This window comes from Schistocerca cancellata, chromosome 2, assembly GCF_023864275.1.
Source record: "Schistocerca cancellata isolate TAMUIC-IGC-003103 chromosome 2, iqSchCanc2.1, whole genome shotgun sequence".
NCBI lineage: Eukaryota > Metazoa > Arthropoda > Insecta > Orthoptera > Acrididae > Schistocerca > Schistocerca cancellata.
The window spans coordinates 836676551-836803258 of NC_064627.1; the positions used below are offsets into that span (position 1 = coordinate 836676551).

Consider the following 126708-nt stretch of genomic DNA (forward strand, 5'->3'; position numbering starts at 1 on the left):
AGCCTGTCTTGGTCCAAGATTTCACATGCTCTGTGCACTAGTGTGGTTTGGACACCTTGTTGTGAAGGAACATGACAGCTATAGGCATCCTATACAAATCTGTTTGTGTGTTGCAAGAGGTCTCGTAGATGTGTCACCCATTCAGCCAGATTATGAATGCCTCAACTACATATTGAAAAAAGCACGAGGACTTGTGCAGTTAAGACTCCAGGGCTGCTTCTGGAAATGCCTCCATAAACATATTGGCCACCAGTGCTGACAGTGGGCAGATTATAACCACTCCACCTGTTTACTCATAGTAATTTCCATAGAATAGTAAGTAGGTTGACATAAGGATGAACTCAAACAGTTTCATTAGTGCTGGCCTAAACTTGTCTACTGTAAGGCCTAGGTAGTCACAAAGTCAAGAATGGTCTAAGATTCTCAAAATCAGGAGTATATCGCGTCTCCTGCCAGTTTGGGAAAATGTATGTAGGCCACAATGTCCAGACAGGAGTGATGCAAGGACCATAAATACCACACAGGCAACAAATATCCGACAAAGTCCATTGTGGCAGAGCAGTGCATTTCCCACAGACATGTCATGAATTATGACACCAAATTGCTACAATGGTCCAACACTTACTGGGATTGTTTACTAAAAGAGGCTGTAGAGCTCCAGCTGGATGATGACATAATAAATAAAGACAGTGGTTTTCAGTCAAACAGGGCCTTGACCCAGCCTTGAGTGTGGGCAGAGCACAGCAGCAGAGTGCATGGTTATCTGCTCCCATCACTGTAATTGAAGAGGACAAAGACTTGTCGCCACAGTGGCACACAGTCACCTCTGTTGCTGGTGACAGTAGGACTGAGGACAAAGGATCATGCCCCAGTGATACACTTCTGCCACTTTTGTGCCAATTCACAGCCAGCTAGAGCCTGCTGGAGGTGAATGTTTAAAGACAGCATCCTGTGGAAGACAGTCAGTCATCAAGAACTCCTGAAGATGGGGAAAAGTCGGCTTGCCAGATGATGACACCTGGCTAAATACCCGAGAAATATTAAAAATATTTGTTTTATTAATGTGTAAGTTCACCAGCGTCATATACAGAATGCAAGCTTTCTGGATTTGTTCCAACATTTTATCTACCTCCATGAGAAATTTTAACATGTAATGAAGCTCAGTCTGTCACTTCTACCAATGAGCAGCTCAATGAAGCACGTTCCATCCTGTCAGCTCTTGTATATGTTGCCTGTTGATTTCGAATTTTGTCTGTATGTTCCAAGATGTTTACTATTCTCTATGTACTGTCTGTACTCTCCAGCAACCAGCTGATATGCTGAGTAGGTCGACAAACAAAGACAAAAACATAATTAGTCAGTAATTCTTTAAGACACAGTACTGACCAAAAATATTACCCAGATGTTCAGACAAATTGCACACCTTTCCTCTCTCGTCCCATCAGGATGCTTCAAATATTCTGCTGTGAGTAGGCCTTCTGAAGGAAATAGTATTACAAGAAACAAGAGCATTTGTTACCTTTACTTAACTACACAGAAAAGAATAATATTTTTCAGAGGAAGAAATAAACAGTTTGTAAATAAGCATTTACATCATGTGGCAACATTCTCATGTGTGCAATATTAATTGGAAGGTGTACATGTGTTATCACATATTTTTACATTACTTAATGAGAGGATGTGTTTTGTTTGCAATATTGAAGAAAGCTGTTGCAGAATCTAAAGCTTTATTTTTAAATCACTGTTTTTTGCAACAACATGTATGAAAGTGCACCACTGTGCTAGAGTCAAAACTAAGTTTTTCTCTGTTTTCTTACAACTGTGGCATTGAAATGACAGATTTCACCTGGGAAAGGTTAAATTTCCTTAAAACTATGTATCCCTATTCAGAAACAGTAATTACAGGGCAAATAACTGGATGCCCTTGAGTGTATGTCATTCACTGAATTGAGTGGATTCTTTGAAGACAACGAGATTGTTGCTCATGAAGGGATTCAAACATAATCATAGGCCCATAACACCACTATAAAGTCAGGAACAGAAGAGTAATGGAAGGCAAAAACGGAACTTCAAGTATACTAGAGGAATGATCACTGGAGGAGCACATTGATAAATTATTTTTAGTTGTCTCTTGCATCTGGATAACCCAGAAGCTTTCCCTTTCCAAACATGGTCCTGTGTGGTAGTCAAAATGGCAAGTTCTATCATCATATTGTTAAAAAATCAACAGAGAGTTGAGACATTCCACTAATCTTCCTGACTACAAATTGTTGATGTGGTTTCTTGCAAATTGCATCTAGGAAATAAGTTATTTTAACAGCAGTAGTGAAAATATTTTGGTGGCCCAGTGACTTGTACTGCTCTCCTGTAATGCAAGGCCTCTTATGTCTGCACTGTTGATCCTTGGTCCCTCGTCTGGCGCATCAGAGTGTAGAATGTATATGAGGCATTTATCAGCTGCAACAGAACACACGCAGCTGTGAGAGATGTTTATGAGGAATACAGCAATATTTAAGTTCATTTGTTGTGGTTTTCAGTCTGATGACTGAATTAGTATAGGTGTCTACACTAGTCTGTTCTGTGCAAATCTGTTCATCTGTGCATAACTACTACAACCTACATTGACTTAAGCCTGTTTACAGTAGTCAACCCTTGGTCTCCCTCAGCAATATTTACCCCATCCTTTCTTCCATTAGCAAATTAACTATTCTTTGATGTGTCAGTGTATGTCTTCTAAACCCTTATCTTCATTTAGTCAAGCTGTATCATTCCATTTAAAAAGTTCATTGAATGGTGTCATAAAACAAAGAAACACAAACGTACTAACAAAATAACTTTATTCGGCAACAAAGTAATGTCTACTTACTGTAACATGGTTGAAGGTAATCTGGATGTGAGCAGTTTTATACCAACACTGAATTAGGGGAAGCATTTATTTACGTATGATAGTTACATCGATAACTGTGGCTGTGCATCGCCTCCACACACATCGCATGGTGGCTTGTGGTGGAGTATACATGTGGATTAGATGTAGATGATATAATGCATTGGTTACATGTAGCAAAAACTTATATTGAAGTTTGAAATTGCTGCTTGCTGGTTTCCACAACTGCTCACTCCCATTTAAATCATATGATGAACGTAAGCAGCAGCAGAAATGTTCCAGGTTGTCAGGCCAATCGAGACGACTGCTTTAGCTGCCTAATCATCAGGGCTGAGGGCTGGTTGTACCACTGTGACCATGAGACAAAGGAGCAAAGCAAGCAATGGAAACATGTTAATTCACCAGGGCTTAAAAATGTGAAGACCTAACCATTATGAGACAAGGTGACGCTTAAGGTTTTTTTTTTTTGCGGGGGGGGGGGACACTGCCAAGTTGGGCTACTAACAGATGATGCATTTAAGGGCCAAACAATCACAGAAGCATACTACTGAAATCTCAGGAAGAGGGAAGCTGTCCAAAGGACTGTTTTTGCTCCGTGACAACAGTGCAACTTATTCTGCAAAGGGCAGTCACACATATGCTGCTTCTGTGGGGCTTTCAAATTTTGCTCCCCCCTCCCCCATAATGATATTTTGGTGACAAGACACCCAGTGACTTCTTGGATGAAGAAACCATTGAATGGCATGCGTTTTCAGAATGAAGATATGATGGTTTTCAAGAGGAAGCATTTCCTGGACAGCCAAACTGCAGACTTCTACACTCAAGGTCTCTGTCATGTCATCTGTCATTCAGAAAATGTGTTGCATTGAAGAATGAATATGTGGACAGAACTAACATCATCACCAACTCTCATGATGGCAACTTGATTTTTTTTTTCACACATACACTATCAAGACATAGTCAACAACTTGGCCTTTTGTTGTATGGACAAAGATAATAGGTGAAGCAGACATAAATTTCCTGGGGTTATCTCCATGGCAACATCTCGACAACCAGGAAGACAGATTTCATAAAAGAATAAATTTTCCTAAGGAATTGGGGGAATGATACATTCTTAATAGAGAAATCAACAATCCATTCCTTGAAAACATGTTTTACAAGGCATGGCACATGCGATTAATCACCAACAGTCAGATAGTGGAAATTCGCAATTCACCAAACAGAAGATGCTTCATGTACCTGGATTGATTAGACAGAATTTGTAGTGATTGTGCATCAAGGTGTAGAACTGCTTAACTCTTATAGTGATTACACTTAGGCATAATATCTTTGACATTGTTTATTCCTTGTTTTATTTAATTATTCTTTATTGATTTGTCACATTGATGCACTCTCAGATTGCATTGAATGAATTTTGCCATAAAGTTAATTTATCATGAATCAGAACATTTTTGGTGACCTTGATGTGATTGTATGTGACAGCCAACATAAACTAATGTAGTATTCATACTGTGTCATTTCAAACATCAAGTGCAAATGGACTGTGCATCATCCACAAACTGCATTGTTGACATACTTTGAATATCAAGAGCCGATCAACAATGCCGTGTACCGAGGTTTCACGTCAGACCCAGCACCATCCCTCGACGAGCCCCTCAGCGCTTCGGTTAATTGAGTCACTGTCAGACCACCACCTTTTAGGCAGCAGAATCCCATTCTTTGGTTTGCGTAACTATAAGAGTCACAGCTGATGAAACTAAAAGCTGTTTTACAATATACGTGTGACTCTCACAAGAAAGTCATTGTCTGCTGCAGCACTCCATGTGATAGAACGTCCAACCACAAAAAAGCGTTTAAACGGGAAGTGTCTGTCATGTTGTCTGCTTAACACATTTGCTGTGTTTATTAACAATGTCCAGCACGTGAATTGTTGCTTTAGTTCACTTATGAGTCTTTCGGGTATTTTATGTCTCTTTCTAAGGGCACTACATTTATTTGTACTTTAGATGGTCACTATTGTTCTGGGTAACCACATGTGCCAGAACAAAGATGCAGAATGCAAGAGCAGAGAAGGCGGTGAGGAAATGTCGGCCAGCGGTGCGTGGAATTGGACCATGCTGTGCCAAGAGTGACACCTGGAAGAAGTGAATATAAATGCCACCGCTCCTAGCCTTGGCTGCTCAGATCAGACCAGTCTGCAACGGACATTTGTGTTACACTATCAGATTGTTGTGATCCATACAAAGTGCGTACTTGAACTTTGTGTATAGCAAGAACTTTTCTGTTTTCATGTCGCCTCTCACTAGCGACATTTGCTGTAATTAAAGTTAAGTATTGTCAATTTGCTTTCTAGAAATAAAACTACTAATGTTATTTATTTGAACTGTTGTATAGCATTCTGAGAATACATCATCCTTTAGGTGCCCTGTAAGCAACAAGTGGGCAAGACCCCACAACTGGCAACGAGGATGGGATAAACAAACTACATGCCTGCCGGCCACAAACTTCTGTTTTTTGTTGCTGGCGCATTGATTCTCTCTTGTCTGTACTTTGCAGGGGCGCATATTGCTTTTAACTGTTTCTTGTCATTATTACTAATAAGTGTTTTCAGGTGGGCATTGCCGAAAATTTCTTTGATTTTGTCATTTGCCTTGTATATTTCTGTTGCACATGTTTCTTCCAACATGCCCACCAATCTTGTCCCACCCCCTGCTCAGACGCCTCAGCTGCAAGTGTTAGATGCCACACAGCTAATGCAGATGTTTTGGTCTCAGATGAACCAGATTTCTACCCTGCTCAACACAGTGCAGCAGCTACTCGCCAGCGCTGTGCATCCTACGGAATAAGCACTGCCTACTACAGCTGCTATAACACCTTTTCGACAGTTTTTTTAACAGGAAGAGGAACGGCTTGAGTGGCTCTCACAGTTTGAGATGCAAGTCGGTGCCCACAATATACCAGGAACTGTGAAACTTTCTTATCTATTATCAATGGTAGGAAGAGCAGTGTTCCGCCTCATTCAAAAACTTTTTCCTAATGCCCCTCTGAGCGAACTGTCTTATGACCAAGTAGTAACATCACTAACAAACTATTGTGATCAGCAAGTGAATGTGGCAGCAGCTTGGTATCAATTCTTCAATTGCAAAATGGTCCAAACAGACTTATCACAAGTGGGTAACAGATTTGCAAGGTATGAGAATGACATGCACATTTAAATGTGCTTGCAGTGCATTATATTCAGACATTATGTTGCATGATGCGATTGTGTACAATGTTCCTCATGTCAAAATCGGAGAACAAATTCTGAAACAGTCTGATCCATCATTTCAGCAGGTAGTGCAAATATTGGATTAGTAAGATTCCGGTGCCTTGTCGGCTCATATGTTTGAGCAGCCAGCTATTTGCGGGTTGAGTCCCTTAGTTGTGATCACCCCATTCCGCACCAGCAGCTTGCGCTAGCCAAGCCGAGTAAACAACCCTCCATGCCGCAAAAGCAGTTTGCTAAACAGGCAGCTACACAGGTGAACAGAATTAAGTCTTGCCCTAAGTGCTATACACAGCACAAATGCCAAGACAGACCCTCCTGACAAGCTCAGTGTTATGCTTGTGGTAGGGAAGGACATGTGCAATCCATATGTTTGCTACAGAACAAACAAAAGAATTCAGTCCACTCACAAAAATATAGTCACAAGGCCCATGTCATGCATGCAGTATATTCCAAGTCTGCAACTAGCAAGCGTGCAGATCCATCAGATACATGTCAGTCAAACAAACTTTTTCTTCTTTTACTTATTTGTGGGAAACGTGTGAAATTTCAGTTGGACACAGGTGCTTCTGTCACATTGCTCCGTCGTCGCACATATGGCCTGTTAGGCTCCCCATGCCTGTCTAAAACTAGCACACAACTCACAGCTTATAATGGACAAGACATTCCCGTTCTCAGAACGTGTACTTTGTCTACTATGTATTGCTTGCAAATGCAAACAGTGACTTTTACAGTGCTACAATCACGCAAGTCTTGATTCTTTTGATTTATTTGGCTTTAACATTCAGGATAATGTGTTGTCAGTGTCTGCATTCAATGTGAAAGACAGTGTAGCTAGGTTGCTGAAAGAATTCCTGAAACTCTTTACCTCCGAATAAAACTCGTGCACTGGTGGGGAGCGCCAAAGATGATCTCGGTTTGAGGAAGGCCGGTGTGTACCAGATTCCGTGTCAATGTGGCAAGTCGTATATTGGCCAGACGATGCGTACCATCGAGGATCGATGCCATGAACATCAGAGGCACACTCGACTGATGTATCCAAGCAAGTCGGCGGTCGCTGAACATTGTTTGTCGGAAAATCACGCTATGGAGTATGAACACACGAGGATTCTGGTACAGATGTCGAGATACTGGGACAGCGTTGTTAGAGAGGCCATCGAAATTCGCACCAATGACAACCTCAAATAACCCCGAACTGTGGCTATAATCTTAGCAAGGCTTGGGAACCAGCGATTGGGTTAATCAAGAGTAAATTGAGCAAACGTGTAGTTGTGATGACCACGGCGGACAGAGCCATCATTCCGACGTCATCTCAGACGCCGTCGCAATCTGTTCCACCGCACGACCGTGGCGCGGACAGCGGAGGGCAGGTGGAGGGTATTGAAATCGACTGCCGCCATGACCGAACCCAGTTCCCTCTGAGCAGCCATAGCGTACGGATCTCCGTGCCAGCACATTCACAGGAGCTCAGTCCGTCAGTTCACCTGATGATGGCGACATGTATGATGGCCGAAATATTGTGCCCGTTGGACACTGTAGGCCAGCAGTACACCCGTGGATGTTTTGATTATCAAATACGCTGGGAGAAACTCAAGAACCACATCTTTTCTGAAGGTTTAGGCAAAGCTCACATTTTTGTTGTACATATTACACTGAAAGACAATGCTCAGCTGAAAGTTTGCCAGGCCAGAACTGTTCCCATTGCATTATGGGACAAAGTTGTGGCTGAACTTAAAGAATTGCAAAATAATGGAGTTATTGTGCTCATATCAGCTAGTCAGGGGGCAAGTCCACTGGGTTTGTTCTCCAAACCTTCAGGTCGCATTTGTGTCTTTGTTGAGTTTAAATCTACAGTCAACCCACAAACTGTGATTGATACTTATCTATTGCCATGGTCAGAGGATCTCATGGACAGATTAGGCGGTGGACGCTATTTTTCAAAAATTGATTTGTGTGACGCATATCTTCAAATACCGCTCCAAGAAGAATCTCAAACAGTGTGTGTAGTAAATACTCATTTGGGCCTGCTAAATATTTGCTTTTGCCTTTTGGCAGTGCTTCCGCACCCGCCATTTCCCAAAGGTATTTGGAACAGCCCCTGCACAAGTGCTAAAACTGTTCAATCTATTTGGACGACATTGCAGTAGCAGGTTGTACACCTGAAGATCATATTGCAAATTTATGAGCTTTGTTTCATGTGTTGTCTGATGCAGGACTAAAGTGTAGACTGGACAAATGTGAGTTTTTTAAACCTGAGTTGCAGTATCTTGGTCATGTCATAAACAGTCAAGGTGTACATCCCCTTCAGTCGCAATTGTTAGCCATACGAGATTTGCCAGTTCCTCACAATATCACAGAATTGTAGTCAGTTTCAGGGAAAATTAACAATTATATTTGGTTCATGCCGAATGCTGCACAAATTGCAGCTCCATTGCATTGCTTGTGTTGCAAGAATGTCCCTTTTGTTTGGACAGATGAGTGCCAAGTAGTTTTTCAAAAACTTAAAGATGCATTGCTCAGTGATTGTTGCTTAATTCACATTGATCCTGACAAACCAGTGGCATTGCAAGTTACGGAAGCGGTGCAGCACTTTTGCACATTATTGGTGACAAAGACAGACCTATTGCTTTAGCATCAAAAGTGTTGTCCAAAGCTCACTGTAACTATTCACAAATTGAAAAAGAGGCTTTGGCTATTGTGTATGGTGTCACCAATTTCACCACTATTTGTATGTCAGAAAACTACTTAGTAGCGGATCACAAGCCTTAGCAGTCATTGTTTTATCTGACGAAACTGGTTTCTTTATGAACTGCTAAAAAATTGCAAAGATGGGTTTAGTTGTTGTCTCAATACCAGTATGAGATTTTGTATCGTCCGACAGCTCAACATGATAATGCAGACGCACTTTCACCTCTTCCGATTGGCCCTGATATGTACTTTGATGCTTCTTCTGCATCTTATTGTCACATTGCTGCTCAGGATTCTGAATTGCTTCAGTTTTTTCCACTGAACTATAAGAAAATTGCACACGCCATGGATGCCAATTCAGAATTTGAACATTCTGCTAAAAATTCGCACATCTTCGCCTCATTGCACAGCATAAGGAACTCTGTAGTGCACCAGTACTTTGCACATTGGCATAGCCTTGCTATACAGCAAGATGTCATTCTTGTTCAGAATGACAGTGGACAGTCACGTGTGTTGATCCCCCAAGCTTTGCAAAAAGAAGGGTTCCAGTTACTTCACCAGGGGCACTGGGGGATTGTTCGTACGAAACAGTTAGTGCATCGACATTGTACTTGTCATCATATGGATGCCCAAATTGAATAAATGATGCCACAGTGTTACACATGTGCGGAAAATCCGTCCGCTCTGCTAAAAGAAATTCTCTGCTCGGCCTAAGTCGCAATCGACATGGCAATGTGTGCACGTAGGCTTTGCGGGACCTTTTTGAAACACTCATTGGTTGATTGTGGTTGACTCATATAGCGAGTTTCCTTTTGCTGTGCCCCTGAACTCGACAACGTTAATTGAAACATTCTGTGAGCGGAGTGGCATACTGCATCAAACTAGGGCATCGTGCCATTCACAGTCCAACAGTGAAGCAGAACCTTTTGTCTGAACATTCAAGCAGCAGATGGACAAACTTAACTCCCCACACACCAGGGATCAAGCATTGCAACTTTTTCTCGTCTCATATCGCTTGCACCCGTGAGATGGACCATCGCTGGGGGAATTGCTGCACTGCTGCCACCATCGCACACTGCTCCACCCTCTTCAGCATCTGGCACCACAGGAAGGCTGCAAGTATTGCTTCGCATCATATGATATTATGTCTTACAGAATTTTTAGCGGCAGCAGACAGTGGGTACGAGACGAGATCGTCCGTCAGCTTGGCACTTGCACGTATCTTCTATCAGGTCCAGATGGCTTTAAGCGCCGCCATCAAAATCAACTTTGCCTGTGTCATGTACACAATGATCTTTCAGTCTCTTCCCCCAGATTCATGGGTCCAGAGGGCAGTGCGACTGCAGCAGTCGCCAGAGGGTGTCATCACGACACCGCTGGACCCCATGGATACGGGCCCTTCGTCTCCTCCACCTCCTCTCGTCCTACCAATGGAGCTGGACCCACCCATATCACAGCAGTTGCCGCCTTCTTCGTCTGGATGTGTTGACACCCCTGCAGTCACAGCTTCTGGCCCATCGAGGCACCTGCACTCCTCCATTCCCGCGGTGTTCGCACTCCATTACATGACGCTGGTCCGTTGTTTGGGGGGGAGGAATGTTCTGGCATAACCACAATCACTGGAACGAATATGCGGAACAGAAGAGCATAGAAGGCAGTGAGGAAACATTGGCCAGTGGTGTGTGGAGTAGGACCACGCTGCGCCAAGAGCGACACCTGGAAAAAGTGAATATAAACGCCACTCCTGTTAGCCTCGGCCGCTCAGATCTGGCCAGTCTGCAATGGACATTTGTGCTACGCTATCTGCTGCAGCCTTCATTATAAAGTAAAAATCAGAAGAAAGATGCAGCAAAAATAGAAGCTGCTGCGTTTGACTGTGGCTTCAAAGAAGGGACGAGGAAAAGGACTGTTATTCCTTATTGATAAAGGAGTTGAGGCTGGAGGATCCACTACAGTTTAAAATTTTGTTTCAACAAGCTGTCATCATCCACTTCGCCTGAGAGAAGCAATTTCGCCAAGCAGAAAGCAAGACTTTAATTTTGTGTTTATAGTTTTTCATATGACTGTTTGTTCAACTATATTAGGTGACAGATGTCATATTTTATTACTTTCCAGGTGAACAGTTACATTGCGATTTCTGGTGACTGGCGAATCTTACAAGAGCTTGTCGTTTGCACATCCTATTTCAGTTTTGAGTCTGTCTAAACTGATAATAGGTGGATGGTGTGAAATCTGCAACTCTTTGAGGGATAAATATTTGAAGGTACTTGTTTCCTGTATTTCTGAATAAAAAAAGTGAGAACTTTTACTTCACTTCTTCTTTCTTATGAGCTCCAACAGCTAAAGAGGAATGACTTAGAATAGCAGCAACTTTTGATAAATTGTGTAACTGAGATAAAGCTTCAAATAATACTTACCGAAAGTTGCAGATATTTCACGTGTTAACTTTTGTGATGTGAACAACCTGCTGTATTATATTTCACTGAGCAGGAGCGAGGTACACAATTCACATAGAACTTCACGCAGTTTGTCAGCTGTGCTCCCCATTTGGTCATCTGCCCATGGGTGAAGCACTTACATATGCATGAGAATAGGATCCATCCTATTCTGCTGTCTGGTGATCATAAGCATGAATCTTGTGCAAGTGGCCTCATCTACACAGTAGGTGCCGGCAGAAAGGTTGCATCATGGGTAATCTTGAAAGCTCATATGTCTCATGTGGAACAGGCTTAAGTACAGTTATTTTGTCACTGCACTTAATGAAGACATGACTGTTGAGGTGCAGGCCTTACCACCGATACATGACTATGAAGATTGCCCTGGTCATGCCATCTATCACAGTCTGAGGCAAAATGCCTTGAGAAGTTGCTATGCCTTGAGAAGTTGCTGCGAACAGAGGAGTTAGGAGACCACTACGAACACCAGCAAGCAGTGCTGTTAATGAAGACATTCTAAGGAACATCCGGCTGTCATGTCTCCTGCTGGACGCACAGAAGATCCTCACAGTATGCGCCAGAGAGCTTGATGCATCAGCACAGGCTATATGGTGGAGATGTACCTGACTGCAGTGGTAGCAACTGTTGGCTTTCCAGCAAATTCTCTTATAGCACCACTATAGATGCAGATCGCGGAGCTCACTGCATAACAGAATGAAGGTCTTCATTACTGGATGACTTGGCTGCTGGTAAACCATCGAGGTATAAGGTCATGCTCCACAAAATTCTTCTGTTCCTAACGTTTAATCCGGAACTGCTCTGGATGTATTCAGAGGCAGAGGAGCAAAGATGTCCAGTGCTGTTCTGGACAAAATGTTAGCAACAGAAGAGTTTTGTGGACCACGAACTGGCTCACTGCATAATTCACGGCACTGTGAACATGATATTCCTGTCATCAACCTCAATGATACTGCTCACCACAGAATGTTTGGACCTCAGGCAAAGAAATGTATTCTGCCATGCAAGGTAGGAAACGTGACAGGAAGTCAGTAATGATGGAGACTGGCTTTCTGTACAGCAGCTGTTCACTGTTGATCACCGATCTCTATACCAAACTCCAGTTCTTGGTGGATACGAGTGCAGATGTGTCTGTTTATCCATCCACACATCTGCCTCTTTGTAGCTTTGCCACCCGCTGATCTACAATAAAGACATTGGTTATCTGACACGTGCACTAAACCTAGGCCAACGTCATAATTTTGAGTAGCAATTTATCAAAGCAAATGTGACACATCCCATGTGAGAAGCCAGCTTCCTGGTGTTTTATGACCTGCTACCCGGCCTCAGACATTGTCAACTACTTGATACTACCATCAATCTGGCCAGTCAAGTAAGTGTATGTTGTATGGACTGTACAGCTGTCCGGATGACCCTGGTAACTCCCATTCATAGAACTTCTTAAGCAGTTCCCGGAGATCAGAAGGCAGCTACTGACACTAGCATCAGTACGCCATTCAACAGTGCTTTACATTCTTACCTCACCCCTTGACACTCAAGAAGCTGAAAGTAGCTAATCTTGTACAGGACATCTGCCAACCACCAAGCAGCGGCTGGGCCTCACTGCTACACGTAGTGCCCAGAATGAACAATGGATGGCATCCTTGGGGTGATTATTGACAGCTAAAGGCAAAGACTATTACAGACTGCCACTCAGTACTGCACATCGAGGACTTTACTTTTAACATCTGTGGTAAGCACAACTTCTCCACCTTAGACTTGCTGAGTGCATATTATCAGGTACTGGTAGCACCACAAGATATTGCTAAAACTGCTGTCCCCAATCCATTTGGCCTCTTTGAGTTTACAAGGATGTCATTCGGGTTGTGTAATGCCATTCAAACTATCCAGTGTTTCATGGATGAAGTGATGAGAGACCTGGACATCTGTTATGTGTACATTGGTGATGTGTAAGCTATGTCCAGTTCTGAAGCTGAACATCTGCGTGAGAGATTCTCATGCCTTCATTTGCTTTACAACCCTTCTGAATGTGTCTTTACAGCTTCAGAAATCTACATCTTGGGCTACACAATTAAAGCCCATGGAATTTGGCTGCCATGAGATGAGATAGACATAATAGGTAATTATCCACAACTGGTGGTTGTTCATGAATTGCGGACATTTCTAGGCATTACCAACTTCTAATGTCACTGTGTGTGGAACCATGCATTGTTAGCTGCACCTCTGAATTATCTTCAACACTGTTCACACAGACCAAGTGACAGACTGCTGTGCAATAATGAAGCAGAGACAGCTTTCAATAATGTAAAGATTGCCATCACCAAGGCTGTTCTGTTGGTATACCATGTTCTGCGATTACCGCTTGTGTTAATGGTTATGTGCCAGCAACAGTAATAAGTGCCATGCTACAACAGCAGATAGATGATCTGTGACAACCTTTGGCACTCTGTAGTAAAAAACTACCTGCTTTACAGCAGAACTGGTCTGTGGCAGTGAACCGTATATGGAGTATGCTTCTATCAAGCAATTCAGATACATGCTTGAAGGTAGACACTTCACTCTCATCATGGACCACAAACCACTGATGTGCATTAAGTCAACACCTGGAGAAGGCTTTGCCATGCCAGCTTTGTCATTTGGACTTCATAGGACAGTTGACGAACAACATTATCCATTGGAGGGAGTACTTTAACGTACCAGCATTTGCTCTGGGATACCAGCATATGCTCTCTCACGTTGAAGTGATCTCAAGTGCAATTGATTATGAGGCCTTTGCACAACAATCCAATGACAAACTGCAAGATGTATTGGCATGGCCATCTTAGTGTTCTGTTCTGTTGCAGTCAAGTGCCACCAAAAAATATGCTTTTGTACTGTGACGTTTCCACACTGAAGCCATGACCTTCATGACTCGCAGTTTTTGACAGCAAGCAATTGCATTGCTGCGCAACCTGTTTCATCCTGGTGGCTGTGCTACAGCGTAGCTGATGAAAGGAAGTTGTGTGGCCTAACTCAGACAAAGAATAAGACATTTTTCCACCAATACATAGCATGTCAGTGTAAAAAAAAAAAAATCGCTTGCCATGTAAGTGCACTCCTTGGTACATTCATTCCCCTAATCAATGATTTGAATGCATCAACATAGACATTATTGGATCATTGCCACCATCAGAAGGATGTACTTAATGTCATACCACCATAAACTGATTCACTGGCTGGCCGGATGCATTCCTTACATCTGAGAACACCGCCAACACTGTCGCAACTACATTCTTCCGAGGATGGATTGCCCATTTCAGCATACCATTGAACATTTCCACCAACCAGGATGGGGAGCTCGAATCATATCTGTTCGAGACACTTGCCACCATGTCAAGCACAAAGCGCATGCAGACAGCTGTTTATCATCGGGTAGCGAATGGTTTGGAGGGTCAAAGCATCTCTTTGGTGTCCCAAGTCACACCACTGGACTGAGAGACTACCGACCATGCTACTGGACATTCACACAACCATTGATGATTATATGAAAACAATCACAGCTGACCTAGTCTTTAGCCAACCAGCAAGATTACCTGGTGAGTTCCTCTGCAATGTACTGGAAACGATCCTTGATGCATAAGGCTTTGTCATCAAGCTATGCTCACAGATACGGCAACTTTTGCGTATTGCAATAAGAGAAGAAAAGACTCATAACCGATTCATCTTTGTCAATTTGTCGAAGTGCAAACAAGTATTCAATTGACGTTACGTGCTACACAAACCTCTGCAATCACCATATGATCTACCTGCTGCAGCAGAGAAGATAAAAGGTTTAGAGGTGACATCATGGGAACACCAAAAACAGTTTGCATTGATAGTCTAAAATCCGTCTTCAGTGCTGCTCCCACAGAGGCACAAAAGACACCTACCACACCACCTACAGACACCATAGAACCATCTGCCACCCATAACCGACAACCTGCGAAAGAAATAGTGTCCTACCCCTGATGGCTCCACAACGGCAACAGCAGTCGTCATGCAATCTGGACATCACAGCAAGTTTAATTGCAAATATTGTTGGCACTAAGGAGGGGGAGTGATGTAGTGGTTGTTTAGTCGTTGAGCATCAAGATGGGGAAGCGTGCAAGTCGTGTAGTGATTAAGCTTAGATGTAATATCTTTGACATTGTTTATCCCTCATTTTATATAATTATTCTGTTATTGATGTATTCTGAGATTGCATTGTTTGACATGCTATGCAATAAATGCTGCCTTAAATTAATTTCTCATGGGCTGTAACAAAGTGATCAAACATGCTGTAAATGAACAAAAATATTTATGAAGAACACTTTATTTGTAATGAATGTTCCTTAATAAGAAAAACTTCTTACATTGAGTCAGTAAAATTGAAAGTTTATAGCTTAATCTCTTGAAAATTATAACATAATTTATGATATTGTATTTAATGCCTTACTAAAATAAAGGTGTGAGGATCATAATGAATACTATGTTATTCGTTCTGTGCCATCAATCCATCATAATTTGATACTTTTCTTTTCATATTAACATTCTGTATTTGTGTCCTATGTGTAGCTCAAGGTTTTTGAATTCCAATGGTCTCAACAACATTCAACTGGATTAGGTGAATGCTGGGGACTACCACATCGTCTAGGCTGTGACTTTCTTCAGATGCCCACTTAGAACAATATCTTCCAATGGGAGAAAATTAGAGGTGCAACAAAATTAAATCAAAACAAATCCTTGAATATTATACAAAAAGTTAAAGTTACAAATTGTGCAATTTTATCAAAAACCATATACTTAAAGACAAATTCTGCATATTCCTAAAGAAATATTCAAAAACTTTGTGAGTATAATTTGAAAATACATATGGCAAGGAAGTATTTCAGATTATTCCATTGGAATAATGTGGAAATTAGAACACAGGTGATACTTTTAAACTGATATATGGCGGGAAAATGTGGCATTGTTCCTTAAGAGGTGCCTGAAATTAGTGAGAACTGCCCAGATACTATAACTTCTAAACTGATGAACAAATTAAATCCAGAAAGCACACAACATCCATGGTTGCCACTAGGTCTGGAAATCAGGGGTTTCAAACATGTCAACGAAATATCAGGAAAATTTGAAAAAACACGAAAAAAATCTCGTTTTTGTCTCAGCAGATATAAATGGTTTGTTTACTGAGATGTCTCAGGCGTCGTCACTGGGTGGGCACAGCTGAGTATGTGTGCCACTTCCCTACTCCCTCATTCTTACTGCTTCTGTCTTCCTACCACTCCCCTCAGCTTGCAGTCAGTGCTGCTGTCAGAGATTGTTGACACAGAAGTCATAGATGATGGTCATCTGTGAGTTGTGTCTGAGTGACTGTGTGTATGCTCTTGTTTTCTGACAAAGGCTCTCCATCTTCAGGCCACGAGTGGCCTACCGGGACCATCCAACCGCTGTGTCATCCTCGGTCATAAGATGGTATTCTTGACTGAAGTCACTACTATTCGGTCGAGTAGATCCTCAATTGGCATCACGAGGCTGAGTGCACCCCGAAAAATGGCAAAAGCGTGTGGCGGCCTGGATGGTCATCCATCCAAGTGCCGACAGCGCTTAACTTTGGTGATCTCACAGGAACTGCTGTATCCACTGTGGCAAGGCCGTTGCCCTCTGACAAAGGCTGTGGCAGAAAATTTAGTTGTGAGAGTGTGATTGTTTTCTACATGCATCTCTGTGGCTCAGCGATCATCTTTATGGTGAATTGTTACCTATCCTCATTTGTATTGATTCTCAGAGTATATGCGCAATTTATCTGTTGCACAGATTGATCAACATGGTCTCATTTCATCAACATGGTGTCTGTGACATGTGAATAGCTGGCCACGAGTGGACTTCCATGATGGGCCAAAACCGCAGGCCATTTCTCTGGGTATCTCTTAACGGATCGGGCCTGTACTGAAGGCCTTCATTTCCCACTAATGTGCAAGCCCTGCCCATCGGATCTAGTTTCACCAATCTGGCTGCAGTCCGGGTCTATTTGTGTGTGGCATAATGCGGCAGATTTTTGTGGTTTATCCAAGGACCCAGGACTGCGGTGCTCCTTGGCAGCCCAGAGGCCACAGGCGATGGATTTCAGGAATTGCAACTGTCTCACTGCAAGTACATTGTACAGTGCAGCATTTTACAGACATTTTATTTATCCTAGTACATTTTGGCACTTAGAAAATGATTTATATATTAGAAAGTATGGACGATAAGAAGAAGATAATTGTGGCAGTGGCGCATGGTCTGAGATGCCTTCTCACGGTCCTTGTAACTCCCGCCGTTCCTTGTGACTTCTGCCGTTGGAGGTTCGAGTCCTCCCTCGGGCATGGCTGTGTGTGTTGTCCATAGCGTAAGTTAGTTTAAGTTAGATTAAGTAGTGTGTAAGCTTAGGGACCAATGACCTCAGCAGTTTGGTCCCACAAATTTCCAAAAATTGTGGCAGTCCCTGGCAGTTTGCATACTATGTGCCCATATATGTGTCGAAAGAAAAATCACATAATACCTGTAAAATAAAAGATATAACACAGTGACTAAAAACTGACAATAACAAACATAGAAGAACTAACATTTTATTGGTGGTCACATACAGTGCTGATGTGCACAATTCTTCCCTGCCTTGAACAGTTATTTCAAGAGTCCTGCTTTTTCTGAGGTTGTTTCTGAAATCAGTGAAGATATTTTAAATCTGTCTTCCGACTCCAAGGAAATGCATATATTTGTCACTAATGTGTTTCGTTTTATTGAAATAAAATAACAGTTATCTTAATGAAATGCATAACATTTGCCTTGCTTTATCCATCTAAAAATAGTTCATCACAAAAGATTTTGATGTTAGTACTTAAGATATTTGGTCACATGGGGAGAAATCTACCATGGGGGCCCTGCCTTTGCAGCATCTTTTCCCTTTCATGCTGCGTGCCTAGTCTCTTGCTATTCTTTTCCCCATCCCTTGGGGAACATGTCTGGGGTGTTTTTGGGAATGTTCTGCATTGTCTGTAGCTGACATAAGAACAGTCTCACCACTTTTTCATTCCTTTTTCCTTTCTTCATTCACCTTCTCCTACCCTTCCTCTGCTTTGGCGTTTGAGGCTTCTCTTTTTTCTTCTTCCTCCCTGTGCATGCCTGAAAGTGGGCCCACGCATCTGACATGCAACAGGTGACTGAGTAACGTGTAATTCCCAGCCCTGTGTCAACAGGTAAGGATCACATATACTCCCTGGTATAGACCAGGCCCAGGGAAGGGAGATTGCCTGAGCTGTTACCTTCCCAAACTGCTGACTGGTCTGTCTATCAGGTGTTTGGGTGGTGTGACCTGAGGTGTGAACAATCACCTAAGGCGGGTGCACTCCATTGTGAAGGGGACCCCCAATTGGAAGGAGTGTGCCGTCGGAGATTCTGACAGTCATGAGAGATTTTCTCACAATGAGCAAATCATCTTTACAATCAACATCTACAAAATGTAGACGGAAAGAGGCTAAATATTCAAGGACGCTCCCAGCTGCCCCACAGTTCCTCGTGGTTTCACGAACTGAAGATGGTCAGTCCTTTGTAATGGTACATCCATTTATTATTCAGAAAGGTATTGTTGCAATTGACGGCCCTGTGAAATCCTGCTCTCGTTTACGGAATGGCACTTTGCTTTTGGAGACTACTTCTGATTCTCAAGCACAACAATTGCTTGCCTCTTCAATTCTCCACAGCTGTCCTGTTCGTGTCGAGACCCACAGAACTCTGAATTCCTCCTGTGGTGTTATTTACACTAGGCTGCTCAATGGTCTGACTGAGGCAGAAATCCAAACATACCTCTCTGATCAGGGTATTATTGCCATCCACCGGGTGATGAAGAAGGTACATGCCTCCTTAGTGCCCAGACTCTCTCTTTTTCTCATGTGTGATAGAGATGCTTCCATCCAAGATCAAAGCAGCCTATGAGGTTCTCACAGTCCGACCATACATTCTGAACCCAATGCATTGCCATCAATGTCATCATTTCAACCACACTCAAATGTCGTATAAAAACCGGGCCAAATGGGACACTGTGGTAGGGATGCACACGAGGGCGATTATCCACTTCCTTCCTCATGCTGTATCATCTGCAATGGCGACCATGCCACCTCCTCTCGAGATTGTCCCATGTATGTCAATGAGCAGGCTGTCCAGGAGATCTGCATAAAGGAAAAAAGTTCCTTACCCTGTTGCTTGCAAGTTATTAGCTAGTCACAAACTTTGCATTCTACTGTCTGGCATGTATAGTACTGTTCTTGTTACATCTCGCTCCATGAAGGACATGGCCATGCAGACATGCAACTTCAAATTCAGCTCTGAGGTTGTGAAATCGCCCAGTGTTATAGTAGCATCATAGTCCCCTCTTTCAGCTGTAGAACAAGCCATCAAACTCTTGCTTCACGAGGCGAAGTCAATAGCTACACAACTGACAGGCCAGGAAGAACAGAAGGAGTACTCCAGTACAGAATTCCTACATTCCTCCAGCCAACCAATACCTGAGTCTTCCTGTGCTAATTGGAAAGGCTCGAAGAAGTTCCAAAAAGGCAAATGGTCTTCCCCTTTGCCAACTCAAAGATTCTCTTTCACTGTGTCGCCACATGATACCTTCATCTGGCCGTCCTTCCTGTCGCCTGTGCTCACCACCAACCATTTTTCTGCATTGGACTCCGTAGGCCGACAGCAGAAGAAAGCTGACACTTCAGTGGACCTCATGGAGCAGGATCCTCCTGCCTCTGTGCCCTGTAGCAGCGAGTCTTCACAGAGTGGCACTCGGCAGCTGCCGACAAGACACCCCTTAAGTTTTTCCTCATCATGACTCTCCTCCAATGAAAGTTTTGCGGCCTTTGATCCAATGAAGAGGATTTATGGCTGCTTGAATCAAAGCGTCCACTTGTACTCTGCCTTTAGGAAACAAAATAGTGTCTTCATGACCGCTTTGAGCTTTCTCATTTCTTCCTGGTCCGTTCTGACCTTCCACCTGAGGTCGAAATTCCATCTGATGGGGGAGCAGTGCTGCTCATACAGCATGATTACCCGTTTTCAAGTTCGCCTTTTCCTTTATTACTTGACCTTTTCCCTTTGTACCATTTACATTCCTCTGTCATCCAATGTCACCAGGGCTGACAGGGCTGACTTCCTCCAGCTTATTGGACAGCTACCTCACCCATTTCTGCTGCTCACTGACTTTAATGCTCACCATTCCTGGAATCTGTCTGAGAGGTGCCCTCTTGGCTGACTTTCTTAATCAACTTAACATTTTCTGCCTTAACACATGAGAACCCACATTCCTTTCAGACTCTTCACACACCTATTCTCATTTGGACCTATCCTTGTGTGCTGCACATCTTGCCCATCATCTCTAGTGGTCCGTTCTTCCTGACACCTAGTCAAGCGACCATTTCCCATGTGTTATCCATTTGCTGACTCCTACCCCACTATCGCGCACACCAAAATGGCAGCTTACTAAGGCTGACTGGAGGCTTTACTCCTTCCTGGCGACCTTTGACAAACACGAGTGTTACAATGACATCTTTACTATGAGGGAGCTAGATCGTGCTCTCACTTCATCCTGATCCTCTGCCCCAGGGCCAGACACTGATCACGTTCAGATGTTGCAGTACCTTTTTCTTGTGGGCCAGCACTTTCTGCTTAATATGTACAACCACATCTGGGAAGAGGGCACGTTTCCCAGATGCTGGTATGAAGCCACTGTCATACCCATACCTAAGCCCGGTAAGAACAAACAGCTTCCTTCTAGCCACCGCGCCACCTCTCACCAGCTGTGTTTGCAAGGTGATGGAACATACGACTTATGCCCAGCTGGTATGGTATGGTATGCCATACTATGCCTCCTTCTTCAATGACTCCTTTGTGGGTGCGAACCCTTCACCACATTGGTTTCACGCGGTGGCCCATGTTCACCCTTGGCGTTCAACTGCTTCCTAAGGACACTACACCAGCCTCATCCTTTTGCCTTCAGTTTCACGACCTTAGCACAGAACTTTGCGATAGTACCTTTGTGGACACTGACAGCTCTCAGACTGACTGTGGTGTCGGGTGTGCCTTCGTCAATGGCGACGACGTTTTTTGGTATTGGCTTTCGGCACACTGCTCGGTATTTACAGCAGAGCTCTTTGCCCTGTATCAGGCCACGGAGTACATCCGGCAACACAGGCTTTTCAATTGTGTCATCTGCTCACTCTCTCTCAGCGCCCTTCAAAGCCTCTGTGCATTGTACACTGTCCATCCCTTAGTGCAATGGGTCCAGGAAAGCTTTCACTTGCTCACCCTTGCTGGAGCGACTGTGAAGTTTATGTGGGTTCCTGGTGGGTTGTTTTAGCACCATAAAACAAAACAAAACGAGGGAGAGATAAGGAAGTCCTTACATTTTTTGTCAACTTATGTCTTTACTTATCATTGAGATCTCAAAATTTGTCAGGGAAAAATGATAAAACTTATCTGGGAATCAGGGAAATATCAGGGAACATCACTTGGTGAAACTTGTGGCAACCCTGACATCTCACTAATGTCGACAGGGTAGATCCTAAGTTAAAATACATAAGGTGCTTCTATCTAGAACTGAGTTAAATGGAAAGTATTCTAAATGGAAAAAGCCTAAGGACGTGCACAAATATAATTGTAAACAAAAGAAAGTAAGAATGGAGTGGCACTAAGGCAGCTAAATAGAACTGGAAAATGTGAATAAAACAGTTTTAACTACAGACATTCAAGTGAAGTGATATCAAAGAGTGGAAAATTTTATTAGTACCAAATGAAAAATTACATGTAATTACGTGATACAAAGATACAGATGAGCCAAAAGATTACAAATGCTGCCCACTGTGAGACTGAATGTGAGCTGAGGGTGTTGCAGACTCATGATGCTGTAAGGAAAGTACACTGCCAGAAAAAAAATTAATAAACCAGGAAAGATGATGACACCTGAGGGACCGAGGGATAGAAGATGTCATGATAGTGGTTTCAACATCATCTGCTGACAGATAGTGTACTGGCATAGCAACCATAGCGCCATCTGTGTCTACCCTTTAATAGGAAATGCTCATGGCCACAAGGCTCAGTGTGGTGCAAATGTGTGAAGAAAGACATACTACTGAGAAGCACATGTGCTTCCTACAGCCAACAGAGCTAATTTGAAAGAGGTCAAATTGTGCCCTTCTTAGTGGCAGGATGGTCCTTTTGGAGAATTGCCACACAAGATGTAATTGCTGTGTCAGTCATGCAATGATGTCGATATCAATGGCCACATGATCATTCTGACACCCGTAGAAGAAGTTCTGGACATTAACGCAGCACAGATGCCCACAAGGATCGTCTTATTGTAAAGGCAGCAATGGGAGATCGTACAGCTACCACAGCACAGATAAGAGGGCTTGTGAGCGCAGATGTGTGAACACAAACTGTTGCAAACTGGTTATTAGTATTGGGACCATGGGTGCATACATCTCTAGCCCATCTTCCACTCATGCGATGGTGTTGACATGCATGGTTCACCTGGCACCATCAAAGGATCACTTTGAAGATGGAGCGGTGCACTGTGGTCTTTAGTAATGAAAGCAGATTCTGCCTGCACCCAAATAATGGTTGCTTGCACTTACGATGTAGATATCGTGAGCACTGTCTCGGTGCAAGAAGGTACAACTCTCTTGTTTCTGGAGGGGATGCTAACCAATGCTTGGTATGTGCAGAATGTTGCTAGATCTGTTCTTTTGCCATTCTTGCAACAGGAAGGTGATGTGTTATTGCAACAAGATAATGCTCCCCCACACGCTGCCTCTAAACTCAATAAGTTCTGCAAGACGTGAAGCAATTTCCCTGGCCAGCACAATCTCTGGATGAATCTCCATTCGATCCCATGTGGGATATGATAGAACGAGAAGTGACTCGTGCGACTTATCAACTGACAGCTCTATGTAAACAGGTTGAGCAGATATGGCATGACATATCTCAGGACAGTATTCACAGTCCATATGATCAACAGGATGCCAGAGTCACTGCCAACATTGCTGCACATGGAGGCTACATCACATAATAATGTGGGTGTTTTAGCAAATGTCAATAACTGGTACCTCAGAATCGCTTGTGCTTTTGATCTGTATATGTAATCATTTCATGTACTCCATAAGCACTTTTGCAACAATAAATCTTAAGTGGTTTGGAAACCTCTAGAAGGGTGTACTGTTTTTCTTTTTTCCAGCACTGGAGCAGAGACAAGTGGGGAAAGACCGTTCTAGTGACAATACGAGCTGCAAATGGGAAATCTATTGATGTAAGCAACTTTGACAGGGGGAAGAATGTTACAGCCCACTATCAGGAATCAAGATTCTCAGAAACAGCACAATTGGTCAGCTGTTGGTGTGCTAATGTCATGAACATCTTTGGAAAGTGATTGAAGGATAGTGAAACCATGAGTGGGTGACAAGGTGTTGGATGTCCAACTCTCATCACAGAATGTGGAGGCTGTCCACTCTGTAAAGGAGGATAGGCAGTGATCTGTGGTAGATCTGACAACAAAATACAGTACTGGTACAGGCACAAGCATTTTGGGGCACAGTGATCAGTCTATATTGTTGAACAAGGGTCTCTGCAGCAGACAACCCCTACATGTACCTATGTTGACACAATGAGATAGTTAATTATGATTGCAGTGGGCACTGAGTCATTGACATTGGACTGTGGTTGAATGGAAATGTGTTGCTAGTCGGATGAATCACGTTTTTTGGTGCACCAGGTCAATGGTCATGTCCAGATATCTTGTCAACCAGGGAAATGACTACTCGAAACATGCACTGTGGAACAGAGCTGTGCCAGTGGGTGCAGTATTACGTTTTGGGGGACATCAATCTGGACTTCATGGATCCTGTGGTAGTAATGGAAGGAACCTGTGAACCACATAAACATTATTGTGGAGCAGTTGTTCCATGCCTTCATGCTTGATGTCTTCACTGATGGAGAATTTTAATGGCCTGTGACATAAGGCAATAATTATGTTGCAATAGTTTGAGAAGTATGATAGTGAACTCAAGATGTGTTAGGCACCAAATTTGCCTGGTGTTAACCACTGCATACCAAAGGTGTACCGACATGCTAATATGCAGGTGATCTTTGTGTGTTAGCACTTCAGTGTGTATAAACAATGCAACATTATCAACATATCAGACCACCATTTTATTTGTGAAGGATACCTGTTTATATCAGAGGAAGTTAAAAAAGAGGACAATACTTGTAAAAAGAAGTGATTACAATGAAATTGCCATTCTAAACTTAATCTGCCTGAAAGATTTTAGTCTTTTGCATCAAAAACTAAATCTATTTTATGGATGTTGAGGATTTTTTAATTACATAATAAACATAAAAGAAAAAAATGCTAAAAATCTTCTTCCAAAAATATCACATTAGGTAAATGTGTAAATAAGTAACTGTCCGAAAGAAATGTAGACACATGCAAAAGTAACGGATTATTGTTGAGAGTGATCCTCAATCATAGAATTTTTATCTGTTACTTATTTCTTTCATCTCTGTCAATGTTGGTTAATACTAAAATGCTGAGTTTCATCATGGTTCAGAGTCCATGTGAATCTGTGGCTTCTCTACACCTGGTTGGCTGTGCCAGTTCCAAAGTCAAGGTACAGGAAGGATAAGACCTCCAATAGAACTGTGCCCAATAGTGCTCCATGGTGTTCAAATCAACCTTCACTTTGATGACAGCAATGCAATTTTGTGAATCTAATCTCCTTGTGCATCCAAATGTTAGTACGTGCTAGATGCCACATTGATATGCATAGCTGGCTTGCACTTACTGTGACAAATGTGTCACGGTTGACAGGGTAGAACTTCCCCGCGGTGAGTCGTAGTGGCTTCTGTGCGTTGCACATTAGGATATGGAGCACCACGCTGATACGCCTGCTCGCACCCACCCACGCACTGCCATAGCCAGACACCGACAGCAACTCCTCCTGCAGGCACAGGTGCAAACAGTAAAAGGGGCAGTTGGAGGCACCAGAAGTACACAAATGAATGTTTACTATAAGATTCTCCAGCCAAATTAGCAACTACATAATCTTGTGGCACATTGTCATGAAACTATCTTAAGACATCTGTGCTCTGAACTTTTTCTTGTACAATGTGGACTGTAGGGTCAGTCACAAACCACAATTACTACCTGTGGGCATGAAATAGAGCTCAAGCGGTCTACTCGCTGATGTATGTAATTACACTGTGTCCGGGATGTACTACAGCAAAACTCTTGCCACACCCATCTTTTTTCCCTTTCCTATGTGTCAGTGCTACAGCTCCTCTTACAATTATTGACAGAACTGGTGGATAGAAGACTAAAACTTTTAGTGAACAGATTCCTATTAGCCTCATGTTGAGCAGCTATATTTTGTAATGTTGGATTATTTAAGCCTACATAGGAAATAATTTTTGTAGTCAGCAAATAAGCACCACTATGGAAACTAATTAAATGATCATAATTTTATTAAATAATTTATCAGTGACAAATACAGTACTTAACTGCAGCATTTGCGTTTATTTATAGAATTAGACATCTCTATTATAAACCAAAGATTCACAAAAGTCAGAGATTTTATGCTTTGTATGTACATTGACTTTCATGCTTTAACCAATCCAGCTTGAACTGCTTCTTTTTCCAATATTTTTGCTGATACATATTTTATTTTCTTTACACACTGCTGACTGTTCAAACAGCAACATCATGAAGGCTGATTGCAACGAACATTAAACTGGCATGAGATGTACATACGTGCTTGGATATGCAAATGATTAGCATTTCAGCAGAACCACACATAACTCTGTATACTTTCTGTATACTAAGAAAGCTTACAGAGCTCAATTCTCGTTCAGAAATCGCATTTCAATATTGGTTGTTGATCAGGAGATTGTGCTATACCTCATGTAAGGAGGAGAGACGTTTGCTAGTAAGTGTCAAAATCCAACAGCGACAGGACCATGATCTATGAGAATGCGGTTTATCGTTCTGTGATACTGCTGTTCATACTCGTTCTGGATAACAAGACAGTGGGGTAAGCAGAACCATACTCAACACCATGCAGGATCTCAGTGGACTCGAGCGACTAACGCCTGAGAGGACTGGGATATCATTTGCTCAGCTGTGCAAGATTGTCAGGAAATGGATAAGTATCCACACGGAGAAGGCGACATGAACTAGAGCCCCAAGGCTGTCAGCCCAGAAACCATTTTGTACCTTCCCTTGACGTGGCAGACAGAGGTGCACAGACAGTGGTGAGCCTAATGATAACACGGGATACAGGAATATCATCATGTTTTCAATGGCATGGCATCGACTTTTCTGATGAAGTTGCACAAAGTTATTCTCAAAATCTGTTACAAGAAGACTTCATGTTTTCTCAGATCTGACCTGAGCAGCATCCATGGCTTCAATCTACTGGATGATTCAAAATTCCTATCACACCCTTTTCAAGATCATAAAGGGTACTTAGTAGATAAAGTTTTGACAAGGAATACATGTCTGAAAAGTAACGTTGGGGTATAAAATAAATTTGTTCGATCAGATCACTTTCAATCTTCCACTTCATGGTACGCACATAAGCTGAGAAAAGGGTGCTGCTGTCAGTCTTTGTTGTAATTATAACGTCACATAACACCTTCATCAAAATGCAATGGCTGCGAGAAATTGGTATGTTTGAAATTGGAGGGTTGGTAGTGGTGTTTCAGGGGCATGCTGAACTCTCAACTTTGAAGAGGATGTCCATCATCACATAGAAGAGAATCCAAGCACAATTAGTCGAATCATTGCCCATGCCATGCGCTCCTACAGCACACAGGTCAGAGCTCATTGTCTCTGCTGCGTGCATACCATGAAGAAGGAGATCTGAAAGTGATCCGATCCTCAAACTGGTTCTACATAGCAGAAGTACATATCTGAACATAGGTGCCTTATAAGAACTTCATATACTACGTCCCCTCTACAACCAGAAAATTTTACGGAAAACTGTGCATATTAGTTTCCACTAGTAGATTAGTTTTTCTCGCTTGATCAGTGTACTGTGGATTTTGTGTCAGGAAAGACGTGAGAAATTATTTGAAAAATCTTACAGAAGTTTTATTTTCTGCTTCTCTGCCTCTCAACGCCTTTTACATTTTTTAATGAAATTGCATTAATATCTGTCACTGCAAGATAGTGCATGGTACCAATGTGTTCCAGAAAGCTGCACTCGAAAATTCGATTTTTCAGGGGTCATATATCGGTTTCTGTTGATTACACGAGATAAGGGGTTACTTGTTTTGGATATCCCTTGGCCTAGTGACCATTTGTATACCTGTCGGAAGAATGGGCGTATGCGTAGATACCCTACAGTACGGGGTCAAAATTTAAACGTTACACACTTTCTCCAGCCCAAGCAAAGCAAATATATTGGGTCTTTTGCATTAGATGTGGTCAAGGGGGGACTTTGGGCGGCTTACATGAGCACCATTTGTTCATGGGCAGACATGAGATACGACTTATTTTTGTGTTACAGAGGAGTCGCCATATTGTATGGCGCTAAACATCGCATTTGGTGGGTCTTCTTTCCCATAAGGTACACAGTACGAATATAAGTTGTTTCAAAGCCTCATAAAACTGATCTCTAAAATACGTCGTTTTAGCTACGATTTACTACAAAATGATTTTTGGTATATAGACGGAAGCGGCGAGTGAAAATTCATACAACAAAGTGACGGGGAACTACATATTGGTAGGTAAAGGCTCCCAGTAGTTGATGTTTTTAGTGTTATAACGTGTGTGCTATGAAAGTACACCATTTCAGTGCTACAGTACAATGATGATCTATCAGATGCCCTTGTTTTTTTTTGTGCAATTTACATATTAAATAGTATCAAATAATGACATTTGTAGATATAGTCTTTATACAGTGTATGCCATATAGGGAACCTCTTTTGGCATGTGGAATCTGTAGCACAGCTGAAAGTGTCGCCGAGTTCTCGACATACGATGGTTTTGGGTGTTTCTTATTCATTTAACATAAGTCTTATGTTAAAAAAAGCCGATGATTATTATAAATATTGTTTCCAGAATGAGATTTTCACTCTGCAGCGAAGTGTGTGATGATATGAAACTTCCTGGAAGATTAAAACTGTGTGCCCGACCGAGACTCGAACTCGCGACCTTTGCCTTTCGCGGGCAAGTGCTCTACTATCTGAGATGAGAAGTACAGCTGTGAGGAGCGGGCGTGAGTCTTGCTTCGGTAGCTCAGATGGTAGAGCACTTGCCCGCGAAAGGCAAAGGTCCCGAGTCTCAGTCGGGCACTCAGTTTTAATCTGCCATGAAGTTTTATAAATATTGTATTTGATCAGTGGAGTAGCTTGCTTTAGATGGGCCCTGTATCATACTTTCCTCACGTTTTTTTTCGGCAAATTTATTTTTTAAGTCATCAATAGGTGAAGACGATTTTAGTTTTTCGAGATTTTCTGCCGTATAGACAGCACTGACAAGTCTGAAAGCCATTCTTTGCTCATATGAGTCCTAAGACAGTTTTTTTATGTTTTAATTTCGAAAAACTTTCAGCAGTTGCAGTTGTTATAGGAAGAATCAAAAATAGGAAACATGCTGTTATTACCTCAGGAAACCTGGACACAATGTTATTCAATTTAATCAATAATAATTCTGTGAGTTCCTTAATGGAATAGATTTTCTAAATTTCAGTTTTTAAGCACATTTTCAAAGAAATTAATTGTTCGTACAGATCAAAAGACATGTCTTTACTGTGTGTAGCAGTCAGTTTTTCCACTTTCTTTTTTATTAATTCACTTGAAAATGATAAGAGTTTCTCTGGTTGTAACACTTCAAATGTATTGCTAAGGTCACAGAGTCTTTGAAATCTTTATTTAGTTTGAGAAATTAATGTATATAAACAGCAACAGTACACATTGACTTTGTAGTACGATTCCAGGTCTGAAATTCTCTCATCTTGTGATAACTCCTCAAGATATCGGTTCGTCATCTTCCACCTTTTATTTTTGAAAACAGTTGTTACCCCCACTCTTTTACTAGGTCTCTGGACTCGTCTAGCAAACCATGTAATGAATTCTGATTTCTTATTTCGCTCAGTATATTCAAAATATTACTTAGTGAAATACTGGCTTTCTGTATGTCATTATTTTCATGTTGTAGATCCTTAGAAACAGGATCAATAATTTCAAATAATGAATTAGAAAAGGTGACAAGCACTAGAAAATCGTAGTTCTCTAAAATATTAATTATACTTTGACGTTTGTCACGCTGCTTTTTTTTTTAGTGAAAATTAAATTTATCTGGTGCAAAGTTTTCATTATTAATGAATAATTTTTCTTTATAACCGATAAAGTAAAAGGGCATACATTCTTAGCATACTTTTATATTTTAAATATTTATCGCTACTCACCAATGACCAGCGTTTTATACTATTGCCAAAAAAGGTATATATTTTTTCCAAATTATCGAAAAAATATGACACTTCAGGAACACGTTTGGCTGTATCGTTTAAAATTAAATTTAATGAGTGCCGCGCAATGAATATAATCGGCATTTGGCGCATGTTCGTTTATAAGGGTTTGTAATCCTCCACACACACCTGCCATAACATATGCTCAATCGTAACCATGGAGGTTATTCTACCTCCATGATCGTAACCCTGCGCCCTACATTTGGACACATCAATTCTATATTCTGTTATAGTATTAAAAATTTCAGTATTAAAAATTTCAGTTTTAAGCCATTCTACATTACAATCAGCTACTGATGTAAATCCCAACAAGGACTCAGATATTTTTATTTCTTTAGGCACTCAATCACATTTTCTGCTATTGAGACATATCGAAAACTACAGATAGTTGGTCGGTTTTTGACAGGTCTTGAATTGTATCCAAAATAATCACCAGAAGTGGAGCTTTCTTAATTTCTAAAACAGTATTTTCTCTAATTGTGGCAGCAAGTACCTTAACAATCTCATTTTGAATCATGGGACTTAAGTAATTTGTTTCACCTTTTGGCTTTAAATAAGTTCTTTTAAAATAGGATCATAATTCGACAGTGAACGTAAAATTGACATGAAATTTCAAGGTCAATTGCATATAGCCAAAGTAATCATGACATTAATAACATAATGCAATACATCTCGCCAGAAAGTAATTTTACTATTGATTACACTTTGCAGTAAAATATCGATGGCATTACCTTGTAACCAAGTATTAAAAGATAGAGCCGCAAAATATGCTGTTGTGAGTTTTCGTGGCCAGATACAGATTGTGCAAAATTGCCTCTAACTGAAACACTGTTAATCCATGTGGAGGAGTATTTTTTGCTTTGACCATCTCCAAACAACCAATAGAAGTGACAATACAGGTTGTTTAAGACATTAGAATAACATTTTTATACTAGCGTTATTGAAATATGAGTAATGATAGGATGAAAAACATCACTCTGCTTCTGGATCGTTTGGAAACGGTCATTGTGGTTTAAATGGGTCCAATTTAAAAATTATTTTTCGTTCGCATTCAGTAAGGCTGTCGCCAAAATTTCTTCTATCTGGCGAAGATATTTTACGAAATTCCTCAGGTGTTCCAGATGAATATAAAAATAAAATGAAGTAAAATTAATATTGAGAAAATTATTCAAAACTGTAGGGTTGAAAATGTTAATGAAACAAATCTTTAATTTTTTAAATTAGTCTTTACACCAGGCCCGGCGAATCCACATTGTTTCACGGGCCTCCTTGATGACGAGCAACGTCAATGCAAACCATATTTTATAGGTTGTTCGCTGCTGTGTGGCGGATTGGGGGGGGGGGGGGTGTAGAAGGCGGATGAACTACGTTGAGATGGAACGAGTGAAATAAATAGTAATTTGCGCCATCTTATTCAGAGCAAGCAACACACACACACACACACACACACACACACACACACACACACACACACCATTTTCCTGTTGTGTCGCACGACTGCTATGGTGGAGACTCGACGAATACAGGTGGAAGCACTTTCTATGTCATTAAAGTAAGCCGGTTCTGACACAGATATTTCATGAGTAAGAGAAGACTGGCATTTCAAATACGGTACTCATTAAACTTACACGATCCTGTTACGTGCGCTTGAGGCGTTGAAAAAGTAAGAGATAATGTGACAGGAAAACTTCTCTCTCCCATCTAGTAATATTGGAAATTCATCTTAGCGGTCAACAAAGCGATAAGAACAACAATAAAACATACACGGCGTAGCTAATACTGCAGCACAAACCAAATGATCGCTGCATAGACTTGCTAATGTCTGCCGGCCGGAGTGGCCGAGCGGTTCTAGGCGCTACATTCTGGAACTGTGCGACCGCTACGGTCGCAGGTTCGAATCCTGCCTCGGGCATGGATGTGTGTGATGTCCTTAGGTTACTTAGGTTTAAGTAGTTCTAAGTTCTAGGGGACTGATGACCTCAGAAGTTAAGTCCCATAGTGCTCAGAGCCATTTGAACCATTTTTTTGCTAATGTCTCACAGCAGTACGAAAAGTTCTAAGTGTCACGGGCGAGATTCCTTCAGAACATAGCGGGATAGTCAAAATGTGAGTAAGATAGTGGCTGGAACGAGTATTAGCAATGTGTTTGCAAAAAACAATCCACACGAACATCAATTTGCAATAGCTGCAAAACTGCAGTGTGCGTTGACTGACCTCTTTGTATTTGTGCTCTTCCCATTCTTAATCCTCTGTGAGTTTGACGTATATCTAGTGATGTTACTGTTCGTTCACGTTACACTTTTACTTCTGTGCGTATATCGTGGTGTTCCTGTCCTTCTTCGATATACTGTAAGATGTGCCTTTCTTTTCTTTGGCACCCTCTGCCACACACCGTCAGGTGGCTTGCGGAGTATGGATGTAGATGTAGATGTATTTTTTTTCATACTCTCAATTAGTGGCAAATGGAAGTTGTAATAAATACTACTGAAGCATATTGACCTATGATGTTTTCCAGGGCGCATTAAGATTGGAAACAAATATTTATAGCAGCTCTAAGGCGAAATTAATGGTCGTGGGGAATATTTAACCAGAAAAGTCAACATATCGAACATACCAACCTGGAATTTATATCGCTGATTCAGGCGTTTTCGTCTAATCTGTAATCCATACATTCATCGATCTTACTCGAAAAATTGTATTATTGTCCTTACTTATAACGAATTTTTCATCGCCCTAGTTCTCCCAAGGAACTATTTTTTTGCTGTTGGAGATATCAGCTCTTATTTTGTTTTCATTACGCGTGACAAAGCGCATCTGTAAAACATACTTTTATAATCTTCGGTTAAATGTACCGTATACGCTGGTAATCGTGGCTCTCGACCTACAATACGTTAGAAACGAGTCAACAATGGGTAGTTAGCTATGTAGTTACATTTCTTGCATTTATTTTGGAAAAAATTACTGTAACATTGGAAGTTTGTATTAAAATGAAATTTAATTGTTCTTGGGACTGAAAAAAAAGTTAACCGACAAAATTTTCTATTAGAACTAATGTATTCCTGACTGGACCAAACTTTTTCGCATTAACCGTGAGTTCTTCTGGAGCGATTTTGCGCTAACGTGTTTAAACAGTAATGCCGTACTATACTGATTAAAATTTTATTTTATTAAATGTGTACCTAATAAAATATACGTTCATTGGTTCTATTTTTCATCGCCCTTTCCACTCTAGACTTGTTGGGTGGAGAGATGGAAACTGAATCTCAATGTAGACAAGTATAATGTGCTGCGAATTCATAGAAAGAAAGATCCTTTATCATTTAGCTACAATATAGCAGGTCAGCAATTGGAAGCAGTTAATTCCATAAATTATCTGGGAGTACGCATTAGGAGTGATTTAAAATGGAATGGTCATATAAAGTTGATCGTCAGTAAAGCAGATGCCAGACAGATTCATTGGAAGAATCCTAAGGAAGAATAGTACACTTCGTCGCCCACTGCTTGAATACTGCTCACCGGTGTGGGGTCCGTACCAGATAGGGTTGATAGAAGAGATAGAGAAGATCCAACGGAGAGCAGCGCGCTTCGTTACAGGATCATTTAGTAATCGCGAAAGCGTTACGGAGATGATAGATAAACTCCAGTGGAAGACTCTGCAAGAGAGACGCTCAGTAGCTCGGTACGGGCTTTTGTTGAAGTTTCGAGAACATACCTTTACCGAGGTGTCTTGCAGTATATTGCTCCCTCCTACGTATGTGTCGCGAAGAGACCATGAGGATAAAATCAGAAAGATTAGAGCGCATACAGAGGCGTACCGACAATCTTTCTTTCCACAAACATTACGAGACTGGAATAGAAGGGTTCCGATAGAGGTACTCAAGGTACCCTCCGCCACACACCGACAGGTGGCTTTCGGAGTATGGATGTAGATGTAGATCTGTTCATGATATAAGCTCACTGTTATAAATAAATTTAATGTATCAGCATCTTGTTAACTGTCTATGATAAGTTTATTGAATTAATACACACTGCACGAAACAGGTAAAATTGAACATCTATGAACATACATCTAATGTGCGAAAACTTGTGTATATAAAATTATGGTATGTGTTTTCTTATAAAGGTGTGTACTGCGTGTGTATAAATCTAGCGAACGCGCTGCTCGCATGAATTTACGTAGTGTAATTTGTTCGACTAGATGATAGACCTAGATGCAACTTTTCATATGCCGCTGCTCTCGAGCGATATGCATCTTATGCGCACCCTTATTCTAACCCTATGGCTTTTTACCATAATTCAAATAAAATTATGTATGTTGTACATTTCCGCGACGACGTGTGATGATACTTATGAGTCCTACGTTACACAGCGTAGAATGCTGTATAACGTGACCTAAATTACACTGAAGAGCTAAAGAAACTGGTACACGTAGGACCCCGTGAGCACGTAGAAGTGCCGCAGCACGACGTGGCATGGACTCGAATAATGTCTGAAGCAGTGCTGGAGAGAACTGACACCATGAATCCTGCAGGGCTCTTCATAAATCCGTAAGAGTACGAGGTGGTGAAGATCTCTTCAGAACAGCACGTTGCAAGGCATTCCAGATATCCTCAATAATGTTCACGTCTGGGGAGTTTGGTGGCTAGCGGAAGTCTTTAAGCTGAGAAGAGTGTTCCTGGAGCCACTCTGTAGCAATTCTGGACGTGTGGGGTGTCTCATGGTCCTGCTGGAATTGCCCAAGTTAGTCGTAATGCACAATGGACGTGAATGGATGCAGGCGATGAGACAGGTTGTTTACGTACTTGTCACCTGTCAGAATCGTATCTAGACGTATCAGGGGTCCCATATCACTGCAACTGCACACGCACCATACCATTACAGAGTCTGCACCAGCTTGAACAGTCCCCTGATGACATCAGGGTCCTTGGATTCAAGAGGTTGTCTCCACACTTGTACCGTCCATCCACTCTATACAATTTCAAACGAGACTCGTACAACCAGGCAACATGTTTCCAGTCGTCAACAGTCCTATGTCGGTGTGGACGGGCCTAGGCGAGGCGTAACGCTTTGTGTCGTGCAGTCATCAAGGGTACACAAGTGGGCTTTCAACTCCGAAAGCCCGTATCGATGATGTTTCGTTGAACGTTTCACACATTAACACTTGTTGATGGCCCAGCATTGAAATCTGCAGCAATTTGCTGAAAGCTTGCACTTTCGTCACGTTGAACGATTCTCGTCAGTCGTCGTTGGTGTCGCTCTTGCAGGATCTTTTTCCGGCCGCGGCGATGTCGGAGATTTGATGGTTCAAATGGCTCTGAGCACTATGGGACTTAACTACTGTGGTCATCAGTCCCCTAGAACTTAGAACTACTTAAACCTAACTAACCTAAGGACATCACACACATCCATGCCCGAGGCAGGATTCGAACCTGCGACCGTAGCAGCCCCGCGGTTCCGGACTGAGCGCCTTAACCGCGAGACCACCGCGGCCGGCGGAGATTTGATGTTTTACGGGATTTGTGATTCACAGTACACTCGTGAAATGGTCGTACGGCAAAATCCCCACTTCATCTCTGTCTCGGACATGCTGTGTCCCATCGCTCGTGCACCGACTGTAACACCACGTTCAACCTCACCTAAACCTTCATAACCTGCCATTGTAGCAGCAGTAACCGATGTAACAAGTGCGCCAGACACATTGTCTTATATAGGCGTTGCCGACCGCAGCGCCGTATTCTGCTTGTTTACATATCACTTTATTTGAACATGCGTGCCTATATCAGTTTCTTTGGCTCTTCAGTATATAAACAAGAAGTATTTTTTTCCGTAGAGACAGATAAGTTTTTAGTACTTGCCATTACAAAATAAATCACTCACAGAATCTGCTTGCTGAAAAAATGAAGAAATTTTGGGCAATTTCCGTATAACTTCCTACTTCTGTTTATTTCAACTTTTAATATCTCCACCGGGGTAATCTTTCTTTCACTCATTTCTTTCACAATTAAACTTACTAACAAACAAATAATCACTAGATTGAACGTCATGAACTGCGTGCACAGACTGAAATAAACGCATGTAGCTCGGGGACCCCGTATCATTGATACGGCTGATACGGCGGTTGCTACGCCCCTGTATTTCATGGTATTTTTTTGTTGCAGAGGCCAACGACTGTAACGTTTCTCCAGCGGCCAAAAATCTTAATATGACTGCCAGTCTATGTGTGACAGTAAACACAAGTTACACACTTGAAGTTTTTGCTATTACGGAACTTTTTGTAAAATATATGTGCCTATCTCTGGGTTTGTGGACTGGTTCATGTTTGTATCTTGCCGGAAAATATATTTTTCAATGATGGTGAGCAGCTTCGAAAAAATCTCCACTTCCGTTTGAATGAAATTACGAAACGAATCTGTCTCGAAATTTATGATGAGGTACGTTATTTCAGAGTGTCGGTACTCAACGCAACATCGAGAATATGGATATTACACAAGTATAAACTGGCATTAGATTAACTTTCATTATTCAATTTAAAATCGAAAATGGGATGAAAATTCAATTGAATTAATGAATACTTCTATGCTTTGCATGAAATCATAGCAATTTGTGAATCCCCAGCTAGATTCATGTACACTCCTGGAAATGGAAAAAAGAACACATTGACACCGGTGTGTCAGACCCACCATACTTGCTCCGGACACTGCGAGAGGGCTGTACAAGCAATGATCACACGCACGGCACAGCGGACACACCAGGAACCGCGGTGTTGGCCGTCGAATAGCGCTAGCTGCGCAGCATTTGTGCACCGCCGCCGTCAGTGTCAGCCAGTTTGCCGTGGCATACGGAGCTCCACCGCAGTCTTTAACACTGGTAGCATGCCGCGACAGCGTGGACGTGAACCGTATGTGCAGTTGACGGACTTTGAGCGAGGGCGTATAGTGGGCATGCGGGAGGCCGGGTGGACGTACCGCCGAATTGCTCAACACGTGGGGCGTGAGGTCTCCACAGTACATCGATGTTGTCGCCAGTGGTCGGCGGAAGGTGCACGTGCCCGTCGACCTGGGACCGGACCGCAGCGACGCACGGATGCACGCCAAGACCGTAGGATCCTACGCAGTGCCGTAGGGGACCGCACCGCCACTTCCCAGCAAATTAGGGACACTGTTGCTCCTGGGGTATCGGCGAGGACCATTCGCAACCGTCTCCATGAAGCTGGGCTACGGTCCCGCACACCGTTAGGCCGTCTTCCGCACACGCCCCAACATCGTGCAGCCCGCCTCCAGTGGTGTCGCGACAGGCGTGAATGGAGGGACGAATGGAGACGTGTCGTCTTCAGCGATGAGAGTCGCTTCTGCCTTGGTGCCAATGATGGTCGTATGCGTGTTTGGCGCCGTGCAGGTGAGCGCCACAATCAGGACTGCATACGACCGAGGGCCAACACCCGGCATCATGGTGTGGGGAGCGATCTCCTACACTGGCCGTACACCACTGGTGATCGTCGAGGGGACACTGAATAGTGCACGGTACATCCTAACCGTCATCGAACCCATCGTTCTACCATTCCTAGACCGGCAAGGGAACTTGCTGTTCCAACAGGACAATGCACGTCCGCATGTATCCCGTGCCACCCAACGTGCTCTAGAAGGTGTAAGTCAACTACCCTGGCCAGCAAGATCTCCGGATCTGTCCCCCATTGAGCATGTTTGGGACTGGATGAAGCGTCGTCTCACGCGGTCTGCACGTCCAGCACGAACGCTGGTCCAACTGAGGCGCCAGGTGGAAATGGCATGGCAAGCCGTTCCACAGGACTACATCCAGCATCTCTACGATCGTCTCCATGAGAGAATAGCAGCCTGCATTGCTGCGAAAGGTGGATATACACTGTACTAGTGTCGACATTGTGCATGCTCTGTTGCCTGTGTCTATGTGCCTGTGGTTCTGTCAGTGTGATCATGTGATGTATCTGACCCCAGGAATGTGTCAATAAAGTTTCCCCTTCCTGGGACAATGAATTCACGGTGTTCTTATTTCAATTTCCAGGAGTGTATTTCTCATAAGTTTTTTTTTATATGAATTTAAAAACTACAGTTCTGGGATACGCATGTGTTCTTCGCTATACAGGTTTTCTCATTCGATTTTGAAGAAACTATTCGAAAAAAAGAACTAAATCTTATAGTCTGATATCACAACTTAATAGTGAACTGATTTTATTTTCGTTATTGCCCATAGTTATTGTGATATTTCTCAAATAAGTAAACCAGTGTGCATACTTTGAAAAGTTTGCAGTGAAGAATGTAGTCGCTGGTCAGTTTACGTTTGGTGGGGTTTAGGACATTTGTTGCAGCATATGAAATGTAGTTAACATAGGAATTGCTTTTAATGGTGGGAGGACAGCGACACCTCTTTCCAGTCCCAAGTAAATAAGTTAAATATATTGATGTTTCACCGCAACGATGTATGACGCGCAACACGCGCTCTGTGCGGATTTGACTCGTGTTTCTCTTTGTATGTGATCTATGAAGTCAGTTACAATCACACTCTAAGTTAATATTGCATTAAGAGTTATTTAATTTTAAAATTAGAGGTACACATTCGCAGATTCAAGTGCGCCCATACCTTGGTTTGTCGAGGCTAAGCTGGAGATATGGAGTAATTTTAATATTTTTGAACATGGAGACTTTACTTAGCCACAGAAAAGTTCCAGTTCCGACCCTGTTAAGAACCTGCGTAATACCCACTATTAAATCACTTTCTTGAAGGAAAAACAACAACACTACATTCTTTTCCTTTCCATGAGAGCTGGGGGTCTGTGGGGTGCTCCCCTCTTGCCATGGGTACGAGTGCTCTTGGCATAGTTAGAGCAGACTTACTGCCAGTGGCCTGACTAGGAAGTGTAAATTTAAATGTAGTTGTGGCAACTTTTACAATGAGTTAATGATCCGTCCCGGCGGATTAGTGTCGAGGTCCGGTTGTTTGCAACGGCACAAAGCCGACAATTTTGCCCACTCCCAGAAAAAACAGGCTTGATCACATGCAGTGAACGCAGTGTTTTCAAAACCTAGAAAAGATTCTGACAAAAGTAAAATTAAGATTGTGCCTCTTTCTCGCCCTAGTGCTGCGCAAAGACGTTCTAACAAACTATTTGCTTCATTACGAATCGCTGGCCGTCGTGTGACCTTTCAGTTAGACACAAGTGTCTCAGTAACTTTGCTTAATCGTGCCACGTACGAACAGCTAGGTTCACCACGCCTATCTAAATCTAGCAAGCACCTCGCCTGCTTAAACGGACAGGAAATTCCAGTGATTGGACAGTGTAGTTTGCCTGCCACTTACAAATCTCACACTAGGGCAGTGAATTTTATTGTGGTGAAATCAAGAGAAAGTGAGAACATATTCTGTTTAGATGCCCATGATTTGTTTGAACTTAGCATCCAAGACAATGTATTTTCAGTGACTGCTTTTACTCCAAAAGACAGTGCAGACAGCTTGCGTAAAGAATTTCCTGAACTCTTTTCAGAAGAAACGGGAAAAGCTAATAACTTTGTAGAGCATGTTACATTGAAAGACAATGCCCAGGCCGGCCGTGGTGGCCGAGCGGTTCTAGGCGCTGCAGTCTGGAACCGCGCGACCGCTACGGTCGTTGGTTCGAATCCTGCTTCGGGCATGGATGTGTGTGATGTCATCAGGTTAGTTAGGTTTCAGTAGTTCTAAGTTCTAGGGGACTGATGACCTCAGAAGTTAAGTCCCATAGTGCTCAGAGCCATTTGAACCAACAATGCCCAGCCTTAGTTTTTCCGGGCCCGCCGCGTTCCAATTGCTTTAAGAGACAAAGTAGCCAGTGAATTGAAAGAATTGCAAGATAATGGTGTAATTGCTCCCATTCAAGGTAGTCAATGGGCAAGTCCTCTCGTTTTGTTGCCTACGGCTTCTGGTCGCATTAGCATTTGTGTTGACTTCAAGTCTGCAGTCTACCCACAGATAATACAGTGTGTATGTGTAATCTTTTTAGATGGCAGACCTCTCCCTAGTCCTGAATCGGTAGAAGTCGGTAAACGTCGGGAGGCTTCGGTAGGCATGCAGTTTCGACTGCTGCCAACATTTCGTAGCTGACTGTGTTGTACAAGGTAGCCATTGTCGTCTGCTTCGTTATCGTTTTGCGCTTTACTGTTCTGCGTGTTTTTATTGTGCAGTTGTGCTAAACATTATCAAAATGAGTGAAGAGGCAGTTGCTGGCCCATCTCGGGAGTCGCCAACAACCCCTACCGGTAGGCCTACGGTTATGAAGGAAACTAGTATTACGTAGCGATGCTCGCAAAATTATATTGCGTGTGATTGAATGCTGCGAAAGGGAAAGGGAGTAGAAAAAATTGCTTCACCCCATTTACAAATCTTCAGTGAGAGCTGCTACATACACAGGACAAAGCATGCGTAGCATGTACATGACGATTTCAGTTTCGTTTACGATCAGCATTTAAAGCGAGTTTTACTTCCAAGCTTTCGTCTGCTTTCGTAAGCATGACGCGCAATTTGTAGTGCCAGCACTGCAACTGGTAGGCGATGCCTTATCCCTCCCCCCCAACGGCTTCTCCTCCCTCGCCAGCCAATGCTTGCTTCCTCCTCTCCCCGCACAACTCGACCGTCTTACAGTTAACACACTTGTAGTTGACACTTATCCACTACCCTGCCCTGAGGAACTCATGGACAGGCTTGGTGCAGGACGTTACTTTTCTAAGATAGATTTGTGTGATGCCTACTTGCAAATTCTATCGGATGAAGAATCACAAAAAGCATTTGTTGTAAATCCACACTTAGGACTGTCCACGTATTTGCATTTGTCCTTCAGCAGTGCTTCCGCACCCGTCATTTTTCAACGTTACTTGGAATAGCTGACCTCAAAAGTGGCACTTTGTTCAGACTACCTTGACGATACTGTCGTCTCAGGTCGTACATCACTGGAACACATTGCCAATCGGCGTACTCCTTTTTCCAGTGTTGTCAGAAGCAGGACTCAAGTCTCGACTCGAAAGGTGTGACTTTTTTCAAACTGAACTACAGCACTTAGGTCATGCGACAAATAGTCAGGGTGTGCACTCACTCCAGTCTTATTTGCTTGCAATCTGTGGCCTACCTGATCCTCGCAATGTGTTTGAACTGCAGTCAGTGCTAGGCAAGGTGACATACTACATTCGGTTCATACCGAATGCTGTTCAGATCGTGGCTCCATTGCATCGCTTATCTTTTGGGTGTGGACTAAAGACTGTCGAGACGCATTTCAGAAAATCCACAATGCTTTGCTTAGTGACAGACGTTTAGTGCAGTTTGACCCTGCCAAGCCTACGGAATCGGCGATGTGCTTTCACACAGAATTGGTGCACAAGACAGACCTATTGCTTTTGCCTCAAAGTTGTTAACTCAAACTCAGTGCCATTATTCTCAAATAGAAAAAAAAGGCTCTCGCTGTTGCGTGTGGTGTGACCAAATTCCATCACTACCTGTATGGTCGCAAGTTCTTATTAGTGACAGACCACAAGCCTTTGCAGTCCTTGTTTCATCCGTCAAAGTTGGTTCCTACGCGCACTGCTCAAAAATGGCAACAGTGAGCTTTGTTGCTTTCGCAGTATCAGTATGAAATTGTGTACAGACCTACGACAAATCATGGCAATGCAGACGCCATATCTCGCCTTCCGATTGGTCAAGACTGATTGCGATGCATCTGCCGCGTCTTGTTGCCAAATCGGTGTGCAGGGCTCTGAATTGCTGGAATCTTTTCCCTTGTACTACAGAAAAATTTTACAGCCCACGGAAGCAGACCCAGATCTTAAGATTTTGTTGCATTACATTCTCACGTCTTGGCCTCGCTCATTGAACAGCTCGGGGACAAAAAATTAAAACTTTGAGGTTTGCCAGTGACATTTTAATTCTGTCAGAGACAGCAAAGGACTTGGAAGAGTGTTTGGAAGGAATGGGCAGTACCTTGAAAGGAAAGTATAACAAAAGCAAATGGAGTTAAATCAGGTGATGCTGAGGGAATTAGATTGGGAAACGAGACACTTAGAGCAGTAGTTGAGTTTTGGTATTTGGGCAGCAAAGTAACTGACGATGGCCGAGATAGAAAGGACATGAAATGTAGAATTGGAGTGGGAATCACTAAAACAAAAGAGTTTTTCATTGCGACGGGATCTTCTCACGAAATTTCGGCCACCAGTTTTCTCCTTCGATTGCAAAAACATTGGCACCCACCTACAAAGGGAGAAACGATCATCACGATAAAATAAGAGAAATCAGGGCTCGCACAGAAAAATTTAAGTGCTCGTTTTTCCCGCGCGCTGTTCGAGAGTGGAACAACAGAGAGACAGCTTGAAGGTGGTTCATTGAAGCTTCTCTCAGGCACCTTATTGTAAATAGCAAAGTAATTACGTAGACATAGATGTAGATATAGATTTAGACTGGCAATGGCAAGAAAAGCATTTCTGAAGAAGAGAAATTTGTTAACATCAAAAAGAGATTTAAATGTCAGAAAGTCTTTTCTGAAGGTATTTGCAATGTAGCTACAGGTGTGTATGGAAGTGACACTTGTACGAAAAACAGCTTAGACAAGAAGAGAACAGAATCTTTTGAAATGTCGTGCTGTTGAAGAATGCTGAAGATTATATGGGCAAATCACATAACTAATGAGGAGGTACTGAATGGGAGTGGGGAGACAAGAAGTTTGTGGCACAACTTGACTATAAGAATGGATTGGTTGATAGGACACATTCTTTGACGTCAAGGGATCACCAGTTTAGTATTGGAGGGCAATGTGAGTGGTAAAAATCGTAGAGGGTGACCAAGAAATGAATACAATTAGCAGATTCAATAAGATGTAGGTTGCAGTAGTTATTTGGAGATGAAGAGCCTTTTACAGAATAGAGTAGCATGGAGAGCTGAATCAAACCAGTCTTCGGACTGATGTCCACAACAACAACAACAACAACAACAAGTACCATTTATACATGACCTCTGACGCCATTGTGAACCCCTTCATCTGACAACAAATGTAAGTCGTCCACTCTGAGAAGACTGTTGGAGCAGTTGCTGATGGGAGTCGCTGTTTCGATAGAAATCGAAACACTGTAAGACTTGGGAATGATATACGCTTGTTTTCGGTAGTTATCAAGCTTAGCTTTCAGGCAAAGAACCATTCAATAAATTTAACCCATTTCGGATTCTGTTACGTCAAGACTCCGCCTGTTAAGTCTGCTTTATATTCGCTTACGAGCACACAGATGCACTGATTTTTCGTTTTATTCTGTGCGTTTCTTTCGTTCGAGCACCACAGGCATTTCATCCCCAGAGGCCTGTGGGCAATGCCCTAGCCTAGCAACACCTTCGATGTCAGTCCGCTCGGGCACTAGTAGCGCGCACTCCCTGAGATCCTACGCAGTTCCGTATTCGTTTAGTTGTCGTGGGATCACAATCAACGTGAGCAGCAATGTCGCTGAACAGTAAATGGCGGTCTCAGTAGACCACAATTATGACGCTGTCAAATTACGACACGTGCTGGTAGACGTTTCTCCTCACACGATGCATAACGTCATCTTCTAACACACAAATACGATTTCTCAACGAGAAACCCACTACGTTCTTATATAAAGAATGTACATGCTTACTGCCACCTAATTCGTGTGGTTCGCATGATAACCATTTGCATATCAACGGGTGTGGTAAAGACGTGCCCAGAAAAATGTAGACACTCTCTGATAGTTATAACTTTGGAACAAATTGACATATCATTGCAATTTTGCGCGGTAATTTAGTCCATTGTTTTCTCAGCACATCTTGGCGCTTGTTTTCCAGCAGATGACAGTGCAGTTATGTATGAAGTAAGATTGTCGTTTTGAGCAACGCAAGGCGTTATTGAAGTGTTACTGAAAGTGCGAAAACATGATGGAGGCACAGCGACAATGGCGTAATGTGTACAGAACTCAACCACCAACACGTATTTAACAATTTATCGTATTCGGGATAAATCTGAAGCCTACGACACTCTTCAGGAGGTGTCTGAGGAAGGGTCTACCGACCGGAAACATCAACAAGTCCAGCTTCAAGCGCTGCTGCGTTGCATCATTTCACTAGGTCACCCAAAAAATCTGTGAAGCAAGGTGCACGTGAAAGCGGGCAAGACGATCGAGCATACGACAAATTCTGAAGATTGCAAAGCGGCAAGTGTACTTTCCAAGATCGTTGCACGCTGTGAACGAGGACGACCCAGATTGAAGGATGGAGTACTGCGAGTGGTTTGTAAGCACGCTTTGAGAGGATGCACGGTTTGCAGGGATGTTTAGCTGTTCTGACGAGTCGCAGTTCAAACTGAACGGTACTATAAACCGCCACAATGTCATGTACTGGTCTTCTGAAAATCCTCTCGTTCATGTGAACAAACATCTTAATCTACTGGGTGTTAATTTGTGGTGTGGTCTGTCGACATGTGGTTTGATTGGCCAATTCTTCTTTGAAGGTACCATAACAGGTGAGGTGCATCTTTACATGTTGCAAACATAGATTTTGCCTGCCATCTGAGAGGTGTTTGGAAATGAAAGATTGTATCTACAACAAGATGAGTGTCAGCCTCACTGCCGCAGAGATGTCAGAGCCTACTTGGATAAAATCGACCTGGACAATGGATAGGACGAAGAGGAGCTGGTGAGTACCCATCACGGTTTCCAGATTTTACAGCTCTTGACTTCTACCTATGGGGGACCTTGAAAAATGGAAGTTTATCAACAGAAGCCAGGTACACTGAACGAGCAACGAGAAACCATCGAGGCGTCCTGTGCAGCTGTCAAACCGGCAACACTGACAGCAGTACATCGGTCAACAGTTCAGAGGCGTAGACGTTGTTCGGCTGCTAATGGGGGCAATTTGAACACATAAATAAATGTTATGTCGTTTTGTTTCATTAGTACTATTAAAGAGCGTCTATATTTTTCTGGGCCCCTCTGTGTGTACCTCATACCAATTTAACATTGTAGGATGCCGCCTTCATTGAGCTGCAGTCTTTATGTCCATGAGTGTATAGTCAACTCTAAGTACACGGTCTGAAAAAAAAGTGATACACCCAGAAGGGAAAGAAGGAAACAAAATGAAACTTCACGGACTGAGACTGTTGTGATATTATTTCAGTGATTACAAAATCGTGCCAAAATTACAAAGAACTTGGTAGAATGAGCCTACTTATCAGTATGACATTGCATCCGCTCTGGCCTGGATGCCAGCGCTGATTCAGTAGGAGGCTGTCGCAAAGTCATTGTATCCTCTCCTGAAGCAATCTGGCCCAAAACTGTTGTAATTGGTCCTTGATATCTTGGATACTGGCACTGAGGCAAGGTCGACATCTGAGCTGGTCCCACACATGTTCTATCAAGAACAGATCTGGGTATCCTGCTTCCCAAGCAAGTACCTCAACAACATGCAGACAGTTCATGGACGCACATGCTACATGTAGATAAGTGTTCTACTGCTGAAAATAGAACCATGATACAGTTACATGAGAGATAGCATATGAGTGTTGAAGTTAGCCAATCAGGTCGCTGTGCACGCAAATTCAAGTCACTCGTCAGGTACAATTAGTGTCAGTTGTTCTATTTGCATAGAAGATAGAGCACGAGACTGCTATGCCCTTGGCTCGGATCCTATTCTTATTATCGTCCCATGTCCAATTTTCTATCGTTCTCTGAACAAACAACACGTTTGGCGACACTGTTTCTGGCAATTTACACGTGCAACTACCTGATTGGCTGACTTCAACTCTAATTAAATCAGAAACGGCGCAAAGGATCTGTTTTTTTTTTTTTCATGCAACTCTTTGGACAACCTACACTGCAACACCTTTACAAGTTTTTCAGACTGTATGTCCACAGAGCCTGGTGACAGCACTAAACATGAACAACCATAATGCACTCTAATGGCCATTCTACCTACTATAATCTGATTATTTGCATGCAGTATCTCCCAATGGTGTGTAAGTGTCTTCTGAGTGCTTCACTTTTTGTCAGGCAGCGTACATGCTGTAATGAACATTCTCAGTCGACGATTACTTTACTATAGGCAGCAGCATAATCACATTCTACATCACTGTTTTTTAAGTTCATCTATATTTATAAAAATTGCACGTGGGATTTGATGTGCTGTATATTAAACCCTCTAACTACTGAGACAAAGCAGCTCGTCTTTAAGCATTTCTAATCCCTTTTTCTGGTGGTATTACTATAACGATTGTGTTAATAGGGAGTACTCAATGAGTTACATAAGATTACGCAATGTTGGGCAATATGTTGACACTGGATTGTGTGTGAGAGAGAGGGTAGATAAACTGGGGGCCAGAGAGTGTCCTGTGTAGCGTCCCAGGTGATGTGGCACTACATCAGCTATGTTAAATGAGGGCCATTGTTCGACCCCAGAAAGCAACGTATATACAGACAACAAAATGGAGGGCTCTTATTGGCCCAAAACATAAGGAAGGATTTTGCTACCCTGTGTCAAGGAAACAAAGTAGCAATCAGGAATAGTCTGTGAGGGTGAGCGGTTACGTGTCGGGTGTAGACACCTTTGATCACGGTAGAAAACGCCTTATCAGTTAAATTGTGGGCCTTTTTAGAGTTTGTTGAATGTAACTGTCATTGTTTTGGCGCGATAAGTGAGTGTAAGAATGGCTCTGAGCACTATGACACTTAACTTCTAAGGTCATCAGTCCCTGGAACTTAGAACTACTTAAACCTAACTAACCTAAGAACATCACACACATCCATGCCTGAGGCAGGATTCGAACCTGCGACCGTAGCGGTCGCGCGGTTCCAGACTGTAGCGCCTAGAACCGCTCGGCCACCAGGGCCGGCTGAGTGTAAGACCGTTGTAATCTACATACTGCACAGATGGACGATAAGTGATTGTGTAAACATTTTTTGTAAACCACCAGAAAGGGAATTACTAGAATTACAAATGGCATCCCTTCAAAATACGAGCGCGCTTTTATTCGACCATTAACCCCTCTCAGACTTCACATCATTCTACACCGTCTGAGCCATCCATTCAGACTCTGAATCCGGCGGATTGGCGTTTCTACTGTGCAGAGGGGATAGCAACATCTGAAAGACGCAGGTAAGTGTATTTCAGGTACCTACAGCGAGATACAACTGTCTCCACTAGCAACTTGCCGAGTTCAGACAATCCATCATGAATAGGTTATGTGACAGGTATTGCTAATGCAAGAGAATGTTGAGGTACGTAACATCACACATGTAAATAAGACAAGACTCAACACCGAGTTTCTCCGTCAGACATCTGACATCCAAATACTGATTCCCTTCGCTTCTTTACTGACGTTTACTTCGAATGAATTTATCTTTAATTCGTAATAGTTTGCTGATGTTCTATATGAAATACTGATGGTTTGTGTTGGAATTCGTTTTAAGCACATAAAATCCTGAAGAAACTGGTGAAAATTGCTATAAATTCATTACGTTATTCAAATGCATGATCTAAAGTGTTGATTTTTATCCTTACCTGATAAACTATTTCATGTCCAGCCCAGCAGTAAATGAATATTTGAAATGCTGGCAATGGAAGGAAAATCAAACATTTCAGAGTTGAGTTTCCCTCAGGGTTCTGGAAGAAAAAAAAATGTAGCTACAAGATAAGACACACAATGCTTAGAACATAAAATATCTGTTTTCTAATACGACACATGCTCATCCAAATCACTGCAAAGACTTAAATTTAGAAGAATTATCTACTACTGTAGGAGCAATATTTATTTACACAGGAGAACTTCACACTTGACCATTTTAGAGATTTTCGTGCAACTATAATCCACTACATTCACAGTCCATGTAAACAAGTCCGCAAGAGAAATTATATCCATAACTTTATTATTCTGATGAAGGGTGATTACATCATACTAATATGTATAATATCTTCCTACATTATTTACAGATAAATTATATTTTCTTTTCTTTTGAAGTATTACTAAACGCAGATTTGCAGGTTTCATATGCGTGCAAAGTTTCCTCGACTCTCATTGTAACAAATGTGCAGTGTGAGAAGTTCTTGGAGGATAATCCAAAAGATGGGAACATAGAGAAATTAATTAAATACAATAAAGATGTTATAAAACTATATATATATATATATATAAAGTTTTTTTACAAACATTCGATATGCAAAACCATGAGTGACCCGTCAGATGTCAATACGGTAATTGAATTCTTGCTATACCCGTCCCAGCAGGGCATCGTCGACTGTGGCAGTCGCTTCCCATATTCTCTCCCGGAGCTTTGCTACATCACGTGGTAGAGGCGGTACATACACCAGATCTTTAATGTGTCCCCACAGAAGAAAGTCACACGGAGTGAGATCTGGTGATCAGGGAGGCCATTTCATGAAACAGCTGTCCCCTTCTGTGGCACGGCCAATCAAACATCCATTGAACAGCTGTAGCACACTTGTTTTTGTCGAAGTCCAACACACAAAAGCTCGTTCCGCACCTGAAACTCGCCATGTTTGCGACTAGTGCTGATTATCGACAAATTACCAAACTACGCTGTGGCGGTATACATGAAAAAAAAAAAAGAACCTGCAGGATTTCTCTTCAAAATGACAAATGTCTGGTATCTGTACAATGTTTGGTTCTCGTGCAATAAATATTTGAAAATGTTTCCGGATTTCATGTACACCCTGTATATATAACCGATAATCGAAGGGGGTCAACTTCTTAACTGGTTCACTAGAATGATAGAACAGTGCAGGGCATCACACGCTACTAAACTTTTGCCATGTAACTCGTGGTCGGAAAAGAGAATTTTTGGTACATGAAATTTTATTTCGCATTCCGCTGTAGTCATCAAGTGAGATGGCTTGACATTAGTAGAAGAAATGTGCACGCGATGACTAAGTCATTAATGGCGGGGCGAAAGCCCTATTTGGAAATGATGAGTAACGAAACTGGTCATGTTCCTTGCGAGGAAACCATCCTGGCATTCGCCTTAAGCAGTTTAGGGGAACCATGAGAAACATAAATCTGGATGGCTGAGTAGGGATTTGAACCGCCTCCCCCTCCCCCTCCCCACCCTCGTACTCCAGCCCACCCCATCTTACCCCACAGAAATCGAGTCCAGTGTGCTGACCACTACACCACTTCGCTCAGTGACAAGTATGACAGTTGAGTCCTGTTGTTGTTGTTGTGGTCTTCGGTCCTGAGACTGGTTTGATGCAGCTCTCCATGCTACCCTATCCTTTGCAAGTTTCTTCAACTCCCAGTACCTATTGCAACCTATACCCTTCTGAATCTGCTTAGTGTATTCATCTCTTGGTCTCCCTCTACGATTTTTACCCTCCACGCTGCCTTCCAATGCTAAATTTGTGATCCCTAAATGCCTCAGAACATGTCCAACCAACCGGTACCTTCTTATAGTCAAGTTGTGCCACAAACTCCTCTTCTCCCCAATTCTATTCAATACCTCCTCATTTGTTATGTTATCTACCCATCTAATCTTCAGCATTCTTCTGTAGCACCACATTTCAAAAGCTTCTATTCTCTTCCTGTCCAAACTATTTATCGTCCATTTTTCACTTCCATACATGGCTACACTCCATACAAATACTTTCAGAAACGACTTCCTGACACTTAAATCTATACTCGATGTTAACAAATTTCTCTTCTTCAGAAACGCTTTCCTTGCCATTGTCAGTCTACATTTTATATTTTCTCTAGTTCGACCATCATCAGTTATTTTGTTCCCCAAATAGCAAAACTCCTTTATTACTTTAAGTGTCTCATTTCCTAATCTAATTCCCTCAGCATCGCCCGACTTAATTCGACTACATTCCATGACCCTCGTTTTGCTTTTGTTGATGTTCATCTTATATCCTCCTTTCAAGACACTGTCCATTCCGTTCAACTGCTCTTCCAGGTCCTTTGCTGTCTCTGACAGAATTACAATGTCATCGGCGAACCTCAAAGTTTTTATTTCTTCACCATGGATTTTAATACCTACTCCGAATTTTTCTTTTGTTTCCTTTACTGCTTGCTCAATACACAGATTGAATAACATTGGGGAAAGGCTACAACCCTGTCTCACTTCCTTCCCAACCACTGCTTCCCTTTCATGCCCCTCTGCTCTTATAACTGCCATATGGTTTCTGTACAAATTGTAAATAGCCTTTCGCTCCCTGTATTTTACCCTTGCCACCTTTAGAATTTGAAAGAGAGTATTCCAGTCAACATTGTCAAAAGCTTTCTCTAAGTCTACAAATGCTAGAAACGTAGGTTTGCCTTTCCTTAATCTTTCTTCTAAGATAAGTCGTAAGGTGTTCCAATATTTCTAAGGAATCCAAACTGATCTTTCCCGAGGTCGGCTTCTACCAGTTTTTCCATTCGTTTGTAAAGAATTCGTGTTAGTATTTTGCAGCTGTGACTTATTAAACTGATAGTTCGGTAATTTTCACATCTGTCAACACCTGCTTTCTTTGGGATTGGAATTATTATATTCTTCTTGAAGTCTGAGGGTATTTCGCCTGTCTCATACATTTTTCTCACCAGATGGTAGAGTTTTGTCAGGACTGGCTCTCCCAAGGCCGTCAGTAGTTCTAATGGAATGTTGTCTACTCCTGGGGCCTTGTTTCGACTTAAGTCTTTCAGTGCTCTGTCAAACTCTTCACGCAGTATCCTATCTCACATTTCATCTTCATCTACATTCTCTTCCATTTCCATAATATTGTCCTCAAGTACATCGCCCTTGTATCGACCCTCTATATACTCCCTCCACCTTTCTGCTTTCCCTTCTTTGGTTAGAACTGGGTTTCCATTTGAGCTCTTGATATTCATACAAGTGGTTCTCTTTTCTCCAAAAGTCTCTTTAATTTTCCTGTAGGCAGTATCTATCTTACCCCTAGTGATATAAGCCTCTACATCCTTACACTTGTCCTCTAGCTATCCCTGCTTAGCCATTTTGCACTTCCTGTCGATCTCATTTTTGAGACGTTTGTATTCCTTTTTGCCGGCTTCATTTACTGCATTTTTGTATTTTCTCCTTTCATCAATTAAATTCAATATTTCTTCTGTTACCCAAGGAGTTCTACTAGCACTCGTCTTCTTACCTACTTGATCCTCTGCTGCCTTCACTACTTCATCCCTCAGAGCTACTCATTCTTCTTCTACTGTCCTTCTTTCCCCCATTCCTGTCAATTGTTCCCTTATGCTCTCCCTGAAACTCTGTACGACCTCTGGTTTAGTCAGTTTATCCAGATCCCATCTCCTTAAATTCCCACCTTTTTGCAGTTTCTTGAGTTTTAATATACAGTTCATAACCAATAGATTGTGGTCAGAGTCCACATCTGCCCCTGGAAATGTCTTACAATTTAATACTTCGTTCCTAAATCTCTGTCTTACCATTATATAATCTATCTGATACCTTTTATTATCTCCGGGATTCTTCCATGTATACAACCTTCTTTTATGAACCAATTGTTAGCTATGATTAAGTTGTGCTCTGTGCAAAATTCTACCAGACGGCTTCCTGTTTCATTTCTTACCCCCAATCCATATTCACCTACTATGTTTCCTTCTCTCCCTTTTCCTACTCTCGAATTCCAGTCACCCATGACTATTAAATTTTCATCTCCCTTCAGTACCTGAATAATTTCTTTTATCTCATCATGGAGTCCTAAGTCTGCTAAATTCCTATGACACAGCGGAGAATTCTGATTAGCATGATGACAACTGGAAAGTGTGAACTTTACATAGATTTTCATTGAAATAAAGTATACGGACAGTGATAAAACATTCTAACTACTAAAATTTTTGCGATTGACGTACACAATGAGCTGAAGGATAGGGATAGTTAACAGGGATTTCATATCGTAACCCCCCCCCCCCCCCAAAAAAAAAGTAAAAGAAAAAGTAAAAGGGCTGTACTAATCATTAATGTAAATAGATTATTATGAGTTTATTGATACTACAATAATGAAGCCATAGTCACAGTATATAAATTTTTTTCTTTACAAAGAAAGGAAAAAAATTATATACTGGGACTGTGGCTTTACTATTGTAGTGTCAAATAAACTTTTAAATTATATTTTACTCACACTTCTTATGACAATCATGTCAGTATATAGAAAAATAAGATTATTATGAGATGATTGCTGAAATTTTTCCAATCAAATAGTATTCTATGATGTTTTAGAATTGGAACTACATGACGTCGACTTCTTGCCATGTTGATTCAGTCATCTTCAGGTGAATATTTTGCACTGGAGATTGCTCGTTCACATCGCTAACTTTATACTAGAAATCGCGCAGAGAGGTCATGTGCCAAGGTAGCCCCTACCTCTGTCGAGATTCGTGCCCTCTTAAAATATTGCTCCATCTATGGCGAGCAGGCGTGTGCATAATGGTGATACTACTTTCGTGATCTCTGTCAGAATGTGGGCTCAAGCAGTTAAAAGTCAGATCTCAAATTAATAACGTGTCAGAAATAGTAGCGCCTTTGTGCCAAGGGGAACTGACCCAGCCTTTATACAACAGTTCAGAGGGTGACCCCGGTCCGCTGAGGGTGCTCTGGTCATGCATTGAGCCAGTATGTGTGGGGGGGCAGATGACTTGTGACCGTCGTTTGCTGTGGGTGACCTACCGACCTCGCTGGAAAAATCTAGTACTGCGAGGACTGTTTACGCTCCATGCGCTTACCCTATCTGTCTTCGTGGTATATGTACGAGCGTCTGGTGGTCGCTAGCTATATGCAGGATGTAGAAGCGATGATTTTGTTTGATGTAGGATACGAATTGTGTGTTTACTACACTGAGACTGTAAGTGGTGATGTATAGCCCAGTTGGAGATCTGTTTCATGCTGTAATATTCAGGTTTTCGTCGTCAGTGGCAGAGCAGTGTAATTGAGGAGGTGTGACCTGTAGACCACTTTTGCAGGGTTTAACTGTCAGTGAAATATGGCAGTCTGTACAAAATAGTTCTGCCGCTGAAAGTCTAGCCTGCAGAAAAAAGTGGTGGACAGTGCTGCCACACCAGCACATCAGTAACTTGGAGGGTAAATTCAGTAAGAGTCAATCAGAATGCTCCATTCATTCACAAGACATCCTTTATGCTGGGGCATAGGAGCCTCTACAGACTGATTCGAACAAGATGGGGGCAAGGTACCCTAGAGTAATGTGATGTCTTTTTTGTTCAAGTGTTCAAAGACAAGTTGAAGCACACCATCCATCTCTGGCGGGATGCTGTCCTTTGGATGCGGTGCCTCATCAGGACCATCAGGAAGAATGCATTCGGTGTTACTCTGGGCTATTTTCGTAAACAGGTCCTGTTAGGACAAATATTTCCATGGAGACAAGCTGAGACATCACGAAAGCTACTGCAACAACAAAAGTGACCATTAACTATTTCTGCTGCACTTGACAATTTCTGAGAAGGGTTGATACATAATGGATGGGCTGTCTTTTTAGGATCGCTAGGAAGAACGCATCCTGTGTTATTCTGGGAAGCACTGCAAAAGATTCCTACAGCACATCCAGAGGGAGACTTGGATGTTATTTACATAGAAATGAGACATCAGTATAATACTGACATTTTAGCTGCACCTTCGAGGGTGAGTTGCTACTTAAACATCTCACGGCACCGCGTCAGCCCACATTGGGCATGTAAACGCATGTGCGTGGCGAGACGCATCTCACATGTGGTACAGGCTGGACCAGTGTGCACACCCAACACATCCGGTCATCATTCCAGCTTGGATCTCTGTAGGGAAAAGTCTGCTGATATGTTGTGGTCGAATTTCTTAACGATAATTCGAAAGCATTTTTATGTGCAACGAGTGTTTGTGCACTGCATTATTTTCGGCTATTTAACGTTGTGTGTATGTTTGCATAGTGTTACACATGCATCATTTTTTTGACAGTTTTACGAGTAGTGAATGTGTCTGTGCAACAGTGTACTGCACTATTTTGTGAACAGATCTGTAGGCTGTGCAATGCATTATTTCGACAGTTTATAATTACTGAGCATCTTTGCAGAGCGTTTTATAAGCATTATTTTGACAATTTACGAGTTTCTGCATGTCTATACATCAGGTACTGCATTATTTCGGTAATTTACGGGTAGGTTGCAGGCCTGTAGGCTATGTATTGTGACATCAAGCACGTCAGGGCGAGTGTTTTGTATCAGTGTAATAAATAAATTATGTGAAATCTGTCCATAAATAAATTGTTCCAGCTTCCCACTGAAAATAAATACAGTCCTTCGTCTCCAGCAGCTGGACATAGAGTGAGTCCTTTTCCCACCATTTTTCCCCAGACTGCCGTTTTGGATTACATCATGGGATGGATGATAGTGCCCTCTGATGGCGATACTATCTACTAGGTCAGTTGGACTCTGGACCTCATGGTGAAGACACTGGATGGAGCTACTGCCTACGACAACTCAAATTGTTTAAATAAACACTGCATGCAAAATAAAGACTTATGTCCATCCTATCCAGCAGCCCAGTACAGGCTGAGTACTTTTCTGCCAATTCCATGGAAGAGGTGGTGGTGGGATGACAGGTTAGTGGAGGCAGCCCAATTGACCAATTTTCCCGCCAAAATTTGAACTTCCCTGCATGACGTCATTGCGACGTTGTCACATCTATTGCTGCCATCTTGGATCTACCATCTTCAATAAATTTGGGAACAATGCAGAGTGAGGCCACGTCCTTGTTGCCCCAATACTCATGAGCCATGATTAAGCAGTATCTCTATTAATCTGTTGTCATATATGGCCCATGCAAATGACTCAGATAAAAGAAACATACCGTTTCTACCAGATCTAACCCACTACCTATTCTGATCCACACTAGCGCTCACTCAGTTTCTCTCATTGCTGGTCTTTTCTACTCATAACCATGACCTGGCCTCTACATCAGTTTTACCAACCCATATCCCATGTTTCGTATCATCCACTCTCCCACATTACATCCATTCTCAAACACTACCCGTCCTTCAACGTTGACCCCCGCCACTCCTGACTCCACCAGACCACTTAACCTCCCCATTCTTACACAGTTCTCCTCTGGTGCAGATTTTTCCCATTTTAGTGCAGCAAAGTGCTTCCTCATTTATTTCAGTACTGTATTTCTATTACAATACATCTACATATACACGATTACTCTGTAGTTCACAATCAAGTCCCAGACAGATGATTCATCCAACCACCTTCAAGCTATATCTGAACCGTTCCATTCTCGAACAGCGCGCGGTAAAAACGAACACTTACATATTTTTATGCGAGCTGCGATTTCTCTTACTTGGTTATGATGATCGATCTCTCTATGAAGGTGGGCACCAACAAAATTTTTTCGCATTCGGAGAGGAAAGTTGGTGATTGAAATTTCATGAGAAGATCCTGCCACAACAAAAAAAACATCTTTGTTTTAAACATTGCCATCCTACCTCGTGTATCATTTCGTGGCATTTCCTCCCTTACATCGCGATAACACAAAATGAGCTGAACTTCCTTGAATTTTTTCGGTGTCCTCCGTCAGTCCTATCTGATGCAGATCCCATACCGCACTACAATACTCCAGAGACGACGGACAAGTATGGTGCAGGCAGTCTTTTTATTAGACCTATTGCATTTTCTAAGTGTTCTACCAATAGATCGCAGTCACTGGTTCGCTTTTCACAACAACATTATCTATATAATCGTTACAATTTAAGTTATTCTTAATTGTAGTTCCTAAGTATTTAGTTGAATTCACTATCTTTAGATTTTTGTGATTTATTGTGTAACCGAAATTTAGCGGAATTCTTTTAGTACTCATGTGGATGACTTCACACTTTTCATTATTCAGAGTCAACTGCCACTTTTCGCACCACAGAGATAATTATCTAAATCATTTTGCAGTAGGTTTTGATCATCTGATGACTTTACATTACGTTAAATGACAAAATCATTTACAAGCAATCTAAGAGGACTTCTCAAATTGTCTCCTATGTCGTTTACGTAGATCAGGAATAGCAGAGGACCTATAACACTTCCTTTGAGGCACGCCAGACATTACTTCTGTTTTATTCGATGACTTTCCGTCAGTTATTACGAACTGTGACCTTTTTGACAGGAAATCACGAATCCAGTCACACAGCTGAGACGATACTCCATAGGCACGTAATTTAATTATAAGTCGCTTTTGAGGAACAGTGTCATGAGCCTTCTGGAAAACCGAGCGAGGTGGCGTAGTGGTTAGCACACTGGACTCGCCTTCGTAAGGACGACGGTCCAAACCTGCGTCCAGCCATCCGGATTTAGGTTTTCCATGATTTCCCTAAATCGCTCCAGGTACATGCCAGGATGATTCCTTTGAAAGAGCATGGCCGACTTCCTTCCCCATCCTTGACACAATCTGAGCTTGTGCTCCGTCTCCAATGACCTCGATGTCGACGGGATTTTAAACCCAATATTCCTTCCTTTCTCCCTTCTGGAAATCTTAAAATATGGAATCAGTTTGACACCTCTGTCCATAGCACTCATCACCTCATGAGAATGAATGGTTAGTTATGTTTCACAAGAACGATATTTCTGATTCCATGTTGGCTATTCGTCAATAAATCGTTTCCTTCGTGGTAATGCATAATGTCTGAACACAGTATGTGTTCCAAAATGGTACTGCAAACCGCCGTTAGTGATATTGCTTTGTAACTCATAGATTAATCCTATTTCCTTTCTAGGGTGTTGATGTGACCTGTGTAACTTTCCAGTCTTCATGTACGGACCTTTCAACAAGCGAGCAGTTGTACATTATTGCTAGGTATGAAGCTATTGTATTAGCATACTCTGAAAGTAACCTAACTGGTATACAATCTGGACCGGAGGCCTTGGCTTTATTAACTGATTTAAGCTGCTTCGCTATGCCGAAGGTATCCACTTCTAAGTTACTCATGTTGGCAATGACGTTAATAATTTTAAAAAATATGTAAATATTTAATCTTCCATAATATTTTGAAACGATTTGTTTTTGTGTAAATGCTAGTGGCTGAAGAGCTGCTTGTATGCCAGCCTTCACTCACCCATGGGGGCGGGGCAATGAAAGAACAATAAAGGAAAATGACAGAAACTTGGAATTTAATTCCTGGGCCATGCTGTACGCATACAAAGCCCTAAACCGACCTATTTTCTCTTATGTTAATCTCACCTGCATTTCAGCATCACCAAAATTTTCTGTCTCCTTCTAAATCCTCAAATGTCGTGCTCTTCACTTCGCCTTCCATGTCTGCGTAGCTCCCTCAATCAAATCTTACGTCAACTACCTTCTTTCTCTCCTCCCTCACGGTGAATACCTTCGAGTTAGCTGCAGTTCCCATAAACATCCACGTAACCTTCGATCTACGCACTCTCTACATTCTTTCTATCCCAACTTTTATTACCCCTCTTTACAGTACCACGAAATGCGCCCAGAAATTACTTAGGCCTTCGGATTTATCGGAGTACTCGTTACTTCTTCATGTCAAGGCCCCTCTTCACGTTCCTATTCAAGAGCTTTGGTTGCTGTCCTCTTCCGCATATTTTCCATCCCACTGCCATTCCAATGTATTCTCCCACAAAAATCCTCGTCGCCTACTGCTCACTTCTTTCTCAAGACCAACAAAGCCCATTTCTCATCCGTGCCTACTCTCTAACAGTCCCAAAATCGTGCTCCACCAACAATTCCCAACACCAGCTGAAGACATCAGTTTAAATTTCGTGATCATCATAAAATCGGCTTTCAGCCATTAACAATAATTCATGAAAGTCATCGATATTTTCATTTGAAACCTTACGTAATTTAGTAGTTTTTCATGTCATTAATTTGTTTCCACCGTGCTCAGTCTCTAGGGATTGATCGATGGGAAGATACGGAACAAAAAAAGGTCTAACGAACTTATGTCCAGAAATGCTAGAGACCATTTATTCAGTCCTATTTTGTCACAGAGACTGCGGTCTAATACGCGCTGTACCTATATATACATATTAAATCACCTGCATTCTGTTAAAGAATGGAGGTGAACTAAATTCTGGATTTTCCCATAAGCTCAAAGGTGCAAAATTGTCTATACTCTCGTCATTCATAAACAAACAAGCGTGTCTATTACTAATTTTTTATGATGGTTATTGTAACATTTCCCCTTTTGTCTTTCGTTTATTTTTAATATGACTGTCGTATATGATCGTGAACTTGCGCATAATGTTCTCCCTCGATATGCTGACGCCCACAGAGATTAATTAGGATGTTTTCGTAATTTTCATCTCTGCAAGGCGCCATGTTCGTCTGCTGTGCGAAATTAAGAAAAAAGTTTCACTTCTATGAGTAAAACGAAATTCGACGTTTTGTGGCATGCTAAGCTCTCTTGTAGACCGATTAAAAATGACAACGTAGGATTACCTGACTTCGTGATTTAATTCAGATAAAAAATAAAAACATTTTCAGAGATCAGACACCTTACAGATTGTCGAGTATAGCCTCAAAACCTTCCACTGCAAGAGTCACCAATGAACACGCAGTGCAATGATGTATTTTACGATGTTTTTTGTTTTTGAAACATTTGTAAAATCTGAGTTAGCGTAAACGCAGTATCCAGTCGTAACAGGTCTCTTTACTTGAACCTGTTATAAAATTTTACCATCATTTATACGTGTAACTTCCAGTTACCATTGACAATCCACTCTTCTCCCCCCCCCCCCCCCCCCCCGCCACCCGTCCCGTCCTCCTTATCTCTAAAACAACTTCGCCCATTTGGTGTGTGATAGGGGAGGAAAAAATGAAACTTTCGTCTAATGAAGCGGTTGCCTATGGGATAAACATAAACTTCCAAAATTGGAAAAATCTATTTCACGTTCTGAGGGAGTTAAAAAGTTTCAAAACTCGTTGGACCCATTTTAATTCAGTGAAGTGGACGTTGAGACTCTGCAAACTTACGAACTTTTCTAGTTTCACCAATCCATTTTCATATATGGTACAAATGAGACAACACTGTCCTGCCTTTCATTTCTCTGCAGCGAATATGTCCGAAAATGATTTTCAACTTGGGGAAGTCTAAGCGTTTTTGGGCGCTGCTTCTCAGCCCATCCATCCATTTCCTTTTTTTTTTTTTTTTGTTCCTTCTCGTAGAGGAAAGTCATGTGAATTACATAAAAAATGCTATCTGGTCTTTCTGCTCATAGTTGCGATATTCGCGTTATCATAGGGCATGTGTTGTGATAAGTTTTATTTCTTATACCGTTTGTAAGCCAAATTATACTGAAGGATGAATAAAAGGAAAAAAAGAGGTGCACGTTCTTCATTTACAAAAAATAAAAACGTAAAAAATTTCAGTAGTTACATACACAGACTACATCACCCCATCGAAGGGCGAAAACGTAGAACTCACGTTATGTGATGCTGTTAACAAAGCGTACATCGACTGTGTCGAAAAATTCGTTGGTTGATTAAAAGGAGACGATCACTTTAAAATGATTTAGTCTTCTCTTAAACTACACTATATTAGTAGCAAACGTCTTATGGTCGCAGACAAGTAGTGTGCCCTGGACAATAGATACGTGTTAAGCCATGAATTTGATTGAGAGATATACAGGGTGATTCACGAAGATATGCATATATTTTAATATGTTATTCTACAACTAAAACTAAAGAAAAAAGTTCATATAAACATAGGTTCGCAAATGTTTAGTTCAGGAGTTACGGCTAATAAAAGACTTTGCCTGAAATTTAGCAACTTCGCTAATATGAAGCCATCGCAAAACTGTACGAGGTTAAAGTAAAGCACGATTTCCATTTATTTTGTTGTTATTTGTCTGGTGAATCTAATAAAACACGTCCCAGACGTGTATCTGCAATAGTTTTCCAGAACATCCAGAGAAGCAAAGGTTATTATACAAGTAAATTTGTTTACTTTCCATGAAGAATGTAGGAACGTTTATGTCATTGTTGGAAACCGTTAGTGAGTTGTTTCAGACGTCTGAACCTCGAAACTAGTTAAATTTCTGTACTGTTCAGTGAACGAACATATTAACAACAGTGCATTTAAGTGAAACCACATAGTAACTGCTGTAGTTTGTAGATTATTTATGAAATAGGGATGCCTTTCAAATTTACGACAGAGCAATACGCCGATATAGTTTATTTATGGCAAATGTGATGGTAATGCTACGGCTGCAGTTAACGAATACCGCGAACGTTATTCAACTCGGAGGACTCCGAATGCACGAACCATTAGTGAAGTATTTCGAATGCTACGGGAGACAGGTTCTCTACCTTGCATTCAAATCAGTACGAGCGCTCGATACGTGAAGACGATGATGATGATATTATGGATGCTGTTCAACGTAGCCCGTGTACCAGTATACGAAAACTCTCAACGATCAGGAATTTCACAATATAAGGTATGGCGTACACTGAAGTACAACAATTTGTACCCTTACCATAAACAAAAAGTGCATCATTTACATCTGGGAGATCCTGCCCTTGGCTTGGAGTTGTGCAGCTGGTTAAATACTAATCGGCAGTTACACAAATACATTTTACTTACTGATGAGGCACAATTTACTCGAGATGGCATAAACAAATTACATAACGAGCACGTGTGGTCTGAAGCAAACCCACATGCAACTGTGCAACTCAAATTCCACCAGCGATTTAGCATAAATGTGTGGTGTGGTATAATCAACACACACTTTATTTAACCATTCATTTTCCCAGGACGTCTAATTGGCGAGAGACGTACTTACAATTCCTTCAAGAAGAAATGCCCTACTTACTCGAAAATGTTCCACTTGCTACGCGATAGCAAATGTATTTTCAACATGACTGTGCTCCTCCACATTTCACCAACGGCGTTACTACACATTTAAATGAACATTTTCCCCAGAAATGAATTGGTCGTGATGTTACACGTCTGTGGCCATCCAGATCTTCCGATTTAACACCAATGGATTTTTGGATATGGGTAGGGATGAAAGACATAGTTTATGAGGACGAAGTCAACACACGTGAGGCATTACTAGCTCGTATTATGAATACAATAGACGAAATTAAGAACAACCCTGTGAAACTGAAACGAGCAACAAGATCTGTTCATACACGTGCAGCTAAATGCATTGAAATCGATGGAGACATTTTTGAACATTTATTGTGATTGTATTGTGAAGTTGTATGTACATTGTACAACTTCCTTAATACTCAGCTTTGTTTTTTCCTGTTTAACAAGAATTCACGTGTACTATGGTATTCATAAAAGCAGATTATCTGACACATTCATATTTTCAGTTGTTATTACCATCAGTTTTACAAAATTAAATTCTCTACAAGTTCTGTTGAAAACTTTGTGCAGTTGTGTGGAATTTAAAGAACAAATTGGGCCAAGTAGTTAATAAATTTAAAATTTTACGAAATTACTTCTTTGCTGCTCTGGACGTAGGCCTACTGCAAAACTACTGCAGACACATTCTGGGACATGTTTTATTAGATTCACCAGATCAATAACAACGAAATAAATGGAAATCGTGCTTTAACCTCGTACAGTATTGCGATGGCTTCATATTAGCGAAGTTGCTAAATTTCAGGCAAAACCTTTTACCAGCCGTAACTCCACAACTAAACATTTGTGGACCTATGTTTATATGAACTTCTTTCTTTAGTTTTAATTGTAGAATAACATATTAAAATATTTGCAGATGTTCGTGAATCACCCTGTATTATTCATCGCAACTTTTATTAATGAACAAATGTACTGAGGGACTGTGGTTAATATTCCAATCCCTTAAACAGGATTGTGCAAGATATTCGTGAATTCAAACCACAAATAATTTGTGTTACATACTTTTGAACTCTTTAAACTGCATCATTAAAGAGATTCCCTACACGTTATGGAATGAAAGTAAGCAAACGATGTCTTTTCGTAGTTTTACACCATATACATCTGACAGCACTCATATGGCAAATCAATATTTGATTAGTCAATTTGGTAGTTCAGTGGTACGTTTCTCGCAGCTAAATATACTATGAAACTATAATCTGGAAAATTTAGCTCTGTAGTCCTCTACTATCGGCTTAGGCACATATATTATACATTTTATCGGTGAAAGCCTCTTTCAGGTTTGAACTGCATGGAATGAGTTTTTTTTTTTCATTTCAGAGTTAATGACAGTGAATTTCCTAGAAACCGTTTAGTAACATACTCGAAAACATTATTGCCATTTATCACTATATTTGTGATATCTACAAACAAAACAAGTAGGCCTATTGAAACTTACTGGCACATTAAAACTATGTACCGACCAGGTTCTAGTAAGTAAGTAAGTAACTTTCGCATCAGCGCATACACTACTGCAGAGTGAAAATTCATTCTGAAAACAAGTATTGTATCTGATAATGTTACAGATGATAAACCATTAATATATGAGACAGAAAGTGAGGGTCGTAAGCTGTAATGTACAGGGTACTGTAGATAATTCTTTGCTTTTGACGTTCTTTGTTACCTATAGAGAAATATGGCTTGAATCATTTTGCAAATTTTCATGTGACACCATAATACTGCGATCTACTTAGTCGAAAGCTATTCACAGATTACAGAATATATTGATAACTAGTAATTTATTGTGTAATGAATTAACTGCGTTCTCACTGTATGTGTAAACAACATTCTCAATATCAGAAACAATTTTAAATTTAAATTGTGACTTGGGTAATTTTTATTTGCAATTAGATATTTAGGAAGCTGCTTGAATGTTATCGTTGCAAATATTTTGGAGAAAGCTGGAGAAAGATATATGAGACACGAACACAGTTGAAAAATTGCAACAAACTAATGAAGTGGTTTTGTACGCAGAGTAAGACAAACTGTAGATCGTCATTGAACATTGCCTGATAAACACTGAATTTATAAGTACTCTGATGAAAATGTTAATCAGTTAATGAAAAACCGCTTCATTTGCTGTTGAGAACTTTATTGAGTTCGCTACCGTTTTCAGCCTTTACATTAGGTCATTCTGAAATAGATCTAAAAACTGCCATCAAATGCTAAAAGTGCAGATCAGGTGGATTTAAAATATTACATGCTCAATGACATCGTGAGAAACATAAACATCTCAAGATTATAAAAACTATTACATTGCATTATAGTTACTCTTTGGTTTAAGAGGATTTATGTCTTGACGAATCTAGATTTCCAAATTGAATGTTTCACAAATAAAAGGCTAAAAATAGTTTTATAGATCGTGTTCAGACGTACCCATGAATACACAGAGAATGAAGCTGGCCAAATTGTTGGTTTATCAACATGTACTGTCCAATGTATCTGCAAGGAATGGTGTACTGTTCAGAGCCATGTAATATTATAGACCAGTGGTCGAATATATGTAATATAATGTCCACAGCTCTTGGTCTTGCGGTAGCGTTCTCGCTTCCCGCGCACGGGGTCCCGGGTTCGATTCCCAGAGGGGTCAGGGATTTTCCCTGCCTCGAGATGACTGGGTATTGTATCGTCTTCATCATCATCATTCATCCCCATTATAGTCGGAGGAAGGGAATGTTAAACCACCTCTGCCTTGCCTAGTCAGCGGTGCGGGTGTCCCGCATCGTCCATCTACGCTCCTCGGAGTATGGGACATCATCATCATCATCATATAATATAATACGTAATTCATATATATTATATAATACATATTATATATCTACATCTACATTTACATAGATACTCCGCAAGCCATAGTACGGTGCGTGGCGAGGGTACCCTGTACCATTGCCAGTTATTTTCTTCCCTGTTCCACTTGCAAATAGAGCGAGGGCAAAACGACTATCTGTATGCCTCTGTACGAGCCCTAATTTCTCGTATCTTATCTTCGTGGACCTTAGGCGCAATGTATGTTGGCGGCAATAGAATCGTTTGGTAGTCAGCTTCAAATTCCGGTTCTATAAATTTTCTTAGTAGTGATTCTCGAAAAGAACGTCACTTTCCCTCCAGGGATTCCCATTTGAGTTCCCGAAACATCTCCGTAACACTTACGTGTTGTTCGAACCTACTGGTAACACATCTAGCAGCCCGCTGCTTCGATGTCTTCTTTCAATCTCACCTGGTGCAGATTCCAAACACCCAAGCAGTACTCAAGAATAGGTCGCACCAGCATCCTATATGCGGTCTCCTTTACAGGTGAACACTCTTTCCTAAAATTCTCCCAATAAACCGAAGTCGACCATTCACCTTCCCCAACCACAGTTCTCACACGCTCGTTCCATCTCACATGGCTTTGCAACGTTGCGTCCAGATATTTAAACGACTTGACTCTTCCAAGCAGGACACTAGTTATACTGTATCCGAATATTACATGTTTGTTCTTCCTATTCATCCGCATTGTCTTACATTTTTACACATTTAGGATTAGCTTTCATTCATTACATCAATTGGAAATTTTCTCTAAGTTATCTTTTATCTTCCTACAGTCGCTCAACATCGACACCTTACCGTACATCACGGCATTATCCAGTGGCGGTGGCAAGGGGGGGAGGGGGCGGCTATGGGGGCTATGACCCCCCCACCCCTCCCCAATGGAGTAGCATATTACACTAGATAAAATGACTTCAGAAATCAGCGAATATATTACTTCAACAGATTCAATCATTTTGTTTATAATTATGTTGGCATATAGGTTGCAATGTATTTCAAACACATTTTAACAAAAGAATAAGAGTGGCAAATAGCTTACTATCTAAACCAATAAATATCATTTAAATGGGCGTTTCCCTCTTAAATTGCTGACCCCAGACAAAAACTACGAAATCGCCGGACGTCTGGGTCAAATCGTATTATTTTCCCGGGCACACACATTCTGTAGACACGTTTTTACCCTGAACTCCAAAACAGTTACCAAAAACTACTTTAAGCAACACCACATTTTACCAATTTGTCTGTGGAGCATACCAACTCTCCTTTTGTTAAGCGATGATCCATTCCCCCGCCCCCTCCCCCCCGCCATTAGCTCCCCCCCCCCCCCCCCCGACCTACTTCTAGAATCGCCCATGGCATCATCAGCAAACGACCGCAGATTGCTGCCGATTCTGTCCGCCATATCATTTATGTATACAGAGAGCAACAGCGGTCCTATGACACTTCCCTGGGGCACTGCTGACGATATCCTTGTCTCTGATAAACACTCGCCGTCGAGAACAACATACTGAGCTCTTTTATCTAAGAAGTCTTTGAGCCACTCACAAATCTGTGTACTTTCTCCAAATGCTCTTACCTTCGTTAACAGCCTGCAATGCGGTACCGAGTCAAGTGCTTTCCGGAAATCTAAAAATACGGAATCTGCCAGTTGTCCTTCATCCATAATTCGCAGTATATCGTGTGAAATAAATTATACATTATACACTCCCGGAAATGTAAAAAAGAACACATTGACACCGGTGTGTCAGACCCACCATACTTGCTCCGGACACTGCGAGAGGGCTGTACAAGCAATGATCACACGCACGGCACAGCGGACACACCAGGAACCGCGGTGTCGGCCGTCGAATGGCGCTAGCTGCGCAGCATTTGTGCACCGCCGCCGTCAGTGTCAGCCAGTTTGCCGTGGCATACGGAGCTCCATCGCAGTCTTTAACACTGGTAGCATGCCGCGACAGCGTGGACGTGAACCGTATGTGCAGTTGACGGACTTTGAGCGAGGGCGTATAGTGGGCATGCGGGAGGCCGGGTGGACGTACCGCCGAATTGCTCAACACGTGGGGCGTGAGGTCTCCACAGTACATCGATGTTGTCGCCAGTGGTCGGCGGAAGGTGCACGTGCCCGTCGACCTGGGACCGGACCGCAGCGACGCACGGATGCACGCCAAGACCGTAGGATCCTACGCAGTGCCGTAGGGGACCGCACCGCCACTTCCCAGCAAATTAGGGACACTGTTGCTCCTGGGGTATCGGCGAGGACCATTCGCAACCGTCTCCATGAAGCTGGGCTACGGTCCCGCACACCGTTAGGCCGTCTTCCGCTCACGCCCCAACATCGTGCAGCCCGCCTCCAGTGGTGTCGCGACAGGCGTGAATGGAGGGACGAATGGAGACGTGTCGTCTTCAGCGATGAGAGTCGCTTCTGCCTTGGTGCCAATGATGGTCGTATGCGTGTATGGCGCCGTGCAGGTGAGCGCCACAATCAGGACTGCATACGACCGAGGCACACAGGGCCAACACCCGGCATCATGGTGTGGGGAGCGATCTCCTACACTGGCCGTACACCACTGGTGATCGTCGAGGGGACACTGAATAGTGCACGGTACATCCAAACCGTCATCGAACCCATCGTTCTACCATTCCTAGACCGGCAAGGGAACCTGCTGTTCCAACAGGACAATGCACGTCCGCATGTATCCCGTGCCACCCAACGTGCTCTAGAAGGTGTAAGTCAACTACCCTGGCCAGCAAGATCTCCGGATCTGTCCCCCATTGAGCATGTTTGGGACTGGATGAAGCGTCGTCTCACGCGGTCTGCACGTCCAGCACGAACGCTGGTCCAACTGAGGCGCCAGGTGGAAATGGCATGGCAAGCCGTTCCACAGGACTACATCCAGCATCTCTACGATCGTCTCCATGGGAGAATAGCAGCCTGCATTGCTGCGAAAGGTGGATATACACTGTACTAGTGCCGACATTGTGCATGCTCTGTTGCCTGTGTCTATGTGCCTGTGGTTCTGTCAGTGTGATCATGTGATGTATCTGACCCCAGGAATGTGTCAATAAAGTTTCCCCTTCCTGGGACAATGAATTCACGGTGTTCTTATTTCAATTTCCAGGAGTGTATATGATACCCTAAATGACAGGGACCATAAACGAGTGTTACGCCTTGTTGATGGCAATCGGTTTCAAACCCGACACGATTTTCTGCTATTAGTGAATGCAGGCCGGCCTCAAGCACTTTGCGAGCGAACATTTCGAAGGAAACTTCATGCAGTGTATGTTTCAAGCCGGGTATCTCGCAAAAGCCCATTTCTCACAATGACACATCAAGACGTACATCTTCAGTGGGCCAAATAATGCAGAAATTGGACATTAGCTGATTCGAGGCGTATAGAGTAGTAAGACGCGTTATGGTTTTTTTTTCTCTCTTCAGATGATACAAGACGTCGAGTGCATGACGTCCCAACGAGGTGTTTAACCCACAGTGTGTGGAGGGTGTAGTTCAGGCTAGAGGTGGATCAGTGATGTTTTTGAGAGTGTTTTTCGTGCCATGACTTGGGTTCACTCACTGAGGTTACCGTGAACATGATCCAAGAAGTTTACTTGAACATTCTCGGTGTTGCCCTCCCTTCTGTCTGCAGACACCCTGGACAATGGGATACTAACCTGACTGTTGCCCTCTCCCCACCCCCCCCCCTCCCAACTATGTCAACGATATTCCGAGCCCCGTTTTTTGCCCTTCATGGCAAGCCATTCTGGGCTTACAATTCAGTCAAGATAATGCTGACTCGCACACGGCGAGAGTTTCTGCTGCTTGTCTTCGGCTTGCCAAACCCTACCTTGGCCAGAAAGGTCGTCAGATATTCCCAAACTGAAAAATTTAGAGGATTTTGGGCAGCGCCCTCCAATCAGCTCGGGATTTTGACGATTTAATGCGCCAATCGGGCAGAATTTGGCGTAATATCCATCAGGAGGACATCAAACAACTTTTTCAATAAATGCCAAGCCGAATAACTGCTTGCATAACGGCCAGAGGTGGACCAATATGATATTGACTTGCTCAGTTTGTGAAGCCCTTTCTCTTGAATAAATCATTCAGTTTTTCTGAAACTGTAGTCATTTGTTTGTCTGTACATGTACATCACATCTACTGATTTCCGTCCCATTGGATAATTTCTTTGTGATGCGGGACAGAGTTTGAACGGGTTCTAGTTGTGTTCTCCATTGGTCAGCTGGTAGAATCGGTGCAGTATCCAGATTTGTGGGTCATTTGGATGTGACAGAGGCTCGATGTTGAGTAGCATGGGAATGTTAGGGCAGACATTTCGTCGTGAAGGTTCTGGTCAACCACGTCTGACCACCAAAAGGTAGGACCACCATATTATACACCAAGCACATCATAACCCCATCACATCCGTGCTTCTGCCATCCAAGAACGAGTAAAGGATGCTCTGCACCATTTTGTGTCATCCTGCACCATTGTTCAGAGACTAGCAGCAGCTGACCTGGTGAATTACTGTCTCAAGCGTAGGCTGCAATAAACAGCTGCATTTGGAGTTGTGCTGTGATTGGGATGCAAGGACTGCTAATGAACGGCATTGCATCACGACCATCATTTACGAGTATGGTGGTGACTGGGAGACAGGTCCTATTTTTCCAATGTTTTGAAGAGTCACAGTGGTGTTACTTCTGGCATCATGGTCCAGAGGGCCATCAGGTCAGGTCAAGAGTCATAGTGATTGAGGGTACTCTGACCGCACAACAATACATCAAGGACATCATGCGTCCTCATGTGTTATCTCCCATCCGACATTATAGTGGTTCCATTTTTTAACAGGCTAGTGATCGTACACTCATAGCCTGTGTCTCTATGAATTGTCTGTGTAATGTTGAGTTACCCCTGTTACCAGAAAAAAATCCACAGACCTGTCCCCAACAGAACACGTATGGGACCAGCTCGGACGTCAACTCCGTCCCAGTGCTAACATCCATGATATCAAGTGCCATTTACAACAGGTGTGTGGCAACTTGTTTTTGGAGAGGATAAAATAGCTTCATGACACCCTTTCAGCACGAATTACTGTGTGGGTACAGGCCGAGGGGGTGTAACGTCCTACTGATAAGTGGCCTCAAACTACCATGTTCTTTGTAAATTTGATTCTATCCTGTAGTTATTGAAACAACGTCACTCTCTTTCTGTCAAGCCGCGAAGTTTCATTTATTTTGCTCCTACCCACTGGGTGGTTCCCTTTTTTTGCCCAGCAGTGTATATTGCGTCTAACCAGCTTGTTTCGATAAAGGAGTCCAAACAACTAGACTGTTTCTCTGAACCTATTACAACAGTTATTCGTGCATTTGAAAATATTCGCGATTTCATAACATGGTGATTGCCATTTTGGACCTTTAATATTCAAATGAAAGTCTATAGAATTCTTCAACTACTCAGCAGTTTTTTATTTCGTACAACAAATGTATTCAAACTCTCTCAACATAGAAACATGGTATAGAAAACAACACACTGGCGTAGGTGATTTGTTCCGTATTTATTGTAATGTCGTCGTGGCAAAAAATATTGAGCGTGTCACACTCTGCAACATTTTGGAAGCCTGTTTTAGCTGAAAGTCACGTTTTACATGTTATCGATAACATGAAGGGATAGTAATTCATGTACTTTATTGGTAAGAAATTATAATGAAACTGGAGTTGTTACTTACGAATGTGGCCTGGAACAAGGTGATGCACGCTCCTGATGCACTGCACATGAACTGCGTCATGGCCACAGGACTCATCACACGCTGCAGCGTCTTCAGTGAGCTGCGGACGATAGCAAGCACTTGTTAGGTGGTACTCATTGATCTATTCATGGCTGCCAGTACTAAGCAAGTAATACAGTGATGTGAAACCCTTTTTCCCCATCACGCGCTTCGTTTAAAATGAAAAACGAACATGTGAGGCTTTTACAAACTACGCCAATTACTGGGGAAGGGCTGAAAACTACTTGCCGAACACCGATGTTCAACGCTCCGAGCCGGCCGGAGTGGCCAAGCGGTTAAAGGCGCTACAGTCTGGAACCGCACGACCGCTACGGTCGCAGGTTCGAATCCTGCCTCGGGCATGGATGTGTGTGATGTCCTTAGGTTAGTTAGGTTTAAGTAGTTCTAAGTTCTAGGGGACTTATGACCACAGCAGTTGAGTCCCATAGTGCTCAGAGCCAACGCTCCGATTTAATTTTTTTTTAAACAGGAAATAAACTGACGCTTTCTGTTGACACTGCACGTCGCATGAAAAGGCGCGATGAGCAGTAATTGTTTGCAATGACTCCAGCTGAGCAATGCAAAAACGAAATTACAAATATCGACGAAAACACAAGAAAAAATCCGCCTGACGACTCTTAGGAGAGAGACCCGGTATATTCACTGACGGAAGAAAAAACAACACGAAGAAGTTGTGCAACATAAACGGAAGTTAGATGTGTTTCTACGTCTGAAAGACGATGTCTATTCAAATTTGTACGAGTCGCGTGAGAGAGCCGCTAGAACGCCACTAAGAGGGTGTAAATCAGGTTTGCTTTAAATACACGCTTTAACTGTCGTGACCGTTAGTTACCTTTGAGATTGGACGCGGTGAGTTGATGTTAGTCAAGAATGCCTTTAACGCGACAAAAAACGCCATTATCAACATCTCACTGAGATGGAACGAGGTCGTGTTATAGGGCTACAAGAAGCTGGATGTTCCTTGTGCGATATTAACGGAAAGACTTGGCAGGAATGTAGCCACTGTACATGACTGTTGGCAGAGGTGGTCACAAGAAGTTATGGTACCAAAAAGACCGAGCTACGGACGGCCATGTGTGTCGCATCCCGGCACAGCCTCACTGTACCAGAATGAAGTAAGTGCGAACTGCGTAGCGCAATCGGGACGTTAACGACAATGGGTTAGTTAAAAATTTCTGTCAACCTTTATATCGGAGATGAGAGGGAGAGAATCTCCTTGGTTTGAAGCAAATAAGTTTCCTGCAAATAGGTTACAGAATTGTAATAGGCAGAAAAGGCTGGTTAGTTTCTATCAAATTTATTCTCACATATACTTATGTGAGGTGTTGGACCATAAACCCCTTAGTAAAATTCAGTCTATTTATTCGGACTTGCTACTGCAAAGCTAATTGCCGGCACATATAAGAAACAAGTACAAAGCAATCACTTGTTCTTGGTTAGCACTGGAATCTCTCTAAGTAATTGAGACAAAGACTGACAGCCTCTGTTCAACACCATTCCAATGAAACTCTAAAAATCCTACTTGACCTGCAGTTCCAGAGTGTCCACCAGAGTCTATCACCGTCTTCTCGTAGTTGAAGTCTTTATCGGCTGTATCGGCTGCTATGGGCCTACTCGGCCCCGCTGGCACTGGCTCTGAATCTGCATCTGAATCTCTGCTTCTAGCTATTCTGCTGCCTGGCCTTTTATTTCGTTTCTCATGTACTTGTGTGCACACAAGTTAATTTGTTTCACACGACCCTTTCATTTCTAAGTGATCGGATTGCACAAGATGCCTACGGTTCCACCCGTCACTCTTGTTTCTAATTGGTCGGTTTGCACAAGAATGCCTTCGGTTGCACACGACACTTTCGTTTCTAGCTGCACACAACTTAATTTGGTTCCACAAGAATCTTTTCTGAACATGACTGACACTCTCTCTTGCTGTATTATCACCCTGGTGTTTGCGTCTTCCATTGCGCAAGTTTGATTCATGCTGCTTCCTCTGGCAGGAAGTCATACACTAAGTTATTTGATCACCAAGCCATACTAGGCAGCCTCCGCCGCTTATCTTGTCCCTACGTCCTGGTGGACTATTTCTTAATGTCGGCTGGCTGTTTGCCTAAGGAGCCTGGACTCTTATTATGGTCACAAAAGCAAAAATAAAAATTTTCTGCGGTCACAACACATGGCACTACCAAGAGAGAAGATCAAAGTATTCGGTGTATGCCTCTGGCGCATCGTACTGCGTCTGCAGCAGCAATTTCAGAAGCAGCTGGCACCACAGTGACACAACACACTGTTATAAATTCATTACTTCAAGGACAGCTCTGAGCCAGACTCCCTGTAGCGTGCTTTCCACTGACCCCAACCTACTGCAGTTTGCGACTGCAGCGGTGTCAAGCGAGGACGCATTGGAGGGCAGGGTGGAGGTCTGTTGTGTTTTCCAATGAAAGCTGGTTCTGCCTCGGTACCAGTGATGGCTGAGTGTTGGTTAATAGAAGGCCAGTTGGGCAGCAACCAACCTGTCTGCATGCTGGACACCCTGGACCTACACCTAGAGTTGTGATCTGGGGTGTGATTAGTACGATGGCAGAAGTACTCTCGTGGTTATCCCACGCACCCTAACTGCAAATTTCAAAGTCCATCTGGTGATTCGATCCGTTGCGTTGCCATCCATAAACATCTTACCAGGGATGTTTTCCAACATGATAAAGCTCGCCCACATATCGCTGTTGCAGCCAAATATGCTCTACAGGGTGTCGACATGTTGCCTTGCCCTACTCGGTCATCAGATCTGTCTCCAATCGAGAACGTATGGAGCATCATCGGACGACAGCTCCAGCGTCACCCACAACCAGAATTCTTTATCCCTTTATTGACCGACCAAATGGAATGGGCTTGGAAGTCCTTCCCACAAACTGACATCCGGCACCTGTACTTTGCAAGCTTGCATTCAACGTTCTGGCAGTTATACCGGTTATTAAATTACCAACACTTCACATTTGCACTAGCTTATCTCAAGCATACATTAAGCTGTGATCTTCCGGTGTTAATCACTTAAATATGTTACCTGGACAAGTGTATTCCAAACATTTTGTTACTCTACATTAATTTTTTTTGGTGTTGTGATTTTGTTCCGTCAGCGTATTATTTTATCGATACAGTAAGCTCTAATGGTGAAGTAAGGCCTAAGCAAAATCTATAGCAGAAGAGAGGGTCATAAAATGGAGGCCACGCCTTTTATATTTTCTAAGAACTAACGAGGAGAGCGAAAATGACCAATGCGAAGTTTGAATTACGCGTGCAAGCGTCTCTGGAATCTAATTAGACCGACAATCAAAGATATGAAAAACGCGTAAAAATGAATCAAAGTAAAATGGTACGTTTGTAAAGTAGTATAGAAATCTTGAGGGCCATCCTTAACATTGTTTGTGCTGCAGTAAGGCGCTTGCTAAAATTAATTTTGTATTGTGCTGAGTCATGGATTAATTTTTGAGGTTGTTATACTTTATTATTGCAAAAGCTGTTCAAGCAAATTTTTATATTAAATGCAGAAACAAATCAGACATTTTCAATTTGTATTTTGTTTCGTTAATGCTACCAGCAATCAAACAGTCAATGATTACTCATGTTAAGTGCACTCAATTTGCAGGTGAACAATGTTAAGTACTCACTGACGAATTTTTCTGATTAAAATGTTTGGTAGAATTTGCCATTTTAAAGTGTGTGCTGTAGCAACATACTTGAAAACAAGGACATTCTTGGATAAAAAAGTTACATTGCATGTATCCGAAAGTAGTGAGGTAAAGAGACAGCAGAGACATTTTGTTTGTCTGGGTTGCATACATTTAGCAGCAATCATACATTCAGGGATAAATTATTCCCCTTCTCCTCCCCTTAACCTGCTTTTATGCTAATTGATTTATGATCCCATGCCGTCGATTTCTCACACCCTGGAGGTAATCTGTCCTTCTGGGAAACTCCCCCACTCCTCCCCAACATCTCCTCCTCCCCACCCTTTGGGAAAAGGGACACTTTCTCTTTGTCACCTTTTCCCAATTCAGTTCTGAGCCTCTTTCCCCCCTCCTGGGAAATCCCTCGCCTCCCCCACTCCTCCTCACCCCTCTCCCATTTGGAAATTGGTGGGAAAAAGACTCAGTTGGTACTGGAAAGGAAGAATCTCATGATACGAAATTCAGATCAGTGTTAATAATATATTGTTCAATTCAATTAGCATATCCTTTATTTCATCAGTTTGAGGAAGATAGGGCTCCACCACTTGGGTAGAGCTCACATGTGCACCCCACACCACCACTTCCTATGATGTAATAATTGTAAGCACTGAGGGATGGAATGAAGTGCAGTATATTGGCTGCTATTTTGAGTCACCTACGCATGTGGCAGCTGGCTACATCGTGGAGTAACAAGCATGCATATCTGCATGCTGCAGATGTCAAACCCCTCCCAATATCTTAATTACAGATCGCGATATTAAATACCATTGCCCATGGATCACTTTGAAATTCCAATCCCAGGAAACCGCCTTTGTTCACTCTCAAGTGGCTAGAACTTGTTGTAACACATGTGCCTCAAACCCATATACTGAGGTGATGTGCCTATGCACCTCAGGGATTAAGCGTAAGATCTGCCGCTCTTAGCCTACTAAATACTTCGTTCAGTCGTTCCACATGATCTTCTATATTACGCGGAAACAGTATCATCGAAGTATACCATAGCAATATTCGGTTTCAGTCCCCAGAGCACACCATCTAACAGACGCTGTAAAGTAGCAGGAGCGTTTTTCAATCCAAATGGCATTCTGCGATACTGAAAGTGACCAAGGCTTGTTGTAAAGGCCGTCTTCGGTCTATCCTCGGGACTTACTTCTATCTGATGGTACCCACTCTTTAGATGTAGTGTCGAAAAATATTTACACCGACCTAGGTTGTCCAATGTTTCCGTGATGTTCGGTATTGGATACGCATATGTTACAGTTCGTGCATTCAAAAAACGATAGTCACAACAAAACCTACACTTTTAGGTACCGTCCAATGACTTCTTAGGGCCTACCACTATGTTGGCAGACCACGGGCTTTCACTGTTCTCTATAATACCGTCCCTTAGCTGTTGATTAATAAATTCTTCCACTAGTGGTTGTAGGTGTTTCGCTATCCTGTATGGTTTTCTATAGACCAGCGGACTATCGCCTGTCGGTGTACGGTGCTGTGTAATAGGAGCTGCTGGTAATGGACCTTCTGAATTAAACAAATCTAAATACTCTAATAACAAAGCTTCCATAGCTTCCAATCACCATTCTTCAAATGACGAATCTTATCACTATAATCACCTTGGGATTCACCTATATCCTCATCGTCGAGTATTTCCAAACTTGCTACCACTAAACCCTTTGGGAGATCCACTTCATCTGCCCCAAAATTATCTACACTGACCGGAATCATCAGTTCCCCATCTATATCCGTTACGCGCGCAACGCTGCTCCTAATTAAACAATGTATTTCATCTAATGCTTCATTGCTCTGCAGTGGCTCCACCACACATAGTCTCTGCTGTGGTACATCGGTACCTACTGGCAACCAAAGTAACTTCCCTGTACCCGAAGGCACTTTGACATGCATAATCATCTTTAATGCCCTTGTACGCGGTTCAATTGGTGACATCTTAGCAATGGATGCACCTCGCGACGTAGAATCATTTACAGCTGTTGTACCCATTGAAAACAAGTTTCCACTAAGTTCAACTGTACGCTGTGAAAAACTAATTTTGGCATGGTGTTTATCGAGGAAGTCCAGTCCGAGAATCACAGAATACCCTTGTCCCACAGTTGCCAACACTTCCATTTGCTCTCCGAACTCTACAGTTCCAATCTTAAAAACGAGCTGTGTTGTACCCAATGATTGCAACTCATTATTCCCTACTCCACGTAATCTATACCTAGGAGTACCTAGTCTTCTCCTACCCACGAGGTCTAGACTAGCAACAGATACATGTGCCCCTTTATCAATCAAAAACTTACATCTGTTATTCCTTACAACACCCATCAAACGGACTGATGACCATAGTGCTCAGAGCCATTTGAACCCATCAAACAACAATCCGTCTCTGTACTAGTTTTCACCGTACTTCTGCTTACCAGGAATGTCTTATGACGGACGAAACACCCCCGTTCCCGTTTAACGCTTTTTCCTGTTTATTCCCGTTACGATTCTGCTTACTACGACACTCATTCGCCTTGTGACCGTAACGTTTACAAGCATAGCACTGTGGCTGTCTGCATTGAGCCTTAACGTGACCTTTCCTCCCACAACGGTAACAATTCCTCTCCGACGCAAAGATGCGTTTATCATTGAGAACCATTGTTGCAGTGTCTATCTCCTGCAGATGCGTTGCAATACGCAGTGCTGCAGTTAAATCCCCAGGATTCTCCATCCTAACACTACGCGAAAATTCTTCAGGAAATCCCCTGAAGAATACATAGAGGGCTCTGTTTTCTGCCTCTCGTAGTAATACACGATCCGCATCAGGATTACCCGATAATTCATAGGTCTGCGAATTAATTTTCCGTATCCTATCTGAAAAAGACTCCACTGTCTCATTGACCTTCTGTGTCAAATTAGCTAACGTCTCCCTAAAAAATCTTGCGCTATTCTGCTTACGATATGTTTGTCGTAACCCATCTGCCAATTCTTCAAACGTGCTCACCTTACTAAGCGTCTCATGGTACATCACGACCGTCTTGGCTTCCCCTGCAAGTCGCAAATTTGCCATACGTAACGTAGTTACGTCCGACCAATTGCTCATTGCAGCTGTTGCCAAAACATTGTTAATGAATGCTGTGACATCCTCTGTTGTTTTACCCGAGAAAGGCGTGATCAGGTTAGCTGCTGAAGGAGATATTGCAAGGTTGGACATTGCTACTGACTTGCACTCACTTGAACCCGTTTGCGACTCTTGCGCCGAACGCAAGGTCTCCATTTGCGTCATTAATTCCACATGGCGTAACTTATGCTGTTCATTCTCTTCTAACAATTTTGAGACTTGCTCCACCAGAGCAGCTATACTCACTTCAGTACTAATGGATCTTGTTTTCGGCATGATTTGGGCAAGTTACCAACAACTTACTGTATACTGAATTTACTCCTCAGAACAATAACTACACTAGCTACTTAACTCCTTTGTCACAGTTGAGCACTACACACAAGCAGACAAACAAGACTCACAATGCACAACTAAACAAAATTAATCCTTCCACTTTGTTATTGCCCAGCGACACTCTCTGCAATTGTGCGCTGCGTGACCAAACCGTCTACAAATTGAGCATTCTACTGGTACCAACTCCGTGCATGGCTCCCCATGCCCCGTTAAATTACACACAGTACATCTGACTGGTACCAAGTACGTTTCCCAACTGTTTCCCTTAAACTCAGATAAATCTGCTGTTTCCGCAGGTCTCACAAAGTGCACTCCCAACAAAGAACGTGCATCCATAGTTATTAACAAAAATCGCCTCGTGCACTTACCACAAGGCTGCGTAGAGTCGTCAGTTCTGACCGCAACTCTGTGGTGTCAGTCCTGCAGTGGCGGTGTCGACGACTCTAGATACCAGATCTGCAGGCCAGAGCTGTAGTGGGGGGTTCGCACACTTCTGATACCAAATCTATAGGCGGTGGGCGCGAGGACTTCTGACACCAAATCTGTAGGCGCCCCGGTGGTCCCGGTCACCTACGGTGGACTGGAGGCCGAGCGGTGACCTCTCCAGTTGTCAGGATGCTAAGAAATGAATGTGGACGCGTCAGAAACGCCAAAGAAACATTATTAATTCATAATACCTTTATTCCTGCCGAGTACAATGTGGCCCGCGTAACACAGGCTGGCTAAACTTGGTGATATCAACGACCTTCCCCGAGTCCTCACTGACTCGTAGCGATGACACCAGCTCCGGGCCGCACCAGTCTTGCTAGCGCAGCGCCGCGTGCTGTGACGTAGCGTGGAATGCCCTGACTTCGGCCGCGCGTGGCTGGCGGCGCTCGGCTGGCCGGCCGGCTCGGCGGACAGCAAGCCGCTACGCATAGGAGGCTCCAGGTTGGAGTCTCGGCGCTGTCGGCACGAGAAGCGTTCTCGTAGTGTGGAGTGTACTCTATCCCACCCCGTCTTCTTCCCTGCTCTCCCTGGTGGCTCGTCTGTGGTGGACAGGCGGAACGGGCTGCAATCCCCCAGTGTCGTCGGCTCACCCGGTTGTGGCGACGGATGCACAGGGCCTAGGCCCCGCACGATCTCGACGACGGCTCACTGATGTGGCCAGCATTTGCGGCGAGCGAGTGTGCCGCGATGTCTGCTAATCCTTGCTTGATGACTGACAGCGGCAGCAGAGAGGACCAGAGCTGGTACTGTCCCCTCATGTCTGCTGCTGGATGGGGCGCCCTTACTGCAACATCTCCTTAATAAAGATTAACATGTCGATCACCGAGCTGAGCGCTATGCAGCGACCCAGTACACATCTAACTGCAAGTCTAACTGCGAGTCCTTTGTTGCTATCAAAGCTGGCCTTATTTAAAGGAGGCACGAGCGACGTCCTGATGTCCTGCTCGTTTGTAATGAACGCATTCGTTCCACTTATACTGCTGATTCGTCTGTCGTACTCGCCCCTTAGGTGTTCTTGCGACAGAGTTACATGTTGTTACGGCAGACTTACGCGAAGTAGTGAAATACAGTACAGGTGACGCTATACCTCTGTCTTACACTCTACGGAAGTCTCCGTCTAACACAAACCCGCGTGCTGAGCAATTCTCTCTCGCCAGTTGTGTGTAACCAGGTCACTGCCCCTGCGTGACGACACATTCCTATACATGTGCAATACTCTTACCTCTTGTCTAACCTACTGCCTCTGACTCCCGGCATAGGCAACGAAACTTCGACAATATTCCACGTTTCCAACTCTTTACTATTCCACGCCACTACACATCTACGAAAAACGAGCATAAGAGATGAAAGTACACTATCCCACAACGCAAGTTTACACTCCATGGATGCTGACATTTCACCTGACGAAGCCAAAGGGGACTGTCAACAGACCATTAATGCACATATTGGCGGTTTATCAGGTCGTGATTGGTAAATATGGCTACATCACTAAGCAAGGTAAACGATGCACTTGGAGTATCCTGTCTTAATGCACATGTACAGAAGGTGACATGAGTCTCATAATCGTTTCCATGCAGTGACTGAGAGAGATACGACAGGGACGCAACCTATGTCGGTGAAGAATGCACAGGACTTTTGCTCGACTCATGTCACTTCCTAGTGCGATTGCGCGGGAGCTGCAACAATAGCAAGAACAATAATTCCCCCCTCTTCCCTCATCATTTGTTTCCTTCCGTTGCCTAAGTGTTACACCATCATTTTCACGGAACTCGTTGCAGAGATTGATAAATAACTGCTGAGACGGTTGACGTCTAGTGGGACATCTTGCCGTATACACCCTACAAGAATGAACTACATTCTTGCAAACATTCACCATGTGCTATGAACATGTCGTTTTCTTCGGCGTTGGTAAATTCTATCGTCCACTCACGACCTGCTGCTTGGAATGTCACGCACTAACTGACTAGCAAGTCACGATGTACTCAAGACACCTTATTAAGTACACTGCAAGCAAACATAACGACGTCTTACCTAACAACTACACAGGCTGAATGACACAAACAAGTGTTGGTGTGGAAATTTTTCACAATACGTTATCTCATAAGCAACTCGCACTAGAACCCTGCAACAAACAGCAGTGACATTCTAATTTACCCTACGTTTAGTTTGCTAATGTCAACAGGCATTGTTCCATTTAAAAAGTGTGAGTTTACACAAAAAATTCGTTCTCCAAAAATTCGTTATTGGTTAACAATACGACCCCCTGACTACCAATCCATTCTGTGAAAACCAAATATTAATAGCGCTTTCCATTTCTTCAGTATTTGCGGTGCAACAATTAGGTGATCCACCTTGTATATTTTAATCTGTAGTATGTCACTACTTCTCAGTTTGATGATTCGCAAACATTTCGAAAACCTTCGCTCACTTTCACATGTATAACACTACACACAGATAGTTGGAGTGGACATATTCTATCTCAGTGGAAGAGGGTAGGGATAACCAGATGGGAGTGGAATCCGGCTACTCCTTAAACTAACCATGCCAAACCAGTTAATAACCATGCCTACCCTGCACTGACGCGAGACAAACGCACAAGAAAAAGGAATTGTATCGGACGCGGCCTGAGCAGTCATGTCTGAAAGCCACAAAAAAAAAAAAAAAAAAAAAAAGAACTCACTTGAAGTTAACACGCAGCCCCTGACGGCACTATTGTTGTATAGTTTAGTCTGCAGTGATGTCGACGCTTCAGAGGAAACTTTCTGATAAGTGAAACTGTGTGCCTGGCTAGCACCTTCACATTTTACAGGCATCGTTATTACCAACCGAAAACAACGTGGACGCTTCTCGGGCTCGCTTAGAGCTTGAGCAGTCCATACCCCTCTCCTGGTATTCTGCAGATCCCAACTTCGATAAAACGGAACGACGGCAGACTAGAGTTTAGCGTCCCGTCGACATCGAGGTCATTAGAGGCGGAGCACAAGCTCGGAAAGTTTCAGAGACGTTGAAGAAACTCGGATGTGCCCTTCAAAACAACCATACCTTCATTTGCCTGGTGCTATTTAGGGCAATTACGGAAAACCTATATCTGGATGATCGGACCTGCATGTGAACCGTATCCCTTCCGATTGCGAGTTCAGTGTGCTAAGGACTGCGCCACCTCACTCGATTCAAGCTTTGAGTCGAGCCAATGGCGGTGCCCGAATGGCTCAGATCGCAATAAAGTTGCAAAGATGCATTTCCCACAACTGCTTTCATAGCTCTGGATGGGTTCCCCAGCATAGATGTGATTGTGTCTCAGTGGTGCAACTCAGTCTACAGATCAGAGGTCTGTAAGTGAGTTGGTGCTGATGGAACGTTTTACGTTCCCTTCTATACTGCTAAGGGGCACACATGCCTAAGCGGTGTACTTCTTAAGAAAAATGACAATAAAAGACAGGGCGTACGGAAGAGCCGCGCAGGCTGTTTCTAACATACACTGAAGAGTCAAAGAAACTGGTACGTCTGCCTAATACCGTGTGGGGCCCCGCGAGCAAGCAGAAGTTCCGCATCACATCGTGGCATGGACTCGCCTAATGTCTGAAGTAGTGCTGGAGGGAATTGACACCATGAATCGTGCAGGACTGTACATAAATTCTGGACGTGAGGGTTGTCGCATTGTCCTGCTGGAATTGCCCGTCGGAATACAGAAGGGATCCAGGTGATTAGACAGGTTGTTTACGTACGTATCACCTGTCAGAGTCGTATCTAGACGTATCAGGATTCCTATATCACTCCAACTGTACACGTCCCACACTATTACAGACCCTCCGCCAGCTTGAACAATTCCCTGCTGACATGCAGGATCCATGGATTCATGAGCTTGTCTCCATACACGTACACGTACAGCCGTTCGATACAATTTCAAACGAGACTCGTCCGACAAGGCAACATGTTTCCATTCATCAACAGTCCAATGTCGGTGTTGACGGGCCCAGGCGAGGTGTAAAGCTTTGTGTCGTGTGGCCATCAAGGGTACACGAATGGTTCTTTGGCTCCGAAAACCCATATGGTGTTTTGTTGAATGGTTCGCACGCTGACACTTGCTGATGGCCTACCACTGAAATCTGCAGCAATGTGAAGAAGGGTTGCACTTCTGCCACGTTTAACGATTCTCGTCAGTCGTCGTTGGTTCTGTTCTTACAGGATCTTTTTCCGGCCACATCGATGTCGGAAATTTGATGTTTTACCGGATTCCTGATATTCACGGTACACTTGTGAAATGGTCGTACTTGAAAATCCCCATTTCATCGCTACCTCATACTGGGTCCCATCGCTCGTGCGCCGACTATAACACCACGTTCAAACTCACTTAAATCTTGATAAGCTGCCATTGTAGCAGCAGTAACCAATCTAACAACTGCGCCAGATACTTGTTGTCTTATATTGGCGTTGCCGACCGCAGCGCCGTATTCTGCCTGTTTACATATCTCTGTATTTGAATACACATGCCTATACCAATTTCTTTGGAGCTTCTGTGTATTAATCTAAAAGATAACTACAGTAGTAAAATTCAACGAAGTAATACCTCTTAATCAAGAAGGACCCTCGCTCGGGGTGGAGACTGGATAGGGCGGACAATGAATGGCTTACAGTCTGCGTTCGGCATCGACTGGCAGCGCTGGAAAACCCGCTTCAACGGCGCGCTTGACGGCAAAAGGGTGCTGAATTCTAAAAGTGGTTCAAATGGCTCTAAGCACTATGGGACTTAACATCTGAGGTCATCAGTCCCCCAGACTTAGAACTACGTAAACCTAACTAACCTAAGGACGCCACACACATCCATACCCGAGGCAGGATTCGAACCTGCAACCGTAGCAGCAGCGCGGTTCCGGACTGAAGGGCCTACAACCGCTCGGCCACAGCGGCCGCCAGGGTGCCGAAACTGCTGGGGATAGAATAGTAATAAAACCGCCTGATACTCCTTACTTTACTTCTTTTTCGTGTCCGGAGATTTGTTTCAAAGCCTTTCAGCCCAGTGTCGGGTCAAGTCCAATGTTTCTCTCTTCTCAAGCCATAGTTCGTCAAGAGTACACCTAGTGGGGCAGATGGTACACTGTAGAAGGTGTTCCATATCCTGAACTTCACCACATTCGCAATTGTTGTCACCTTCGTCCTTGAAGCCCCATTTGACTAGGTTTGCTTTAACTGGTGCTACGCCTGTTCTAACGCGGTTCAGTGTTCTCCAAATCTTCCAGCTTGATGTACTTGTGGTGTCACCGCCAGACACCACACTTGCTAGGTGGTAGCTTTAAATCGGCCGCGGTCCATTAGTACATGTCGGACCCGCGTGTCGCCACTGTCAGTAATTGCAGACCGAGCGCCACCACACGGCAGGTCTAGAGAGACGTACTAGGACTCGCCCCAGTTGTACGACGACTTTGCTAGCGACTACACTGACGAAGCCTTTCTCTCATTTGCCGAGAGACATTTAGAATAGCCTTCAGCTAAGTCCATGGCTACGACCTAGCAAGGCGCCATTAACCATTTCTAGAGAGAGTCTCACTTGTATCATCAAGAATGCTGTATACAAATGATGGATTAAAGTTAAGTATTACAGCAGCTACGTACTTTTCTTTATAGCATTCATTACGTATCCTGTTTCAGACCTCACGCCAGCCAGCGTGTGTAACGCGTGCATTTCGGCTACTTCCGAGTGGCGTGGCTGTCTTGATACGCCACAACAGTTGGCGACGAGGATGGGATGACGCGCCCACGTTGCATTCCTCTTGATATTACTTTGCACTAATTTAATTGTGTCATGGCTTCGCCACAATCTCCAGATGTACTGTCCGAATTTTATCGCTTGCAGAATCAGCAGACGCAGGCGTTATTGGATGCCCTTGGACAGCTCGTTCAGGGTCAACGAGCAATGCCAAACGATGCGGCAGCCGCCGCTTCACCGCTACCGCAACATGTTGTTGCACCCCAGTTTCGTCCGTTTCACGCGGACGAGGAAAGCTGGACGGAGTGGTCACGCCAATTTGGATTCCATCTCGCCACCTACAGAATTCAAGGTAACGAGCAGCAGCCTTTTTTGTTAGGATCCGTCGGGGTGCAGACGTACCGTGTGATAGTGAAATTGTTTCCCCGACGCGACGTAGCAACTCTGTCATACGAAGAAATTTTGTCTGCTTTAGATGCCTATTTCAAAGAAACAGTAAATGTCGTTGCAAAAAGGTATACGTTCTTTCGTACAAAACGTACAGCCGGTCAAACTAATCGGGAGTGGGTTGCAACATTGCAAGGCCTTACAGGGGATTGTGCTTTTGAGTGTGAATGTGGACTTCCTTATTCAGATACTATGGTGCCTGATGCAATTGCACAGAACGTTTCTGATGTTCGCATAAGGGAACAGGTTTTGAAACTCGTCAATCCCTCCCTTCAACAAGTGGTAGACATATTGGATCGGCAAGACACACTTGACTTTGCTCAGGAATCATTTGAAACTTCGCCCGCTGTGTGTCACATTAACCGGCCTGCCAGGCGAGCAGCACGGAACTGTAAACAGCCCTTGTGCACGTCCGCACCGCCACGTGTGCCGCGCAAGCAAGCAAATGCAGTGCTGAAATCATGCCCGCGGTGTGCAACTAGACATTCGCATGAGAATTGCCCGTCACGACAAGCTATTTGCTTTTTCTGTAATAAAAAAGGACATGTTCAAAGTGTTTGCCAGAAAAAGCTTAGATCGGACACTCACAACCATTGCTGGCCCTTTGCTTCGCGCCGGAATCGAACCAAGGACACTCAGGCTCGTGAACCTTCGCCCATGGACATTCATGTAGTTAATTCCACACCGTCCAGTGCTACTCTCTCTGTCAGTGACTGTGTTCGTCCCACAAAAAGTGTGCGTCGACATCGACGGCAATCACGTCAAGTCGCAAGTGATTCTGTCCCAGAAACAGTTCACGTTGCACGAGACAGTCGCTCTTGTCATCAGCAGGACAATAAACTTTTTGTAGACTTGGAAATTAATGGCAACGTGATACCATTCCAGCTCGATACCGGAGCTGCAGTTTCACTACTCAATCACGCCGCGTACAAACAACTGGGCGCACCTCCGTTGCGTGCCGCAAATGTTCAGCTCACTAGTTATTCAGGACAGTATATCCCAGTGTTAGGACAGTGCAGCCTTCTTGCAACATACAAGGGACAAACAAAACTTGTGTCATTTTACGTTCTTCGTTCTTCTTCTGCAGTGAACTTGTTTGGTTTAGATTTATTTCAGTGGTTTAACTTGTCTATCGTAAATCAGGTCCTATCAGTGAACCAGACTGTGCCTTCCGCCAGTGTTTCTCGTCTATGTGAAGAATTTGCAGACATTTTTGCACCGGGCCTTGGTTGCGCTAAGAACTACGAAGCACATTTGGAACTGAAAGTAAACGCGCAACCGAAATTTTTCAGAGCGCGCAATGTTCCCCACGCATTGCGTGATGAGGTCGCAAGAACATTAAACGATTTAGAATCACAAGGTGTAATTGAACGTGTGCAGGCTTCTTTCTGGGCCTCACCCTCACTCATTTTGCACAAACCTTCCGGAAAATTGCGACATTGCGTGGACTTCAAGGCAACAGTGAATCCACAACTAGTGACTGCAACTTTTCCTTTGCCCCGCCTGGAAGATCTTTTTGACAAACTGTGCCTGGGACAATATTTTTCAAAGTTGGACCTAGCAGATGCGTACTTGCAAATACCGGTGGACGCAGAATCCCAGCGCGTATTGGTGGTTAACACGCATCTTGGTTTGTACCAATTCAAAAGACTGCCATTCGGGTGTGCATCCGCCCCTGCATTGTTTCAGCAATATTTACAAACTGTTTATGCGTCGGTCCCTACTGCTGCAAACTATCTGGACGATATTGTGATCTCTGGAATGACAGCAGCAGAACATTTATCCAACCTCCGAACGTTATTTCAGGTATTGCGACAAAATGGTCTTCGTTGGGGCAGGACAAATGTGTGTTTTTTGCTCGTGACTTACCATATCTGGGACATGTAATCAATGCCCAAGGCATACATCCGAGTCCAGAGCACCTCCGTGCCATAGAGGACTTGCCTTCGCCGCAGACTTTGAAGCAGCTACAGAGTGTGTTGGGAAAAATTAACTACTATCATAACTTTGTACCGCTTGCCTCTTCCATTTCAGCTCCGCCTCATCGCTTACGCCGTAAAGGTGTTCCGTTCGTCTGGTCGACGGAATGCGAACGCGCCTTTCGCCAATTGAAATCGGCGTTGCTTTCAACTACTTGCCTTACGCCATTCGATCCCCAGAAACCCCTTTTGTTGATGGTAGATGCATCGGATTTCGGGATTGGTGCTGTGCTTGCGCACAAAGATTGCTCGCATGATCGCCCTATTGCCTTTGCGTCCAAATTGCTGTCGTCTGCGCAAAGAAATTATTCCCAGATAGAGAAAGAAGCTTTGGCTCTCGTGTTTGGTGTTACAAAGTTTCACGATTTCTTGTATGGTCGTCACTTTACCATCATCACAGACCACAAACCTTTGACATCGCTTTTTCATCCGAACAAGCCTGTACCTCCGCGTACAGCGCAGAAATTCATTCGCGGGTCTATTTTCCTCTCGCAGTACCGCTACGATATCTTGTATCGGTCCACTGCTAAGCACGGAAACGCCGATGCGTTGTCCCGTTTGCCTGTTGCTGAGGATAAAGCATTCGATTCTTCCGAACTTGCTTGTCTGTTCATTGATGCGGAAACTGATGACGTGGTCGAATCGTTTCCGATTGATTTTCGTCGTGTAGCTACAGCCACAGCTGCTGACCCTGTCCTTGCTACCGTTTTACGTTTTGTTGCTACGCAATGGCCTTTGTCAAAGTCACGGATCGAGGATCCGTTGGTTCGCCGATTTTTTTCTCACAGGGAGAGACTTTTTGTACGGCGTGGTGTTTTGCTGTTGCGTTCTGATAATGATCAGTCCAGGGTCGTGGTCCCACGTTCTTTACAGTCCTCTGTCTTACAGCTTCTCCACCAAGGACATTGGGGTATAGTGCATACGAAACAACTTGCTCGTCAGCACTGTACTTGGTTCGGAATCGATGCTGCGATTACGAATGTGTGCTCTTCTTGCATGGCGTGTGCCGAACAACAATCCGCGCCACCGCGGAAATTCTTTGCATGGCCGAAAGCCACTTCCCCTAGGCAACGCTTACATATCGATTTTGCTGGTCCCTTCTGGAATGCTCGATGGTTGGTCCTGGTCGATTCATTCAGTAATTTTCCTTTTGTTGTCCGGATGTCTTCCACGACGTCATCTGCCACCATCCAAGCGTTGTCTGCTATCTTTTGCATTGAAGGTCTTCAACAGACTATTGTTTCCGACAATGGCCCACAATTCATGTCCGCAGAATTTCAGTCATTCTGCAAGGCCAATGGTATTCAACATCTGACATCCGCACCGTTTTCGCCTCAGTCAAACGGTGCCGCTGCACGATTGGTCCGGACTTTCAAGTCACAGATGTTGAAGTTGAAAGAGTCGCATTCTCGGGAGGACGCGTTGTTGCTCTTTTTGTCCTCGTATCGCTCTCAGCCCCGAGATGGTCGCACGCCGGCTGAGTTGCTCCATGGTCGTCCTCATCGAACCTTGATGTCTTTGCTGCATCCACCGCATCAGGTTCCTGTGCAGCGGCAGACTCCTGCTTTTGCTCCAGGCGACGTTGTATTCTATCGCAACTATCGCGGTTCACGGCGTTGGCTCGCAGGGCGCATTCTTCGCTGCCTCGGCCGCGCGATGTATTTGGTTTTGGGGGCCTCTGGTGAGGTGCGTCGGCATATCAATCAGCTGCGCCTCTGTCGTCGCCTGGGTTCTGCCGCTCCCCGTCTGCTTTCAGCGACGGTGCCGTCCGGTCAGCACCCTGGGGACCCATCTACTGGCTCGCCTCATCCCCAGGTGTTACCGACGATGCCTTCCAATTTGCCCCATGGCGACGCGCCACCGCCGCCGCCTGTTCTCCCGCCGGCGCCGCCCGCAGTGGACGCTTCGCTGCAGCCGCTAAGCGCCTCCCTGGGTCACGCGCCGCCGATCGCTTCCCGTGACCAGCTGTCCTCCGCCATTGAACTCTTGCCCGCTCCGGACCACATGGCGTCATCGCGCGTCGGATACCCCGACGCAATGGAGGTCGACCCTTCGGCCCCTCCTGTCTCTTTACGGGCGCATACACCGCATGTTGACGTGCACCCTGGACTAGGTTTCCAGGCGTTTCCTAGCTCCCCTCGGACCGAATGGCCGGGTGCGGGTGGCACAGCCTCGCCTGTTGTTAGGCTCCCCACCTCATCGCATACGTCAACATGGGGCCCTCCCCACGGCGGGCGGAAGCCTTATAACACGACCGTTCGCCGATTTGCGGGGGAGGAATGTGGTGTCACCGCCAGACACCACACTTGCTAGGTGGTAGCTTTAAATCGGCCGCGGTCCATTAGTACATGTCGGACCCGCGTGTCGACACTGTCAGTAATTGCAGACCGAGCGCCACCACACGGCAGGTCTAGAGAGACGTACTAGGACTCGCCCCAGTTGTACGACGACTTTGCTAGCGACTACACTGACGAAGCCTTTCTCTCATTTGCCGAGAGACAGTTAGAATAGCCTTCAGCTAAGTCCATGGCTACGACCTAGCAAGGCGCCATTAACCATTTCTAGAGAGAGTCTCACTTGTATCATCAAGAATGCTGTATACAAATGATGGATTAAAGTTAAGTATTACAGCAGCTACGTACTTTTCTTTATAGCATTCATTACGTATCCTGTTTCAGACCTCACGCCAGCCGGCGTGTGTAACGCGTGCATTTCGGCTACTTCCGAGTGGCGTGGCTGTCTTGATACGCCACAACAGTACTGCCGCTGGGTATTTCTCGTGAGGCAGGGTAGTCCTTCGGAGGCTCGTTCAATTCACTAGTGAGAAATCTCTTGCGGGATTTAAGTCTGCTACGTCCACATGAAGAACCATGCAGCGGGTGGCGCTCGTCGAAAATCTGTTTAAATTTTTCTGTATGTTCGTGCGCGATTCTTCAGGATTCAGAAGATGAGAATCCAGCTGCTTTGTATATTTTCCCAAGTGGAGTGGGTTTCATGCATCCTGTTGTTAGCCTGCATGTTTCATTAAGGACTGTAGTGACTTTTTTGGCATGTGTGGATCGGGACCATACAGGGCATGCATATTCTGCCGTGGAGAAGCAAAGTGCTTGAGCAGTTGTTCATAATACAGTTGGAGTAGCTCCCCATTTACTATTCGTCAGTTTTCTTAAAATATTGTTCCTGGCAGCAACTTTTTGGCAGGTTTTTTCACAGTGATATCTGTACGTCAGTGATCTATCCAGCACGACACCAAGGTATGTTGGTTTGTCCGTATGGTCCAGTTTGTTGCCATTCCAGGTGACGTTCAGCTTCCTGTTTGCCTGTTTTGTGCGGAGGTGGAAAGCGCTAACCTGTGTCTTAGATGGATTTGGTTTGAGGGAATTCTCTTCATAGTATTCAGACATTACGTGTAGCGAGCTTTCTAATTTCCCTTCTACTTCAAATGGCTCGGAGCACTATGGGACTTAACATCTGTGGTCATCAGTCCCCTAGAACTTAGAACTACTTAAACCTTACTAACCTAAGGACATCACACACATCCATGCCCGAGGCAGGATTCGAACCTGTGACCGTAGCGGTCACGCGGTTCCAGACTGAAGCGCCTAGAACCGCACGGCCACACGGGCCGGCCCTTCTACTTCCTCGAAGCTACTTCCTTGCGCTGTAATGACCAGATCATCGGCATACAAGAAGTTGGTAGTACGTTCCGCTGTTGGTTGATCATTGGTGTATAGGTTAAATAGTAGGGGGGCCAGCACACTGCCCTGGGCGAGACCGTTCTTTTGTCGACGCCATCGGCTCTTTTTTCCGTCCAGCATTACATAGAACTGTCTGTTTTGCAGCAGAGATTCAATGATTTTTGTGAAGTGATGATCCTTAAATGTACAGTACAGTTTTTCCATGAGCTTTCTGTGGTTGACGGTGTCGTATGCAGAACTTAAATCCAACAATGCTGCACCTGTTATTTGTTTGTTTTCAAACCCTTCCTCTATATGTTCTGTGAGTGCTAGGATTTGACTGGTGCATGATTTCCCGGGTCTGAATCCAGCCTGGTGGGGAATGAGCTTTTGGTCTGCGATATTTGCTATGCGGTTTAGGATTATTCGTTCGTACAGTTTGTACAGATGGTACAGGAGTGCTATTGGGCGGTAGTTCTTCGGTTGACCTGCGTCTTTCCCAGGTTTTAGTAGCGCCACTACCTTTGATTTCCTCCACATCTTTGGGATCTTACACGTTTTTAAGCAATGACTAAAGACTGCAGGATCCATTGCTTGGCACTAGGTCCGAGCTGTTTGATCTGTTCCACGCATATATCGTCGACTCCCGCTGCTTTCCTGTTTTTCATTGAGTTCATTCCATGATTAAGATCTTTCATGGTAAATGGTATTTCGAACATGCTTGACTCTTGACTCTGAATTCTGCTGATTTTTATTTTCTGATACTCCTGGCGCGCACCGAACTTCACTGCACTGTTTGCGCAATACTGCGCGCAGTAATCCAATTGCTGATACCGGGAGGACGAACCGGGCGTCCAGCATCAGGCTTTGTACACCCGCAGTCAATAGAAGCACCTCGAGGAGACGCAACTCGAGAAGGCGGCGTGCAAAAACATGGTAGCACTCCTCTTCTTAACGAACTGCGACGGAACACTGACACTGAGCGCGGTATAAGAGTTCTGCAGCTTGCGTATACCACGACAAAACGCGGCAGACGACGATGCGGGCCACACGGCGTTGAGGGGGCGAGCTGCCGAGAGCACGGCAGGGGGTGCTCCCTCGTCGGAGCGGCGCAAGAGGCTGCCCGAGCGACGGTTCGGCGTGCCGCGCGAGCGGAAAACCTGGCCACCTAAGTTCTCCCTCCGGCGGAAGGGACCCACGAGGGTGTTGGGGGGCTGGTTTCCGGTCTACGCAGCCCGTCATCTGCTGCTACAGATGGAGGCGATGGAAGGAGTCGCCACAGTGCTTTTCGGTAATGTCCTTGACGCCGATGTGACGCTGACTCTAACTTCGCTTTCTTCTCTTTATCTTAAACTAGAAATCTGTATTGGCCGGTGTTCTTGAAGAAAGGAGAGACATGCAAACCGTAGCGCAGGGAGTGTAAGTAATGAGACCATTTTACAGAAAACAGGATCACCTTTATCACTGTTCTCTCACACTTCGGAAATATTAAAAAAATTGGCCTACGTAAAGTGGTGGACACTATGCTCACTGGACAAACTATTAGCCATCCCTAAGAGATATCGCGCTAATACCCACCTCCGTGGCCGACGTCGCTAACGAACAGCAGTGCGTTGGCTTTCGACTCGGAGATACGCCTGTTCGAATACTGGCGTTAGGTGAAATTTTCAGTGCCAGTGTTTGGCCAGCCAGAGCAGGAGAGGTGGTGGCGTATGGTTGCCGATCGTCGGACTTGGCGCCAATGTCCTGGATTAAACTCCAAACCTCTCCGCAGTGTCTTATGAAATGATGGTGTGTGGCATTGTTGATGGTGAACCGTGTGTTTCTGGAGACGTGAAGATCGGCGGTTCCCTTGGTGGCATTCGAGAGGATTGGGATACGTGACCCCGTTGAGTTCCACCCTCTCCCTTCTTCCATGAAACAAGCGAGTAAGGCGTAATGTTGATTTTATTATTAATTGTTCAAATATGAGCACCGGAGACGTCGACGATATACTGTACAGCGCCAGATTTGCACCTGGTGTCCAAAATTGGAATCAATTTTGTTTTCCAGAGTAAGTCGGCTCCGCATTACTGCATTAGCGTATCTTCTAAGTTTCGCTGCCATACGATAATTACAATCTACACTGGACCTCCGTCAATAGCTGCACTTCAGTTACGACGAAGTAGGACATTATTAAGTTTATACGGTAACCCTATACCATTGCTTCCCAACCTTTCCGAGACCATTACCACTTAGTGCAATCAGATATTAGCTAGAACCGCCCTTTCCATTCTTGTCCACCATACCACCAATATCAACCATCTACATTAGCGCCTAACTAATCTTCCTTTGAGCAATTCCACTTCTAGATGACGAAATATAAAAGATATTTAGTGTTTGTAACTGTTTCATTAAACCATGACCTAACGAGCCGTTGAGACAATTGATACTTCTTATTCCTAACACCGCTTTTTTATAGAACGATGAAGCAATTTTCACTGTATCGCGATTGCTACCTACAACACCATCTCGGAAAAGAAAGTTAACTACCCACATTGAGGGTAGACACTTGTTATAAAACACGCTTGCTGTGCACTACTTCTCTCCCTAGCGACACTTCCTTTATCCACACCCTGCACCCCCATTTAAAACCAACCAAATTAAAATACGAGCGTAAACTTCTTGCTTGAAAACCATTTGTTTGTTGGATTCTTTACTTTTGAATAGGCAAAAATTGGAGAGCTTCAGGCTGTGAGTGCATTGTGTATGAAGACTAAAGCTAATAATAATAGAATTAATAACAGTAATACAGGGTAGGCCCTACAGCAGAGTGAGCCGGGCGGTGTGGCCGAGCGGTTCTAGGCGCTACAGTCGCAGGTTCGAATCTTGCCTCGGGCATGGATGTGTGTGGTGTCCTTAGGTTAGTTACATTGAAGTAGTTCTAAGTTCTAGGGGACTGATGACCTTTAATGATAAGTCCCATAGTGCTCAGAGCCAGCCCTACAGCAGCGGAGTAGCCATTATATACACACATCAAAAAAAGTTTTGCATCACCTCGGTTCCGAGAGTTCCGGAACCTGTACAGAAAATTGGAATGGAGATCAACATAAACATCATTTCCGCCCTTTTTATTGCTCATGAAAATCACACATGCATGTTGTACCACCATACAGCGAGACCTTCAAAGGTGGTGGTCCAGACTGCTGTACACTCCGGTACCTCTAATACCCAGTAGCACGTCCTCTTGCATTGATGCATGCCTGTATTCGTCGTGGCATATTATCCATAAGTTCATCAAGGCACTGTTGGTCCAGATTGTCCCAGTCCTCAACGGCGACTCGGTGTAGATCCCTCAGAGTGGTTCATGGCTCACGTCGTCCATAAACAGCCCTTTTCAATCTGTCCCAGGCATGTTCGATAGGGTTCATGTCTGGAGAACATGTTGGCCTCTCTAGTCGAGCGATGTCGTTATCCTGAAGGAATACATTCACAAGATGTGCACGATAGAGGCGCGAATTGTCGCCCATGAAGACGAATGCCTCGCCAATATGCTGCCGATATGGCTGCACTATCGGTCGGAGGACGGCATTCGCGTATCGTACAGCCGTTACGGTGCCTTACATGACCACCAGCGGCGTACGTCGGCCACACATAATGCCATCCCAAAACAGCAGGGAACCTCCACCTTGCTGCACTCGCTCGGCAGTGTCTAAGGCGTCCAATCTGACCGGGTTGCCGCCAAACACGTCGCCGACAAGTGTCTGGTTGAAGGCATATGCGAGACTCATCGGTGAAGATAACGTGATGCCAATCCTGAGTGGTCCATTCGGCGTGTTGTTGGGCCCATCTGTAGCGCGATGCATGGTGACGTGGTTGCAAAGATGGACCTCGCTATGGATGTCGGGAGTGAAGTTGCGCATCATGCAGCCTATTGCGCACAGTTTGAGTCGTAACACGACGTATTGTGGCTACACGAAAAGCATTATTCAACATGGTGGCGTTGCTCTCAGGGTTCCTCCGAGGCATAATACGTAGGTAGCGGTCATACACTGCAGTAGTAGCACTTGGGCGCCCTGAGCGAGGAATGTCATCGACAGTTCCTGTCTCTCTGTATCTCCTACATGTCCAAACAACATCGTTTTGGTTCACTCCGAGACGCCTGGACATTTCCCTTGTTGAGAGCCCTTCCTAGCCCAAGTAATAATGCGGACGCTATCGAACCGCGGTATTTAGCGTCTAGGCATGGTTGAACCGCATACAACACGAGCCGTGTACCTCCTTCCTCGTGGAATGACGGTAACTGATCGGCTGTCTGACCCCCTTCGTCTAATAGGCGCTCCTCATGCATGGTTGTTTACATCTTTGGGCGGGTTTAGTGACATCTCTGAACAGTCAAAGGGACTGTGTCTGTAATACAATATCCACAGTCAACGTCTATCTTCAGGAGTTCTTGGAACCGGGCTGCTGCAAAACTTTTTTTTATACATATCAGAAAAGACATTTTAATGAGATATTTATGTATATGAGATATGTAAGTCTCCATTTTACTGTCGTAGATGCATAGTAAGAAATATATAGAGGGTGAAAAATTATTGAACTATATGAAATAAAATTGTCATAACTTCTGAACGGTTTGCTTTAAGACGTTCAAATTGCGCGGTTGGCCGCAGGGCATGATGGGAATTAGTATGCGCATGCGAACGCGCCTTGTTGTTGTAAACCGGCTTCCATTTGAATGCGTTCGTCAATAAGCAAACCTGGCGCATTTGGGGACTGAAAATCCGCATTTCGCACTCGAAAAGTCTCTTCGCCTTCAACGGGTGACTGTATGGTGTGCAGCGTCCAATCACGCGATAATTTGAGCGATACTCCTTGATGGCACGGTGACTATCGAACGGTACCTGAAGGTTTTGGAAGATGATTTGATTCTTATTATCCAAAGTGCCACTGATTTCCACAAGATGTGGTTCATGCAAGACAGAGCTCGATCACATCGAAGTAGGAGAATGTTCGGTGTCCTGGAAGAGCACTTTGGGGACCGCATTCTGGCTGTGGGGTACCCAGGCCATTTTCTCCGGATCTGAAGACATGCGACTCCTTTTTGAGGGGCTATAGTAAAGACAATGTGTACAGCACTAACCCCAAAACCATTGCAGAGCTGAATACAGCCATGTAGAAGGTCATCGACAACATCGATGTTCCGACACTTCAGTGGGTCGTGCAGAATTTCGCTCTTTGTCTGCACCACATCATCGCCAATGATGGCTGGCATATCGAAAATACCATAACCTAAATCCGGATACCTGTAGTGATGTTTACATGTAAAGTGTGTCGACGCCGTAGTTTGTAACTGATTTACTTTTCTTTTATAGTTCAGTAATTGTCACCCTGTGTGTAGTGGATGGACTATGTGAGGAAAATGTTGTTCACAAATTCGTTTCAGAAGCTGTATTCTCAACCACAATGCTTCTCACGTTAATGCAAGTATTTAAAAAAATGTATTTTTGGTAATTTAAAAAAATGGGTCAAATGGCTCTGAGCACTATGGGACTTAACATCTATGGTCATCAGTCCCCTAGAACTTAGAACTACTTAAACCTAACTAAACTAAGGACAGCACACAACACCCAGCCATCACGAGGCAGAGAAAATCCCTGACCCCGCCGGGAATCGAACCCGGGAACCCGGGCGTGGGAAGCGAGAACGCTACCGCACGACCACGAGATGCGGGCTTTGGTAATTTATGTAACCAGTATTACAGTCTCACGTATTAGCGATTACAGAAATAGCTTTTAAAGATTATTTAGTTTCGTGACCGAAACTCCATATCCCTTAGAAGTTTCCGTTTTACGCCTCAGGAGGTAATTATCCCCAGGTAAGGGACTAGTGCCTTAGACCGTGAGTCCTATTAGCACCTTTCCGGCTTTTTAAGGACGATGAAGACTTAAGCAACTATTGTACTTTTAACACTTGCCTTAGGATGTGTTGATGTGTCTTGATACAATTACGTAGTTCTTCATACATGTCTCGCCGTCGTCTGTCACGGCTGAATGGCCGCTTTTGCGGATTGACAAATCCCCGCATAATCTGGCGATCCAATACAGCTCCATAGTCGTCATGTCGTGGATCTTCACCTAAATTAGATAGGCGTTCGTTGAGGATTTTGAGCTGCGCAGCCACGTGAACCATGCTCGTGACGAAGAACATGTCCAGCCCGACGCTGATTATATTCCAGAAGAACATGCAGTAAACTTGCACCACGTAGATGGCAACATACAGAGGAAAAATATTCGTCACACTTTCGCGCAAGTTGACGAATGGCAGTAGGCGTTCCTCAGAACCGAAGGCTCGAAGAATGAGAGGCATGAAGAACCAAGTGGGGCCCAATATATTGAGGTACACGAGGGGGCCGAACGTCAGCCACAAGCCCTTCCGGTACGCGCCGGTGAAGATTGCCATCAGCTTAGGGTCGTTCTCGCAGTACGGCCATTGCTCCCTGGCGACATCTCGCAGGATCGAGACGAGCTCGCGGTAGCCCCGCACGTCACAGGAGAAGTAGATCAGCTTGATGTAGCCACCGAGCAGCGTGAACGTGTTGACGTACGTGAGCATGATCTCGTCGACGTCGCCCCACAGGTCGTACGTGAGCCAGATGCCCATGGCGATGGTGGCGCTCTGGCAGAAGTAGATAGTGGCGGTGTAGAGCGGGAACAGCCGGCGCAGGCCGCGCCGCTCGCTCGGGGGCCACGCCCCGCCCAGCGTCAGCAACTTCACGTTGTGCCGCAGCAGGTCGTCTGCGCACACTCCTGTAGTCGGGCCACGTCCGCTCTTCAGTTCTGCCATTGGCGTGCTCTGCTCCCTATACAGAAAAGGAAGGGTCACCCGATACAGATCTGTATTATCTGTGCAGTCAACATCAAACGTCTACAGGAAGGGTAGTACACTACTGGCCATTAGAACTGCTACACCGAGAAGAAATGCAGATGATAAACTGGTATTCATTGGACAAATATATTTTACTAGAACTGACATGTGATTACATTTTCACGCAATTTGGGTGCATAGATCCCGAGAAATCAGTACCCAGAACAACCACCCCTGGCCGTAATAACGGCTTTGATACACCTGGGCATTGAGTCAAACAAAGCTTGGATGATGTACAGGTACAGCTGCCCATGCAGCTTCAACACGATACCACAGCTCATCAAGAGTAGTGACTGGCATATTGTGACGAGCCAGTTGCTCGGCCATCATTGACCAGACGTTTTCAATTGGTGAGAGATCTGGAGAATGTGTTGGCCAGGGCAGCAGTCAAACATTTTCTGTATCCTCTATATACTGTGTAACAAATGCAATTTCTAGGAATGAATATTGATTCTCAGTTGAAGTGGTGTGAACACACAAAGGTTCTTCCAAACAGAATGTAATCAACATGTTATGACCCTAAAATCCTATCATTAGTGTGTAATATGCAGTGTCTTTTAGTTACATATTATTCATATTTACACTCAGTTCTTAGCTCTGGCATTCTTTTTTTGGGAAACAAATGCACATAAATCAACACAATTTTCAAACTCCAGAAAAAGCCATTAGAATAATAACCAAAAATACTAATCGAGCTCACTGTAATACTCTGTTCAAAACACTGGGGATTTTAAGCGCTCCATGTGAATGCATTTACCAGTCAGTTGTACATATCAAAAATATCATTCGTAACTACTGCATAAACAGCTCTGTCCATGACCATGACCGAGCGGGGTGGCGCAGTGGTTAGACACTGGACTCGCATTCGGGAGGACGACGGTTCAATCCCGCGTCCGGCCATCCTGATTTAGGTTTTCCGTCATTTCCCTAAATCACTCCAGGCAAATGCCGGGATGGTTCCTCTGAAAAGGCACGGCCGACTTCCTTCCCAATCCTTCCCTAATCCGATGAGACCGATGACCACGCTGTCTGGTCTCCTTCCCCAAACCAACCAACCAACCAACCATGACCATGCAACAAGAGATAGACTCAAATTACATTTACAAAAAAAAAAATAAAATAAAAAAAAGAACATAAAACTCAAAACAGCATTTTCTACCAAGGAATAAAACTTTACAATACATTACAAAAAAGAAATTAAACAAATTGCAAAAATACACTAATTTAAAAGGGCAGCTAAAAAGTACCTGTTATGCAATTCATTTTATACATTGAAGGATTACTTAGATAAAACAGAGTAGGGCTTTGATAAAAAATGTTATACAAATTAATAATAATAGAAATGATCATAAAACATACAATATTCCACATAACACCTACTCTTTATGTTTTTTTCCTTCTTTTTTTCCTTTTTAGAAATACTTACCCCCAAGCTATGCATAGCACAATACTAACACCTCTTCCTCTTTCTGAGCTCAACACCCCACTGATTATAGAAGGATGCTGACTCAGTTTTTCAGGATGGCAAATGGGAAGTTTCAGTACAGAAAATGGTCCAGAGATCACCAGTGTGTGTGTGTGTGTGTGTGTGTGTGTGTGTGTGTGTAGTGAATGCAGTGTTATGAAACAATGTGTGTATAGTGTGTGCAGTGGCTGATGAGTGAACATTGTGGCATTACATTATTTAATAAGTTATTTGTAAAAAAAGTATTGTGTACCAGGAGTAAATCTAATGATTGTCTCTAACTAGAAGTCTCTAAATATATGTGTATACGAGTTAGCTTATTTTAAATTGATCTAAATTTGTAAATACTTTGACATGTCCTATATCCTTGCAAAAAGAGATCTACAGATTAATAAAGCTACTACTACTGCTAAATTCATGTAGTACTGACGTTTCATCATACGATAGATTAAAGAAAGATAAAAATTTATTCCTAGTGTACTCAATTGCAGTTAACCTTTTTCGCTGTTGTTACTAATATACCATATAGCTCATGTCTGAGGGAGAGAGAGAGAGAGAGAGAGAGTAAATAATTTGTATGCAAGCGTTTCATTCTCGTGTATTTATTATTAATATCCATTGAACTTAACAACATTGTTATTATTATTAATGTTGTTTAGTAATTTTCTTCAGATCTCATCACATCATTTTTACGGGACGTCACAATAGCAGATGTAGATGACGACCTTATTCCCTCAGGTCCATTATCTTGACCTTCAGCAGCATCTAAAATATGGAGACACTACATATGAAACCTTCAGATACAGAACTCTGACAGACTGCAGCTGATTTGACACCTACATTTATCTCAACACATCTCTTAATAAGTTGACAACACTGTTTCATTGTCTGAATTTATTTCAAGCATTTGTGGGGATAAAACTGATAAAAACACCATCAAATCTATATGGTGGTTCTGTCATTACATATTAAAAATTAAACTAAAGTTGAATAGCGTTAACAGGATATGTCAATGACTCTTTCTTGCGACAGATCTTTACAAGTGCATCGTGAAAGAGCAGAAGTTGGATAATTTCTGGTCAAACAATATCTCCTGTCTCACTCTTCTTGCTACATTTACAGTAAGCTACGGTAGGTTCAAGCCAAATTTTTAAAACAGATTACAGTTTGAAATGTTTAGTTTGATATCTCATAAAATATTTAATGTTGGACACAAATGAAACGTTTAGAACTATGATATAATTGCATTTAAATGATTGGGACTTTTCTGGTCGAGATATTCAGATATTTTGAATAGACATCTTAGGCAGCTAGTAAATTCTATGATTACAAAAGCAAAGAAATAATATCAGCTATGGAGGCTCTGTATTCTCAGGGTGCCTGAACAGATTGGGTTGGGTTGATTTGGGGAAGGGGAGCAAACTGCGAGGTCATTGGTGTCATCGGATTATGAAAGGATGGGGAAGGAAGTCGACCGTGCCCTTTCAAAGGAACCATCCCGGCATTTGCCTGAAGCGATTTAGGGAAATCACGGAAAACCAAAATCAGGATGGCTGGACGCGGGAGCGAACCGTCGTTCTCCCGAATGCGCGTGAACGGAGACGATAGGGTTTGCAGATATGTCAGATGTGGGTTTAGGGCTTTGAGTGTCCTGCAGATAAGTTTTTCTCGTGAGACATATGATGTGATAGCAGTGGGTTACATCTGCCACTGTGGTAGGAGACCGTCTTTCGCTGGTGGCAAATGAGCATTGTGTGGTATCTGCGTCCCTCTGGTAAGATTGAGCTTGTGAGACGGTCTGTCTTCTCCTACTCTGGTAGCGGATGAGCTTTAGAGAGAGTGGGTAACATCTGAGAAAGTGAGAGATGTTGCCTACCTCTGGTAGCGGTCGAGCACATGAGGGAAGCGGTCTCACTGTGTTTGCAGTTGATCACTAGAGAAAGGCAGTTTTGCGTCCCTCTGATAGTGGTTGAGAATACGAGAAGGTCTGTTTCCCTCTGGTACTGGATGAGCATATGGGAGAGGCTGTCTCCCTATTGAAGTGGTTGAGCATATCAGATGTACTCTCTCTCTCTGGTAGTGACTGTGAATGTGAGACTATCGTGAGATCTACAGACTTTAGTTGAACTAGGCAGAATGAGAAGGAATTTTAGTGTGAATGAGAACAATAGGGGATAATATTCTGCAAAGTAGGTGAGGTGTCACAAAATTGCACCTGTCCAATTTGTCTCTGCAGTACCCAGGCGTTGGATTTTTCGAACGAGTGTGGACTTTCTCGACGGTTCGTCCATGCTTTTTAAAGGCACGCACAGTCTTTGACACAAAACCGGCTGCCGACCAGCTGCTGCTGAGAGTCGTCCACTTGCGAACTCAAGAAAACTTGCCACTTATCAAAATTGTAAGTCTGGCCATTTCACGATCTGTAGGACATGGAGGTTTCTGGAGGAAATGTTGGCTTCGGCTCAAGCTGTCAAAGTGCTGTATCTGCTTGTGATATAGTGGTAAACATCGCGCAATGTAGACACAGACTCAGAAGTTCGAATGTACTTCTTCTTTTATTTTTTAAACTGCATTTCTGATGTCTGCTTAAGGTATTGATCCGTTGAACCTCAAAGATAATTTGTTATGCTTTATAACCCATCAGTAACAGCAAAACATTTCCAGAAAGAGCTCGTGGCTACATCAAGATCATGCTCGAGAGTTTCGTCTCCCTGCAGGCGCCACTAATCATTGGGCACCAGTCTCCTTCCACCTTATAAATACTGTCATCCGATCAGATGATCATGACACTGTGCATCTTGGGCACTTTTCTGCTCTCACAACGATAAGCGTAAATTTATTTCTTATTGTAGTTAGATTTTCTGTGCGAAATAGTTTCGATAAATCGACTAAAAACACTGCGCAGTTACACAATACATGTAGGTAGTTATGGCTGTATTTCTCCATTGTTCATTTTCTTAGTTGGAGTTCTACTATTTGTCTTGCAGTTACATATCGATCTGTTCATACTGGAATCGTGTGAAGATTGTTCAAGCATTATAAAATAGAGTCCCAACGGAGAAAAGGTCTAACATTTTCGACATGTTGTTTACTTTAGGTTTAATAGAGGGGTTCAGGTAGTGCAGGCAGCTCAAAATATTTCTGTCAGGTGTGATGCGAGTGCTATATGACGACAGGTCAGTTAAGAATTTTCTGGCATGAATGATTTTTCACATTCGTTAAGTCTCAATAACTGCCGTAGGTGGTGAACTGTGACCATCTAACCTTCGTTCAACATCTGCTTCTAACAGACAAAGCACCATAACGAAAAATGACTAAGGAAAGGATACCCTTAAAATACTACTACAGAGATAGCTCAAGGAACACATTGGTTGGCGAAGTACATTCTTCCTGCTGGTATTATAACTGAATATTAGCAACAATGCAGAATATGTTTGGCAATTCTCTGACCATCGAGTACTTTCTGACTAGCACAGAAATATCATGCCGAATTCACTTGATAAGGAAGAAATTCCACAAAATCCTCTCGTTAAACGAAAAATTACAGATATGAGAAATAGCGATGGTTAGCAAGAATTTTTTTGTCTTACTTAGTTTTAGAGTAATGAAATAAACTTTGGAATCGTATTGAGAGGCACCCACATGCCTTGCTCATACTGTGGCATCAAGCAGTTAGGCCTGCAAGATGAGTGGTCTGCCAAGCGAGTGGATTCATTCTTAGTTATCGAGTAATATGAGCTCTAGTACTCACACTTAAGTTACAAGTTATCCTCCTATATGATTACTACGCAACGGAAACACGCATCTGACTCTCAGTAATTTACAGAACTCTGACTGTACACTACGCACTGGCAATACCACATTTTCTTTTTGTCTACACGTGACCACCGCACTGAATATGAATGGCGCACACATTATAAATTCGGGACATTATGACAACATACAATTCAATGGAAAAGTCCACCAATCTTTTTCTTTTCACTCTCTTATTTATTCCGATAAATTCACTAACCTAAACACACAAATTCTATAACCTACAACAATAACACATGAGAAATTCTGCCCAGTGGGCATGACTTTACATTGGTGAATCTCTATATTATGGTCTCGTAATTATTTAACGCTACCGTGCATTTTATGGATAGGTTGGTGGATCTTTTATTATACCTCACACTTCGACTCTCACAATCATCATCACGAAACTTTCCTCCAGACCGAGCGGTACAGAAGGAACAAGCATAACCCACTAATCTTTTGAAACTACTTCGCTACACACCCATGGAAACCACACATACCCAAATTACATGACATACACCACACTACAATATGAAATACAAGACAGTGAATAGTCACAACATTATCACTTTCAGCTTTCCCACTTCAATTAATATTTATCCCAGTTTCACACGACACTACCCCACTTTGTAATTCTACTTTCCTACTATGAACTCTGGAGATATATGCACGTCTTCCTGTGCAATGCAAGCCATGTGGCGTTGCTAGATAGACGGCCGACTCACCTTGCTTCTCTCTCAGAGTTTGAATCTAGCGTCACATGCAAAGTAATATTAAGAATGTATTCATCGCACACGCGAGTCCTCAACTGATACCATGGACGAGTACTTCTCTTTATCCTTTGTCTCATACACAGATTGAGACTCACACAGTACTCACCACGTGGAGGTACTCGTCTCTAATTTCAAGTCCTGCACACGCCATTTCTTAAATATTTCAACTTATGGTACACACGCTATTTTTTAAATATTTCAACTTATTGTACACACGCTAGTGATTCAGCTTAACTTAAGCACACGGAAGTATTTCAACTTATTGCTACACGTGGTTTCATTGTGATCGTTGGTCACTTTCGAAGATTACTACAATCCCATTAATATTACTTGCCTGACATTTAATTCTCCCCACAAAAGTTCCTGAAATAGAGAAATTATTATTTCAAACTACTCTTAAATATTCCACACGTATACCATGACTCCACTCTTTCGTCATTACGGAGCACAACTAAAACAGGTGTTAACAGCACAGGATCCAGCGGCAGAGTGCCGAAACATGGCCGTTCTCCAGGTCATCTCCCATCTCTGTCGAGGTGGGGGAAGCACCTTACTACCCTATTGGCCAGCCACATTTCAGGCGCTCAAAGCTCTGGTAAATTTCATCTCTTTGGTTCCACCAAAGGTGGCCAAAGGATCGACTCAAAGATGATCATATATTCACATTCACTAACTGCGGTTAGCAGACGACCATACATTCATTCATTTCAAAAGATCTCACCAAACTGGATGTAGGGATTTATTTTGTGGGAGTGCACATATGATAAATTAAATAAATAAATTGTCATTCTTTCCTACACTGGTATCCGGCTTCGCTGTATTAATTAAAATTGAGTTATTTTACAAAAAAAATGTGTTGTTCTGACAAAAACAATGAAGTATGTTGTACCTATTTTCAATGTCGGGCGGTACTGTACCCTTTCACCACCGGCTACCCATGCAGAAAAAAATGGCACGGTACTATCCTTGCAATGCGAGGGTAGTTCCGAACATTTTTTTAAGAAAACTGTATTAGAACAAACATAGCAAGCCATTAAAATAACCAGGAGGAGACCTTAGCCCCTGGTGACCTCAAATTGACGACCAAATGTCGTTACTTTACCAAATTATTGACACAGTTGTTGCATTATTGTACTCTCCACAATCCGGAGTAACGTACACATACAAATTTACAACAATCCACCTGACAAATAAAACATTACATCATACAAATAAAAAATAATGGTGAGATAAAAATTTGCTTAGTTACTGGGATCTTCGTTATTTTTATGAGTAATCCATACTTCACTAATTCTATGACAAATAAAAAAAATACTAATTGTACTCATGAAATTTTAAATAGCTCACCGTCCAAACACAGAGCAAGTAATCTGACATTCATAAATTGCGGGGTAAAAACCTTTGCACAGCAAAGTCTAAATACAAAACAAAATCAACAAAAGAAAAACATTCCATACACCAGTTACATGTAGAATGTCAGGCTCCATACCATTACTCTAAAATATACATCAAACGTACAGAGAAATAAAACTGAGAAGAAAAACAATGAAATATACCACAAGTTACATCCTGTTTAGGTAATATAGTTCGTCTAAAACATCATGTCATACCTCATTAACTATCATCACCTAAGCAATTGCCACAACTACTCGACAGTGAGTTTAACCTTATCCTTATCCACCAGTACAAATACCTGCTGCTGAGCCAGTCAGTCCATCAACTTTGATCAATACACGCAATAAATAGTTAGCAATAAGTACTTGAATCCACCAGTAGCTCTCGTATCTTACTCTACTGCTCATTTCTCTGTTGTCACACATATAGACGACAAGAACTTGCATTTCGACTAGCCTTCGTTACTCTTTAATGTGAAATATCACCACTGTGATAAAAAAAAATAAGTGGCTTCAGTCAACACACCAACAAGATCATTACTGTCCACATCAAAATACATCAGTTAATTCCGATATTTGTTGTGCAATGCAAACTCTTGTCCCCTGTGACAACCTTACTGACCAATGCAACAAGAGCCGCTACGTTAGTATTACGCCACTGGCTAATAATTAAAGCATCATTGTACCAAAATATTCTAATAAACATGCTACGTGAACTTGATAACCCAGAACAAACAAACAAAAAAAAAACACTAACTATTCTAAACACAAATGTTAATGAAATACAATTACACTTGCTGTCCCTTCAGGAATGAAACATATAAAAAAAACATTTACACAATTACAAATACATTATTCCCTATCTTGCGAGTCACACGGAAACATTTCATTCTGTGATTTTCTTGGGGTCAAAAAAGTTGCTGACAGGTTCCCTAGAAACACTGTCTCAGTGTCAAAGCTCTCCCATGGTTACCCAGACGAAAGTCTTTAAGTCACTCAAATCGGCATTTTGAACACGCACTGAACAGTAAACTGTATCTCACACTAAACACAAATGTCATAGTCACTCTCAGAGTACCATCCACACGAATCTGGTCGTCCAAAAATGGCCCTACAACTACTATTACCCACGGTTCTGTCCTTTCAGTTCATGGTGTAATTAAAAGTCGTAAGTTCCAACAAACAGCACTTATTCCCGCACCAATTCAAGAAATGTCTCCTACTACAGACGCAAATGTCAATGTCCCACTCTAGTTTCTTGTGTTCATACAATAATTAGTCACCAAACGACAACTGTCCTCTTCAAGAATACCAAGCATCCCACATGCAATTCACAAAGCACACTTAACAAGTCACTGCCAAAAGTTTATGGATCCCACCGTTCAGTGGTCAAGACAAAACAAAACGATCGTCCTGTCTGCTAAAGACAAAATCTTTTTCACCACTCACAACGTGGAAACACCAGTCCTTCACTTTCCACCTTATGGAGACATACGAGCAGTCGTCTTGTTTCACGGCTCTACAGTCCAGTACTAGTTAATAGTTGCTGGTACAAAATGCCCGCCGGGCTCTGCCGCACGTCGTCCATTCTGCTGTGGCGCTGCCGCGCACGCCGTTGAGCAGAAGAAACCACCTGCTGTTGCCTCCGGGGGGTACTTTCCCCAGTCGTAAGGGTGGTGGAACTTATGAATGGCCAGTGGTACGTGCGTGTCGCCCCAGGCCGTTGACCTGCTGTAGCGGGCGCGTGGAGCGTACCCTTACCGGCAGTGGAGTGGGGAGCGCACTGGCTCTGTTGCCGACGTCTGCTTGGCTTATGTGGTACGGGCGTGTTCTGTGTAGCCCCTCAGCGCTACGACACCCAATCAGTCAGACCCTTCCGTGCATCTCGCAACATTACAGACAAAAGGATATTCTTACATTATTTAAATACTCATTGATTACATGTATGATCTATTAGATACATTGGTAATAAAAGAATCTTTGTTCTAAAAAAAATAAAATTATACACCCTAGTTTTCTACACATACAACATATCCCTTTTCTATATACAGCCCATACTTGTGCTACTGATTGTACCTGTCGTCCCTCATACAAAACATGAAAGTGTTAAAAACAAAACAAAAGGAATAATAAACAATCTATACAGCTCATAATTACAATATCAAATAGTAGACTACTCTAACATCCTATCACAGTGAAAATATTAGAAACTGTTTATTCTAAAACTACAATATACAGTGAACTTTTGTGCTTGTGACAGACTGAAATTAATATCTTTTTATATATTTTACCTTTTTATTATATATTACAACATTTCTAGGACATGTATGAACCATCCACATGATGTCAGATCCTGACCTGCCATCGAGGTTCATCCAAATCAAACAATACACAATAGTGTTTTAGTTATGGATCGGTAGCATCCCCTTTACAGGAGTGTACGCATTGATCACACTAAATTCTACGACTCTCACTCACCAGACATCACATTTTCCTTCTCATTCAATCCATTAATACACTAACAGAATAGGTCTAGAAGTCAGCTAACCTTAACACCACCACACTCACGACAACATACCATACCTTTTCTCCCTTATACTCATAACACCACCACTCTCATGACAACATACCATACCTTCGCTCCTTTATACTCAACCACACAACACATGAAGCTGTTTCGGAGATAGCTTTCCAGTCTCCAAATTCGTCCTTTCACTCTGGCACCTCTCTCCATCGGCTTACCTCTGCATTCACTTCACCGATTATTCATCCTGCTAAATATCACTTAGAATTGCGACATTTCATCTAAGAACAAAAAATACGCAAATTATTCATCCTGCAAAATAACTGTACACATTCTTGGTACCGTTTTGATTAGTTATACTGGTACCAGGCTTCAACAACAACAACAACAAAAATTACTTTTTTTCACAAAGCAACTGTTATGGTAAGAATTAGATTTACACTTATATTACATCTTACGTCAGTATTCCACAACGTTCACCATCTGGATCTCATACTCCCTTCATGTCCCTTCACATTGTGCAGTTGTCCTCATCTCTTCATTCGTATTTCGGCTCTCCGTCCGTCGATTACTCCATCATTTCCTGGTCTTCCTTCGCCATTCGCATCAATCTCTATTGCAGCATACACAGGCCTCTCTGTAACATACATCTAAGACATCTCCACATTATTCAATTCTACTCACCTTTATTTACCACTGTTTCATCACGTCGAATCTCTCTTTATTAATCACACTGCTTCACGTCGCTTCTCTCCTTAAATATCACCTTTATACACTACTATTTATCACGTCGCTTCTCTATCTACCATCTTTATCCACTCATTAATCATCACGTCGTTTCTGACAAAAAACACGTACATACACCACTCTGTCGACTCCTGTTCATGACTCATTCGACCAGTCTATTCCGTCATACTTCCTGACATCCCGCCTGAAAACTGTTATGTTCGATTTGACCCTGCACAACGTTACACACCACAAATAAATACACTGACTATCTACCATAAATTGCCTACTTTAGATCTATCCTTAACTTTTCCATAATTTGATGTTAGAAATGTGATGAAGCCCACGAGATTGTTTTCCCTTGATCGTCTCAATCAGTACAGCATTTTCCTGGACAACCCGCCTCACTCTGAATGGTCCACTATACACCGTAAAGAATTTGCTAATTAGGAATCTAAGCTTACATGAAAATTAAATGTATGCAGAGAATATACAAGCTGGGAGAAATGGGCAGCCCAAGTGTTAGTAACTTTGGTGCTAGTGGCCTCTTTCACTAACACCAGATTCCGAACAACCATACACAGCACTTCATTATAACTGTCACCACGACAATGACATACTATAGATCAGATGGCATCTAATTTAAAAACTTCGATCACAATGTTTACTTCTTTACATTACGTATTAAGTACCTGCAATAGTCAAATCGCACTAATTATACTGGACTCCTTGGCATTATTACATAACATTTTTAGCAACTGGTCTTTGAGGAAACAGTCCTTTTACTTTAGTGTTCCAAATAAAAATTTTCAAATATTACTCTGAGAGACCAGCCTAACAGATTCCATTACTGGTGTTTTATTCTGTGATCAGAAGTATAGTATTTGCACTCCTACATATCAGTAGAGTATGTCCGCTACATAGACAACATTCAGTGCCAGCTGCATGTGTTTTAAGGCAAGATGCTAAGGGCTGATATGTTGGATTAGTTTCTCCTATCCTTCAATCCATTATGACAAGAATGAAATGCCAGGATTCCATGCTCTCCTGCCATTCTGATAGTTTCTGCCGTTCCTATCCTCGACTCTGTCTGACCTATGAGTTGTTTCGCCGTCCACGATATTGCTCTCATTACCCAGTTCCTGTAAGAAGTGCTGAAATGACGCAGAATCGGTTGAGCCTCTGCCTGCTATCACTATATCTCTGCGCAATCTCACTGGCAACTTCGCTATACAGATCCTAATGAGCTCCCCAGGTTCGTATGTCACATCCAAATACCTATTTCGTCTCAGCATTTCCTGATAGCACGACACTGGATCTCTTATACCACCTTCGTTACGATTTGGCATCATCAATATGCTTTGCATAACCAGGTCCTGCTTACTTTTCGACCAAAATTCATTTAAATAGCTACTACAGTCTTTAATAACTTCCTGCATTTTCGCTCTAGCCTCGTCCCTTAAATGGTTACACACAAACTTCATTTTGAGGAGCGGTCCCCATGATGAAGGTAATGAATCTTGAAACTGAGACAGCCTTGGACTATACCCAGTTGGGTTTGCCACCTGCTTTATCCGACACAACCGTTCTTCTGACTCCCTGAATTCGTCTTCCTCTTTCTGCCTATTTTCGCTTTTTGAGTTTATCTCACTCTCCCTCTGCAATCTACCTGGTGGCGTGTCACCTTCGCTACTGCATGCTAATTGCAACTGTGCTAGTTCTTCCCTATGTTTCCTATTTGTTTCTAATTGTGCCTCTTTAAACTGTAATAGTGATTGTATCTCCTCCTGGTCGGCATAAACCTCTCGCTGCGTACTGTCAGAGCCTGTTTCGCCTCTTATACTGATCTTTTCTACATCTGCGCTAATCGCATTCATTCTGACCACTACCTCTTTGATTCACTCATCCAGCAACACGTCCCTACGTTGAGTAGTATCATTCTCTATTGCAAATACTTGTACCTCCAAATTATTAGCTTTTTCTTTCGCGGCGTCACATACTTGCTTCAACGCACCCAGATTCTTCTCCCCCTCATCTAACCGATTATTAACTGCGGGCAGACGCTCATCGATAACTGAGTGTAGCTTCCTCATTGCCTCTTTATTCCCCTTATCCATTGCCTCCAATCTTTCCTTATTTGCTTCCAATCTTTCCTTAGTTTCCCTATCCATCGCCTCCAATCTTTCCTTATTATCTCTATCCATCGCTTCCAATCTTTCCTTAGTTGCTTCAAAGCTTTTCTTATTCTCACTATCTCTCTCCTTATTGTCTCTATTCATCACTTCGAATCTTTCCTTATTATCTTTATTCATCCTCTGTAAAAACTGCAGTAGCACACTGTCATTTGCTACTTTCGGTGCGCTCATCTCGTTCGCCTGTGAAACCGTAGCTTCGCTAAGGGTAGCTGCACTTTCACTGCATACCTGACCTAGTCCCGGCTCGCCTGCGTCGTCAGGAAAAGCCCGCGTTTGTGGACAAAGCCCGCCGCATAAAGGATCACCTAGCCGCGGTCCGCTGAACAATACAGCCCCTTCTGAGTGTTTGCCGTCCCCGCTCATCAACCGATGCTCAACAGCTACTTCCTGCTGCACTGCTACGTTCACCACAGAATCGCTATTCTCCATAGTGGCTACACTTTTCGACTGCGACCTAGTTACTACGGACATTACGCAAAAAAAATTATGCAACGATCTTCCAGCCTTGGACGATATAGCAATTAATTACATAAAAAAATAAAAGATCCTCACCAATCCAGAAAGAATTTGCAAACAAAAAAAATTTTACTTCTTAGCGCTATCACAATATATTCCATCAAAAAATAAAAAAATCTTAACAGCAAACCCTAACAGCAAAATATCCTGGCAAAATATCCTGGCAGGGTCGAAATTATGAGAGGCAACCACATGCCTTGCCCATACTGTGGCATCAAGCAGTCAGGCCTGCAAGATGAGTGGTCTGCCAAGCGAGTGGATTCATTCTTAGTTATCGAGTAATATGAGCTCTAGTACTCACACTTAAGTTACAAGTTATCCTCCTATATGATTACTACGCAACGGAAACACGCATCTGACTCTCAGTAATTTACAGAACTCTGACTGTACACTACGCACTGGCAATACCACATTTTCTTTTTGTCTACACGTGGCCACTGCACTGAATATGAATGGCGCACACATTATAAATTCGGGACATTATGACAACATACAATTCAATGGAAAAGTCCACCAATCTTTTTCTTTTCACTCTCTTATTTATTCCGATAAATTCACTAACCTAAACACACAAATTCTATAACCTACAACAATAACACATGAGAAATTCCGCCCAGTGGGCATGACTTTACATTGGTGAATCTCTATATTATGGTCTCGTAATTATTTAACGCTACCGTGCATTTTATGGATAGGTTGGTGGATCTTTTATTATACCTCACACTTCGACTCTCACAATCATCATCACGAAACTTTCCTCCAGACCGAGCGGTACAGAAGGAACAAGCATAACCCACTAATCTTTTGAAACTACTTCGCTACACACCCATGGAAACCACACATACCCAAATTACATGACATACACCACACTACAATATGAAATACAAGACAGTGAATAGTCACAACATCATCACTTTCAGCTTTCCCACTTCAATTAATATTTATCCCAGTTTCACACGACACTACCCCACTTTGTAATTCTACTTTCCTACTATGAACTCTGGAGATATATGCACGTCTTCCTGTGCAATGCAAGCCATGTGGCGTTGCTAGATAGACGGCCGACTCACCTTGCTTCTCTCTCAGAGTTTGAATCTAGCGTCACACGCAAAGTAATATTAAGAATGTATTCATCACACACGCGAGTCCTCAACTGATACCATGGACGAGTACTTATCTTTATCCTTTGTCTCATACACAGATTGAGACTCACACAGTACTCACCACGTGGAGGTACTCGTCTCTAATTTCAAGTCCTGCACACGCCATTTCTTAAATATTTCAACTTATGGTACACACGCTATTTTTTAAATATTTCAACTTATTGTACACAAGCTAGTGATTCAGCTTAACTTAAGCACACGGAAGTATTTCAACTTATTGCTACACGTGGTTTCATTGTGATCGTTGGTCACTTTCGAAGATTACTACAATCCCATTAATATTACTTGCCTGACATTTAATTCTCCCCACAAAAGTTCCTGAAATAGAGAAATTATTATTTCAAACTACTCTTAAATATTCCACACGCATACCATGACTCCACTCTTTCGTCATTACGGAGCACAACTAAAACAGGTGTTAACAGCACAGGATCCAGCGGCAGAGTGCCGAAACATGGCCGTTCTCCAGGTCATCTCCCATCTCTGTCGAGGTGGGGGAAGCACCTTACTACCCTATTGGCCAGCCACATTTCAGGCGCTCAAAGCTCTGGTAAATTTCATCTCTTTGGTTCCACCAAAGGTGGCCAAAGGATCGACTCAAAGATGATCATATATTCACATTCACTAACTGCGGTTAGCAGACGACCATACATTCATTCATTTCAAAAGATCTCACTAAACTGGATGTAGGGATTTATTTTGTGGGAGTGCACATATGATAAATTAAATAAATAAATTGTCATTCTTTCCTACACTGGTATCCGGCTTCGCTGTATTAATTAAAATTGAGTTATTTTACAAAAAAAAATGTGTTGTTCTCATAAAAACAATGAAGTATGTTGTACCTATTTTCAATGTCGGGGGGTTCTGTACCCTTTCAGTATATAGCAAGTGTGTACGTAAATAAGCCTAACGATCAACAAAACATGCTTGAATCACGTCATAATACTTTAGATTAAAAATAGAATAAACTAAAAGTAACTGATAGCGGAGCAAATAAAAACATTTTAGTAAATTAAATTCTGTATCTTGTGTTCTTTCTGTGGAAATGCATCGGATCTTATGTCCTTTTCATTAAATAAGATTATTCTTTAATGAGATGAAATCTTCAGTGTATTTTTTCGTAAAGACTCTCCATAGTGGTGCCTGGTCTATGAAGTGTCGGAAAAAAATACTGGGAAAACCACGAGATGGTTTTGTGAGGTGCTTTATAAAACTTTCCGAAATTTTAATTTTGCCCGCAATCGATGACGAGCACGCCGTAATACCGCTAGGTGCCCCCCCCCCCCTTCCCCATCTATCCTGCTTGAATCACTGTGGCTGAGATGAGTGATTTGGTTAGTTGTTGGTAAACATTTTCTACCATCGTGTTTCCGTGAATTTGTGGCTTTGCGATGACTTACTTAAAAGTGCAGCGTTTCTACAAACAGTTTTGTTTTGATTTAGGAAAACTGCTGCAGTAATGCATTAAAAGTTCAAGAAAGCATTTGGAGACAACATATTAGGTCAGACAGAGACCTATGGTATAAGAGGTTCAAAAACGGAGCAACGTCGACTGATAATGACGACCATTCTGGTCTGTCGTCAGCTGCCATACCATCATGAAATGTTCAGAAAGTTTGGAGTCCAATTCTGCAAGATTGTAGACAGCTTTCTGAGGCCTCTACAACACCTTGGGAATAAGTTAAGATAAATCTCTGCGTATTCTGTCAGAAAGATTGAGTATTAACATTTCTATGAAGCTAACATTTGTGCAGTTTTATAAGAGAGAGGGTAAGTGTAAAAAATTCGAATGCAGCAAAAGAAAAGCGGTATCCTAAAAGCCGGAAAATCGTTAAGGGTGAAAGGGCAACCACGTTCCTTCCGATTTCAGCCTCCGCTAACAGCGAGGATATAATCTACCGACTTCAGAACATGTAAAAAAGAGGAAGAAACATCACTGACAACTGATGATGCTTTGTAAATAAAAGCGAAACGCGTCTGGTGTAAAACTCTCTTAAATTGCAGTTAGTTTGCGACGGAAAAAATAAATAATAATAGAAATAAATGTTTATTTTCCGATTCCTCAAGATAGAAAACTTCCTGAAGAACGGTGTAATGGACGAAGGGTTGATGACAGCAAACAGCCAAGGCCAACTTGGATATGTAGAGCAGAAGATTGTAATGTTTGACTGGTGTAGGGATGATGATAATTGTTCCTTATCAGATGTATTGACAACGATTTTGCTTTTTGAATTTAAGGTAGAATAACAAGCAAACTGTTTTTGTTCTACTGATTTTTGTTTATTTCAAACTAGCTTGAACAACTGACAAGCGACCACATGGGACACCAGGTCTTACATAACCAAACGTTACAAGCAAAGATAAAACACAGATGAACAGAATGTTGTGCACTAAACTTGTTTTTGAACGTTTTAAATTACACTTTGCACCATGAACAATATTAAATGCGATAAATAATTAAACTACACAACATTACAGTACTACAGGTTATATGGTTTTAATGCTGAAGTTTATGAGGTCGTGAGATAAGTTGAGAAACTGTCGAACTGAGCACTCATTTATCTTGTGTATCGAACATATTTTTTAATATCGTAAATTAAACTTTACATAACAGACAATATTCAACATAGTAACTAATAAAATACACAATATTGCAGTATTACAAGTCATATGGTTATGAAGCTTATAACCTTGACAGTGTAATATTGTGTACTTTATTATTTACTGTGTTTAATATTGTCTGTTACATAAAGTTTAATTTATAATGTTAAAAAATATGTTTGGTGCCCAACATAAATGAAGAGAGCTTAGTTAGACAGTTTTCAAATCAATGTCATGAGCTCATGAACTTAAGTATTATATCCACATAACCTATAATACTATAATATTGTGTAGTTTAATTTTTGTTGCATCTAATAATATTCATTGCATAAAGTGTAATTTACAATGTTAAAGAAACAAGTTTCGTGGACAACATTCTGTACAAGTTAATTGAATCTTTACTTATAATGTTTAGTTATGTAAGAACTAGTGTCCCATGTGGACGCTGGTCAGTTGCTTCTTGAAGAAGGCTCAATAAGCCAAAAACTTATTTGAAATAACCAAAAATCAGAAGAACAAAAACAGTTTACTCGTTATTTGACATTAAATATGGAATACTTCTATCAAGAAGTGACAAAGAATTCATAAATAAGATTTATTTCCAAGCGTTTGTAGTTCAGGCTTATAGTTAAATTTTAGAGGAAAGGTTCGTCACTTCGCTAATGAGGCACATGAAGCAATGGAGAGTAATATTCACAGAACAACTTATTTCACATTTCATTACTGTTAGTCACAGAACTCATATTTCGATTTATTAAAGTGTCTTTGAATTGTACTCATGTTCCATCGTATCATGGTTTGTATTGTTTTGGTCTTGGTAACTTGTTCCACCTACATCAAATGCAGCAGTAGGAGGCACTAACACCATGTGGTTCACCTGCAAGTGAGAAACGGAGCGAAATATCGAAGATGAAACGACCAGAACAATGCAATGCTGTGAAATTTCCTGACTTTATCGACAGTCATGGTCTCTCACAATAAGCTTGCCTCTGGTTTTTATCAAATAAGCTAGCTGGATACAACCAAAGTTCTGTTTCACAGCTTCCACCTGACAGAACTTTATTCGCACTTCCAGACTCTTCGTAAGCCCTCCTTCACACCTTGCACGGCTACACTACTGGCCATTAAAATTGCTACACCATGAAGAAATGCAGATGATAAGCGGGTATTCATTGGACAAATATATTATACTAGAACTGACATGTGATTACATTTTCCCCCAGTTTGGGTGTATAGATCCTGAGAAATCAGTACCCAGAACAACCACCTCTGGCTGTAATAACGGCCTTGATACGCCAGCGCATTGAGTCAAACAGAGCTTGGATGACGTGTACAGGTACAGCTGCCCATGCAGCTTCAACATGATACCACAGTTCATCAAGGGTAGTGACTGGCGTATTATGACGAGCCAGTTGCTCGGCCACCATTGACCAGACGTTTTCAATTGGTGAGAGATCTGGAGAGTGTGCCGGCCAGGGGAGCAGTCGAACATTTTCTGTACCCAGAAAGGCCCGTACAGGACCTGCAACATGCGGTCGTGCATTATCCTGCTGAAATGTAGGGTTTCGCAGGGATCGAATGAAGAGTAGGGCCACGGGTCGTAACACATCTGAAATGTAACGTCCACTGTTCAAAGTGCCGTCAATGCGAACAAGAGGTGACCGAGACGTGTAACCAATGGCACCCCATACCATCACGCCAGGTGATACGCCAGTATGGCGATGACGAATACACGCTTCCAATGGGCGTTCACTGCGATGTCGCCAAACGCGGATGCGACCATCATGATGCTGTAAACAGAACCTGGATTCATCCGAAAAAATGACGTTTTGCCATTCGTGCACCCAGGTTCGCCGTTGAGTACACCACCGCAGGCGCTCCTGTCTGTGATGCAGCGTTAAGGGTAACCGCAGCCATGGTCTCCGAGCTGATAGTCCATGCTGCTGCAAACGTCGTCGAACTGTTGGTGCAGATGGTTGTTGTCTTGCAAACGTCCCCATCTGTTGACTCAGGGATCGAGATGTGGCTGCACGATCCGTTACAACCATGTGGATAAGATGCCTGTCATCTCGACTACTAGTGATACGAGGCCGTTGGGCTCCAGCACGGCGTTCCGTATTACTCTCCTGAACCCACCGATTCCATATTCTGCTAACAGTCATTGGATCTCGACCAACGCGAGCAGCAATGTCGCGATACGATAAACCGCCATTGAGATAGGCTACAATCCGACCTTTATCAAAGTCGGAAAGGTGATGGTACGCATTTCTTCTCCTTACACGAGGCATCACAACAACGTTTCTCCAGGCAACGCCGGTCAACTGCTGTTTGTGTATGAGAAATCGGTTGGAAACTTTCCTTATGTCAGCACGTTGTAGGTGTCGCCACCGGCGCCAACCTTGTGTGAATGCTCTGAAAAGCTAATCATTTGCATATCACAGCATCTTCTTCCTGTCGGTTAAATTTCGCGACTGTAGCAAGTCATCTTCGTGGTGTAGCAATTTTAATGGCCAGCAGTGTAGTACTCCTGAAGATGTTGCGTTGGACTGATAGGAAACTATTTAGAGCTCCTGGACGTGCTATTCTGTTATCTCAAAGACCAGCATCTGAGCAGGCACACTTTTGCACTGTAATTTAGGTCGCTTCTCCTTCTGTATACAGGGTTATTACAGATGATTGAAGCGATTTCACAGCTCTACAATAACTTTATTATTTGAGATATTTTCACAATGCTTTGCACACACATACAAAAACTCAAAAAGTTTTTTTAGGCATTCAAAAATGTTCGATATGTGCCCCTTTAGTGATTCGGCAGACATCAAGCCGATAATCAAGTTCCTCCCACACTCGGCGCAGCATGTCCCCATCAATGAGTTCGAAAGCATCGTTGATGTGAGCTCGCAGTTCTGGCACGTTTCTTAGTAGAGGAGGTTTAAACACTGCATCTTTCACATAACCCCACAGACAGAAATCGTATGGAGTTAAGTCGGGAGAGCGTGGAGACCATGACATGAATTGCTGATCATGATCTCCACCACGACCGATCCATCGGTTTTCCAATCTCCTGTTTAAGAAATGCCGAACATCATGATGGAAGTGCGGTGGAGCACCATCCTGTTGAAAGCTGAAGTCGGCGCTGTCGGTCTCTAGTTGTGGCATGAGCCAATTTTCCAGCATGTCCAGATACACGTGTCCTGTAACGTTTTTTTCGCAGAAGAAAAAGGGGCCGTAAACTTTAAACCGTGAGATTGCACAAAACACGTTAACTTTTGGTGAATTGCGAATTTGCTGCACGAATGCGTGAGGATTCTCTACCGCCCAGATTCGCACATTGTGTCTGTTCACTTCACCACTAAGAAAAAATGTTGCTTCATCACTGAAAACAAGTTTCGCACTGAACGCATCCTCTTCCATGAGCTGTTGAAACCGCGCCGAAATTTCAAAGCGTTTGACTTTGTCATCGGGTGTCAGGGCTTGTAGCAATTGTAAACGGAAAGGCTTCTGCTTTAGCCTTTTCCGTAAGATTTTCCAAACCGTCGGCTGTGGTACGTTTAGCTCCCTGCTTGCTTTATTCGTCGACTTCCGCGGGCTATGCGTGAAACTTGCCCGCATGCGTTCAACCTTTTCTTCGCTCACTGCAGGCCGACCCGTTGATTTCCCCTTACAGAGGCATCCAGAAGCTTTAAACTGCGCATACCATCGCCGAACGGAGTTGGCAGTTGGTGGATCTTTGTTGAACTTCGTCCTGAAGTGTCGTTGCACTGTTATGACTGACTGATGTGAGTGTATTTCAAGTACGACATACGCCTTCTCGGCTCCTGTCGCCATTTTGTCTCACTGCGCTCTCGAGCGCTCTGGCGGCAGAAGCCTGAAGTGCGGCTTCAGTCGAACAAAACTTTATGAGTTTTTCTACGTATCTGTAGTGCGTCGTGACCATATGTCAATGAATGGAGCTACAGTGAATTTATGAAATCGCTTCAATCATTTGTAATAGCCCTGTATTTTATAAGCAGTCCAGTAAAGTTCCATAATGAAAGACAGCCAACAGTTTACTAAATTATCATTCAAAATGATTCCTTGAAAGTCACGAAAAGATTCACTACACTCTTTCCACCAGCACAATGATTTTCTATTTTTTCAGTGCCCTTTCCTATTCTGATATCTCATGTTTATTCGGCATGATCAATGAATGGTGTGCCTTGCGCGTACAGCTGGGTTACAACCGCATCAGTCGTTCAAATATTCGTCCATAAAATTGAATCAACAACTCGACTGTACATCCGAAAGTAACTTTCTGATTACTTCAATTTCCTGCATTGTATTTCTTGCTTTAATTCATACTTTGGTGGTTATTCGCAATAATTTAACAATTAAATCTTTTTCTGATTTACCTGTTTGGATGTTTGGTGGATCACACTTGCTACAACTCGGTATAATATGGAATACGCCAGTAGTCTTACAAGTACCATTCATAATCTCCGTGGAATCATTGTCACAAGCCGACCACTTACAGAATTGGCTTTTTATTTTAATCTTAATTTTCAGTAATCAAACCATTCAGAGGTATTATTCACTCAGATATTCATCTGCAGAACGAAGAGGATGACAACTAGATAGCTCGGTAGGATCATTTTTCTCATAACTTGAGGAAGTCATAAAGATTCGGGCCTGATCCAGAAAATTATGTAAATTCTGTGGTGCTAGTAAAGAGTATCTCTTGTAAACAAATCTCAAGAGGCTATAGAGAAATGTACTTGTATGAACTTTCCAAAGAGTCGAAAGTGCTCTTTAAGAGGTATAAACAGCTGTTCGAAAATGATCAATTCTTAGAAGAAATAATACAAATAGAAGAACAACTTGTCCAAGCCATATCAGCATCACCAACAGAAAAGATGGTGTAATGTCATTGAAAGTTTGGATATGAAACGTAATGGTAGACAAGACTTGAAATTATTAATAATTTGCAACGGTGATCCTACAGTTTCACCCTCAGGAGTGAATAAAGTCACTCCCGACCAAATATCACACCAACTGCTGTTGAATTTCAAAAGCTCGAGAACATCAAAAACAACGAAACTTGAACGGTGTGAAGAGGAGAATGATCATCTTAGCACTTCATCCAAAGATATAGAACAGAGAACTGCTATTCATCTGATGATAAGTAACAGAGCTGCAGTCTTAGATGACTTGAGATAGGAACAAATAAAGAACTTAGCCCCTGTATTTATCCCTTGGATCCTGAAATATGCTAGAATGTTAATCCGAAAGATCTGGCGCAAGACAAAATTCGTAGTATTGTTTAACTCAGGCAAAGAACGAATAACGGCAAGATCTTCAGACGTTTACCAGTCTTGTGCCATGTGTTTGAAAATCTGGAGAGAAAGGTTTAGAGTAGGCGACGTACTAGACATATTCATAAGTTAACCCAACACATGGAGGAAAGGTCTGAAAGAAAGCATATTACAGAAATTGCTTTTATCGATCTTACAGCTGCTTATGACTCCGTGAATCATAACAAACTAACAAAGTAGCTATATACAACAACTAAGGACTAGCGACTGACGCAGTTTATCCTGTCTGCTTAAGAACAGACAATTTTTTGTGGCAAATGACAAAAAGAGTCGACGAAGAAAGCAAAAATTGTCAATGCCCAAGGAAATGTAGTGGCTCCAATATTATCCATATCACGTATTATACAGGGTGAGTCACCTAACATTACCGCTGGATATATTTCGTAAACCACATCAAATACTGACGAATCGATTCCACAGACCGAACGTGAGGAGAGGGGCTAGTGTAATTGGTTAATACAAACCATAAAAAACTGCACGGAAGTATGTTTTTTAACACAAACCTACGTTTTTTTAAATGGAACCCCGTTAGTTTTGTTAGCACATCTGAACATATAAACAAATACGTAATCAGTGCCGTTTGTTGCACTGTAAAATGTTAATTAGATCCGGAGATATTGTAACCTAAAGTTGACGCTTGAGTACCACTCCTCCGCTGCTCGATCATATGTATCGGAGAGCACCGAATTACGTAGGGATCCAAAGGGAACGGTGATGGACCTTAGGTACAGAAGAAACTGGAACAGCACATTCCGTCCACATGGTAACACCTTTTTATTGGTCTTTTTCACTGACGCACATGTACATTACCATGAGGGGTGAGGTACTCGTACACGTGTGGTTTCCGTTTTCAGTTACGGAGTGGAATAGTGTGTGTCCCGACATGTCAGGCCAATAGATGTTCAATGTGGTGGTCATCATTTGCTGGACACAATTGCAATCTCTGGCGTAATGAATGTCGTACACGCCGCAGTACATCTGGTGTAATGTCGCCGCAGGCTGCCACAATACGTTGTTTCATATCCTCTGGGGTTGTAGGCACATCACGGTAGACATTCTCCTTTAACGTACCCCACAGAAAGGAGTCCAGAGGTGTAAGATCAGGAGAACGGGCTGGCCAATTTATGCGTCATCCACGTCCTATGAAACGCCCGTCGAACATCCTGTCAAGGGTCAGCCTAGTGTTAATTGCGGAATGTGCAGGCGCACCATCATGCTGATACCACATACGTCGCGTTTCCAGTGGAACATTTTCGAGCAACGTTGGCAGATCATTCTGTAGAAACGCGATGTATGTTGCAGCTGTTTGGGCCCCTGCAATGAAGTGAGGACCAATGGGGTGGTCGCCAATGATTCCGCACCATACATTTACAGTCCACGGTCGCTCTCGCTGTACCTTTTTGAGCCAGCGAGGATTGTCCACGGACCAGTAATGCATGTTCCGTAGATTCACTGCCCCGTGGTTTGTGAAACCCGCTTCATCGGTAAACAGGTAGAACCGCACGCAACTGAACGTCGGAGGTTTCAAGCGTCAACTTCAGGTTACAATATCTCCGGATGTAATTAACATTTTACAGTGCAACAAACGGCACTGATTACGTATTTGTTTATATGTTTAGATGTGCTAACAAAACTAACGTGGTTCCATTTTAAAAAAACGTAGGTTTGTGTTAAAAAACATACTTCCGTGCATTTTTGTATGGTTTGTATTAAACAATTATACTAGCCCCTCTCCTCACGTTCGGTCTGTGGAATCGGTTAGTCAGTATTTGATGTGGTTTACGAAATATATCCAGCGGTAACGTTAGGTGACTCACCCTGTATATATTATCCATATAACGTATATACCAATGACTAGTCATTCAACACTGGATGTTACAGCTGTCGCAGCTCAAAGAGTGACATTTGAAGAACCCAAGCTAACATCCTACTATGTACTACGATGATGGCTGCTTGAAACTAAATCCGATTAAAACTCAAGTGTTTGCGTTAACCTAAGCAATAAGGAGGCAAGAAGAAAGTTGAACATCACCTGGAAAGGAGGCAATTTAAATCACTATGTTCACTTCCAATACGCAGGGTTAAAATTTGATCATGCCTTGACTTACAGACAACACTTTATAGACACCAAGCAGAAGGTATGAACCAGGAACAATCTCGTCCTCAAAGCTGACAAAGACTACGTGTGGAGCGCGGTCCAGCACCCTCCCACATCCGCTCTTTCTCTGTTTTTCTCTACAGCGGGATAAGCCGCTTCAGTCTGGAGGAACTCTTCACATGCTAATCAAGTTGATGTGGCACTTCGTAAGAGAGGCCGCTTAGCCTCACGGTGCCTAAGATCCACTCTAGTCTATAATATCCTTCCAGGCTTGGGAGTGGCATCTCAAGGTGTAAGAAGACAGGTAGCGGCAGAGACTGAAAAGAAGAAGCGGGAAACAGACCCAACGCATCCATTGTTTGGAGCTCATGCTGATCCATCAAGACAAATCCAGAAATAGATTCTACCTTACCACAGCACCAATTCCAACGTCAACAGAAACACGCCGAATTGAGGTACGGGGAACAACATTCCCTGAAGGATTACGGACAGCAGAAGAGAAGCTACCATCAGGCTGCCATCTCCAGCATGAAACTTAAATGACCCTCAATGGATTGAGAACAGCGGTGACAAGGCACAAGTCTGCTTCGGAGAAGGGAATATCAGTGATGATTATCTTTGTGAACTGGGGCAAGGCAGAACTCTGAACACTTGTTGGTTTGCAGTAACCTGAGCGAACCCTGTGACATGGAAGACTTGTTTGCAGCGGATGTCCGAGCCGTTCTGGCAGCTGAACGTTGCACTCAAAACATGTGAAACTCTCTCTGTCATTAATGCTAGACTATAATTTTAGGTTATATTGTGTTTTAGTGTTTTTTGCACTCGTATAAGTAAAAAGCAGAAATCATTTCAGTTTACAGAATGAGAATTTCACTCTGCAGCGGAGTGTGCGCTGATATGAAACTTCCTGGCAGATTAAAACTGTGTGCCCGACCGAGACTCGAACTCGGTACCTTTGCCTTTCGCGGACAAGTGCTCTACCAACTGAGCTACTGAAGCACGACTCACGCCCGGTACTCACAGCTTTACTTCTGCCAGTACCTCGTCTCCTACCTTCCAAACTTTACAGAAGCTCTCCTGCGAACCTTGCAGAACTAGCACTCCTGAAAGAAAGGATATTGCGGAGACATGGCTTAGCCACAGCCTGGGGGATGTTTCCAGAATGAGAATTTCACTCTGCAGCGGAGTGTGCGCTGATATGAAACTTCCTGGCAGATTAAAACTGTGTGCCCGACCGAGACTCGAACTCGGTACCTTTGCCTTTCGCGGACAAGTCTCGGTCGGGCACACAGTTTTAATCTGCCAGGAAGTTTCATATCAGCGCACACTCCGCTGCAGAGTGAAATTCTCATTCTGGAAACATCCCCCAGGCTGTGGCTAAGCCATGTCTCCGCAATATCCTTTCTTTCAGGAGTGCTAGTTCTGCAAGGTTCGCAGGAGAGCTTCTGTAAAGTTTGGAAGGTAGGAGACGAGGTACTGGCAGAAGTAAAGCTGTGAGTACCGGGCGTGAGTCGTGCTTCGGTAGCTCAGTTGGTAGAGCACTTGTCCGCGAAAGGCAAAGGTACCGAGTTCGAGTCTCGGTCGGGCACACAGTTTTAATCTGCCAGGAAGTTTCATTTCAGTTTACTTTAAAAACTGTTTTCACTATCTGCTTTGCTTCGCAAAAATTCCTTGCCGCTTTCTGTGATGGAGAAAAGTTAAACTGTGTACGAAGGGTGCCATTTTTTCCCAATTCTGATATTTACTAATGTTAACTATTTTACAAATTGTGGCAGGTTCTTCATAACAGAGTATGTGTATTTTGAGGCTGTTGTTAATATAACCAATTTCTTGAAACAGTTGTCTATATGATATTCGAGAATGTAAACAAGAAATTATCCTTTCAGGCCGCCACCGTGCAATGAATACTTCGTCTCTATGTATGGAATTGCTTCATAAAATTATTTATTCGAAAGTAGGACTTCCGAATTGTGGCCTCTAATATTATCTGCTGCAGACAGTAAATTTCTGCGTTCTTCTGACTTACAGCGTTATCAGGCTATTATTTAATTAATTCACGATTTGTGAATCCATTTCATGAGACAGTTATCTACCAATGTTTCGTACATTATAGTACAGACTCAGAAAGAGTTGCTGTGCAGTACTAGAAGCACCTATCAGCCTACCGATTAATTTGTTGTCATGAACGGATTCGCTACATAAATGGCAACAGAATTTAATACCATATCTGGTGTATCAAACAGAATCTAGTGGGATACTTGTAAAAAGTTAATAAATTAAAAGTAAAAGAATATAAAAACTTTTTTGTCTTTAGTGCAGCTCTACCCCACACTTCATAAAAAGCAGATCTGCAAGATATCAGTGGGCAGTTATAACAATAAACGAGTAACTTAAGTTCTACGAGGGTCTGATTTCTTACTGTGAAATGTGAGAGCAGCAGGAGAGACAAGCGAGATGAGATACGTAGGTCACTTCGAGGCGTTCGGGAGCCAAATGGCTGACAGCTTGGGCAGACAGTGCTCCTCTCTTTAAACAATGGAAGCTTTGCCGTCGCGTATTATTCTTCTTGTGTCCACAATGCGATCAAAAGCAGTAACGACAATATTTTCTGGACTGTGATTGATCTCCTATTAGTCAGCGGCGACAAACGATTTTCTTCACTGCACAGCCGCTCAGGCGCCGAAATTTCCCTCGCCTTCCTATCGCGTGACACTTTCGCCGAATCCCTTCACAGCAGATATGGCATTCCCTTTTAAACACAAAAGGCAGAAATAGAGCGCCCGCAATGCTCTAGATGTGAAGTCATCTGTAATTAAATTGAAAATTTCTCGAGAAATGCTCTGCGTTTGATTTATTCACGTCAGGATCCAAATTAGCTGTTTCTATTCGTTCATCACGGAAACGTCGACAGTTTCGATTCTACACACAAGAGAAATTTTATCTAAATGAATAAAATATTCTGTCTCTGATTCTAAGCACGCCTGAGTGTGGTTGTTGTGGTGCAGGTTTAACTGTATTAAGTTTCAAATATGAAAATTATTTTCAATATCAAACAAGAAAAATTGTTTCACAAAAATAAAAATTACTTTCTGGAGTTATTATCAAGAGTTATCAAAATCTTTATTGTTCTTGGGATACTGCTTGCCTCTAGAAAGTGTGGAACACATTTGGATAACACGAAAGAAGATCCACTACATTTCGGCTGCGTAGCCGCAGAAACTTCGTTTCTTCTACAGCTGTTTCGACCATCTTCCGAATAAGCTGATGGACTGAACGAAGGACTGAATCTCATATAGGCACTTCCAGTAAGACGCCTTTGGTTGGCTGCGATGCCACTCGGAGTGCTGCACGTTTATCAACCCTTTATCATCTCGTTTAAATATGTTGCTAGTATCTACATCTACATCTATACTCCGCGAGCCACCTTACGGTGTGTGGCGGAGGGTACTTATTGTACCACTATCTGATCCCCCCTTCCCTGTTCCATTCACGAATTGTGCGTGGGAAGAACGACTGCTTGTAAGTCTCCGTATTTGCTCTAATTTCTCGGATCTTTTCGTTGTGATCATTACGCGAGATATATGTGGGCGGTAGTAATATGTTGCCCATCTCTTCCCGGAATGTGCTCTCTCGTAATTTCGATAATAAACCTCTCCGTATTGCGTAACGCCTTTCTTGAAGTGTCCGCCACTGGAGCTTGTTCAGCATCTCCGTAACGCTCTCGCGCTGACTAAATGTCCCCATGACGAATCGCGCTGCTTTTCGCTGGATCATGTCTATCTCTTCTATTAATCCAACCTGGTAAGGGTCCCATACTGATGAGCAATACTCAAGAATCGGACGAACAAGCGTTTTGTAAGCTACTTCTTTCGTCGATGAGTCACATTTTCTTAGAATTCTTCCTATGAATCTCAACCTGGCGCCTGCTTTTCCCACTATTTGTTTTATGTGATCATTCCACTTCAGATCGCTCCGGATAGTAACTCCTAAGTATTTTACGGTCGTTACCGCTTCCAATGATTTACCACCTATGGCATAATCGTACTGGAATGGATTTCTGCCCCTATGTATGCGCATTATATTACATTTATCTACGTTTAGGGAAAGCTGCCAGCTGTCGCACCATGCATTAATCCTCTGCAGGTCTTCCTGGAGTACGTACGAGTCTTCTGATGTTGCTACTTTCTTGTAGACAACCGTGTCATCTGCAAATAGCCTCACGGAGCTACCGATGTTGTCAACTAAGTCATTTATGTATATTGTAAACAATAAAGGTCCTATCACGCTTCCTTGCGGTACTCCCGAAATTACCTCTACATCTGCAGATTTTGAACCGTTAAGAATGACATGTTGTGTTCTTTCTTCTAGGAAATCCTGAATCCAATCACAAACCTGGTCCGATATTCCGTAAGCTCGTATTTTTTTTTTTTTTTTTGATGTTCGCTCGCATCCGTTATATTGGGTGGAGTAAATAATTCCGTATTCGTTTTTGTTTCATAAAATACAGACTCTGGTTTCACTGCATGGTGTTCTGTGGACTCATGTACATTTCTTCCTACTTCCTGAACTGCTCGACTGAAATTGCGTGTATCTAACTTTATCTTTCTCCACATCCGTTTCTCGTACTTTCTCGCATTTAATGGACAACTCCATGTTAGCAGCTTTGGGCCGAATTTGTATTCAATAAATAACAAGACGTCTTGTCACAGAATGAGTGTGTAATTCTGCTTTGAATGTGTTTGGTTCTTGACACTGAATATGGTCTGTAGGCTTAGTGGCTGAAGCACTCTCCCTTGCAAATGCTAAAAATCCAACATAGTTACACAAATGTGTCCACACATTATTAATAGGTACTATGAACAATACATTTCAGCAGAAATCAGTGTACTACACTCATGCTCATAAATGAAGGATAACTGCACAATGTGGTGCCACACAACGTGGCACTACACAAAACTGGCGCTAATAGCATAGACACATAAGGAACATACACGACACAGATCTGTAAGTCCACGGTATTGGTGATAAGTTGAGAAAACCGTCCCGAAACACATGTACTACAAGACGCCACTGTTTCCTGCACATGTACCCCGACAACAATATCGGATATGATCACCACGCCCTCGTACACAGGCCGCACAACGGGTCGGCATACTCTTGATCAGGTGGTGGAGCAGCTGTTGGGGTATAGCCTCCCATTCTTGCACCAGTGTCTGTCGGAGCTCCTGAAGTGTCGTGGGGGTTTGAGGACGTGCAGCGTTACGTCGTCCGAGAGCATCCCAGACGTGCTCGATGGAGTTTAGGTCTGGAGAACAGGCAGGCTACTGCATTCGCCTGATATCTTCTGTTTCAAGGTACTCCTCCACGACGGCAGCTCGGTGGGGCCAAGCGTTATCATCAATCAGGAGGAAGGTGGGACCCAGTGCACCCCTGAAAAGGCGGACGTACTGGTGCAAAATGACGTTCCGGTACACCTGACCTGTTAACGTTCCTCTGTCAAAGACATGCTGGGGTGTGCGTGCACCAATCGTAATCGCACCCCACACCATCAAACCACGACCTCCATACATGTCCCTTTCAATGACATTAGGGGGTTGGTATCTGGTTCCTGGTTCACGCCACCCGGCGAGAATCACTGTTCAGATTATACCTGGACTCATCCGTGAACATAACCTGGAACCACTGTTCCAATTACCATGTACTGTGTTCTTGACACCAGGCTTTACGGGCTCTCCTGTGCCCAGGGGTCAGTGGAATGCACCTTGTCGGTCTCTGGGCGAATAAAGCATTTCTGTTCAGTCGTCTGTAGACTGTGTGTCTGGAGACAACTGTTCCAGTGGCTGCGGTAAGTTCCTGAGCAAGGCTACCTGCAGTACTCCGTAGCCGTCTGCGGGCACTGATGGCGAGATATCGGTCTTCTTGTGGTGTTGTACACTGTGGACGTCCCGTACTATAGCGCCTGGACACGTTTCCTGTCTGATGAGATCGTTGCCACAATCGTGAGATCACACTTGGTTGCACACGGAGGGCCCGTTCCACGACCTGCTGTGTTTGACCAGCCTCCAGTCGCCCTAGTATTCTACCCCTCATAACGTCATCAATATGTGTTCTTTGAGCCATTTTCAACACAGTCACGAGTAGCACGTTTGAAAACGTCTGCACACTTACTCGCTGCACCGTACTCTGACATGCACCAACACACCTCTGCGTATGTGGATGCCGCCAGTGCCACCGTGCGACGACTGCAGGTCAAATGCACCGCATGGTCATACCCCGAGGTGGTTTAAACCCGCAAACCGCCCATCAGAGCGTTGTTTCACCACGTATCACCATTATCCTTAATTTATGAGCATGAGTGTAGAATCATCCTCCCACCCCAATGAAAATTTCGAAGCAAATATACACAAACTACTCAAATTTTAAAAAAATATACAAA

General features: G+C 43.0%; 2 protein-coding genes across 2 annotated transcripts; both read right to left on the minus strand.

Annotated features, from left to right (window-relative positions):
• Positions 1 to 1809: 1809 nt before the first annotated feature.
• LOC126159142 (odorant receptor 30a-like) lies at positions 1810 to 69314 on the minus strand. Its single transcript, XM_049916494.1, has 4 exons — positions 69255 to 69314; positions 47371 to 47472; positions 25147 to 25302; positions 1810 to 2457 (listed from the first exon to the last, which is right to left on the minus strand). The coding sequence occupies exons 1-4, from the start codon at positions 69312 to 69314 to the stop codon at positions 2383 to 2385; spliced, it is 393 nt and encodes a 130-aa protein (XP_049772451.1). The 3' UTR covers positions 1810 to 2382.
• A 25382-nt stretch (positions 69315 to 94696) lies between these two features.
• Positions 94697 to 95587, minus strand: LOC126159158 (uncharacterized). Its single transcript, XM_049916496.1, has one exon. The coding sequence runs from the start codon at positions 95585 to 95587 to the stop codon at positions 94697 to 94699; it is 891 nt and encodes a 296-aa protein (XP_049772453.1).
• Between the last annotated feature and the right edge of the window lie 31121 nt (positions 95588 to 126708).

Bases quoted from the DNA above. Each gene is read 5' to 3' on its own strand.
- LOC126159142 (XM_049916494.1), bottom strand. From the start codon at position 69,314: ATGACGCAGTTCATGTGCAGTGCATCAGGAGCGTGCATCACCTTGTTC. The intron at 47,473-69,254 runs GTAAGTAACAAC...TTTTTCTTCCAG, and splicing joins CCTTGTTCCAGGCCACATTC to AACCCTGAGGGAAACTCAAC. The intron at 25,303-47,370 runs GTAAGGATAAAA...CTGTGCCTGCAG, and splicing joins GACATGAAATAGTTTATCAG to GAGGAGTTGCTGTCGGTGTC.
- LOC126159158 (XM_049916496.1), bottom strand. From the start codon at position 95,587: ATGGCAGAACTGAAGAGCGGACGTGGCCCGACTACAGGAGTGTGCGCA.